Source organism: Podarcis melisellensis (assembly GCF_964234715.1).
Source record: "Podarcis melisellensis genome assembly, chromosome: 5".
NCBI classification, from domain to species: Eukaryota; Metazoa; Chordata; class Lepidosauria; order Squamata; family Lacertidae; genus Podarcis; species Podarcis melisellensis.
Window position 1 is genome coordinate 97,142,440 of NC_138537.1, and position 131,804 is coordinate 97,274,243.

General features: G+C 44.2%; 1 protein-coding gene across 3 annotated transcripts; it reads right to left on the bottom strand.

Annotated features, from left to right (window-relative positions):
• Window positions 1–10,879: 10,879 nt before the first annotated feature.
• On the bottom strand, window positions 10,880–119,293 carry EFCAB6 (EF-hand calcium binding domain 6). 3 transcript variants are annotated; one of them, XM_081911691.1, is made up of 31 exons: window positions 119,148–119,293; window positions 117,842–118,015; window positions 116,372–116,592; window positions 114,911–114,993; window positions 106,775–106,841; window positions 98,577–98,713; window positions 91,301–91,419; window positions 86,330–86,454; window positions 82,277–82,425; window positions 78,984–79,094; window positions 76,970–77,081; window positions 70,105–70,275; window positions 68,376–68,447; window positions 68,095–68,255; window positions 64,090–64,257; window positions 61,384–61,555; window positions 58,495–58,609; window positions 56,909–57,024; window positions 53,807–54,042; window positions 48,296–48,392; window positions 47,174–47,292; window positions 41,675–41,863; window positions 39,653–39,808; window positions 34,944–35,142; window positions 32,538–32,726; window positions 23,176–23,379; window positions 19,912–20,124; window positions 17,983–18,160; window positions 15,899–16,083; window positions 14,569–14,718; window positions 10,880–11,120 (listed from the first exon to the last, which is right to left on the bottom strand). In XM_081911691.1, the coding sequence occupies exons 2-31, from the start codon at window positions 118,008–118,010 to the stop codon at window positions 10,998–11,000; spliced, it is 4,506 nt and encodes a 1,501-aa protein (XP_081767817.1). In that variant the 5' UTR covers window positions 118,011–118,015; window positions 119,148–119,293; the 3' UTR covers window positions 10,880–10,997. The 3 variants fall into 3 exon arrangements, with proteins under 3 accessions (XP_081767817.1, XP_081767818.1, XP_081767819.1); XM_081911692.1 differs by lacking the exons at window positions 15,899–16,083; window positions 17,983–18,160; XM_081911693.1 differs by lacking the exons at window positions 10,880–11,120; window positions 14,569–14,718; window positions 17,983–18,160 and having other exon boundaries at window positions 15,912–16,083.
• Between the last annotated feature and the right edge of the window lie 12,511 nt (window positions 119,294–131,804).

Sequence of the window (131,804 nt, forward strand, 5' to 3'; positions counted from 1 at the left end):
CTTGTGGCTAAAATTACAGACCTAAAGAAGAGAGTCGCCCATCAAATTTGTATTACAGTAACAAGATTAAGCTACATTAGGATTCTGTTTTAAAATAACATTTTGCTTTGGCAGACTTCGGGGTTCATGTCTTCATGCCTTCCCTGAATTCACAGGGGGTTTTTTTTGCTTCTGCCAGTGAATGGCATCTCTCACCTAATATATTTTCCTTTGAAAGCTGTGCTGCACAACAGCACAAGAGCTGCTAACGGCTGTTCAAGACACTTTGTTGTATAATTCACAATGCATTGAGACCGATAAGCCATGATTAATAGATATCCCCCTTCCTGACCAGAAAGGGAATTCCGATATAACTTTGAAACTGGATGTTTATTCACTTTGGCCTTGATCCAAGTACTTATGCACAACAGCTTATGACCTTTGGTGAAGGTAAGTAGCCCTGTCTTCAAAAGACACACCCAACAAATTCAGTAGGGTAGACAGAGTGTGAAGAAAGCGCCTCTCTTGCTGAATAGATATGATATTCCTGCATAGAATAAACGACACAGCAACAAAATAGGCCCTCTCCTCTCTGCTGTCCATCTCTCTCAAAGGGTGTGACGCATCACGCAGGAAGATTCAAGGACAATCAAAGAAACATTTAAACATTATAGTATACTATGGTATATAGTATAGTATCTATATGTAGAATATGGATCTTTTCAAAATGAGAGCAAAAGCATCCATTTTAGCCAATATCCGCTTAGGAATGAGACATGTGAATGTCCCATTTTTAAAGCTTTCTAGCAATTGGGGTATGTTATGGACTGAGCCAAACTCCAGCTTTCTGCATAGTGTGGATCTGCTAACTATTTTGTGGTACACTTTGTGTCCTCTTTCGAGAGAGAAAGAGATGCATCATACAGTGGACACGGGTTGCAAACGTGATCCGTGCGGAAGGCACGTTCGCAACCCACAGCTTCCGCAACCTGCAGCACGTGTGGGTTGTAATTTGGTGCTTCTGCGGATGTGTGAGCGCCAAAACCCAGAAGTCGGCACGTCTGTAACCTGAAAACGCGCAGTCTGAAGCATCTGTAACCCAAGGTATGACTGTATATCGTTTTCTCTAGTAAAAAGAAGATGTTGTCAGAGCTGCCCAAGGTCCCAGCTCACAGAGGACCAACGCCAGTTCTTGTTATATACAAAAGTCTTTATTAAGGTTCAGTTTCGATTCCAAAGCCGCGGCGCGCAGCTCTACGTCTCAACCCTAGACCGCTGAAGCTCCGTCTGAATCTCCTCCCCCCAGACACCAGTTCAAGACCCTAGCCTTGCTCCACCTCTTCCTTTGCTCCTTTCTCCTCTGGGTCCGTTTGCCCGCCCGGGTGTTGCCCTTTCTGGACTCTTCTGATGCTGAAGAGTCCCCGGATTCTTCCCCCTGCCTCCGGCGTGCTTTAGGACCTGGCTCCCAATCCTCGCTCCCAGCTGTCCCGCGCGCCTGTGCATTTGAACTTGGCGCGCGCGCCCAGCCAGCAACTTTCCTCCTGACCGTTACGCTGCTTCTGTCACTGCTTCCCCCTTCGGGGGGGCTCGCTGGATCTGACTTCCCTCACTCAGTGATAGGGGCGTGGTCGGCCCTGCCTCATCCTCTCTTTCCCCTGGAGGGGAAGCCGGTCCTGACACATGGGACTCTTCCCCCCCGCTACGCTCTGGTGGGGAAACTGGTCCCAATCACCAGCTGCTGCTTTGGGAGTCACCGCTGGTCCCTTGCTTCTTGTGCGTCCCTCCCGGGACCCCCCTTGCTCTGGCTATCGGTGCTCCCTTCTGGGAATCTTCCGAATCACTGGACAGACTCATGGACTCTCTTCCCCCACTGTCATCCTCACCTGCGCTGCCTTCGGATTGTTCTCCTTCGCTCTCCGCTTCCTCTTTCCCCTGTGCCTCTGCTCCTGAACCCCTGACAGATGTCTTCAGCTATATGAATATCCAAATTCAGGTTCCAATGTGGAAATATGGTAACATTTTAGTAATCCTGTGAAAGTGTGAGTTAGCCAGTCACTCAGGGTCTAACTACACATGGCCTTCAGATCTTCCAATACTGTTGATGTAGTTGCCAGGGGTGGGGGTACAGGATGGGACCCTGAAGGAGAGGGTGTTTAACCCTTTCCACTTGTACCATTTTCCTGCTCTAAATCACCCCGTTGCCCCAGTGATGTGGAGGAAGTCAGTATGGCTCCTATATGCTGCTTGTCTTAGTCTTCCCCTGGGGAATAACAGCATTGCAGGGAACCCCCCCCCCCCAATTTTCTCAATTCTTAATAGGCAAAACCACATGTGGGGAGCAGTTACAGCCCCAAGCTGCTTTTATATTTCAGACAAGACATCTGGAGATGTGATCATGAGTTTTGTGCATCATATGTAGTTTGACGCTCAGTGGTGCCCATGAATGTGACAGCGTATTATAAGGAGCACATGATAGATACTCTCAGATAATTAAGCCTAACAAGGGCCTGATTGGGCTGGATATTACACTGCATTGATCCTGGTATTTAACCCAGCCGTATATTCTAAACTCACAGCCTGTTTGCCAAGATAATCAACAAATGCATCTGGATCCTCACACTCCAGAAACTGAACAAAACATTGTTTTCAGCCAAATTTCATGCATACAAATCAGTCGTGCAAAATTTGGGGCCGCCATTGTAACAGCGCCCTATTGAAAGGCAGTTAAATATGCATCACACTCGGTAAAAAGAATATTCTGAAACCTTTTTTTTATTTCTATTTAACAAAATGTATCTACTGCTTGGTTGTAGTAAAACCTCTTAGAGGTTTTACCATGATGATATTCATTGTCCAGCCACCTTCATTTAAAATTCATACAAGAAGAATAAACTCTGCTAGGATGCTGTTAAAAATCAGAGATGCTCCAGAAACAGTGATGTGGCTGTTTTTACAGTAATTTTAACAGCGTGTTGTATCTGCTTATTTGAAGATGGTGATATTTTGTATTGTTACAGAGAATTCATGTCAAGCTTATTTTGTGGGGATATACAGTGAAGACATCAAATTAGCATATTTTAAGTATTAACATAATACAAAATTCCTTTTGTGTCTACTTGAGATAATAATAAGCTATCCATGGGATGACAGCCTTTGTGCAGGAAGGGGGAATCACAAATGATGAGAGCTGCACTTTGTGTCTATAGATACATGAATGGCTCCTTCCTCACCGTGCTTTTCAAGTTGTGACCACCTAGTCATCGCTCAGAGAAAAAACACCCAGTACCTGTGTGTACCCCAAATAAACATCTGAAACTGAAATATTGCAGGCAGGCAGGCAGGCATGTACAGAGACTGGAGTACAGTGGTGCCTCTGGTTGCAAACAGGATCCGTTCCGGAGCCCTGTTCGCAACATGAGCAGAATGCAACCTGCGTCTGCGCATCTGTGCGGGTCGTGATTCACCACTTCTGTTCATGAGTGTGACATCATTTTGAGCGTCTGCGCATGTGCTAGCGGCAAAACCTGGAACTAACCCTTGCTGGTACTTTCGGGTCGCCGCAGGACGCAACCTGAAAACGCTCAACCTAAAGTAAACATAACATGAGGTATGACTGTACAAATCCCCACTCTGCTAGTGTAGCACCCTGCTTGTGGTTAACGCTTAGCTGGAATGAAATATCAACGCAGCAATAGAGAAATTAAAATAATAATTTATTTGTCAGACAAATAAATGATAGGCACAGTGGTATATGGTTACCAAAGCTCTGCCTATGCTCCAGCCCTGGTGGCCAGCACTTATATTTCCTCAGCCCAGCCCCCTTGCTCCTCCTTTGGCTGCTTCTGTCCAATCAGCCTGGCTGAAATTCCTATTGGCTGTTTGCTAGAACCAATCATAAAAGATACAACTATTTCCTATTACCTTTTATGGGAGACAAAGAGCTTCTATCTATAAATGGCAAACAAGTAGCCATATATCTTACATTTGCCTCAACAAGGCACCTTAATTACCAAATCACCTTTTGCCCTTGTTGCCCCTCCATTCCAAAATAGATGGCTAAAACAGATGCTCATTCTGTCTTACATTTTGTCTTAAAACAGAGATCTTGGGTTCACATTCTCACACACCATTAATGAAATAAGAATCTAACATAAGAATCTAACATTTCTTACTTTCTAAATCCTTTGCATCATTACATTTAAGCCAACAAATCTCATACATTAACATAGATCCTTTTCAAAGTAAAACCTCTTCAATTTACACCCCCCTTTCCTGGCCAGATGCTTTTCCCATTAGCTCTTGCCCTTTAACCTTAGGAAAATGTGGCTAAAGTCTCTAATGGGAGGCACATGGTATTATATTTTGTTAAACAATAAATCCTACTATTTACCAACTCTTAATTAGTGCTTTTGCAGCTTGATTGTATTCTGTTAATATGTAGGGTCAATAACCTTTTTGCTCCCAGCCTATAATTCCCTTTTACAACTTTGAGAATTTTTTTTTTTACAATAATATTTTATTAGGTTTTCTCAAGAAAAAAGACCACAAAGATAACAAAAAATAAACATCAAAGACAAAAAAAGAAAAATTACAACAATCAGAAATCAAAAATTCCACACAAAAAACAAAAGAATAAGAAAAATAAAAAATAAAAATCTCTCCTTTCAAACTCTCCGCATTCTTTTACTTATTTTCCTGACTTCCTCTCACCTCCCTCCTTGTATTCCATTTTAAAATTAATTCAGCAAATTCATACCACTTGTCTTACCCTTAGTTATAATCAAACCATTCTTGCAAATTCTTATTTCCCCTTATTACTCAAACCACTTCATTTTTTCTTACATTAATTTCATTAATTTTATCTTGTCCTCAAATCTTTAAAATTCTTAGATTTAAACCATTACTAAAGCCAATTACTTCCTTTCCAGCATCTCTTAATATTTCATTAGAATTGCACTAATTCCATAAATAAGAATTTATTACAAAAGCATTTCTCATTTTAAATTTCTCCAACGTCCCTTTTCCTGGTTCCGGATAATGTCAGTCCTTAAGTCTTTAACGCTTGTCAATCCGGTGTTCTAATATCTGAAGCTCTCAAGTCACTTCCAGGCCCCCTCTGCGAGTTTTCTTGTTTCTGTTTTTAGTTACATAAATCCTTATTAGAATTTTGGCTCCTGCTATAAATCAGGGGGGCCCTTGTCCAGGAGGATAAACATCTGCCAAAATCCTTAGCCAGGTGGTTTTCTGCCTGGCATAAAAACATTTGCAAATATATCTTTAAGCTCATTTTAAAATACAGGCCTTGATCAGATGCCTCACTAGGACGTGGGGCCTGTGCCCGAGCCTCAGCTGGAGCTAGATCACAGGGTTGAGGTGAGGAGGAAGTTGGATAACCCATCCCTGTGCACCCCATGGCGGGCGGGTGGGATACAAAGAGTAACTCATGCAGCCCAAATTGCCTTGCTTCTTCCCAACCTATAGCATTCAAATTAAAGAAACAAAACCACCACCAATCCTTCTGTGTTCAAGTAGCAGGAGATTTCAGAGAGAACTCCGAAAAGGGGCCTATTCCCTTAATGATGAGAGAGTGTTGGAAAGTCGCTGGAGCTTTTAATGTTTGGTTGCTTGTAGGGGTGATTTTTTTCTTCTTCCTTTTTTCAAATATTCAGAGAATGCTAATCTGGAAAGCCATTTTACACATTGTATAGAACGAAGTAGTCAAATTCTTAACTGTACTATGGAAACTAGGGAGGACATGTTTTTGAATGCTTCCCTATGTAGTAAACTGACATATTAGGAATGAAAATAAAAAATTGTCCAGTAGCACCTTAGAGACCAACTAAGTTTGTTCTGGGTATAAGCTTTCATGTGCATGCACACTTATTCAGATACAACACTTCTTCAGATATGACACGTGTATTAATTTACTGCATGGCTGTAGTTTTTATTTATTTTAAGGTAGGGGAGCATCCCAAATGGTTACTATTAAGAATCTTCTGCCGCCTGAATGGGTGAAGTCAAGCATCCTTGCATCTCATTCTCTGTAATGATCTGAATAGCTCTCTCCTACTTGGAAACTCAGTTTTATTTTATTACATCTTCGACTACCATGGTATTCAAAAGCACACTATGGAGGTCCCAAGCCCTTATCAACTCAACGTTTTTGCTGCAGTTTGGTTGTCCTCCACTTCTGATCCATCGCATATTGTCCTGAAAACCATCCCTGACCTGTTACTTCCCACTTGATCCATTATATTCTGAGGTGGCTCTGCCTAAACAAATAATAACAAACAACCTACTTCTGTCTAGAGAACCAGTATTTCTTAAATCAGAAGTTGGCAATCCTACAGCCTTCTGAGGGGGCAGAGTATGGGCACAGAACTTGCAATATGGGCAAACTTTGTCAAGTAACCATTTGGAAGATTGGAGTCTTGTCATGTAAGAGACCTGCCGGGCTTCATCTTTTTGCATTTACAGAATTACATTTTGGCAATAGATTGCCTTTGCTTTGTTGTGTTCAATATTCTTACTCTGAACACACCAACAGGGGAAGGAAAGCTCTATCTTCTCCTTGCAATGCACAATCCTTATCGATTTATGAAAGTTGAGCCTGTAAACAGTGGGTGTTTTCTGTGTTATCCAGGATATTTCAAAATGCTGTCATTTGAAATACAGTGACATTCTCTCTCCCCTCTCTTGCCCCAAGGCTGGATAAAACAGTTTGGCAATTGTTATCCATGCCGTGTGTTGTGTGTGTGTGTGTGTGTGTGTGTGCGAGAGAGAGAGAGAGAGAGAGAGAGAGAGAGAGAGAGAGAGAGAGAGAGAGAGAGAGAGAGAGAAAATGAAAGCTGCATGATTTGATTCGTTTTTACAGCAAAAATATTGTTCTTTAATCCCTTTGGAGTTGTTGAGTCAAGTCCTCCTGCCAGTAGCACTAATGAAAAATACGCTGCCATGATGTGCCAAGAAATTGTGCGATACCCGCCTCTCCTCCCCCACAGCGTTGCTTCTTCTTACACCACCCAATATCCTAAAGACAATTGGAAGAATGAAGCGAACATTGCTATTTTGACGACTGTGCATGAATTACAGGAGCTGCAAGACATGGAATAATGCAGCGCAGGAGCTGGAGGAAGCTTCTGTGGGGGAGGGGTCTTATCTTCCATCTGATCTAATTATTGCACTTGAGAGAAAAAAATATAACTGCTGTATTTTTCCCTACTAGTTAATGTGAAATTAGAGTTTTCATTCTTTGCACAACAGCTCCAGATACGGGGTAGTAGTGGTTAAAAATGGATCAGCTCTTGATTGCAAAGATTGGTATATTAATTATTTTATCATCATTGTGTAATCCCAAAACACAGAAGAAGCACATTGCACTTAAAGGGCAGAATTTTACTGAGACCAAAGAATATTAGAAATGCTATAAAAAGGAATAACTTGAGAGCTGTTTTCAAATGAGGATTAAACATAAAAGGTTACAAGGATTTTAAAAGCTTTTATTAATATTCAGAATTCTAATTACTCCCTCAATATTACTTACTCAGATCTGTGGATTCTTGCATGCTTCCTTTCCATATTTTTTTAAAAAAAGAATTAAGCATTTTCCCAGAGCATTAATTCAGACCTGAACTGAATGCTTATAGCAAATTTTTTACATTTGGCAGATCTGAACATTCACAGTTCAGATAAAAAGACCCTCCTGATTTTGAGAGACTTGCAAATAAGTTGTCTAAATAATGATAATAATTACTAGTACTACTATTATTAATTTATTTATGCTCAAGGTGGCTTACAGATAAAAATAACAACAACCAAAACATGGAAGGAAAAATGCAGGTCTTAATGTGTTGCTTTTCAATCAGCTCTACTAATTTCTCTGCACCTACATTTGGAGCGCTGCAGTATTTTCTTTCCATGCAACTCAAGTTTTGAGCCAATAAACAGAAGCTCAACACAGATAGGACTGAGGCACTGTTAGTGGGGGGTTCCCTAGATCAGAGGGGTGGGAGGTGGCCTGTTCTTGATGGGGATAGGTCTCCTCTGAAGGAGCAGGTTTGTAGCTTGGGGGTACTCCTGGATCCTCTGCTGTTGCTCGAGGCTCAGGTGGCCTCAGTGGCCCAGAGTGCCTTCCATCAGCTTCGGCTGGTGGCCCAGCTACGCCCCTATCCGGACAGGGATAGCCTAACTAATGTTGTCTGTGCTCTGGTAACTTCAAGGTTAGATTACTGCAATGCGTTATTATTTGAGCTGCCTCTGAAGACGGTTCGGAAACATCAGCAGGTGCAGAATTAAGCGGCCAGGTTGCTCACCAGTACAAGACGGTCTTGAGCATACAGTGGTGACTCGCAAGACGAAAAGAATCCATTCCGCGAGTCTCTTCGTCTTGCGGGTTTTTCGTCTTGCGAAGCAAGCCCATTAGCGGCTTAGCGGATTAGCTGATAAGCGGCTTAGCGGATCAGCTGTTTAGCGGCTTAGCGGATCAGCTGATAAGCGGCTTAGCGGATCAGCTGTTAAGCGGCTTAGCGGATCAGCTGTTAAGCGGCTTAGCGGATCAGCTGTTAAGTGGCTTAGCGGCTTGGGGAAAAGGGGGGGAGGGGAAAAAGCCCGCAGGAACTCGCAAGACATTTTCATCTTACAAAGCAAGCCCATAGGAAATTTGTTTTGCGAAGCACCTCCAAAACGGAAAACCCTTTCGTATAGCGGGTTTTCCGTCTTGCGAGGCATTCGTCTTGCGGGGCACCACTGTATTACACTGATCCTGGTTCAACTGCACTGGCTACCAATTAGTTTCCAGGCCTAATTAAAATGGTTGGTTTTGACCTACAAAGCTTTAAATGGCTCAGGAATACCTTAAGGACCACCTCTCCCCATATGAACCACCTCCGCTCCTGCAGGCATCATCTGAGGCCTTTCCTCATGTGTCTTCCCTGTGGGAGATTAGGAGAGTGGCAACCTGAGCAGGGGCCTTTTCTGCAGTGTCTCCGTTTATGGAATGCTCTCCCTAGTGAGGCTCGCCAGGCGCCTGCATTATATATCTTTAGACACCAGGTGAAAACATTTCCCTTAAAATGTGTTTGTGGGAAGGGTTGCTATATATATTTAATAATGATATATTAAAAACAAACCAATAATAATTTATTATTTCTACCCCGCCCATCTGGCTGGGTTTCTCCAGCCACTCTGGGCAGCTTTCAACAGAGCATTAAAAGCAGAATAAAACTTCAAACATAAAAAACTTCCCTAAATTTTTTTGTTTTTATTATGTAGTTTGTGTTCTCATTTTGTATTTCTATGTTGTGAACCATCCTGTGATTTTTGGATGAAGGGTGGTATACAAATATAATTAAATAATAATGAGAATAATGAGAATAATGAGAATAATGAGAATAATGAGAATAATGAGAATAATAATAATAAAAGAGGAAAATGCCTGCAGAATCATAGACAAAAGCAAACCCTTCTTGCTCATTTTTAGCATGATACAAACTTAAAACTGGATTATACAGAATGGATCAAGAGGCACAAAATATAAACACAGAAAAATAAACAAATTCTGTACAGTAAATAAAATAAAATGTACAGTCTGATATTTATGGTACTATTAGATTCTGATGTATTGCTGAATGTTGCTTTGTTTGATATAAGTTGCTATTTTAAAGTTATTGTGACTTTTATACTGGATCAGATTGTTACTATTAATGTTTGATGTTATATTATGTTTTTATGTGTTGGAAGCCGCCCAGAGTGGCTGGGGGAACCCAGCCAGATGGGCGGGGTATAAATTTATTAATTATTATTATTATATTAAAAAACTGCAAATAATCTTTCAATGAACTCATTTTTCTGTTCTCCTTTAATCAACTTTCTACTGGGTTAATTTTTGTTGTGTTCCAAATTCTATCATATTCAGCTATCAATGGAGTGATTATTTTCTTACATTTTGCTGTTATGCACTTTTTTTACAGCTGTAAGTAAATTTACAACAACTTGATTGATGCCACCAGCCAAGACCTTAAGATAACGTAATAACACTATTCTGGGATTCTGTATTATTGGAACAGCTGGCCACTTCCTTAATCGGATCCAACATATTGGTCCAAAAAGAATGCATTACTGGACAGATGCAACATATCTGCATCTCCAGCAAGAATCATTTGCTTAATTCTAAAACTGATAACTTAGATAGAGGGGGGTAAATTCCAACAATATTGTACAAAAAAAAAACCTTCCAAACCAGCTGATTTTACATTAGCTAGCATGGATTCCTTCATGTTGAATCTCATCTGGATCTCGTGTCCCAAGTCTCTTCATAAAATGCCCACCACTTAACTTGCTTCAAATCACCCCTGGCCACTTGGGTGAAAGTCTCAGCTTCAAGAATCTGGGCTGCTGATAAACATGCAGTTTGAGCTTTAATAAGGGCATTTGGGTGTTGCTTCTTATCCATACAGGCCCCAAGTTCTTTAAGGACTTTACAAATTAGGACTGGCACTTGGAATTGTGCCTAAAAAATTTCAGTGAGCACACCTAACTCTGCTGAGTTTTTGCCACTGAATTCTGAGGCTTCCAATTTCAGAATAATGAAGAAAATTGCATTAGGTATAATCCATTTAGAAATTGGCAGCAAATAAAATTGAGAAGTGTGCCTTTTAAAATATAAATTAAAAGTTCCTTTTCTTAATAATGCCCTTTAATTGAAAAAATAAAGTTATTGCTTTCTGAGATGCCAATTAAGAACCTCAAAACCGTCACTTTAATTGTTTTCAGTTTTCCCTGCTAAATGGATTATGAGAAAATTAATAGCCCCAACTACTGAAGATTTACTTCACCAGACACCATCACCAGTTTGCATTGCGAAGGAATTATAAGATTGCTGATACACTGTTAACCAAGGGGGTGAATTTATATAGTTTTATTAGATTAAAATGAGGACATATATTTCAGTAATCACATCTCTCCTGCCTAATGATTCTTCAAGATTGGAGAGAAGGCTTCCTTTTTCTTTTCTTTTCTTTTCAATGCAGGAATGCTTTGAGGAATTCATTGTAGGAGATTTTGGAAGTTAATCCTTTGTCATAATATTCCAGTATGTGAAAGAACTCCTCTTCAGACAAGTCAATGCCATACTTGCGGAGCACCTGCAGAAGACACAGAAAACTGACATTGCTTATCGTTAATTAGGAACAACCCAGGAAAGTTAGCAACAGGCAACCAACACAGAACTGAAACATCCACACAATTCAGTTAAGCAAAACTGCCTCGTATAGAATACCTGGAGTTATTTTCTACCTAATGTTCCCATGGCAACCCCCATCAAGGGTGTGGGGCAATTTGTGAATTAGGCCAAGCGCAATATGATGCGTTCAGTTTGCACTGCAGACTGGTTCTGGTTTTGCTCCTCCTGGAAGTTACAGTTCTGTGTGATCAGTACGAGAATTTGTAGCACCTCTCGCCCAGCCACAGTTCCCAACATTCTTTGGGGAAAGCCATGAAAGTGAAACTAATACAAAACTGATGCACATTTTTAGTGCATAGAGCCTGCAAGAGCACACACAGTCCACCCTACTGTTGACCCAACTACGTATTCACAATTGCTATGGGAATCATCAGTGTTACACTGTGTTTGTGGCAAAATTGTAGCATGTGGCTGTGGTGTGTGTTTGTGTCTTCAGACATTGATAGACAAACGTCTGGGAAACTTTGCACAATCAGTTTTCAAATGTGCACATGCGTAACATGTCTGATTTTACTTCCATGCTTTCCTGTGGGGAACACTGGTCTAACACTACTGAAATCAGAGAACATTCTAGAAGCAGATATGCTAAGAAGCTAGGTTCTTCTTCCATAACTTTCCAGATCATGCCCTGATTAGGACAGTATACTACTTTTCAGAGGACATCCTCTATTTGAAGGGCTGTGACATCTAAGTCTGGTTTAAAGCCCTGGAATTGTCCCATCAATAATTAGGATGTCAACCACAAACTGAGCAGGCACACAGGTGACTTGGCTGCAGTCTTCCCCACAGTGGTAAGATGTGTTGTATTTCTGTTTAAAGTATAGGAATTATTTATAATTTTGCTTCCATCCATATGTTTACACATACCCATTTTATGCAAATCTTTGCTGATGCTTTTGGCAACAAACAAGTAGCCACCAAAGCCTTGATTCCACCTCCAACCTGTCAGATCTCTCCAGATTTTGCCACAGATTGCCAAAGTTTTCTGTTGCTCTACCTGCCTGGGCGACGCGGGTGGTGCTGTAGGTAAAACCTCAGCACCTAGGACTTGCCGATCGCATGGTCGGCGGTTCGAATCCCCGCGGCGGGGTGAGCTCCCATCGTTCGGTCCCAGCTCCTGCCCACCTAGCAGTTCGGAAGCACCCTTAAGTGCAAGTAGATAAATAGGTACCGCTTTATATAGCGGGAAGGTAAACGGCGTTTCGTTTCCATGTGCTGTGCTGGCTCGCCAGAGCAGCTTCGTCACGCTGGCCACGTGACCCGGAAGTGTCTCCGGACAGCGCTGGCCCCCGGCCTCTTAAGTGAGATGGGCGCACAACCCCAGAGTCGGACATGACTGGCCCGTACGGGCAGGGGTACCTTTACCTTTTTACCTGCCTGGGCTCTACACTAAACCTAACCAAGAAGCCAGGATTTGTGAAATCAAAAGTTGAGAATCCTCCCAGAGAGTGGCTGAAACTTTCATTTTAAAGACAAAGGTGAAAATCCAACAAAGGCTTAGATGTGTAGCTGACACTCATTGTAGCTTAAGGTGATTGGTTAAAACTTCTTGTTCCCCCCCCCCGAATGTTCTGGGTGAATTCCATGGATGCTCTGTCTTTCGTGTTAGGAGAAGGAAATATTCGTTTTGTGGTGGTTTTTAGGAGATGCTTATTATTTACATATGGTGTGTTAGAAGTGGAATCACCTTTGAAGATTGACAGGAAACAAAAACAAAGAGGTTAGTAAAACTACTAAGTGGTTAATGACAACATGTCTCATTGGTAGTTGAGCAACTTCAATGTAACACCATTTAAAAGCAAATTTCAAGCGCAGAAGCCTGATCCAGATGGGGACTCAGTTGTGGTGGCAAAGGGTTAAAACCTTCCTACCGCACACATGGAATTTACTTTTAAAACACCATTCATGCAATTGCTAGCTGCATGAATGGCGTCATTTGCATATTTGCAATTTGCATATGTATATGTGTATATGTGTGTGTGTGTGTGTGTGTATAGCCATCACCAAGTGAAGAACTTTAGATTTGCCCAGGGTTTTAAATATCTGATGTGACTGATTTAAGCTACTATTTTATCTGCTTGCCATGTTGCTGCTTTCATTGTCTCTATTGCCTGTTGTAAACCTTCTTGGATTCATACTGAAAGGCCGTATGTAAATCTATAAAATCAAATTAAAAAATATTTTCTTTTAACTACTAATCTTTTATTTTGATGCTGGTTTTTTGAGCTCCCCTGAGGTCCTGTTTGGATTATGAGGTGGAGCAGGTGTTGAAAAATAAAGAGGCAAAGAAACCCCACATATTTAACTCTACTACCTCGTCCTGTCGATATGCAAACGCAAATTGTGCTCAGAGAGCCTGTGAAGGTGTTCTGCAGTGCGCTGGCTCCTCAGGGAGACCCACCTCCACAATTATTAAAAATATACAACACAAGATATATAGGACTCCTCATGGCTTACCCCTTTCCATTTTCCTTGAGGAATCTCTGTTCCACTCTCACGGGGTGAGAAAGAATAATGAAATTCAATATAATTCTTACACCCACCTGCCTTAGCAAAAAACACAAATAATGTCCAAAATAAAGAAAAAACTGAACAGGGCCACAGGGGGCCCTACATGGGGGCCACAGGTGACATCATATGGATAGTTGCGTGGAAAAGGGAATTTAGCAGTTATAGTTTGTCATGCAATGCTGAGAAAAGCACCATTTGCTTCAATTCTCTCTGAGGCTCAAGTTGAATGCTTGAAAGTTACATGAGCTGGTGCCTTCCTTTGCCTTCTGGCTAAAGGGACTCTTCATTCACTTGGGGTTGTGTGAATACTGGTCTACATATATGTGTTCCAGGCTAGCAGAGGATGGTTTTAATCCATCAACCTCTGGGTAATGGGCTTCTGCTGTGTGTATGTGTAACCGAAATACAATAACATTTGAAATTAAGACCATGCATCAAACTAGTAAGCTGATCAGCAAGAATCTAAATGTGAAGACAGCAATTAGGAATTAGCTACCTCATTTATGGAGTAAAGGTATTTTCATTTGCCTCCTTAAAAAAAGGAGAAGTGGCCATAACTGAAAAGGCCCTGCTTTTTCTAGCCGGCTTCTGGACTTCAGCACTCCAAAGCAAGGCTCCATCTGATCACCAAAGTGTGTGGATTTGAATCCTCACTCTGGGTGACCTTGGGCCAGACTCTTGCTTGCAGCCTAACCTGGCTCACAGGGTGGATGTGAAGGAGGGACCTCTATGGCCACCACCTTGAGCTTCTTCATGAAAGGCGGGATATCAGCTCCCTTGCCACAAGTTGCTTAAGGCTAGCCAGTGAATGCATTTAACATTGTTCTGTCAACCGTCACCTGTCTGAAATCCTGAACGCTGAGCTGTCCAGTCCCACTTTCGTCATAATACTTGAAGGTTCGCCTCATCGGCCTCCAGCAGTGAAGGATCTGGGGCTGAATCCTCATCATTGCATTGAAAAAGGTCGGTGTTTGTGGCCCACGGGGATTCTGAGAAAGAGGTGGAGAAGATCATTGCTCTTGAAGACCTATTCAGGCATTGTGTGTGTGAAGAAAAGGTCAGTGAGACCAGTGCAGGCCCCACACCTGAGTGCTCTGCTCTGTGAACATCTACTAATACTAGTAGTACTACTAATTTTATTATTTATACCCTGCCCATCTGGCTGGGTTTCCCCAGCCGCTCTGTGCAACGCTTCACAAACAGACTTTCCTACTGTAGACATCTGCGCTGACACACGCATGTCCATGGGCTGAACCCCTGAACAAGAGCCTTAGCGGTTGTCATCTGCATGTACTCCTTTGGGAAGCCTTAAACAGAAATCCAGGTATACTCAGGTCAAGCAAATGGGAATATTTATTTTGACAAGCAGCAAGGAGAAGCGGGAAGAGCAGAGCCAGAGGGCAGCGATGGAGATAGCCGCTTGGGCAACCGGAGCGGCGCACGTGCCATGCACCCGGGGGTGGGGCAATCCGCCCAGGGGGTGCGATTGGAATGGCGGTAATCTGCCCAGAGGGATTTTGTCACACCCCCCCGGGATGACACCTGGGGCAGACCTTCCCCCCCTGCCCCCTTCCTACGCCGCTGCCAGAGGGCTCCAGAGATTGGCAATGGGGCCCCTTACCTAGAAGTGGGCTTCACCAGCTGCCCAGCAATGCCAACACCTGATGCCAGCCCAGCTCCCAGAGGAGGAAGTCTGACGGAAACTTAGCAAATGGCAGGCACAGAGAAGATGACATGGGGAGTACGCGCTGCAGGAAAAGGTTTCAAGGTTGTGCAAAGAAAGTATTTTGAGAACCGGTACACACATTGTGGCATACTAGAGAAACAGATATGGGCAGAATACTATTGTTATAATTCCTGGTTTTGTATCAATATGTGTATTTTATTTAATTGTGGGGAAACTTGCATTTTAAACCTCCCCAGCGAAAATACCACATTTCCTCATGTTTATTATGGCCTGAGTACTTTTTAAAAAACACACCCAAAAACTATTATATTCCCCTAAACAGTTACAACCATGAAGGCAAGAATAGGAATTAAGTGCAGCAAATGAGAGACAAATGTCCTGTTATTACACAATATGAAGGGTTAGAATTGCCCTGGACTTGTCTCCCTCAGTGCCATCTCCTTGGGCATCAGAATCTCCTCAGGTAGCCAGAGAACATTTACCTGTACTCGTGGATTTTGGATTACAATCCTTTGCAGAGGAGTCACATCTTGGAATTTAAACAGCAGCACACAACTTTGAAGGAAGTCACAGTAGGCAAATTTGCCAACACTATTGAAATCATATTTTGTTATGAGTTGTTTACTTTCTTCTTTGGTTAAATTCAAATTAAATTTTTCCAGTATAGCTGAAATAAACATAGGTGTACAGAGTAAACAACATGATAAACAACCATGCTTTACACGTGCACATCAAAGTGACAATTAATTTTGGGTAATGCAGCAAGCCAAATCTGATGAATAACATAGGCTCACATTGTTGAGGTTCAGTACTTCATTAGAGGGACACGGGTGGTGCTGTGGTCTAAACCACAGAGCCTAGGGCTTGCCGATCAGGTCAGCGGTTCGAATCCCTGCGATGGGGTGAGCTCCCGTTGCTCAGTCCCTGCTCCTGTCAACCTAGCAGTTCGAAAGCATGTCAAAGTGCAAGTAGATAAATAGGTACCGCTCTGGTGGGAAGGTAAACGGCGTTTCCGTGCGCTGCTCTGGTTCACCAGAAGCGGATTAGTCATGCCGGCCACATGACCCGGAAGCTGTACGCCAGCTCCCTTGGCCAGTAAAGCGAGATGAGCGCCGCAACCCCGGAGTCGTCCGTGACTGGACGTAATGGTCAGGGGTCCCTTTACCTTTTTTACTTCTAAAATATTTTTTACATTCTAAATATTAGAGCATTCATAAACCTCAGGGCTGTACATGCTTCCTCTGCACTGGAGAAAGGACAGCTGAACATTTCAACAGACTCCACTGATTTCCCCCCCCCCCAGTCTCCTGCAGCAGTGACGTCATAGAGTTATGTGAACCAGGGCTTGAGCTACTGTTTTCACACCCTGTGACACACAGTAATAGATTTGGTCTCAGAGATGTGCTGCAGAAGGTCAAACCAGAAGGGATGGTGGAAGCCACATTTGTTGAATCGTATGTCTGCCCTGTTCACAAAGCAACCTGGAAAGGGCTGCATGGGTAAGGAGACCTCAGCTCCTCTGACTTACCTCCCCATCCTCAATCCCTTCCACTCTTTTCTCCCAACTTTTACAATCCGGGGGCTGCGTTGGGTGGCAAAAGTGGAGAACTTTGGGTTACCAACCGTACAATATTGTCGGAATGGCTCCTTCAACTGAACACACTTTTCTAAAGTCAGGCCCCCTGCTTGCTTCTTACATGAAAGGGATAGGACCGTGATAAAAGAAACATGTTGGCTGCCATCATATCCTTGTCACATCCATCCAAGTGGTATATAACAAAGAAGCTTTATGACCTTTTTATTCCACTAAGTGTTTGCTGACTAAAGTAGGTTGGGAGGGATGGTGATTTATTTTCTTTTGCTGCTGTTATCTAAAATATAAATGAATGGTCTATGTATGTAACAACAGCAGCTAGGATTCTCCAAACACAAAAAAATGGTAGGGAGAAGTTTCCTCCAAAGATGAATGGATAAGTAAGGTGATGGACTATGCAGAATTGGCAAAGTTAGCAGCCAAAACAAGTGAATCTAACAATGATTCTCTTTGTGGAAGAATGGAAGCCCTTTTAGAACTATATTGTATTACAGTTTGATGAACTCGCAAGGAGGATTTGAAATATGAGAAACATAAGGAATTAGAGAATACAGTATTGATGTGCTGGTTTAGGAAACAGAAGGCATTGTGCAGAGGGGGTGGGAAATTAAAACACCATGGAAAATGGGGCGAGAAGTTGGGAAAAGACAAATTTATTATGTAAAATATAAATGAAGCAAATAAACACACATATCAAATTAGATTAGTATGCCCCAGTAAAGCTTCATGTGAGAGTACTTCTTCTATTTTACAGACTGTCTTGCCAAATTGCCATTTCTAGAAATCACTGTGCTAAAGGGCTGACATCTAAGAGCAGTGAAGTGAATGGGCCAGCTTCACAATGTGAAATTTCATTCACACAACTTGTATTTGAAGGACATGCCAGAATCTCCTTCTGGTCTGACAGCTGTTTCTGCTTCCACTTCTTTACCTAGGCAGGATCACTAATAAAGATTTAAGAAAACAACCAACCTAAAAAATCTTCTACTGCAACTTCTCCCACGTGGTCCACATCCTTCTCTCTACATTCCTTCAGGATTTGTCTCCAGCAGTGCTGAACACCTTTTCGGATTTTACCTTCAATCGGTTTGCAGTTCAGAATAGGTGGAGTATGAACTGCTGCAGTAGAAGGCCTGCTGCCTGCTGGGGCCTAAAATTAAGAGGAAGATTTTGACCAACTTGCAACTGAAGACAAAAAAGGAGTGCCAAGTGAATAGATTTCTAAATCTGTAGACATTTGATGATGGTTTCTTATTTGAATCTTCATTTTGAAAATTGAAATAATGAACATCTTTTAACCAAGGTTCAGAACTCAAAAAGGCCTGATCCACCAGGGAAGCTCTTCTGAGCAACGCTGTCTCCTCATCCTCTTCTCCCTGGCTCCTGGCATTCTGCATGGCTTTTTTTCAGTTCCGGCCCCTCAGGTGGGTGCCATTGCCATTCTGAGAGTGTTCGTGGTGAGTTCCGGCACCTCTTTTTCTAGAAAATTAGCACTGGCTGCAGGACTTGGGAAATGCAGTTTCTCCAGCACTGCAGTAGAGAGACATCCCTCCCTTCTTCCCCTCCCATCACTACTGAAGCAGCAAGCAAGTGGAGAAGAAAGGATTGGGGCAAAGGCGTGCGAAAAGGGAGGCAGGATTCCTTTTCTCTGGCTTAGATTGAAGCCCAACCTCCAGAAGAACCTCCAGCCTCATAGTACTCACTCTCCATGTGATGGCAGATTATGAGCCAAGGAGACCTGTATTTCCAAGCCATGAAATATGAAATCAACAGCACCACTTGTTATAAGTGGAAGCTGAAATTTATGAGTTCAGCCCCACACCCCCTACCTGAAAGGACCTCAGGTACCAGGCCTGAAGATTATCCATTCCTAAGAGATTGTGGAGTGCTACTGCTAGTCAGCGCAGTCTTCTTGATGGAGCCAATTGACATATTCACCTGCCAATCATCATAGGCAGAGAAACCTAGTGCAGAAAAGTGTTTGTGTGCGCGGCAACCCTTGGACAAATTTAATAATGGCTGTTTTTCCTTTGTTCTTAAAGAGGTGGGGAGTCAATGTGGTATCCTTCAGATGTAACTCCCATCACCCCTGACCACTGGCTAGGGATGAGTGTTGGGAGTTCAATTGCACCTAGACAGAATCCTTTGTGGTTCCTTTCCGTGGGTGCTTACTCTTATGATCTCTTACTTACCAAGGCTACTGATCAAGACAAAGAATGCAGTTTAAAAAAGTTAATCATGGAAAAGCAGGTTTTCCATGATTAACTACCATCAGCTAACTTAAGGTGTTTTCCAAGCAATCTACCGTTAGTTGTTTCAACAGTTTTCTGGTTCATACATTTCCATAAATACCTTGACCCTTTTACACCAATGCATCTTGATAGCCATTTTTGGCCCATAAATGCTGTTCTGAGTTGGGAAAATCAGAGGGAGGATGGACCATCAATCCACCCTGCGGTTGAGTAGGGCAGAGGATGGAGCAGGCCTGCACAACTTGCAACACAGACAGATGTCGTGGTTTGGCAGCCACCACCACACCACCCAGTCTCTCCCCCCCCCCCCAGTCCTAGACAGACAACAAAAACAGGTTCATCAAACTGCTCCTGGGCTTTATGAGTCACAAGTTGTGCAAACCCAATAAAATGTGTTGGACATGGAATGTGAAGACCTGGGCTCCAATTCCTCTTTAGCCACAAAATTCCCTGGATGGCCTTGGGCTAGTCACTGTCTTTCACTTTAACCTACCTTGCATGTTGCTGTGAAAGCCTAATAGACCAGGTGTGTGCCCCCTGTCCCAAGCGAACACCTTGAAGGATGAGTCAGATAGAAATGGGATAAGTTTTTTAATAAAGAGCCAGGGTTCTACTTCCTGTGTTCTGGCTTTGGCCATGAAGCACTTACTTTCTTTGGAGATGAGGGAGAATATGCTGTTTGAGGCCGTGACGGTAGCTGTGGTCCGGGCTCAGCTGCTGTGGCAGGCTTGCTGGGGTTCTCTGGGTGGTTGGCGGGGGGTGTATCTGGCATTTCCACTTCCAGAATGAACTTTCTCAAGAATCCAGGGTATTTCAATCTTCCATTCACGTCGAGCGGCACTGTGTTCCAGAGGTTTTCGAACTATTGAAGCAGAGAACCATGTTTCAGCAAATGCAAGGCCAAGCAAGGTATCAGGCAGTGCAGAATGTCAACCCAGGGCTCATGAATCCCTGGAAACATCACTTTATTCTGCATGCCTGTGTCAGGGCCAGGCCAGGACTAAGAGGTGCCCAGCACCGCCTTACCACCACCGCCTGGTGCCCACAAGCAGGTGGTGCCCTTGCCACACATTTGCCTGGCACCTGTGGGACATGCAGCAATTAGTGTCATTAAGTAAAACCTTTTGAACTTCTTAAAGGTCCTGGTGCTGAAAGAAGCTGTGCTAGGTGTTGGCGCTGGGCCCAGGTTGTACCATTGATCTTGTGTGTGATCTGTGCTGCAAATGGCCATTTCCCTGATTGTTACTCTGAGTGCAGGATCGTGTGCAGGTGGAGACCCTCCAACGGCCCTTCAGACCAAGTGTTTGGGTCATTCATAGGTCCCCCATGTTGAGCTGTCTCTGTCCTAATTTAATTTAAGGGCCACTGTTTCAAATAAAGAAAGGCTGTGTGCAAGTGAGCATGTTGCTGTACCAGCAATAGAGACAGGGTTGGTGCAAGAGGGCAGGTTACCCCTTTTTTATGTATCTGGGATTCTGCCACCTGAACATGTTCGATACTGAGTCAATGCAAGTTGCTTGTCATAACAGGAATGCATGCATGGAAATAAAGTGCCAGTATCAATGTGTCTTATTCCTAAGAAATGTAAAATCACCAAAGGGGTTTTGAAGATAAAGAATCAAAATTTCAAAGAGAAATATTGAACAATGATTTTAAAATTTTAGCAAAAATGTACAAGATATTGTTAGAATGGTGTACAAAGGATGAAGAGGTAAAATCAGTTATGATTGATTGGGCCAAAGATTTAGGACATAATATACAAATGGAAGAAAGGGAAAAATTATGGAAAGAAGGTTTAAGATTCACTGCATGTACAACTATAAAAGAAAATGTGATGAAAATGGTGTATCGATGGTATGTAACACCGGTAAAACTAGCAAAAATGTATAAGATAAGTAATAAATGCTGGAAATGTAAAGAAAAAGAAGGTACTTTTTATCATATGTGGTGGGAATGTAAGAAAGTAAAAAGCTTTTGGGAAATGATTTATAATGAATTGAAGAAAATGTTGAAATTTTGTTAAGAAACCAGAAGCATTTTTATTAGGCATTACAGGCAATGAAATAAATAAGAAAGAAAAGAAGTTATTTTTGTATGCAGTGGCAGCAGCAAGAATATTGATGGCCCAGAAATGGAAACCAGAGGAGCTACCTACGTTAGAAGAATGGAGAACAAAAATGATAGACTATGCAGAATTGGACAGAATGACAGGAAGGATCCAAAACCGACAAGATCAAAGATTTACAGAAGATTGGGAAAAAATTATTGAATATTTGCAAAAATTAAGTGATAATCAGATTACATTTCTAAGTTTCAATGAAGCATTGTGATGGGAAATATATTAAAAGGGGATGAAGTTTTACAGTAATAATATAAATAACAAAATAGAAATGTGTTTAAAGTTAAAATATGAGGGAAGTCGAAAAAAGAGAAATAAGATGCAACTAAGATGTATGGAGTGTATAATTTTGTTTTGTATTTGAAAATTATGTATATATATATATATATATATATATATATATATATATATATATATGTAGAATCAGTAGAAAGGTAGACCGTTTGTTCTAGATTTCAGATGTACAAACTGTAGTCCCCCCCTTTTTTTTTAAGAAACCCTCTCTGACAAACAGTAATATCAGACATTGAAGAAAGCTCATCACCTCTAAGCCTTTGATATGCATGTGGCAAGTTGCAGTTAAACTTCAAAGGCCAGACCTACATTTTGAATTTCTTTTCAACTTTTCCCCACTGGCCAAGTTTCTGCCATATTATAAATTATAGAAAACAAAACACACTTCGCACTTCATCAGAGGATAGCAACATGTTTTACAAGCATCAATTAAATATTATAAGTGCTTTGTGCACTAAGTTAGCAGAGACTATTTTAACAGCCGGTTGAAGGCCGTCCGCTTGGGATATGTGTGTAATATCAACAGCTTAGTAGGGAAGGAAAACTATCTACGATCCAGCTGAAATGAAGCTACAAGCTGAGCCACACGGAAACTTAACTGCAATTAACATTTCATTGCTTCCTTGATGTCAGATAAGGCCCATATAAAGATTGCTTTTCTAAGGCGGGTCCCAGAGAGGCAGCTATTCAGAAGAGCATAGGAGCTGTTCCCATGCGCTCCAAGTCCATGCTGCTCTGGAGACAACTGCATAAAGTTGGAGTTTCTGAACTCTGCTCTAGGGTTCTCTAACACACCATCTGAGAACTACTCATGTGCCACAAGGAGCAAATGATTAAATAAGACCCCTTTCCCGCTCCCCACAGAAGAGGATGCCCATTGCAGCTCTGTATGACCTAGTGCTCTGGCTTTACCTCCTTCCAATCAGCCCTGTGCTACATCTCTGCGTCAGGCATTGTGATTTCACTTTCCCCCCATTCCTGAGGCAGAGACACGACATCATGAGCTTTACACAGAGGAGTCGCCATCTTGTGCCTCAGGAATAATTCCAATCTGAAGGCAAGGCTGCAGCACTCACTAGCATGGAGAAACGTCCAGGATACGAGGGCAAAGTTTGCTTCCCATTCAAATTAAAGCTGGGTAGGGGGACATGCTTCTGCTACATCAAAAGTTTGAGGAACAGTCCTTGAATGTGTGAGAGGATAACAGACACATAGACACATTATCGCCCACTTGTTCCAGCTGTTTAAGCTGCTTTCTGGGGGACAATGTTAAGTCCTATTTATTACTGCAGGTCCAGAAAGAGGGTGAACGGATCGACCAGGGAAAGACCCACAGAAGACACAGCAAATGCACTCTCCTACTGTCCTGCTTACCTTTATCCTCAAGCCGTAAACTTGCAGCTCTCCTGACACCCCCTCCCCTCCCAAAGATTCCTCCTGTATACAAAAGTGTGCTTTTGCCTTCTGAGAAATACTGTCCCTGCCCACCAGTTTTCTTACCTGCTCGTCGGTCAAAAGGAAAAACCACCGGTTGCAGATATCTCTGAAGTCCTCTTTGGAGACAGTGCCTTCTTTTGTGCGATCTGCGTTTTTAAACTCCCCTTCAAGGGTCTGATAGCGAGTGCCTATTACTTCTTGAATACGGGCAAAGACCTCTTGATTGGACAGATCTCGGCAAGCAAATTTCCTATGCTGTCTCTCAGTCTAAGTGGAACATACATGGGGGAGGGGGAATCACAAACAGATCTACTGATAATATACAAAAGACAACATTTAGGAAGTCGTGCCAAGAGGTCTGTAGAAAAGGTCACCTTCAATTTTTTGCACCAATGAAATTGACTTGACAGTATTTAAAAAGTGCTGCAGAAAATGACAAGCAGTTGGGTGAAGAAAAATGTAAAACCCTCTATTAAATAGCTGCAACCTAAAGCCAAGGACCCAGGCCTTTGAAGAAAAATATCACTTGGTTAATACAAGGAGCAAGGTAAACAGCAGAGTGATTAGCTGATAAAACCAAACCTGACTCATCCTGCCCATCTCACACCTGGCATTCACACAGATGGCACAGTATTGTGAGTTTCTGGATCCACTGCCAGAGGTATGTGTGTGTGAATGGGACATAGATTAACTATTCATCCATATGTCATTGTTTTATCACTATAGCACTATGTGCCTAACCTTGTGCTTCATAAGCAACATACAGTTTCTTGCCTAGAACAACATGCAAGCTTGATCTTTAGGCTAGGAGTGGATATAGACAGCAGGAGGGAGGAAGTGAAAGCCAAGGGCAAGGAGGACTGAATCTGACCGATGCAGGTATACATTAGTTAGCATTCATTTCAGTGGTGGATAAAGACTCTACAGATTTGGGAAAGGAGCTAAAGACCCATACTACCAAAATCCAAGGAGCAGGGAAAGTGTTTGCTGTAGAATTCTTGCTCTTTTAGTATATGTGATAGCCATTTAATACCAGGATTCTTGCTGGAACTTTTGGGGGAAGGTTCAGCAGAATGGTAGTCCTCCTCATTTCAAAAACAAACATACCAGGAAACATGAAAAAATCTAGATAAATATATATGAATTTCCGAAGTCTGGTCCTGTAACTGATTCAAACTTAAGATAATAGCATTTTGATTTTTTTATGGGACTTTTGGCACGCTAGGTCTGCATCGTATCTGTGCAAAAAAGAGGACCACTGTGAAATCCACATGAAGGATGCAAAAAGGTCCCTCACGTCACCATGTACCTTTTCTAGCAATAGTGGACCTCAGTGATCCAAATATGCACTGAAGCCCCAACTATAAGCAGGGGGACTTCCTTTGTTGGGGTTCCCTGATAAGTGGAGCCTGGGCTTCCTGATCAGTGTTGCCTTTTGCACCATCTTTTTAAAACAGGTCTCTTCCAGAAGGTTCTACACAAATTTCCTTCCAGGAGTTCAGTCTCCTCTGCAACGATGGCCACAAAACCTCTGGTGTGACCTCTCTTAAGCGAACACTGGAGGCCTGCGGTGGGGGGCGCCTAGAGCGGGGGTCGGCAACCTAAGGCCATGGGCCACAAGCAGCCCACGGGGGTCATTTAACCTGCCCCCGAGCTGCCCCCAAACCAAGCTGCCCGCTCAGAGAGTCCCTGAATGCTGTGCTAAAGCGGTGCTTGCTTCCGTGGTGCCAGAAATCATGTCTGCGCAGACGCAGATGCCAGAAATCGTGGGCGCACACGCCATCCAGCCCACGGAGGGATCTCCACTGGAGTGAACTGGCCCAGGCGAGGTAAACCTTGCTGACCCTGGCCTAGAGAAACTATGGGCCCCATCTCTGAGAAGGCTAACATCACAGTCCTTCCTTAACTGGGTAGGAGGCAGCAGGCCGTGCCAAACTCCCCATGCAGCACAGCCCACAATCACTTAGGATCGTGTCACAAGGAGAGCTGGCCTGTTCTTTTAACTTACACAACCCCTCTTGCCTCTGCCTCTCAGACCCTCACAGGCAGTTAGGGGACCCTTTTAGGCAAAGGTGCCCCGGAATTCTTCCTTCCAAAATGCTGCAGCTGATTCTGCCGCTTCAAACCCTTTTCCTCCGAACCAGACTGTACCTCTCTAGTGGCACTGAGTTATAGCAACTCAGCAATTGTCCGGTTCAACTGTCCTGGAACCTTGAAGAGTCAACGTTCTGCCAGCTAGTTTTAAACAGCCCCCCCCCCCCCGGCAGAGTTTCCAGGAAGCCATTCAGTGCAGGTCCTGTTGGCATACAGGGCAAAGCAAGGAAAGAGCCTTTGTGTATAAAAAGCCCTGGAGAGCTGATGTTTAAAGGCCTCTTTGCCTGTCTTCTTCATTTGGACCGAGAAATCCACTGACTTTGGACAGGCAGGCAAAGCTTAGCTACTGAAAAGTTTCCCTAAACCTCTTATGCTAGAATCAGGGCACTGTGTATTAGCCCTGTGCAGAAAAATCCTTCTGTATTTCCACACTCCATCAATTAATAAGAAACTGCATTAAAAAATTATCAAAGGGGAGAAGAAATTTCAGTGAAATGATCCTGGGTGGGTTGTGGGTGGGTTTTGCCGTTGCACTCACCTGACTTTCACAGCGGCTGTGGAGTTTTGTGAGAGTTCTTTCAATAGACAAATCATCTCTTCAGTGACCTGCATTTTGCAGCCTTCCTGAGAGCCTGTGCTTTCTGAAAAAAACCAAAGATCTCCTTGGCTGGACTTTCCTGTTAGTGTGAGGAGGCAAAGAGGCTGCCTAGCAAGTGTCCGGTGCTGTTCTCTGTGGCGGTTTCACAAGTGAAGCCCTTCAGCTTACAAATAAGTGTAGAATTATTGTTTAGTTAAAGGAAGGACTTTCCCTTAAAGAGAATATGCACAGATCTTAAGCACTTGCTAGTCAGCCTCTCTGGCGTGCCACACAACCATTAAAGCCCGGAAAGATGTTATGGGGTAACACCTCTCATGGATCTTTTTCAGATCATGGCAGTCAGAAAGGCTGCAGAAAGCTGAGAAACATAGACAGATACCCTTGGTTATCTCACAGGGATAAGGTATACTTAAACCTACACCTACCAAAACTCTAAAGCAATTCACAAGTGAATGAGGCGAAAAACCTGAAGCTGCTTTCACAGTGGAAGAAATCTTTTAAGAAGTTGGAGGACAGTTTTTGACACAGTGCTACAGAATAGTCTTTTGTAGGCTTTCTCACATTTCCCCCTTATATGTGTGTGCATATTTTTTCCTGTTGACAGACTCCTTCAGAGGTAATCTGGGCAGGGGACCATAAATGAATGATAGGTAGGCTTTGAGCCAAAAGTAGTCGACCAGTCCACTGTTCTCCTGTGTCCCTCTACTTACAACATTCATGAAATTAGGCCAAGGGCTGCATGGAATTAGGCTGGGCCTTAGGTAGCAGGCTACCCTTCCCTGACTTAATAAGTCGTATCTAGTGTTAGTCCTAATTGAAGTAAACCCACTGGAAACAATGGCACAGACCAACTTGGGTCCATTAATTTTAATGGGTCTACTCTGGTTGGATGCAACCCACTGTGTCCAGGATTTGGAAGAAAACTTGTCACGTTTTTGAGGGAGCCATTCAGACCACGCCAGAAATGCTTGAGACAGTTACAGAAGTAAAACTGACAGTAAAAAGACTCTCTCGAGTCAACTCTACTTGATACTCTCTGCCTTCTGGAAGGCTTTGCAGAGGTAGCATTAGGAAAGGAAGAAAACACACAACATTAATTTGGCTTCCCACTAACTTAACCCGCATTTGAAAACCCTCATTCAAATAGAAATAACTGTCGAGGGAAAAGAAAAAGGAGGAAAAAACCCTAGCTTTATTAAAAATCAACTGTATACACTAGTGCAGTTATGGACCTTGATAAACAGAAACAAAAACTGTGATTCAGCTGACAATTTGCTCATCTCATTTAAATCAGAACTATATAGAATTATTCAGAATGTAAGTCTCATTAGCATACATCAGCATCGTCAAAAGACCCTAGTGATGAATTAAGTGTAGGGGGGGGAGGAGTGGGACCTTCTGAAGCGTCCTTAGTTTCAATGCATTTAACTATTTCTAAGCATAAAATGGATTTTAAACTTGCATGGTTCTGGGGTATGCTAATTATTCACTTTTGCAGTTGAGAATTGCATTTTTATTTATGAGGTGCCATTTATTTCCCATCTCTTCACAGGCTTCAACTTTACTAGTTCAGTAAATTTTCCATACTTTAATGATCAGAGCTGGAGACTTTTGCTACGTGTTTCCACCTATACCTCAGCGATCAGGTTTTGTGTAATGTATAATAATCAGGTTTTTGTAATATGCTTGAATAAGCAGCATACTACATTAATTTATATGTTAAACTTAAAATGGTCAAGTATCTACAAAAAACGAGTCCTGTAACAGTCAGCATTCTGTTGCCAACTCCAAGGATAATTCCTAAGGCCCTAAAAGGGGTGAAACAGGCAATGATGAGATGGACATACATGAAATGCATTTATAATAATAATAATTTATAATAATTTATTATTTGTACCCCGCCCATCTGGCTGGGTCTCCCCAGCCACTCTGGGGCATACAGTATATTTGTTCAAACAGAAAAACAAAATTGAAAACGATAGATAAAACAGATTAAAAACAACACCGATCACCATCGAAGTGGGGAATCGCAAAGCCATATATCAGACTAATGGGGCTCCATCATAAAATACTGTTTCTGCATGTGCCTGGGGGAAGAGGGGTTTGCCCAGCATGAATGGGCAGGCAAATGATCAGGTGCAAGGGAGAGTGGGAAGGACGGAGGACATTGGGAGGGCAAGAGCGAACAAGTAGACTGACAGGTGAGCAGGTGAGGCAGGTCAGTGTATGGCTGGCTTTTCCCATCTGGCAAAGGCAGGGGAGCTGTCGGAATGGGGCCAAGGCTCTCCCCACCAGACCAAGCAGGGGATGTTCCTGCTCACCTTGCAAGATGCTCAGACCTTCGGCAGCAAGGAGAAGGGGGCTGTCTCTGCCTTCCGTCTGAATAGGGAGAGAGGCGGGAATGGGTGAGAATGAAGAGAACTGCTGGGCAGTTGCCAAAGCCTGGCTAAGCCATAAGGAGCAGGGCTCTGGGTGCGGCTAAATCCTCTTTCATCCTTTTCTGAGCGCTAGAACAGAAACAATGTTCTAGAAATGGAACAGCAAGCCAACTGGCCAATACTTTCTTCCACACCCCCATACAAGCCTAGGACAACCATTTCAGATTTCTTCCAGGTTTTTTTTAAGCTTTATAAAATCCTCCTTTGTTTCTCTCTAGAGTTTTTCATGTTTTTGATATGTTGGGGATTCTCAGAGTCTGCTGATTCCTCCTTGTGTGGGGCTGTTGCCATTTTTACTAGGTAGAATTCCCCCCCACCCCAGACTGAAAGTGAAGTGTTTTATAACAGTGTACCTTTAAAAACCTGCTGAAATATCTTGTTGCAGGCTGAAACACGAGCTAGGATGAGGCCAGTCACTCCTGGGGTAGGGTGTCCCACAAAAAGGCCATGCCCCTCATGCGCGGCTGCTGCACCTCAGGCAGTGGAGGGGGACACCAAGCAGGACTTCAGTAGATTATCTCAGGGGTGAGGCAGATTCATGGGAGTGGAGGCAATTCTTAAGAAGCTCTGGTTCTGGGCTGTTTAGGACTTAAAACTAATGTTTGGATACTCATTTCCAGCACTTTGGTAACCAGTGCAGATGACACAAAAGCAGAGTTCTATGCTCCGGCCTGCTAGATCCACTCAGCATTTTGGGTCAATTTCATAAACTCTCTTCAAAGGCATGTAGAACATATTTCAGTATGAAAATAAACAGGGCATAAATGAATGTGGCCAGTTTTTGTTTCTCAAGGAAAAGGTACAGTTGCTAAAATTCTAAAAGAACGGTGACTAACCTTTTTTAATCTGAGGAGTTGACCACACCATCAGGGCACTCTTGGTCTCAAAATGAGGCCAGAAGCTAGATTGGAATGGATCTAAATAATGCAAGAATATATTGGAGTTGGCTTATCATGACAACTTTGACAGAGAATGATAGTTACGAAATAAGTTGGGTCAGGCTATGAAGTTTCCTTAAGAGCTGCTAGTACCACACTTTCTTAAGGAGCATTCACTGCCTCTACTGGATAGCTCAGTTGGTTAGAGCATGGTGCTGAAAACACCAAGGTTGCAGGTTCAATCCCCGTAAGGGACAGCTACATATTCCTGATTGGAGAGGGTTGGACTAGATGATCCTCAGGGTCCCTTCCAACTCTATGATTCTATGATTCTACTCAGCAAATCGGCTCTGGTCTACTCAGCAATGGCGGGGATTGGGTCCACAGCACATGCAATAATAGGTCTACCCTCTTTGAGAAGCTTGAATATGCCCTCAGGCCGTGGCACAAACTGAGATCTGGAACTCACAAGAAGGAGCACCAGAAGTTACCAAAACAAATTCTGTTCTCAATGTTGTGCCCTAGACAGAGCAGATAAAAGTGAATCCAGATCTTTGGAAAACCATAAATAGAAGAGGGCATCTTGGTGCTAGTCACGATTGACAAGGGCATCACTAGGCGTATCAGTAGGAAAATACCCACTGACCCCTATCCCTGCAGAGGTTTGCTATAGCTTTCCCCCTAGGTTTGGGATCAGGTGCGAGCTTGAGCCTTGAAAAAAACCCACATCTCTGCACATAGAAAACAAGCATGTAAGGAAGAAGTGTTCCAGCTTCACCTTTTCCCTGGATATTGCCCTGAAATTCCTGTATTCTGTTTTACACAATGTCCTATTACCACTTCAGATATTATATTTCACAGATAAAACAACAGTTGATTTCTAAAGGTATGATAGAGGTTTTTATTAGTTTTTCTTTCACCAGTACAGAAAGTGCGCTTGAGACTCCTGATCAAATGTGGTATCCAAGGTGGGAAAACTTAAGACTCCCCTTAGGTGAAGAATTCTGAAGGGATGCCTGAATTTTAGCCTGCATATGGTTAATTGTTCATGTAACTAGGGATGAAATTGTGCTCAAACCTGCAATCAAAAAGCACCGTGTTAAAGGAGATATTTCCCTCCCACAATATGAACTTTGCCTATTGCAGCACTTAACGTGTCTTATTAATTTAGAAGGTGAAAGATGATGTGGCAAACACTCCTCTTCATATACACCTGGAAAGGGGATGGGCAGGTTCACATACAGACATTTTTCACTTGATGACTGCAATATCAAGTGATGGGTTGCATGTATGAATGGGGCATCACAGAAGAGGGGGCTTGCAGGGTTGCTGGGGCTAAACCAAGCCTCCCACCCACCTCCCACCATTTGGCAGGTGTGTGAAGGGCCTCCGTGCACAGACTCATGCTTGTGTGTAGAATGCTTCTGTGTAAGGGCATTCCCGGGTCCAATCAGTAAAACAGATCTTCATGGGATCTATTGGTACATAACTAATGCCTTTCCAGAAAGTGCTCGGATGCACTTTGTGCATTGGCAGAGGAGGTTTGGCCAGCCTTCACTGCCCCACAACCTCCCTCATGTACCATCAGAACCCCCCAAGTTCCACAGAGAACTTTAATACCACTTCCTATAATCTCAAATGCAGTGCTTTTCAATGAAGGCAGTACACACAGTCAGCCTCCATCCGTCAAGTGATAAGAAGAGAGACAAAACCTCCAGAGGCTACGACCTGAACCAGTGGCTTCAAGTCACAAGAAAGGAGATTCCAATTAAGCATGAGGAAGAAACTTCTGGTGGGAAGAGCTGTTTGACGGTGAAAGGGGCTCTCTCTTCTTAGATGGCCATCCAACCTCTGCTTAAAAACCTCCATCTTGGATGCTTTGGTGGAAATTCCTGCATCGCAGGGGGCTGCGTCAGATGACTCCCTTCCAAAATTGTAATTTTAGGATTCTTTTGAATGGGAGCCCAGATTGGAAACACTTCGGTCCTGACCCAGTAAGGAACATTTGTGGTATGGACTGTGTTGCCAAATCCAGAATGGAATGCACAGAGAGAACGATTATACTATATGCTGCAGATGATGTGCTCATTTCGACACCCACTATCCCATTTGTGTGCATGCTCTCTCTCTCTCTCTCTCTCACACACACACACACACACACACACATTGTTGCAAGTAACGATTTCTGCATCGGAGACAAAGCAAATGATACTTCTTATACCGTCCTTCTCCTTTGGTAGGATGCCATTAGTCTTTATCAATATGCCTATCATAAAAGCCCATGATGGCGTATATTTACATTTTCCTACAGCAACTTTTTGTGAGTCACTAGAAGTTATTCTATGGTATTACGTTTTTTGTCCCTAGTCTGGAAAAAAATTGAATTGATGCTCCAAAGAATAAAACGCTACAAGAATGTGGCTTTCTTTTTTATCTAATTGTTCCTATCTTCCAGCCTGTTTCTACAATCTGAAATCCCAAAAGACAAACTCCTAGCACATTGTAGCTTAAGGATATGATTCCATGAACACTTACTTGTTAACAAGTCCCACTGAACTCATACTTAGGACTCCAGACAAGCCCAGCTCATTTCCCACCAGGAAATCTACCCTGTTCGTGGCTTTTACGTCAGGAATACCTAATTTATGAAATTATCCACACTGAAGGTGCAATGTCTTGGATTCATGTTCCCATGTTCACTGAGGCACATGCCTGCCTGTGAATGTGCTTCAAGTAGGTTGTTCTGAACCATAGGCTTGATGGCTTATACCAGGTTGAGGTACAAGTTAAGATGAGGGCAGAGAAAGAATGCTAATTTTGGCTTGTAAACTACACTTTACCTATTTGCTTGTGTCACAAAGGCATTCTGACCTGTGAAATAATAACGACTTGTAATAGCAATGGGACAGGGAGAGGCAGAGGCTGGCAGTGGGTGGCATGAAGGGCCTAACCTGACTGAGCGCGGGGAGGGGGTGCTTCTCATCTGGCCCCACATAACCCTGAGCCCAAACTCCAACCCCTCCATTAGGAACATTATCTACTTTCTTCCACCTGCTGCGCGACACAAGAAGAGGACTATTAAGCTCACTCTTCCCCCGTGCAGAGAGGAATTGAGGCTCTTTCTCCCCTTCTGCAAGTAAGCAGTCCCCTCTCATTTGCCTGAAAGTCTGCAGCTGAGCTGTGTTGGAAGAAGGAGGTACTGAAAGAGCCGTTTTCCTATCCTGGAGAGTAAATGAGGTTAAGTGCTGGTCTTGGGACTGGAAAGACCTGTGATCATATGACCATGAGCCAGCAACTCATTTCTCAGACTAACCTATTTCAGGGAGGCTGGGGTTGTCAGCACAAAAGGGACAAGCCCTCTATAATGTGCCCTGAGCGCACTAAAGAAAAAGCCAAGGGTCTTGTGCCCATTCTTACCCCAGAGAAGTTGTTGAATTTTTGCAGAAAATATTTCCAGTCTATGGAGTGCTCTCCACGAAGCCGCTGCAGTTTGATGAGGTGGTTGAACTGTTTGTCGGAAAGCGTGAAGCAGAAGTGGTGGAGCACCTGCCGGAAATCCAAGGCGGAAATTGCTCCCGTGCGGTCCTTGTCAAAAGCAGAGAAGGCCTGCAAATAGCAGAGAAGCAAAGTAACTCCAAATAGCCGGCATTTGGAAAGAAGTCATTTCTCTCTAGTAGAGCTATTACTGAGCTGTGGAAATAAATGCATAGGCAATGCACATCCCACTCGCCGCCTCAAGTATTCTGCATACAAAACGCCGCTAAGAGCTTCCCAAGGAATCCTTGCTCAACCATTTTTTAAGCTGAGCTGTTTCAATAGCTTATTCTCTTCTGGCAGGACTCATTATCTAGAGTGTCAGATGGGAAGGCTGTTTACAACAGGCCTCCATAGCAACCAGAGGCAACCAGAGAACCTGGGGTGTTTAAAGATAGCAGGAGAGCTTAGCTGGGATGAGAAAAGATATGAGGAGTGTTGGCCTGTCAAGCAGTGGGACCTATCCCTTCCAAATGTAATTGGGTGGTGAAAGCAGGTGAGCAGCTTCATGTCCCACGGAAGAGGAGCTGCAGTCAAGCCTGGCTGCCAGGCCAGGATTTGCAAACACGTGCAAGTCTCTTACACATCTGAAAAGTACACAGATAAGTGTAACAGCTGAATCAGCTGCAAGTTCAGCCCACTTGAGATGCCTTACTGTTCATTTATAGAAGTCCGACCCTATTAACACAGTGGCTTACAATGTCAAGCAATTCAGACATATTACAATAAAGTAAAAGGAAGGTGATAAAGGGCCCCTCAATGCATCATTTTTATGGTTTACCAATAAGCAAGTACAAGTCTAGTACATCCATGGCATGATCATGTCTACCAGATAATTCAAGCACGACAGTAGCCCCCACCCACCGACTCAGGGCTCCCCCCAGAGAGTTGTGGAAGGAAGCACCAGCTACCACACTTTGTGAAGTCAGCCCCAATTAAAAACGATGGATTTGGTATCTCCAGTGCTGTGCTATCTCCTCATGCAAGAGCTTGTGTAGGCAAACTAAGGCCTGGGGGCCGGATCCGGCCCAATCGCCTTCCAAGTCCAGGAATCAGCATGTTTTTACATAAGTAAAATGTGCCCTTTTATTTAAAATGCATCTCTGGGTTATTTGTGGGGCATAGGAATTTGTTCATTCCCCCCCAATATAGTCTGGCCCTCCACCAGGTCTGAGGGACAGTGGACCGGCCCCCTGCTGAAAAAGTTTGCTGACCCCTGTGCAAGACCAATCAGGAGAAATCCTTGCAAGGCAAGATGTTTTGGTCATTGGGGAAGATAAGACAGCAATGCAAGCGATGGATTGCAGATTACGTGACCGAGAAACAATCTTCAGTATTTCCCTAAAATCCTAAAAATGGAAGCATTCACACCACATATGAAAAAAGTGTCAGTTGCTTTGTACCCGCTCTAGCATAGTGGTGACATGTTGATGTAGCACAACTGACAAGCAGGACCATCAAAACACTACAGTGGTACCTCGGGTTACAGACGCTTCAGGTTACAGACTCTGCTAACCCATAAATAGTACCTCGGGTTAAGAACTTTGCTTCAGGATGAGAACAGAAATCATGCTCTGGCGGCACGGCAGCAGCAGGAGGCCCCATTAGCTAAAGTGGTGCTTCAGTTTAAGAACCGTTTCAGGTTAAGAACGGACCTCCAGAACGAATTAAGTTCTTAACCCGAGGTACCACTGTATTTGAAGCACTGTCTCTTGGGCCATGACTGATAAGGTTGTGTACCTACTATGGCTTGCAGGCCAGTCTTGGTCTGCCAGGGGGTCCAAGTTGGCCCATAACATCATCTGATAACACCTGTGAGGGCTGCAGCCACTTGTTCCCAGCAGAGAACAGGGGTGCACAGCCAAAGCAGCAATGTTTAATTCTCTCTCTCTCCCCCCCCCCCCCATCTGCTGATTAATTCCTGCTCAGCTGAGCAAGATTCCATGAAAACCACGTCTTGGTTCAGGAAGCGGCTTGCATGACACCCCTTCTAAAATGAAGTATTTTCCTTCTCCATTTTTAAAAGGCTTTCTACACTGCAAAGGGTTTCCACAGGGAGCCATTTTCAGAGCCCAATAAGCAGGGGCAGAGCAATTTCCACAAGCAAAGCAGGTGCTGGCAGCACTGTGGGTATTTTTGGGACCCCCTGTCTGCATGACTCCTGCTCCCAGTCTTCCACATCCTCTTTGTCCTCGAGTTCAAAGACGGGGACCACAACATTCCCTTCCCTCTCCTTGTCATAGCGATGGGCGTTTTGCTACTGAATCATGACGAGTGCATGGCACCTACCTTGTACAACAAATCGGAGGAAGAGGTAACTATCTGTTTTATTTTTGCCATGGCTTCATCTATGCTGAGCTGCACAAAACTGATGGGTGGCACAGGTGGAACTGTAGGCCTTTTCCGCCGTTTGAAAGCTGCGCGGTCATCAATTACTCTTATAAAATCAAAATACGAGAGCTTGTTGTCCTGTATGCTAATCCCTAAACTAAGGGGAAAAAGAAACAGAAGAGTGAATATTTGTTTCGCATTTCTCAAGCATTGCTACTAGAGCTGCTGCAACTAATCACTCCATTATAGGGTTTTATATCATTCTAGAATTGCTACATGGTTAGTATTAAATCGGCCAGTGAGGGTTTGGATTTTCACTATTTTGGAGCTCAGCTACACAATGCAATAACAATTCTCAATCCACATATATTTAAACTGATTACCGGTATTCAGTTATTCGGATTTTTGTCTTGTGTATCCTGAAATACTCTGTTGCAGGGGGGGTATGTGTGTGTGTTAAAATGTGAGTCGCAAAATTCCAGCAAATTCCTGGCTGCTTAACTTAGGAACATAGGAATCTAATTTACACTATTGGTGCATCTCACTCGGAACTGTCCACAGCGGCCTTTCTCAACCTTGAGTCTCCAGCTAGCAAGACCCGTGGTCAGAGATGATGGGCAGCAATTATTCAGGATTTCACACAGGGGTCTCTCCCACCAAGCCCCACCTGGGGACTGAACCAGGATCTCCACTGGGCTACAGCCTTTCCCCTACATGAGTCTTTGAAAGCCTGACCAAAGAAGAAAGTCTTTCAGCGCTACAATCAGTATCAGGATGAGAGTAACAGCTCTCATCCTTCACAGTAAAAAAATAAAAGCGAAAAATGATAAAGCATTATCAAGAAGAGATGAGATAAATAAAGTTTGGCAAATGGCACAAAGGACTCAATTAAAAGAGATGGAAGACAACCCAAACAAGATTTGAGATACAGGGGTGTCCTTTCACTCTCAACTGGAAGGTCAGATAGAACATCTCCCTCCAACCCACCCCCAAAGTGTGAATTTATATCAAAGCTATTTTTTACCTTCTTCAAGTCTGGGATTTGTTTAGCACTGTAATGGAAATATGAATGCTTGGCTGTAATATTTTTTAACCCATTGATGAAATGTTTTGTCATTTTATCATATTAATCACATAGATTTAAACTGCATTTTTTATATTTAGGATGTAGATGATATCCCTACAAACTTTAAGTTATTATTAATGAAAAATTAATTATTTTAAAATTGCTATTTGTTTATTCATTTAAAACATCGTATAATTAAACAGCATCTGTTTTTGTCCTGTAGCTCTAAGGATCAATAAACCCATTTGTAGACATTGATCATAAACAAACCAAATGATACCTCATCAAGCCCTGCATAGCAACTGTTTTTCTCCAAGGGCCATTTTGAGAAGTGAAGAACAAAGAATCTAGTCTGCAATCCCCAAAGTGACCTAACAGCAAGATCTGTTGCCACAGGCCCAGCCCCAAAGAGTACTCACTAATGGTTCATTGTCATCCTGTGGGTATAGCGCAGTATAAAAATGTAATTGATACTAATAGTAATAATCCTGGGGAAATGTGACAGGTGGGTGCTGTAGGATTCTGCCCTAGGCCTGTTGTTGTTCCATGTCTTTATAAATGACTTGGTTGAAGGAACTGAGGGGACGCTCATCAAATTTGCAGCTGACACCAAACTAGGCCAATGCAACATAAAACAGAATCAGAATTCAAAACGACCTTAACAGATTGGAGAGCTGGGCCCAAGCCAACAAAATGAATTTCAACAGGGACAAATGTATGGTTCTACACTTAAGCAGGAAGAACCAGATGCACAAATTTAAGACAGGAGACACATGGCTTACCAGTAGGACATATGAAAAGGATCTATGGGTAGACCACAACGTTAACATGCAGTGTGATGCAGCAGCAAAAAAAAAAAAAAAGACTAATGCCTTTCTAGGCTGCATCAGCAGATGTGTAATGTCCCAATCAAGGGAAGTAATAGTCCGCTTTATTCTACCTTCATCAGATCCCACCTGGAGTGCTGTGTCCAGTTCTGGGCACCACAATTTTAGAAGGATACTGGCAAGCTGGAATGTGAGCAGAGGAGGGCAACCAAAATGATCAAGGGTCTGGAAACCAAGCCTTATGAGAAACAGTTGAAGGAGCTGAGTATGTTTAGCCTGGAAGACAGGAGACTGAGAGGAGATATGAAAACTATCCTTAAATGTCTAAAGGACTGACACATGGAAGATGACGCAAGCTCGTTTTCTGCTGCTCCAGAGAGCAGGACCCAAACTTCAAGTTACAGAAAAGGAGATTCTGAATAAACACCAGGAAGAACTTTCTGACAGGAAGAGCTGTTTGACAGTGCAGCCGACTCCCTCAGGTGGCGGAGGCCTCTCCTTCCTTGGAGGTTTTTAAGCAGAGGTTGGATGGCCATCTGTCATGGATCCTTTAGCTGAGATTCCTGAACTGGGGTGCTCTAGGGGTCCCTTCCAACTCTGCAATTCTACAATTCTAAGCATCTCTTTCTCCACAGGCTGGCAGCCAAATTCCACAGTTGTTATGCCTCAAGCTGGGTTGGCTCAGAGGCCTCGGGTTCCAGACCCTCAAGCAGGAACAGCTCCAGGTTTGGGGGAGTCTTTTGGAAAAATCCTCACCACCACCACTTGCCGGACAGAGAAGGCAGCTGAGTGGTAACAGCAGCTGAAAACAGAGAGCAGACTGCTGCTGTTGCACCTAGTCACCACCACTACTTGTTTGCTTCCTTGCTTGGGTGGGTGGATACGTACTCAGAGGTGGCCCCCGCTGCTTGTCTTCTGCCTCCGTGGAATGGACCACCGTGGAAGAGCCACCAAGGAGGTCATGCTGCCCTAAAACAGAGGGCGGGCAATCGTGGCTACTGATGCTTCTCAGCAGTGGTGGCGCAGCCACAGGCCCCTCAGCAGTGGCCGGAGGATGCCAAGAAAGACATCTCCCATGTTTACATCTGGCTAATGATGCATTTAGCTCAATGCCAGAGGTGGGAAATTCAAATGGGAGTGGGGGAAGGAAATAAACTGAAATTTTATGTGCTTTAACAGTGTCCAGAATTGGCCACCTGGAAGCTTTACTTTTGCTCTAATAATAATAATAATAATAATAATAATAATAATAATAATAATAATAGGGTTAGCCCTGATTTCTTCCTCACAAAGAAGGAAATTATCCGGCCAAGGTTGCTAGCACAGATCTAAAGCAGCAAATCCCATTTCTGGCATCAAACACTGAAGTACCTCTTATGGCCTTCTTGCTCTGTAAATCACTCAGTGACGACTCTTTCCAAAATCAGAATATTCATTGGTAACAATGACTAATTAAATGGCGGGAGGATGAAGCCGCTTTAACAAAGAGGATGCCAGAAAAAGAAATAAAATTTACAGACCCAAATATCTGCTGCTAAAAACTCCCCCCTCCCCTAAAGAGCACATTCAAGAGCACTGCTTTTGCATCTTGCAGCTGCGGAGTGCGCCAATCCATGCATTAGCCCGTGTCAAGCTGGCTCCGATGTTGGGGAAAAGGAAATAATCAAGGCACTTCAGCAGAGGAATAAATTGCCAAGTTGGTATTAAAATTTTAGTAATAAAACCAAATGCATATGCTAATCTACTCTATTATTTAAGGCGGGGGAGAAAAGACTCTTTTCGATCTGGAAAGGACTAGTCTGCAGAAAATTACAATGAATGGAAGTGTTTATCATCAAAAAGTCTTTGAGGAAAAGAGCACACTGCAAAAATTCTTATTAGAGGCTTAATTCAAGGGAGCTTAATCACTCGATTTATAGGTGGAGTGAAAAGATTTTGTTTAGGTTTCTCTCCTCCTCCTACCCTCTCTTCTAAAAGAGAGAGAGAAAATCTTTTTTGAAAATGTAATTCTACTGAATCCTACATTCGCATATGATCAAGTCCATCTAAAGTTTTCTGGTGCTCAAAAAGATAAATATATTCTACATTTAACAGGTCCCAAGTGTTCTTTGCTCTGATTAGTTATTGCCTGTTCCTTAGCTTACACGAAAAGCTCGATGTTATTTCGCTACAAAAAAGTACATATATTTGCACAATAGTACGGTAAGTACAGATGATAATTGCTGCGCAATCGCAGAAAATGAGTAAGAAAAGGAATATTTTTTCATATTGGACCAGCCACAGTTACCAAGAGCATTACCTTTTAAACTGTTGTAAAACAATGGTATTGTTCACCTGTTTTTCTCTTTAGCTTTCACATACTTAAAACAAAAACAAAGCAACTTATTTTCTAAAATTGGTCATGGTACTAGATGGGGAGCTTTCCAATTCCTTGGACTGCTTAATTTGTTTCAGGTGCACCAGATGAACACCAGTTAGGATGTGCAAAAATTGGAGATGTGCTATTTGTAGAACTAAAGGTCACTGGGACTAAAGCTATCTTAAATTAAAATATGTTTGTGAAATCTACTTCCTATCACATATTTTTGCAGAAAGAGAAGTTCAAACCCTACTCAACCAAGGATTGACGCTTACCTGTATCGAAATAAATCAGACATATATTATCATCATTACGATCAAAGTAAGAGTCCACTGATTGAGCAGGAATAGTTAGATAAGCTCAGGAATGTATTGAACTAGGATAGCTCCATTAAAGCTGGGGCAATTATAACAACCTGTATAGAAGTTCACTGTACTGTTCGTAGCCAAGGCAGCAGTTAAAGTCTTCCAGCAACTTGCGGAGGTTGCCCACCGATATGCAGCCTTCTCTGTTTTTATCCTGCTGCAAGAAGGCCTTGTGGAAATCGTGGGAGCATTCGTGGTACTTGTCCCTGAAAGAGAACCAACGCTCAGTTTAGCTTTCCCGATAAGGAAAAATCCTAATGGACCGGCTTGTATAATTCAGACGCATGACTCACCAAGCCAAAGGCAGCCTAACTTCCAGCCCTGTAACGTGGCTTCCCAGAGCCTCAATAAGCCACCGGCAGAGTAAGGGACATGTCAATCACTTAAGCCAGGGGTCAGCAAACTTTTTCAGCAGGGGGCCGGTCCACTGTCCCACAGACCTTGTGGGGGGCCAGACTATATTTTGAAAAAAATATATGAACAAATTCCTATGCCCCTCAAATAACCCAGAGATGCATTTTAAATAAAAGCACACATTCTACTCATTTAAAAACACCAAGCAGGTCCCACAAATAATCCAGAGATGCATTTTAAATAAAAGGACACATTCTACTCATGTAAAAGCACACTGATTCCCAGACCATCCGTGAGCCGGATTTAGGTGATTGGGCCGGATCCGGCCCCTGGGCCTTAGTTTGCCTACCCTTGACTTAAGCCAAAATACACGGCTGAGTGAGCTGCATGCTGTGTTGCAGATAACAATTTATGAAGCCCCGATTCAGAAGGCAAGTGGGGCAACGTTCAGTATGAGGAGAAGAACTTTGTCTTCGTGGTATTGAGTTCAATAAAGCCAGGTGACAAAACGGAGCCTGGTGATGCCGGCCAGCTATTGATGTTGCCACGTGGGAAGAATGTCAGCTTCAAGTCCTTTCACACATTTGCTCCCAGGACGTTGGACTTCCCTTCCCCTTCAAGAGCCATAAAGCAGTTGAAAAGAGAGAAGAGGGAGGCATTTGCATACAGAAATAGTAATACCGGCCTGCCCGACATAATGTCAGTGAAGTGCCACAAACACTTGAGATGCAGCATATAAGTTTTAAGTATTATTATCACCAATATTAGTAATTAGGTCCTGATCCCTGACAGCATATTTAGCCTCTTAGTAACATGTAAATGTGGAATACGATTGTGTCAACTGCAACAATCTAGAATCCCTGTCAGATTCGTGTGACGTGCCTAAACAGCTGAAATGATAGCTTTTCATCATTGCTGCTATCTTCCACTTATACCTCACAGATCAAAACAAAAAAGGGCAATCAAAACCTTTCTTTCTATCCTTATTTTTAGAAAATCGAGACATCCAGCCGTTTCTTGGACTGTGAGTAAACGGTTGCCAAGCAGTAATTATTCCAATTGTGGCAGTAAAATTGAGCACCAAGTATATGTTTTAAACTATGGATCCAGCTAGGCTGCCAAAAAATAAAATAAAATAAAATAAAACCAACCACCCAATCTTCTCTTGCAAATGTTTTGTATTTCTCTTGAAGTGCTGAAGAATCACTGTTCAAATGTTTCTAATTTGGGGTATTTGTTCCTCTTGAGTTAAAACAAAAGGAAAAATTATACACCCAGATTCCCCCCCCCCTTCTTGAATATTAAGTTTTTTAGACCCCTTTGTCAGCTGAACTGTCTCTTAACTGTAAGATAATGAACATGCTCTACAAAACATTTAGGATGAAACTAAAAGAGCAGCACATAAAGAGCTTTTAGGCTCTGCTCCATGAGAAACTGGTGTTATTTCAGAAGGGAACAAAGAAGAGGCTATCAGGAATGATAAAGAGATCCCCTCTTCCATTACTGCCACCCCCAATACATTTTGATGAAGGAGCTGGGACATGTAAGCTTTCCACTTTTCCCTGGACACACACCAGTTTTCAGCGGGTGGAGGGTGGGGAGATTAATCGCTGCATGGACCTTGTTGAAACTGGGAAAAAGGCAGCGTCAAGATAGCTAAGTTAGTGACAGAGTTTCCCCATTGTGAAGAACACACCCTTTGAAAGTAATGTACTCACCTGATCTTATTTATAATCTCATTGATGTCAATGTGCTTCTTTTCTTCCCTTTTGTAATGATCCATAAAGCGTACATAGTTGTCTGCCACAAACTGCCTGTTCAGGCCGGTGTCAACAGTTGCATTCTCTATGCCCAATTTTTGCAAGAATTCTTGATGTGTAAGGTAACCCTTTGCATTCGGATCATACCTTTTAAAGTCCAGGGAAAGACATATTTATTTTCATAAGAAATAGGCTTTGCAGGCTCGATGCAGAACATCCCTAGCTCTTGAGCACTGCACGTCTAATTCCTCCTTGGAGGAATATGCAGGGGACGCACATTAGGAAATAAATGTTGCATTGAAATATTCCATACCCATCTAGATTTTGCAGGGATGATCTATCAACAGCATCAAGTAGAAGCCTAACTCATGCCTGATAACATTTTTTTCAAATTCTGTGTGGATACGTAGAACCTAAAACCCGCCTGATTTAATCAAGACTCAGCCACATTAAGACCAGCAGTCATAACTCGTTCTTTAGCCCAGTTCCTGCCCTTCAGGTGCCTGCCAACCTCATGCCACTTCTCTCGGCCACCTTTCCCTTCACCAGCACCCCCAACCACCTGGCACTCATCTGTTTATTTAAAATGTTTGGGGGCTGCATTTTAGCAGAAGCAGATTCAGAGGAGCACAACATGTTCGGTGGCACTGGGTGCAGAGCCTCGGTGGCACCGCAACCATTATGTAAAAGGTAAGAGGGCGGGGGGGGAGGGTAATTTTGGCATTGCACCAGGTGCCGCTGAAATTTGAGGCCCCAGGTCTGTCAGTGCTTTTAGAGCTAAGAACTGACAGGGCAGCTTTCAAAATATAAGAAAGGATAGCAACAAGAATCAAGAGCAATAAAATAGTATCTCCTGTCCACAGTAGCGTAGAACCATTCTCGGAATTAGCTCCAGATATTGGAGGGTTGTGACCCTTTAAAAGAAGCAGATTATGATTTTGTTGTAAATAAATATTTAAGCTTGACAGCTGTACTTTATACTATGCAACACTATGCAACCCATAATCCCTCTGCAAAATGCAAGGGTTGTTTGGCAAACAAATCGGTATGGAAAGAGTTCCCTGAGGAAATGTACTTTCCAAGTGGTATATGACACAGTGATTTTCACTGCAATTCTGAATACTTAAAATTCAGACTTGAGACTGCTTAAACATTTGGCCAAAGACTGTATATATAATGCATGCCTTCTGAGATAACAATTTTCTGTGGGCTCCATTCCAATTTTCAAAAATACTGATGCAATTTTGCACTTTAATATTCTATTACTCTATTCTATATATTCTATACAATAGTTTCTATTCTAATTTTCCATACGTATCTTATTTCCATTCATTTTCTACTTCAAACATTTTCCATGTTGATTGCAATAGCTTTATTTAATAACATGGGAAGTTGAGTTTTTGTTTTCAAGTTATCTAAAGTAGAGCATATGTAGCAGATGGCTCAATGCTAAAGACACGCGGTCACAAGACATCCTTAAGGAATAAGAAAAGAAACTGAAAAGCAATGGAGTAGAAAATAATTCAGTGATGAATCATGGCTAGGAAATAAACCATACAGTCAACACACTTTGAATTCAAGGCAATATACATCTGGGTCTTAAACCACATTTAAAAATGTAGTAAGTGGAAAGCAGGGGTGTACAGTGGGAAGTGTGTGTGTGTGTGTGTGTGTGTGTGTGTGTATGAAATCAACCTTACTCGTTGGTTGAACTGGGAATCAAAGGCCATCCTGGGGAAAGTGGTCAACTCCAAATCATGCTGGGTGGGTACAGAGCCCCAGAGACCCCAGAAGGCAGCCCCCGCCATTTCCTCCCTAGGGGTGGGAGGAGACCAGCACCTCCTATCCACTAAGACGCTGCTGTAGAGGCGGCGGGGGGGGGGGGGTTACTGAGAAGGCAGCAGGTTAGGCCTCCAAGGAATATGTCAGAGGAGCAGCAGGCAATGCGTTTCTTGGAGACTGGATCTGCTGCCCCTGTGGTTCCTGCAACCTGAGGCAGTTGCCTCCCCTTGCCTCATGAGTGGGCTGGTCCTGCTTTGCCTACATGGGCAGCCTGAAAGTACCTTAAGCTCTTTGGAGTACAAATCAGTCTATTCAGATATCCCCTCACCTCCCATGCAGTTACCTTTCTGTGAGGGATTCCTTGGGTTCCGCCCCACCTGTGACGCCCCCACTGCCAGATTCATTGCCCTCCATTTCTCAGGAGGGCAAGCCAGCTGCAGGTAGAGAGGCTACGCTAATCATGAACAAACATGGGGGGGCAAATATATATTCCAAACGTGGAAACGTTGAGTGGAAAAGCAGGATTCTAAGTTGCATGAGAAGCTCCTGGAGGCTCCCTGCTGCAGGCCTTTGCCTCCCCCAGCCTGTGGAAAATGAGGAGGCTGGTGCAACAGTGCAGACGGGGTCAGTGCCAATGAGCTCATGCCCGCCCTTCCCCCCACACTGTGCTAATCGGGGGCAGAGAGAGGCAGTAACGGGGCTACCATGCCACCTGTTTCTGGAGAGAAAAATGCAAATGTCTTTTTGATTATTATTGTGTCTCAGGCTATGCAAGGCAAATGTCAGATTCCTAGCAACCGTGGGAGTAGTTTCATCATTTTTGGCATATACATCAAATTCTTTTTCTTTTCTTTTTTCTTTTGCAGGGAATGGGGAAGTGATGCAGAAATGTCCCACTTCCAGATTGTTCAAGTGGTTGAGGCGTCTTGGTTTGTGTGTGTATTATGCTGTAGTCCACTAGGAACTCTCTCTTAACAATTCTGATGCATCCATCAGTGACTCTGTGAGGCCTCAGTATCTATCTATCTATCTATCTATCTATCTATCTATCCATCCATCTATCCATCTATCATAACTCTTATGCTCCAGTTTGTGACAGAATGAGTCTTAACAGAGACTAGCAAAAAAAAAAAACACCCCCCAAAATCCCCCTGTATCTGTTCCAACCTTTCAAAATAAAAAGTGCCTATCTGTTAAAAGCTTGTCAGGTTCTTTCTCATGATGCTCATAAAGTGAGGAACAATCTCACGGTATCTTGTCAGATTCGATACGTACATTATGCATCACTTCTTGGTTGAACACTTTTCAAGTTAATTTTTAATTTAATGTAAATAACCAGAGAGCAGCAGTGTGTTCAGGCTGCCCTAGAGCTCCAGATAAAAGCTCCCTGAAATAGTTTTAAAAACTTTATTAGGTGGGTTCCTTTTTCCAATAATTGTTCTTCTTATTGGAGTTTTTATGTTTTGTTGCTATTCTTGGCTTGCAGGTCTTCAATAAATAAATAAAATCTCTCTTCAAACAGCAATCAACCCTAACTCCAGTGCTTTGATCTGGAGGCATGCTTCCCTCTTTCTTTCTTTTGAAAAAGGGTGCAATGAAATTGTTACAGTAAATGCCATACTTTTAACAGTTCAGGGTGGGGATGGGGGGTGCTGGTACTGCGTACCCTTTGAGAACCCCCAAGAAAAAAGCACTGGGTGTTTCTGTATGTGGGATGTTCTCTGGAAACCTGTGCGCTACTGGTAGACAGGAACGTAAGGGAGGTTTGGGGAATTCTGACTCTCGCTGCAGCAGACTGGCAAATTACTTACCGTATTTTTCGCCCCATAGGACGCACCGGCCCATAGGACGTACCTAGTTTTTTGGGGGGGAAATAAAGGGGGGGGGAAAGTTATTCCCCCCCCCCCAGGTGCGATCCCAGCCCCCCGAAGAGGCTGCTTTCCACTCGCTGTGGGAGAGCCGCGCGACTTCGTGGGGCTTTCCCACGGCTAGTGGAGCGCTGCACGAAGCCCGAAGCTTGGGGTGTGTTGAGCTCAGCGCGCCCCAAGCTTCTGGGTGCAGGCAAGCGCTCCGCTAGCCATGGGAGAGCTGCGTCTCCCAAGGCTTGCGGATAGCTTCCTGAAGCCTGGAGAGCGAGAGGGGTCGGTGCCCACTGACCCCCTTCGCCCTCCAGGCTTCAGCGAAAGCCTGCATTCGCCCCATAGGACGCACACACATTTCCCCTTCATTTTTGGAGGGGGAAAAGTGCGTCCTATAGGGCGAAAAATATGGTAAGTTAGCACCTCCTGTATAAATGCTAGCATGCCTGCCAGTCGTATGTGGCTTGCAGAAAGGGGGGGGGGCATGTGGAAGAGAATCAAAGCTCCATTGCCTAGTCTCCTGCAGCTCTCAGTCACCAAAAATGACCAGGTGACTGGCTCTGTACAGCTGTCTTATATGTATGTGCACCTATGAAACGGAATGTATATGTATATGTTACCTCACAAATATTACATAGTGTAGACCTTCTGTAGGGTTTGTGCATGCATCTGTGCAACTACATTTACTAATGGAATCAGCATGTTTCTGGAGACATTTGGAGCAAACAACTGCTTGAAACAGAACTCTTTTCTTTTCTTTTCTTTTTTATCATTATAAAAAAAACCTCCAGATCTTTTTATAGGTGCTGTTTTACAGGTCACTATCTGGTGACAATAAAATATTTTCAAAGTGATATTTTATTCATTTATTTCAAACATTTTGGGCTGCCTTGTAAAAAGCTCAGTGTGGCTGCAACTAGAAAACCGAACAGCCACTCAGTTGCTGTTGGGTGGTTTTCTTTTTCTTTTTACTCTTTTCTGTAAATATGAGGACTAGAGACATTGGTTGTTGTTTTTTTCAAAAAAGAATAACAGCTGAGAATTAGAAGAAAGATACTTTGCCACAGTCTACTTCTCCTGCTGCAATCTGCTTACAGATGCCCCATATGCCACTTGCCGTATAATGCTGTTTAATTTTACGTAACAGAATTGATCCTGCACATCTTGTGGTCCACCAGGTTGAAGGCAGCCCACCCTTCAGGTATTGTGGCTGCTGGGAGCTAAATTAGCTCCCTCTTTGTTACTCGCTCCTTGGGACTGCAAAAGCAGTATGGTTGCCAAGCACCTAGAAACTCTGAACCCGGATGGTAGGCTGGATTCTGCCTGATGGGTCATGAGTGGAACAGGGCTGGGTCAGGCTAGTAGTGGCTGAAGGCAGTCAAGGCGGAGGGAGTAGCTGGGTAGCCATAGCCATTTCTGACCCAATTCCCTTGTAGAGCCAATAATAATAATGTAAAAACCCACCACAAAACACTACGGGAAAATCTCCGGGAAGTAATGAAAACCCAGAATAAGAAATATGGAGACGTGGCCATTTTCATTAGGTTCTTCTATCTGAAATCAGCACTTAGACTTCATCGCAAGCAACTCTCTTTTCAGCACCAGTCATCAAAACAGGGCTGGCTAACCTGTGGCTCTCCAGATGTTGGTGGACTACAGTGCCCATCATCCCTGACCACTGGCCATGCTGGCTGGGCTGATGAGAGTTGGGATCAAGCGATAACTGGAGGGCCAGATGTTTGCCACTCCTGCGCTCAGAGTCCACAGATGAAGCCGGTGAGGGGTAGGGGGGAGGATACGACTAGAACATTCTTACCTTGCCCAAAGTTTGTCAAGTTCTTTTGGGTTTGTGGGGATGTTGTATCTATACAGGATGTCCTTCAGGTCTCTTTTCAGAACTATGCCATTGCCATCACTATCATATTCATGTAAATGCTAAAACAGGAGATGTCTTTAATAGTAAAGGCTACCGTATTGGAACATACATACATCCTCTATGAACCCGAAGCATTACAGGAACTGGAAAAACAAAATGGCAGCTCATCTGCAGAGGCTGTATGCACCAGTTGGTTGCAATCCTGAGCATCAACACAGGAAAGCAAGCCAAGAGGAAGACACTACTGGAAGGCACCAGTGTAGGAAGGAGGCCTGAACCCAACGCCATCTGTTTATGCATATTAAATTGCTTTGAAAGACCCCAAAAGCAGCAACCTCCAAACTGAGCACTGGCAAATGCGCCACAGGAAAGCCAATAGGATGCCATATGAAACAAACTGATTAAGTAATTAAAGACACCTGAGAACCCATAGGACCCACCCATAATGCCTCACTTGTCTGCCTCTCCTCCTACTGGGGGCAAGTAATCCTATTTTGTCTTCCTATTATGAGGTAGGACTGAGCCATTCAATCCTGAGCACATGCTCAGTCCAGGCAAACGAAGGCCAACTGACACCCAGGGCAGGGCAAACCACTGGCTGCGCACACGTCGCATCACTACGTACAGTGCATGCATGCAAGCATGCTTTGTATGTATTGGTTTGCCACTGGCGCCGCCTGATCTATGGCAAGCCATCCTGATCTAATGGCGCTGCTGCTTGGAGCCGCTGCCTTGGAGGCTCCAAGCAGGAATTGCAGCCACGTGGCTGCAGGCATCTCACCACCAACATATCTGCATACATATCCAAAGTTATTGGGGTGGGTGGGGGGAAGAGGGGGGGGTCTCTTCTATTACAATCTTTCATGGCTGGAAGCCTCAGGAGCTTCAAATCGGTTACTGCAATACATTACTTCAAAACGTATCACATGTTTCTATTGTTAATGAGCTATTTGTTTATTGCAGCTAATTTCTTTAAAAAAGACAATCAAAGATAAACATTGAGTGAAGCTCTAAAATCTCTGTTAGACATGCAGATTTGTTTAAAGACTACATAGAGCTTACCATGGCGAGGTCGTTCCATCTGGTTTGTGCTTTGATAGCAAGATAGTAATGAGCTTGTTCACAAGCGAGGTCTGCATCCGCCACTGTCTGTTTGGGTCTCAGAAAGAAAGAATTATTTTGATAACTAACTGTGGTCTTCTTTTAATGCAATCATTAATATCCCACAAGGTTTGTTTGTTTGTTGTTTCCTTATTATAGTTTGTACAGATAGCTTTAAAGTCTCATCTCAGACATCTGCATACAAATGAATTCCTTATAAATATTGCCCCCCTTCTCCAGCTGCAAGCTAGGAATGATGTCTTTAAAACTTCTGTTAATCCCTGTTATCATTTGCAGATGCAGATTGGTCAAATTGCTTAATTGCAGCTGAGATTTGAGGGAGAAATATTTATAAATCAAAGCAATAACATCAAAGATCCAAAGTAACTCAGGCAAGTTGCTACTTATTTTCACTGGCACATCAGATTGCCTTTTTTTTTTTAAATAGGGAAACAAAACTGTTCCAGTATGAGTTAAAGGTACCAGGCACAATCTAGTAAAAGTTAGGATGAGCGCACAAAGGAACAGGATCCATTTTTCAGAGTTCTCAACTGTGCAGACTGAACTTCTGTGGGCACTAACTGCACACACATAGATCTTTTCTCAAGTTACGGTGCACACACTGGTGTGTGGGGGGGGGGGGTTAGAATCAGAGCCAGTTACACCCCTTCTCACACATTCATCATAATATAATCAAGGCTTTATTTGAGACTCTGCATAGAAGGTCAGTTGGGCTAAGGACCAAACGAGGCACGATTCATGAAGAGAGAAGCTCATTTGGAGTGGACAAATAGCTAGAGAAGAGGCTAAGTAGCTCTTCTCTATCCCTCCCCACTCAGTTCTTTCACTTCTGATTCCAGACTGCTTCACACTTGCATCTCCTGGGCGGGGGGGGGGGGGGAGAGAGTCATATGACTTGTCGTCACATCTAGTTTGGGACTTGTTCCCAAGTAACCTACTACAAGATTGCATTAAATGCAATAGTATATAGCACATTTAAGTACCATTGAAATCAACGGAACAAACAGCTGTTCTACACCAGGCACAGACTGAGGTGGTAGTTGGCTGAAATGCACTGGTCAAAATCTGGGTTTTACTGCTTTCCAGATGTGGGAGAGTCATATTTTGGTTGTTGTTCCTTTGTGGTTAAAAAAAGAAAAGAAAAGCAAACAAGCCTAACTCCATATAATAAATTTGCAACAAAAAATCAGAAGTGATTCCAACTAGGTTGAATGGGATTTCCTTTTCAGTTACCAGGGCTGGTGCAGCCATTATTCTTTCTTCAGCCGGCAAGTAAACACACCCTTGTTGAGACTGATACTTGAGCCTTAACAATTTTGCTTTTTGAGGGACGGCCCTGTCATTAGGCAGAGGGACATGGCTGCCACAGGCACCTGGTGCTTAGAGCAGACAAAGCTGTGTTCAGGTGCCGGGGAAGATGCTGTGCCACTGCCAGTGTTGGAAAAAAAATCAAGTAGAAGTCTAGATCATGAGTAGGCAAACTAAGGTACGGGGGCCAGATCCGGCCCAATCGCCTTCTAAATCCGGCCTGCGGACGGTCCGGGAATCAGCGTGTTTTTACATGAGTAGAATGTGTCCTTTTATTTAAAATGCATCTCTGGCTTAATTTTGGGGCATAGGAATTCATTCTTCTCTCCCCCCCAAATATATATATAGTCCGGCCCCCCACAATGTCTGAGGGACAGTGGACCGGCCCCCTGCTGAAAAAGTTTGCTGATCTAGATGGTAGGTTTCTATATGTAGCACCATTTTGTCCTTTGCCTCGGGCAGAAAAATGTGTAAGTGTGACTGAGTTTGCAGTCGCAGTTTAGCCCTCTATTTGATGTTTCAGATTTACTATAGGGAAGCAAGGTTTATGTGGGATAAAAAAAAAAATAACAATAACCCTGGCATCTACAGTATAAAGTGGTACAGTGGTACCTCATCCTATGTATTGTGTCGAATGGCTCTTAACATGTTTATTGTATTTATTTAAGATTAACAGTGAATTGACTCACATGACATTGCAATAGTTTTTCCAGACACGTATTTCCACATATTCAGACTCGCTGAACTTTTGCTAGTTTGTGGCCAATAAGTCAATCTCTCACAAACTTCAAAACTCATAATTACAGTTAAAGACCTTAAAAACAGGATGAAGAGCTAGACTATTTCAAGTCAATTTCCAACCTCTCCTCCTACACATGAAACCATGCCAAGTGTATGCATGTTTACTGTAAAATAATTATTTTTAATTAAATAACTCACATTGCTTTTAATCTAGGAAAGATATTGCAACACTTTTTCAAAACTAAACCTAGCACATTTCAGTGTTGAAATAAAATAGTTATTACTAATGTAAGATACAGTTTAACCTTGATTTTAACATTGATTTTAAACTTGATCTTTAATTAAAGAAATTAATTTATTTTTACTTTTATTTTATTTATTTATTTATTTTTATTTTTATTTATCCTGTTAATGGTTTTTTAAAAAACACATGCACCCATCAAGCAATTGTGTACAGTCTGGTACTAAATCTATAACTAAATCCACATCTTTATTGCTTGTTCAAAAGCTATCAGTCATAGTACAGTAACAGTTTGTCCCCACTTAACTTTTGCCTCACTCTTTCCAAGGCAGAGGTCTGAGCTATCCCCCCTGCCCCAAGCTTTCCCTGTGAAAACCTGCTCTTTAAAGCTGAATCGGAGCAAATGGAAATTCAGGGTTGTTGTTTTCTGCGGACTAACGATTGGACTTTAAAGAGTCGGTTTTCGCGGGAAAAGCTCTGGATCCCCAAAAAGAAAAGAAGGATGTTGAGCTTTAAATCATGGACCCTGCCTGGAAACAGGGGAGGAAAGACAAGTGTGGATAACCCTAAGAAGTGGAACTCAGATCCAAGTACGATGGGTAATCTGATTGCATTGATACAATACAACAGTGTGGGTTTATATGACAATTTCTTATGCAGCTTTTCAGCCAGGAAAAAGCAGCTGACAAACAAAACAAATAAAAACTACAACATAAAAATTAAAAACTGTAGCCATAAAAACGAATGTAAAAAGGCAGCCAGCATCAAGTATGGAGCAATCAGTCAACATAAAAAGCTCACCAAGACAAGCCAGCTTTTACTCACATTCTGAAAGCCAAGGGAGATGGGTCCAGGCAGATCTCTTGGAGAGTTCCTGAGCCTGGGTGCTACCATTAAGAAGGTCCTGCCCTACATATTTCCCATGGGGAGACAGAGCAGAGCCCACCCCAATGAACTAGGCAGTCCAAATCATGTGAGAGCAAGTGCTCCTTTAGCTATCCTAGGCTAGGGTTGCCATGGCCCTGATCTGGTGGAACGCTCTGTCACCAGAGACTAGGGCCCTGCGGGACTTGACATCTTTCCGCAGGGCCTGCAAGACGGAGCTGTTCCACCAGGCCTTTGGCCAGGGCACAGCCTGAGCCCCTCCTCTGGCAATATGCACAGAATTTTGCTTAATGGTTGCCATCAATTTGAGTCTGAATTGATTCTAGAATGTATTTTAATTGACTGCAATTTTATGTACGCGGTGCTATTTTTAACTGTTGTTAGCCACTCTGAGCCCGGCTTTGGCCGGGGAGGGCGGGTTACAAATAAAAAATTGTTGTTGTTGTTGTTGTTATCATACACCCGGGCTTTCCTGAACATGTCCGGGATTTGGGCAGCAAAATGGTGTCCGGGCGGACTTTTGCTTAATCAGCAAAATGTCCAGGAAAACCATGTTTTAATAATCCTTTTTTTGGGGGGTGGAGATGTCCACCCCCCCTACCAAAAAAAGTCAACACCCCTGTCGGTATTTTCACTTTGGGGAACATGGCAAGCATATTAGGCCCAAACTACATAGGGCTTTAAATGTGGCAACCAACAATACAAATATACGTCTGCTCAAACTGCTCTGCATTTATACCTGCCAATTTGCACAGAATATACAAGAATACAACCATGTCCTATTAGATCTTATTTCTCAGGTATCCAGAGCACTGGGTGGGGGAAGCTGGCTGGAACAGCCCTTTACATTTATTTATACCAAAAGTTCTCCTGCCTACTTTTATTAACCTTTAAATGAGAATAGGGATCAAAGCTGTTCAAGTGCATCCCAAGTTAAGCATTTTTAAACTCAACTGAATTAAATCAGATTAATTTTTGGTGGATTATGCCCTCTGTACAAGTCCACACATATAAATATTATAGTAAAGTTCAAGAGCTGTAGGTACTATTTGTTTTCATCAATATTTCTCACAAATGACGGAGTTGGGGGAAGGGCAGAACTAGTGGGTCCTGACTCTTCATGGGATATATTTGGAAAGCCTGAATTCAGAATGCTTGGGAAGCACAGAGAACAGTTAAGACAAGTCAATTGTTATTTCCCATTACCTTGACTATTGTCATTTCTGAAACAGACTTAAGTCTACCAGCTGTCACACTAAAGACGTCTTACTCTAAAGAAAGTCAGATGATGAAACACTCTTTGTTCTGTGCTTGGAATGGTATCTGAAGTAGGTTCATTTCTAGAAATCAATTGCTCTAATATATTGGTGTTGAGTACAAACTTTTTAAAACAGCTTTTAACAGAAAGGGCTTGCTATGCTGAGTGGAATGAAGCCTCTGCACTAGATTTCTGGCAGGTGAGTTGTTGTTGCTTTCCAGGCAGAATAGGATCATAGAGTTGGAAGGGACCCTGAGGGTCATCTAGTCCAACCCCCTGCAATTCAGGGATAGCGAAGGGCCAAGGCAGTTTGGGAAGTTGGCACAGTGCAGCTGCTGCCATCTCCCCACCACCTCGCCCTTCTCCCTTCTTGGAAAGCAACTGTGGCCCACCTGCCTAGAAGATGACTGCAGCCAGCTCCGTCCCCCGCCCCACCGTGAGCTGATTCTTGTTTTGAATATGTAGGAACATATGGCATTGCATCTTAGCTATTTTGGAATTTGAAGAGCCATATGCACAACTCCCAAGTAGCATTTCCAAGGGAATTGTGTGCCCAAAGAATCTAGGAGCAACAAACATAATAGAAAGCTTTTAAACTCAGTGCTATTTAGATGGTGAAGACCAACTTGGTCCAAGGCTACCAAAGGAGTGGGATCAATAGGCCTGATTTATATGCTGACTTTCCAACAAATGAGTTGCAACATGGCTTACAAAGGTAATTATGGAAAGGGTGGATTTAAAATATAATGAAAGGTATGGGGAAATAGAAATACGTATAAACAAATAGCAATCCTAAGAAATCAAAACACATTGCTTCACTGCCAGGTATGCTTAGGATCTTACAAGTACCAAATTGGCTAAGGGCTTTAAAATTTTATTCCAATACTATCAAACAGTAGCTGGCATCTAATCTTAGATCCTTGAATCCTGAAATATGCCACACAACATAGCTTGCATCCTATGTTAGGTAATAATAACATAAATTTAAGTAAATCCATAAGACTCCTGCCCTCCTTACTTGTTAGACGAAGGCAACCAAGGGCGCATGTCTCTGGTTGTATTTGCTTGGAACAACTGAAGAAATTCCGGGTAGTTTAATGTAGAAGTAATGTTCAGTCCCAGGATGCCAAGGAGACGATTGTACTCATCATCTGTCATGCTGATCGTAAAGCTATCCAGGAGGTGTCGAAAATCAAGCATGCTGACTATGCCATCATTGTTCTTATCTATTTTACGGAAGGCAATGTATGGATCCTAATAGGGAATATTCAATTTAGTATAAACACTTGGCCTATTTTTTCCCCTTTTTATACAAATCACTAATATACTACTAGACTAACTTTACATCTTAAGATGTTTTGCAAATGGGTCCAGATCTTCACATGAAGAGGTCCCTTTAGGTTTCTTTATGGAACAGGCCATGTAGGGATGATCTAGCGTTTCCTTCTTACAGCCTCCAAACCAAAGCTGAGATGCTTTAGGAACTGGGTGCCCTGCGCCATATTGCATTCGATTGTTCATTTGATTCCATCTAAGTTATTTCCACCCACCACAAATGGCATCTCTTTATAAAAAACTAGTCAGATTAGTTGAAGCACATATATGTAGCCAACATGACTTTAAAGAGAAACATTTTTGGAGTCTTATATCCTCCAACAAAGCTACTCAGAACACACCCAGTGGATAATTTTCAAGCCTCACTTTTGGGTGGCTACATGTTATGCTATTGCTCATACCTCTAGCAATTTCACTCCACTTGTATAGAATACTTTCATAGAATCATAGAGTTGGAAGAGACCACAAGGGCCATCGAGTCCAACCCCCTGCCAAGCAGGAAACACCATCAGAGCACTCCTGACATATGGTTGTCAAGCCTCTGCTTAAAGACCTCCAAAGAAGGAGACTCCACCACACTCCTTGGCAGCAAATTCCACTGTCAAACAGCTCTTACTGTCAGGAAGTTCTTCCTAATGTTTAGGTGGAATCTTCTTTCTTGTAGTTTGGATCCATTGCTCCATGTCCGCTTCTCTGGAGCAGCAGAAAACAACCTTTCTCCCTCCTCTATGTGACATCCTTTTATATATTTGAACATGGCTATCATATCACCCCTTAACCTCCTCTTCTCCAGGCTAAACATGCCCAGCTCCCTTAGCCGTTCCTCATAAGGCATCGTTTCCAGGCTTTGACCATTTTGGTTGCCCTCCTCTGGGCACGTTCCAGTTTGTCAGTGTCCTTCTTGAACTGTGGTGCCCAGAACTGGACACAGTACTCCAGGTGAGGTCTGACCAGAGCAGAATACAGTGGCACTATTACTTCCCTTGATCTAGATGCTATACTCCTATTGATGCAGCCCAGAAGTGCATTGGCTTTTTTAGCTGCTGCGTCACACTGTTAGCTCATGTCAAGTTTGTGGTCAACCAAGACTCCTAGAACCTTTTCACATGTACTGCTCTCAAGCCAGGTGTCACCCATCTTGTATTTGTGCCTCTCATTTTTTTTGCCCAAGTGCAATACTTTACATTTCTCCCTGTTAAAATTCATCTTCTTTGTTTTGGCCCAGTTCTCTAATCTGTCAAGGTCATTTTGAAGTGTGATCCTGTCCTCTGGGGTGTTAGCCACCCCTCCCAGTTTGGTGTCATCTGCAAATTTGATCAGGATGCCCTTTGACTCCCTCCTACAAACCACCCCTGCAGTTGGGGAAGACTGGAGAAGTTTGAAGTGCTGGCTTGCCCATCAACTTTCCCTGCATGCCCAGAAAGGAAGAAGCCTCAGCATATCAATTCCACAGCAGTGATCCTTGCCAGATGGGAAGACTCAGCTCATTACTGCAAGCTAAGCTTTTCCTTCTTGTAAGATTGCTAATCTTCTTTTGCTCCTCTTCCCTGATGAACACCTGAACATTTAAGAACCCCCGGCTGCAGCTACAGGACAACCTCTTTCCTCTGCTGTGAATGCGATAAACTCAGGCTCCCTCCTTCCTGGATGGCAAGGAAAAGGGACTTCAAATTTTCATCCTACATGGATAGTTTGTGGAAGGAAACTGCCTTTTATGCTAGCAGACATAAGCAGCTTACAGCATTAGCAGCCTAACAGGCAGACCTTCTCCAAGATTGATCTGAACAGGAATGAAACATGGATTTTTGAATCTACAGTGGAGGGAAATTGCTTAGAAGGAGCCATTCTCAAGTTCCTCGGTTGATTCACTGACCACTGGAAGAAGCAACAAGGGTATCATCTATCTTGGACCTGCTCCTCACCAACAGGGATGAAATGAGAGTACTGGGAACCTTGGGAGGAGGTTATCATGTTCTCTTGGGTTTCATGATATAGAGGCAAGGGAAAACTTGAGTATAGTTGGACATGTACTTTGGACCTTAAGAAGCCTAATTTCAAAAAGCTTAAGGAAATACCGGGTGAGATCCATGGTCAGAAATACTCAAAGAGAAGGGGGTCCAAAATGATTGGGAGTTTCTTAAAGGTGAAACTTTGAGTAATTGGAGTACTGTGTTCAGTTCTGGGTGCCACCATTTAGGCAGGATATTGAGAAGCTGGAATATGTGTGGAAAAGGGTGACAAGATGATCAAAGGTCTGGAAAACAAGCCTTGGGAGGAATGGTTGAGGGAGCTGGGTATGTTTAGCCTGCAAAAGAGAAAACTGAGAGGAGATAGGTTAGCCATCTTCAAATATCTCAAGGGCTGTCACATGGAAGATGGAGCAACCTTGTCTTCTCCTGCTCCAGAGGAGAAATCCAATGGATTCAAGTTACAAGAAGATTCCAACCCAACATCAGGAAGAACTCTCTAATGTTCTGGAACGGACTCCTTCAGAAGGTGGTAGACTCTCCTTCCATGGAGGTTTTTAAGCAGAGGTTGGATGGCCATCTGTCATGGATGCTTTAGTTGAGATTTCTGCATTGCAGGGGATTGGACTAGATGACTTTTGGGGTCTCTTCCAACTCTAGAATTCTACGATTCTATGATTCAAAGGCCCTGAGGGTTCCATCGATACCATTCTTTCCCTTACAATAGCAACACATGAGGAAAATGTGCAAAGAAATGCAAATACAGAACAATAAAACATGACATCAATAAATAACAGGAAAGAGCTGGCTGCACTTACCCCGTATTCCTCCACAAGCTTATCACAATACTGGCCAAGGCATTCCTCAGCGGACACAAAGTGACACTTGCTGGCATTGGCCCGTCGATTTGGAGAGTGTCCACTCATTCTGGAATCTGAAATAGTTACATCAGGCCAAAGTGACCAATGGTCCACAAAATCATGAAATAGATTCAAATCACTGACACTAGAAACCAGTGTGATATACCAGTCAGAATGTTGGACTAGCACCTGGGAGACCCCATCTGAGATCCCCGGTGATGTTGGAGCTGGATTCCCTTTCAACCAAACGTAGATCACAGGGCTGTTGTCAGGATAAAGTGAGGGAAGAACCACAATAATCTCCTTGGAGAATTGGGGGCGGGGGCGGGGACAGACTATAAATATAACCTACTGCATAAAGTTATAAATTAGGTGATCAGCTATTTGCCAAGAAAATGCAGCTTTCAAAAAACATTTCGCAACCCCTAGGCCCCAGATATCACAAACCTCTTCAGGTTTGTACAATTTGGACAATAAAAACATTTACTGCCTGAACTGCTCACCGCAAATATACCTAGCAGGCTGGCAAGCTTTTCTCAGTCTAGGGCCACAATCTCACATATTGCCAGTGCCCCCCCTGGCATTTTTTCTTTTTTCTGGCCCTGTTTCTCTCTCCCCCCCCCATTCTTCCCTACCCAACAGGCTGCCAGGGGAAGCCAAATCACTCTTACCTGAGACCTGAACAGATTTCTTGCAGGGGGCTTTTAAAAACAGGCCAGGGCCTACATAAAATTGGGCTGAGGGACTGGTGCTATTTGGCTTCAGTGCGAGGGAAGAGGGGCAAATCAGTTCTCATGGGCTGGCTAGGCTATTTCAGTTCCTTACAGTTATTTGGCTCTCTGCTGTCTTTGACAGGGCTGCTAGTATCAGCAAGCCAAGACAGAGAGGCATTGGCTAAGAGACACATGTTGCTGCCAAAAGAACGCTGCATGAATCGCAGAATTATGCCACAATTTATTACTCTTTGGATTTGGTTCTCACTTTTGCCAACAGAATTAAGAAACCAACAAACCTTGAGTCTAGCCGTTTTCCCCCACATGGAGGAGAAGAAAAATCAGCCACCATTGCACAAGATGACCCCTTCCATAACCTGAACAGCTTTGGGGGAAATGGCTGAGCCTTGAAGTGCACCTATTCCCAGAATAAGCAAAGCTCAGAAGGTCCTCCCAGCCAATAAGAAAAAAAAAGGTTTACATTCTTTCAGAATATTTATAGTAAGGTATCAATAAGATTGTGAAGCTGAGGCTCCAGTACAATCAATAAGATTGTGAAGCTGAGGCTCCAGTACTTTGGCCACCTCATGAGAAGAGAAGACTCCCTGGAGAAGACCCTGATGTTGGGAAAGATGGAGGGCACAAGGAGAAGGGGACGGCAGAGGACGAGATGGTTGGATAGTGTTTTCGAGGTTACCAGCATGAGTTTGACCAAACTGCGGGAGGCAGTGGAAGACAGGAGTGCCTGGCGTTCTCTGGTCCATGGGGTCACGAAGAGTCGGACACGACTAAACGACTAAACAACAACAACATCAATAAGTATCCAGTTACCTTCAAATATTGCGACAAAATCAAGATAACTCAGCCCTCCAGCAGGGAATCCTAATTTTTCAATGAGTAGATTAAACTGCTCATCATCCATTGGCATCCCAATATCATCCAACAGCTGGCAGAGAAAGAAAAAAAGCAGGAGTGGGGTTGTTGTTTTGTAAAAGACTAGGCACAATCCTGCCCCTTTTAACGCCCACAGGAAATGCTCTGTTCCCAGCTGGCAGAGAAAGAAAAAAAGCAGGAGTGGGGTTGTTTTTTTGTAAAAGACTAGGCACAATCCTGCCCCTTTTAACGCTCAACAGGAAATGCTCTGTTCCCTTCCACTGAAATCAATAGGACTTGTAAGTGCTTAACTCAGGTTGGATCAAGCCCATTTTTTCTGCTTCAAATAAGGGCTCTCCTACTTGAGAACTTGCTGGTTCAGATGGGGCTGCAGCATTTCACTAAATTCACTAAATCAATCAATTCACTAAATTCACTAAATCAATCAATAAGCTAGAAAAAGGTTAATGGGGCAGCAGAGTTGACATTTTTTGAACTATTTTAGTGCAAATACTTCTAAAAGTTGCATGTGGCAGGAACCATTTTTGAAGAAACATTGCCTTCTCTCACACACAGAAGATAATGCATTTTCTAAGACAGCACCTGCTGTTCCCACCTGTCTGTAGGATGACAAAGAAAGCATTTCCTTGTCAAATCTCTTGGTTTCATTGTTACAACTGTAATCCTGTACCAGTTTACCTTGTAGTAAGCCCCTCTATGAGCAGGTATGGAATTCCATTGCCACAGTTTTTAAGTGACCAATGTCCCCATCTTAGGTAGCTCATTAAGCTTTCAACCATCAAGCCATAAGCTGAAGCTCAACAGTCCTTGACCCCCCCCCCAGCATAGTTTTCACCTACAATGTTGAAATGATAGCTGCATTCAGACATTAACCACGCTGTGCATAAACTGTGTGCTGGTGCATGCAGTTCAAACTCTCGCTTTTTGCCCCCTTCCTCCCTTGAGCAGGAAAACAAACAGAATGGCTCACTTAGTGTTACGTCCACACCAACGCTCACTGAAGATAAATGAACAAACAGCCATGACCTAAAGCTGACGTCACAGTTTGGGAGAAACAAATGGCCTGAATGGAAAACTAAGCCAGCCACTCTTTGGTTTGTTCACCTGCCTGATTGGTTTACTCCTGGTAAAGCTGTGAGAACTAGCAGGCAGTTCATGCTCAGTACAGTTAAACAAGCCACATCTTGTGGCCTAGAACTAAGTCTGACTGTGGAGAGTACCATTAAACTCAGTAGAAAGACCTATAAGCGAGTGGTTCCAAGATTGTGGCCTTGTTTAGTAATACTTCCTGCAGTTTAATCATTGCAAATTATTCCTGTACTTCTAATTTGAGCATATTCTTTCTACTGCATATTTTTGTCCTTTTGTAATTGCTTCAATTGTGATTATTCTTGCTATTCTATTCTATTTTACTTTCTTAGCTCTGGAGATTAAAAGAAAAAGGAAGCAGCATCATATGGCTGAATGGCATAAAAATGTAAAAAAAAGAAGTGAGAATACTCTAATTAGCAAATTATCACTCTTTTCAGTAGATTTTCAAAGCTTTTGAAAAGAGATTAGCTGCTTTGTGCTTTAGTACAGGCTTTTGCTATCAGATCGAATGCTTAATTCTAGAGCCATAGGAGTGTGGCATACAAAAGGTAGCCGCGATTGCATAAATACAATGAATACAAAAAGATCTGCCTGGCCCCAGAATTAGAGTTAATGGTTCTGGTGCAAAGCTCCGGGTGCAGAGTGGTGGAACACCTGTACAGGTGAGCTGCCTCTGTGTCAGAAGTGCCACTGGAATTGCATGCAGGAGGCTGCTCCTGATGCTGAAATCTAGGAGTTTCATGCATCTAGAAAGCTTCTCAATCAGGCCATCAGTGTGCAATGACAATCCATTGTAAGCAGGACTGGTCTGCCCGTGAGGCAAACGGAAGCAGACACCTTGGGTGGTGGAATCCCGCAGGGCAGCACCTCCATGCAGGCCTCACCCATGCCTGCTGCAAAAGCTTGCCAGAAGCCACGCCATCATGTGACCCTGGTGAGTCTTGGGGGGGGGGCAGCAGGGAGGGCCACCCCTAATTGCAAGTAAGGGTGTGGTCTCCAGATCCAGCAGAACTTAAGTGGGATTTTTATCGAACCAATGCAAAGGCCCAATTTGTGCATCCAAACTGCGACACAGCTTCATTGTCCAACTCAAAATGCAAAGGTAGCTTAACAATGCAGAGAATTATGGCTAAGATGCAACTGGTCATACATTGACTCTTTGTGCAGAAATGTGCCAAGAGACTACACAGCTATGGGAAGTGAGCATTCAGTCTACAGAGTGTTCATCACCTGATCTGAACAAAATATCAAAATAAAAGATGTTGTACGTAGCAGGTGTTGATAACCAGGCTGTGTCAAGCTGTGCTTTAAAATAAAAAAACAAAAATATCCGAGCCTGGTCTTTTTAATAAGGGTGCAGAACCCCATCTCACTCTGCAGCTTATTTTTTTGCTTTTGAAAGAGCACAGTGGACTAATTTTCAAAGGAGAGGGGGAACCAATTAAAAAAAATTCACTGGTCAGGGATGAGAACCATAAAAAGCAACACGGTCCACCCACCACACATAGTGGACTATCTGAAATGTGATCACCCCTGTGGGTTGTTACGGCCTGCCTTGGGACTGCAGCAACAGTTTGTGTGTCAAACATTTATTTATGAAGAGTTTCACAAGAGTTAATGCCAGCTTTTTTACAGAGAGAGAGAGAGACAGAAACTTAAGTTGAAGAGATAACAGGAAATCTCAATGCAAAACAATCCACATCAGCTTGAATGACCGAATAAATTTACATTTACCTTGCGAAAATCAGTTTTATTCAATTTCCCACTAGCTTGTTTGCTAAGGGCAAGAAAGCCATCTCTAACAGTAGCTTCCTGTTGCAGGATACTTTCCCTCAGCCTTTCAATTACTTCATCAACAGATCTATTCTTAGCGAATTTGTAGGCATAGTCTTCAATCTGTTTCATTCTAAAATTGGAAGATTGGCAACAAAGAGAAGCATCTTAAATATGGTACCATAAAATATTTGATTAAACATTAATGATCTGTATTTCTGCAATAATAGAGAGCAGACGCCCACCAGAAGCTGTGCATAAAGCACCAGTTGTTTATAAAACTATAATTATCAGCTCCTCAGATGTCAATGGCTACATGGTCCGTTTGAAAAGAGAACCAGTGAAGAGTCAATTTTGGCAGTGAATCCCAGAGTTGTGAGAGTCTCTAACTGGTGTAATGTTAGAGAGTGGTTGATGTTTTCCTGATAACAGCATTTTTATCACTTGACCTAGACCTCCCAGCGCACACAGAGCTTTGTGCATGTAGACAGCTCCATTCATTGAAGCAAAGGTATCTGTATTACAAAGAAATGCACACATGGACTTATGACTCTCTAAAAATAAACAAAGTAGACCTTAAAGGTTAGCAGAGTTTTGTTTGCACATCTTGGACATGGGCATGTTAGCCAGTTTAGTGGGTTAAGAAGTTGGCATATGCCATGGAAGGCTTAGAGGGCACACCTGTCAGGTTTCCTCAATCAACTCAGATAAAACCCAGTCTAGTGTCACCTACTGACAAAACTAAAAAGGGACGCGGGTGGCGCTGTGGTAGGGCTTGCCGATCAGAAGGTTGGCGGTTTGAATCCCCGCGACGGGGTGAGCTCCCATTGCTTTGTCCCAGCTCCTGCCAACCTAGCAGTTTGAAAGCACGTTCAAGTGCAAGTAGATAAATAGGTACTGCTCTGGCGGGAAGGTAAATGGCGTTTCCGTGTGCTGCTCTGGTTTCCCCAGAAGCCGCTTAGTCATGACCCTGGCCTGTGGCCAAACGCTGGCTTCCTTCGCCAGTAAAGTGAGATGAGTGCCGCAACCCCAGAGTCGTTTGTGACTGGACTTAACTGTCAGGGGTCCTTTACCTTTACTGACAAAACTATAGAATGAAACGGTCCACACAATATGTGTGTGCATCACACTGAATTATTTTGCCTGCAACAGCTATACCAACATGGAAGAGCTGTGTTTTGTTTGGGAGGCTGAAGCTCTCCCATTCAGTAGATCTGATGTTCACCACGATATCTGCTAAGACACTGTACAGAACAGAAATGAACATAACCATAATACACTCAGCCTAAACCTATCAGCTACCAGCTCAGCGTTCAGGTCTTTATAATATTCATGCTGCACATGGAAGTGAGGGGCAGATGGGGCTCGTCAACCTGGGAAGGTTGCCTATCTAGGAGGAGAACTCTGATCCTAAACCTCTGCTGCCTTGCGGGATAGCGTCAGGAGAAGAAAGGGATAAGGAGTAAACCCTACATGAATTTGGAGTGCAGTCCCTAAGATGGTTGGGTGATGCTTTGTACACCTTATTCCTGCAACACTTGCAGCCAAGCTGGTGCCCAACATCTTGCTCTGCTTTCCTTTGGACCCCATCAGTCATCTGGGCAGCAGGACTTCCATACACACTGCCCAAGCTTGAGCCCTGGGGAGGTCACTTTGGTGCTTCACTTCGGTGAAGTTTGACTTCACCCCCGTGGGCACACGCCATTCTCTCTTGAGACAGACAGATGCTAACAATACTATTAATCTCTTGGTTTTTCTAAAGGATTCTTTTATGCTATTCCATGAAGAAGCATAGATCCGCAGCAAGGACATCTTGCATGGATTTAATCACTGTGTAGCGCCAAGTGGTTTTGAGGCTTTTTGTACATGAACAACATACGTACACACAAACACGAATACTCAACATTCTGGCACACCAAGAAATAGAAGCCTGGGTGAGTGCTATGCAGATAGCAGCAGGCTTAATTCTCAGTTACTGAGCAGCCCTCATTATGTCCCTAAGTTCAGCTCTTTACTTTGTCCCACATAGGTGAGCAGGTGTGTCTCACTTCTATGGAGAAAAGTAAAGCACTGAACTGCGTTGCACTGCGAACAGAACCTAACCCTTGTCCCTGATATCTCTATCACATGACCATGCCAAGAGCATCTATGAGGATCCTTGTAAATTCCTTTCACATGCAAGCCACCCATCATTATTAGAATGGGGGGGGGCATGTCATGAAACTGTCTGGCAGGAGACTCAGGACCAAGTAATTGTGTGCACAACACAGAATTCACTGATGGACTTGATTGCCACAAGATGTGGTGGTGACCAATGCTTGGATGCCTTAAAAGAGAAAGCAGATATACAAGGGAGAAGCTGGATGTTCTTTTTCAGACAAAACCAGTGGCGTAGCGTGGGTTGTCAGCACCCGGGGCAAGGAAAGTAATTTGCGCACCCTAACCCTAACCCCCAGATGTTGCGCCCGGTGTGGCCGGCCCCCCTGCACCCCCCACGCTACGCCACTGGACAAAACGGAAGAAGAAGGTCAAGAGAAGCCTTAAAAGTTTTGATAAGGCAAAAAAACCAAAACAAACAACAACAACCCACCCATGGTGAGTTTCACATACTTTGTTTCTCTGTATTTGGCAGTGAACGGTCTCCATTCGCAATCATGTACACAGTACCTTTCTGAAAAGTCTGACTGCTTTTTTTCTTCTCTTTGACTTCCCCGGGATGAAGGTATGCTAGCGAGAACAGTTAATTCTTTTGGCAAATCGGCAACTCCTAAACTATGTAAGAGCATCCTGTACAGGACCCCTTCTGAAGTGTCATCTTGATATTTCTGGTATAATCTGGGGAAAACATATTTAAAATAGTTAGGCCATAACATTTTCTTTCAGTGTTCGTCTGTGTCGCTCCCTAGGGTTCTTTTGGTCAGGTTCCAAGAAGGGTTAATCTGCCTTGGCCTGTAACAGAAGAGATAGGTAAACACTAGCAGTTAGGACTGAGATGACTATCATTCCTTAAGATAATGGGAGGTCAGAAGATGCTCAGATGATTGCCAGTGCTAGCAACCCATAGCCCAGGGGTCAGCAGCCTTTTTCAGCTGTGGGCCGGTCCACAGTCCCTCAGACCATGTGGTGGGCTGGACTATATTTGGGGGGAGAGAATGAACAAATTCCTATGCCCCACAAATAACCCAGAGATGCATTTTAAATAAAAGCACACATTCTACCATGTAAAAACACGTTGATTCCCGGACCATCCGTGGGCCGGATTGAGAAACTGATCTGGCCCCTGGGCCTTAGTTTGCCTAGCCATGCCATAGCCCCTACTCTTTCCTTCTGCTTTGAGAGGCAATTCTCACCTTAGTAAACCAAGGGATAACTTCTTGGGTTGCACTTTTTATATCTGGGATGGTCTCCTGAGTCTGAATTAATTGCCTTATAATTTGGATAAATGCTTGTTTTTAACCTTAAAATCTAGTTGACAGAGAAACATTGTGAATATTTTAAACAATGATCCAGACTACTGTCTGGATCAAAGCAGGTAACAGCATTTTGCTCAACACAAAATTGGCAATTATTTAACTATCGTATAAACACCACATGGTTTGTATTTTGTTTATATTATTACAGCTCTGAAAATTATATCAGAAAATAACTTTAGATTTTGTTTTTATGTAAGAAAAAAATATCCTTGGTTATTACATTTAAAAGCAAAAATTAAAGTTGAGAGGTGAGCAGAATTACAACTGAAGATAGCTTCACAATGAAGCATTGTAAGAACAAGGTACATTGGAGTCCAATTAAAACAGAAGTCCCCCTTGCAAAAGTGCCGTCTACAAGTCAGTAAGAATGTTGAGTCTAGACATATGAAAAGTCAGAAAGATATTTGTTCTTTTTTCTCATTGCCAAAATCTTCTTTTGAAACAGGATTCAACGAACGTTCAGTCCCTCTGTCTTGTTATGAAACCTCCTGCACATGCTTTGCAGGGGGTTGGACTAGATGACCCTTGGGGTCCCTTCAAACTCTACGATTCTACAATTCTATGACAATCAATTCCAGTGTATTTGGTGGAGTCACGTCAATTTGACTTATGTGAAAATGTTGCAGTGTGGATCTGGAATCCCTTGTCAGTTCAGTGTTTGCAAATGAATACTGCCATCCACTGTTCCATGGAGTAATCTGATTAATATTGACAAAGGCCACACAAATTAAAATCCAGATGGACAGAAATACAGACTTTCTTGAATGTCCTGGTCAGTCACTTCTCTCTGAATCCTGATAGTTTAACTTAGTTGCTGCCAAACAACATTAAAGACTGGCTATGAAGTTAAAAGACAACCTAGGCACATCCAGTAATCATAATCGTCAATATATTTTATTGATGTGTGTGTGCATGTTTGTCCTTATATACATACGGAGCTTTAGCTAACTACCTGAATAAACAGGATATCATATTTTTGTGCCTAAAGTGCCCAGCACCTGGCACCAGACCTATATATGATGTGCAGCAGAGCCATTGTAAGCTACGAAGGAGAAGGAATCACAAATTCAAGTAATGCAGCTGGATAGCTCAGTTGGTTAGAGCACGGTGCTGAGAACCCCAAGGTTGCAGGTTTGATCCCCAGTAACAGACAACTGCCTATTCCTGCATTGCAGGGGGTTAGATTAGATGTTCCTCAGGGTCCCTTCCAACTCTATGATTCTACAGTTCCATAATCAATGATGGATAAGCACCAACTACATTCCTGTTAGGCTAATTGTCAAATCGCTTAACCTAGAACGCAGCAGAAAGTCTGGAACCGGGTCCAGAGTTTAAAGCTAAAACACCCAACCAGCAGAACTTGTCATGCTGTCCAATCCTGCAATGGATACATCATATGTATCCTGCTGACAATGACCTGGTTTGCATGTCACACTATGACCTAGCACAAATACGAAAGCTCCCAAGAAAGAGCTTTTTTTGCCACTGCACCACACTGAACTAAGCCAAGGTTTGGCTGGGTGTGTTGTCTGAATCCAGGCTCCTGATTAAGCTCTCTCTAGACTAACCGTGAGCTGTAACCAAAATTTCACACCTCGTGGATAGTCTGGAGGCATTTTAGCTTTCGACTTAGTGCAGCATGTGAACTGTGCTTTACCTCTTCGCTTCCCAAGGAGGTCAGCCTTAATTTTTCAAAAGCAGTCTGCTACCACCACACGATTATGGAGAAATGTATGGGGGAGAACTCAAGAATGAGAGAGGGATTGTTTCTGTGTTTGGGTTGGTCCTTTGTCCTTGTCTAAAGCATTTCTACTCTCAACTCTCCTTCTTTTCTCTGCCCAAAATATTCGCAATTCAGCAAAAACCTAACTATTGCCCTTTCAGAGGCATACCACAATTTGTAGAACACAAGTACCAGGCAGGCCATTGAAGTTCACAGGTTCGCGAATCTTGGGGCCTGCCAGCCCCTCAGTTCCCAAGGCACATTCCTTCCCCATCTTCCAAGTATCCTTCTCACCTTCCTCCTGTTTTATATGTCATATTGCAAATCACTTTGGGATGCTTTATGGGAAGTGATTGATAAATGAAATAAATAGTAACAATAATCTAGTTTGACCCTAACTAAAGAGTGTAAAGCTTAGTTTCCTGGCTATATGTCAGAGAGAAAGAGTTGAGCCCTGGGTAGAAGTGAATCTTTATGTTCAACTTGTAGCCACTCAAGTCAATAGAAAATGACTCAGTGAGGTAAATCGTGGCTCCAGTGTCATTAAAGGTAACATTTTTATGACTCTCACACCCCCTCCTTTGTCGTATTTGTGCCAAAGACTGAGATAAACAGATGGAGCAGGTAGGTTGGCTCTGGATGAGATTAAAGCTATCAACATACAGCTCAAAACTGCGGCAGACAGGTGAGGAATTAACAAAAAACAAACAAACCCAAAAACTGGAGATAGAACAGCAAAAAGAGCAAAACACACATCAGAGCCTTTTTTTTTTCATAAAGTGCCCACACACAAATTAATCCTATTTTGGTAGCAATGCTGAAAGCAATTGATTGTGATGGGATGCTGAGACTCGTTTGGGCAACTGGGAATTGGGTTCCCATGGGAACTCAGAAATGGATGGATGGATGGATAGCTAAAAATGCTCCGCTGGAGCCCAACAGCAAGAACCAAAAAGTTCCAGGGCCAATGTGAGGATGCGTCAATATCATAAGCGTTTCTACTACATGCAGCACTTGCAGCAATCTAAGCTAATGCATCAGCCAAATTGCCAAGAAGGTCAGAAGGCAAACTCAAGCAAGGTGGTGGGGACTGTGTGGTATGGCTATCTGCAGAAAAGGTGTCACCTTGAAGTCTCCTTCAATGGCTTGGATAAGGGACGGCCTTTCCTCAGACTGACATTAAGCTTCCCCTGGACAGAGGCTCATCTTGTCTTGTTTTCTGCAATTGACTACATTGGGAAAATCAACGAACACCTAATTTTAGTCTTGGATGAGATTTGTCCCTTCCAAACAGGGCTTTACTGAGTCCCGTGGGAAAGCTTTGTGCATTAGTGCTGCACCTATGCTCAGGCTAGATAAAGCTCTGTTTTTTTCAAGTGTGCGTATGACATCGAGAAGCCAAGAAATTCAACTGCCTAACAAGGAGTTTCAGAGCTAAGATTAAAATGGAAAATGAAAAGCAAACCAACAACTTACGCGATAAAATGGTCGTCAGTTAACGAGGGACAGTAGAGGAGAAGGACTTTTCGGAAATTATTTCTGCTGATGATGCCGTTATTTCGAGGATCAAATGCCTGCAAAGCTTTGCTGAATTCATTCCAGTACCCTTTGATCTGCTCAGTTAGGACATCTTCTGCCTAATATGCAACCATTTTGATGAGGAAATTCAAATATTTACAAACGGTTCAATAGATAATTATGCATTTAAGTACTTGGAAAATCTTGATTTACTGTTCAAAAAACTTTGTGTTACTTACAATGTGCCACGCCTCAAGGACAGAAGTTGGTTTTTTTGCCTTCTTTGACCCATTAATCATTTTTGAATCTGTCTAATTGGGTAAAAAAGCACTTGAATTACAACCTTTCCACCATACTATTTCCTAAATGCAGCACAAGAGCAAAGGCAACAGATTTTTGTGTTTGAAAATTAAATAGAAAGTAATACATTTTGTAATATACTAGGAAAAAGAAAAAACCACAGGGATACAAAAATGAATGAAATAATGCCATGATTCTACGATTGGCCTCTGGTGCCCCCTCCCACCTGCTGTGCTCACACAGAAAATGTGGATAATGGGAGCCTGAGTTTCCATGAAGAACTCAGGAATATGTGCCAGGTTGTAACTCCCTATGCAGCTGCACAGCCACTTGCTGTTTTGGGATGCACACACAGAACTGTGTGGCAGATGACTGGCCCAGAAAGTGTGCAGAGGCTGTCAGCCATTCAGCTCAAGAACTGAAGAAAGGCTCCCAGGCAAATGCATCGAATCAGGAGTTCCAACTTGGCCCCATGACCGTGAATGCCATGCAGCATGCATTGCCCTGGCACTGAAATTTGTGGGTGCCCGGCCCCTTCATGGGGAATTTTGAGGGTGCTTGGGCGCCCAGGGAGCTGGCACCTATGAACCAGATTGCATCCTTTAAAAACAGTTACTGAAAAAAAGGGAAGGAATTCAACACCATACTACTATGATTTTTCAGTCAGTGCAAGCCTTTCTTCTTGACAGATGGAGCTATCCTCCTTTTCCTGATCTTGTACGCTGTCCCAACCCTTTAGAAGAAATTTTGGGGAGGCAGGTGGGGAGGAGATGGGTTTTTCCTTCTGCTGGGCTTAGAATGGCTCAGTCAACAGCAGCCCCACTCCTGAATGGAGTCAGGATCTGGAATACCACTTTATGCTGGCTTCCTTTACACCAGCTTCTTGGGTATAGGATTGCTCCGTCTCAAGGACAATACTTAGAGCTTTATAAGATGTGCTTCAGGGCATTAGAAGTGAAAACTACTGTGCTGATTTGAGTCTGAAAGCATTGGGGAGCCAGTGCAGAACTCGGACCAAAGGTACCTCATGTTGTTGGAAGCCTTGTTCAGGAGATGGGCTCCATGCCACACTTCCATTCTCCAGGAGCAGCTATTTTAAGGGGGGGGAGCACCGCAGCTGCCTCCTTGGTTTAGGAAGTGTTGGAGCAAAGCATTTGCAAGGTGGGGTATGCAAACTGAGAATTGTCTCACGCTGCATCTGATCTTCTTAAATGTTCTTGCGAAAGAAATGGTGGTGCTTTGGTGCACTGATTCCTCTGCCAGACTTAGGCAAATGACTGTCTCTGCTGTTCCCTTGCTCCTTGGCCACCACCAAGGGGCAAGGTGAAAATCTGCCATGTGCTACAGCCTTTGTTTATCCAGCTCAGGTTTCATGTGACTCAGTCTTAGAAGTGTTAAACAGTAGGAATATGTTAACTGCTTTAGAAGCAAATAACAATTCAGGAACAAGCATTTGAAACAACTTTAACTTCCATTAAAACTAGATTTCTTTTCAATAATTTAGCTATATTCAAAGCACAAGATTCTACTGAAACTTGTTTGAATCTCTCTCTCTCTTATTCTCATACACAGGTTCTAGTGATAATAAATGCTCAATCTGTAATTGCATTTGTAATGGCTTTTAATCAAACACAATAAATAAATGATTGACTGATAAGAATTGCTTACTAGAGATTCCTTTTCTTCAAACAGATTTAAAAATTTATTGTAGCTGAGCTGCCCAGTGTGTTCTGGGTCAATGATCTTGGTTAGTTCTTGAAAATCATCATCACTTATTCGGAACATGATGCAATCCAAAATGCGACGGAGCTCATTTCTTGTAATTTTTCCATCCTGATTCTGGAAAGGTGCAGAATGTATAAAAGAGCATTTAGTCCTATTTTACTGGGCAGTGACATTAACCTCTTTAATTCTCCTGTACCGTATTTAGGAGTCTTTATTTTGGTTTAATTTTTGTTTTACTGTTGCTTTAAATGGATGGTTTTATGCTTCTGTCCACATTTGGAACTGATTGAAAAGTCACTAATCTCTAAATAAGTGACTATTCTACCTTTTGCTGGCCAATACCACTTGAAATATATGTGCCTGAATGCCAGTGTTTCCAGGCTGATTTTTTATATATGTATAAAAAAATCACACTATTTCTTGCTCTTAATATTCTTATCATTGCATTTTTCTCAAAGTGTGTACATGGGATCTTGCTAGGGCAATGCAGAAGGCATTCTAGGATATCATCTAACAGTATGACCCTAGACAAGTTACTCAAAAGCAAGTCCCAATGGGCCAATGAAAATATTTTTGATGAGCAAATCATGCAGTCATAGGCCAGTCAAATAAGAAGACATAGAACAAGTACACTAAATGGATGCCATGCACGCTACACTACAGCTTACTATTGATAAAACTACAACACACTATAAACAAATGTGAAAATATGCTGAGAAATGAATGTTCAGCAACTGATAACATTGCTTGTCAAAACTGACCAACAGACAGGACTGAATTTGTGCCAGGGCTCAATAGGGTGAGTCCCAGCAACTGTTTTCAATCCAAGGGCTGAATCCAGCATCTTTCTTCCTAAAAACTAAGCACCACCGACAGTTTAGAGGTGTTAATTTCATAAAACTCTCTTGATGGAAATAAGGGTATAGAACAATGCACAGGAAATCATGTACAAGGGTGGCGTGGGAACCATAAAATGCCTGTGCACTCATTTAGCACGGTATCCTGTTCTGCTGGGGCTTGGAGCCTGCAAGGGATGTGCAAAGGACTATCAGGGGCCAAGCAGATCAGGACCATGGCCAGCTCCCACTGGGTCCTGGCAGCTGAATGAGAGAAGATGCTTTCTCAACCAGGGACCAGAGTCATCAGAGGGCTTAATAATCCTGGCATGGCCTTTGCTTCCTATAGCTCTGACCTACTGTAAGAGCCATGGCAACATTTAGCTTATTCTGCAGTTGCATGTTCCTGTGCGGTTGCGCATCTGGAGAGAATGCAGGGAAGTCCTCTTCTGATTCTGAGACAGGTGGGAGAGTCACATCCTCAGGCTGGGACTGTGTAGGAGATGCTAAGGGTTCTCCCTCAAGTGGAGCATTTGTGTTTACACATCCTCTAGACCCAAGGCCTTCTAGTGCAAACGGGGGACCCTGAGGCAGGGGGCCTACCATGGCGCATGTGTGGCTGTGAGGGAAATGCTGTGATGCAACCAAGGCTGGAGAGAGCTGGAGACAAATGCTTTCAAGTCCCTTCGTGCTGCATCTGAGAAAGGAGGAAAATGAAATTCCCACCCACCTACCCTCTCTACAATGCTGCTTTGTAGGAATCAGGGAGGAAACTGATCTCATTGTCTCTGCCCAGTTGTGGCTCCAACACTACTCTCCCGGTGGCTATTTTCCCTCCCCTGCTCCATTGAGATGATTGGAACAATGCTAGTACTTGATAAACCACCTCACGTTTGGTTTTTCTTTCCTACAGAGAGCCAAAGTGACTGTAATAATACAGCAAACAAATTTATTCATAGTTAACTTTTAATATATTTATTTTCTAACCAATGGTTCTAAACCATTCCTGTGCTTTAAAACCATTTCCCACAGAGGCTGATGTTACTTCATTAGTTCTGGAGATGAAGCCTTTCCAGGAGGAAAATAGTTACACTGTTAGGGAAGTGATGTGTGGAAATATCCACCATCTCATGAGCAGGTGAGGAATGGAACGGCTATTTCACTCAGCCCATCAAGCCACGTTCCTCAGCCTCATTCCAGACTCTAAGCTATGAAAGAGACCATCCACCTCTACCTGTGGCAGCCTTGGGGGAAATGCTGCGCTTCCTTGTGAAAGCCAGCTGCCGATGTTTTAGTCCAAAGGGGGCCAAGTGTCCCAGTTTATGCTTTGGGAGTAGCAACAAAAAAGGAGGAGGGATGTAAAAGGTCCTATTTGCAAACCCTTCTGTCTCCAGGTAGGGTTGGGTACGGACTCCCTTTCTGAAACTTTGGAGAGCCATTGCCAGTTAGGGTAGACAGTACTCAGCTAGATGGACAATAGCTGCACTCAACAGGAACCAGCTTTTAGGTAAGAACTGAGCCATTTGTTTGGACCACTCAGCTTTGCTTGGCAGGGCACACCAAACCAGTATTGTTTCCAAAATCTCAAACTGCACTTTTCTGGTACTGTGTTCAAAGTCCCAATTAATACAAAGTCACAGACTCTGAATGTTTGAAGTAAGTGTCTGGGCTTTGCCAAAATCTGACTATTAGGATGCTCGTCAGCAAGCATTTATGCTAGAGTGAATCTAGCACAGGCATAGGCAAACGTGGCCTTCCAGATGTTTTGGGACTACAACTCCCATCATCCCTAGCTAACAGGACCAGTGGTCAGGGATGATGGGAGTTGTAGTCTCAAAACATCTGGAGGGCCGAGTTTGCCTATGCCTGATTTGGCAGGTATGAGGTTGATCTCTGACACTAATGCGGCTGCAGCAGCCAATCGCTTCCTCTGAACTTCTACACTTGCCTAGAAATCAAAAAGATGTACTGGCTAGATCACTTCCTGAGAAATATAGCCTTACAGACTTCACCTTTGAACTATAACACCTGAACCGGAAAGTGGTTCACACTAGCCAGAGACAGCTTCCCCACTGAGACACACATATGCACAGGACTGCCTTAGGAGGGGGTCACTAGGTTTGTGGGCAGAGAGTGTTCATGCTGTCAACATTTACGTGAACTGACGCCTCCACCTTGGGGCTGTTTGCATCTCTGCTGCAATTTGCAGTGCAGACTATCTCTGTATGAAGGACCACCAGCTAGCATGAGCAAACCCTAAATTTCCTGCAGCCAACATTTTCTTTTATCTCAAATATCTCTTGTCTCCAAATAATTTTCTTCATTAAAGCCTTTAGCTCTCTGCAATTTCAGTGGGATTTTAATCTCTTGCTTGAATGAGGGGCTTAATCTACTATGCGCTCCCATTATCCACTGTGGTATGTGAAACTGCGAGTTCTACTTTGTAAATTGTTAGGAGAATTCTCTCTTTTGTGAGGGATTTAGTGCACAATTGATGTCGCCAGAGCTGGTGCAAAAAGAGACAGAAATTGCTATGTAAGTCAAGAATTGCAATCTAGCGTTTATATACAAATCTGTAATAAACATGCCACTAGGAATTTTGAAGATATGCCTACCGCTCATTTAGTTGCTGCCATCCAGACTATGAAAGCTTTAATTTGCTCTCTAGTTTATTATTTGCTTACCAAATCCAAAGATATCACTCACACAATTTTTAAGATACAAAGTTGTATCTAGCAGCCTCTGTTTTTGTGCTACCTCCACATGCATTTCTCCTCAAATTGCACTGGCCAGACTTGGCATGACATGCATTATGAAATGCCATACCAATCACTGGATGTGTGGTTTAAACTGTAACCTTGCAATCCTGCTTCTAGTTACACCTTACACAAAAGCCCCTTGAACTCTATTTGTGTGCCTATCCTAATTCAGAGTAAGGACACAGTTTCCTAGAGAGTTACCGTATTTTTCGCTCTATAGGACGCACTTTTTCCCCTTCAAAAATGAAGAGGAAATGTGTGTGCGTCCTATGGAGCGAAGACACCATAGCCCCGTGGCCATCTCCCGGCTGGAGAGGTGACGCGCGGCTATGGAGGCTCCTGCCATAGCCGCGCGTCACCTCTCCAGCCGGGAGAGCGCGTGCGGAGCTAAAGCAGCCCCCCGCGACCCTCTCCCGGTTGGAGAGGTGACGCGCGGCTATGGCAGGAGCCTCCATAGCCGCACGTCACCTCTCCAGCCGGGAGAGCGCGTGCGGGGCTAAAGAAGCCATAGCCCCGCGATCCTCTCCCGGCTGGAGAAGTGACGCGTGACTATGGCAGAAGCCTCTCCGCTGCGCCTTTCCGCTGCTCCCTGACCTGGTCTTTGGGGCTGGTGGTGGGCTTCCCCCCGCCAGCCCCAAAGAGCAGGTCGAAAGGAACCTGAAGCCTAGAGAGCGAGAGGGGTCGGTGCGCACTGACTCCTCTCGCTCTCCAGGCTTCCAAGGTAGCCGCCTGAACGCACCTTAAACGGCACCTTGTTTTAGAGCGGGAAAACAAGAGGGGGAAAATTCTCCCACTCTCTGCGCAGCGCTTCCTGCCACTTCGCTGAAGGGGCGCTGGGCAGAGAGCGGAAGAATTTTTTCCCCTTGTTCTCCCCCCTCTAAAACAAGGTGTGTCCTATTGTCCGGTGCGTCCTATGGTGCGAAAAATACGGTATCTCTGGGTTATCCTCGCCAATTGGGAATCACATGGTGAATGTGTTAATGGGGAAATGCTGTCAGGTGTGTCTGTGTGTGGACAGTGTGGTCTCCAAGCTTTCAGCTCAGTTCTCCATTCTCTAACACAAACTTTCAAATGCTTCAGATTTCAAACACACTAATCTACCTAAGTCAGATCAAAACAAATCTGTGGGATAAACTATGTTTACTCAACGAACAGGAAATTGGGGAAATGATAGAGGATAATGGAGAGCAAGTCGAATCTTGTATTGGAACTGTCCCTGGATATTTCAAACAGGGCTGGGTAAAATTCACACAGAAACCCCTTTGTGAGACCATTCCTCTCCCATGAATGGAGGTGGGGGGGGACAGCAACACCGACTTTTGTGGGAAGCTGCAACCCTTCTAAGGTAGCAGGAGGCCCTAATATTTTGACAAGGTCTCCAAGGATTTAAAGGTAAAGCTAAAGGTACCCCTGCCCGTACGGGCCAGTCTTGACAGACTCTGGGGTTGTGCGCCCATCTCACTCAAGAGGCCAGGGGCCAGCGCTGTCCGGAGACACTTCCGGGTCACGTGGCCAGCGTGACATCGCTGCTCTGGCGAGCCAGAGTTGCACACGGAAACGCCGTTTACCTTCCCGCTGGTAAGCGGTCCCTATTTATCTACTTGCACCCGGAGGTGCTTTCGAACTGCTAGGTTGGCAGGCGCTGGGACCGAGCAGCGGGAGCGCACCCCGCCGCAGGGATTCGAACCGCCGACCTTTCGATCGGCAAGTCCTACGCGCTGAGGCTTTAACCCACAGCGCCACCTGCGTCCCAAGGATTTACCCCCCCCTTAAACACTCTCTTTAACAAAAGCAGAATCACTTTGAATACCGAATACAGGCTGGGCTATACTCTGCATCCTGGGTAGGGTGCCCTTTTAAAATGTGGACCGGTATGGCCCTGGGAAGGAAGTGGCAGCCATCCCGCCCCCCAAGAATGTATCTGGGAACAGTACGTCAAGTTTTTTAAAAAGCAAAAACAAAGCACAAATCCTCAGTCAACTTGTTGAAATATAAGTAGCCACAACCCACCGACACACTTTCATATCCCTACCTGAAAGTTTTTCACCTGATCCCAAAGATTTAGGTTTTCAACCTATCCAAAAAGCACTGAAAAGTGCCCCCTGTGAATTTCCAGCTTGACTTTTTAAAAAGTAAGTATGAAGTCTTTTTATTCACAGACATGTAAAGAAAATTACGCCAGCTCTTCAAAAATCAGATATACAGATTTAGGTATAGCTGGAGATATGAATGGTATATTAAAATTGCAGTGGTACCTCGCAAGACGAAATTAATTCGTTCTGCGAGTTTTTTCGTCTTGCGAGTTTTTTCGTCTTGCGAAGCACGAATCCTGTGCTGAATTTCTTCCTCAGTCGCTCAGGCTCCCCCCTCGCTTTCAACCGGCCACCATGACCGTCAAGTTGCGCTCGGGTTTCTACCTGGGCAAAAAGTCCGCTGCGCTGCTGGCGCTGCTCTTGGCTGCGCTGCTCTTGGTGCTGCTGGAGCTGGCTATCCTGTACAGGCGCTGCGCGCAGGATTTGGAAGGGAAAGGCGCCGAGGCGGCGGTGCCCACAGACGAGGCTTCTGCCAGCGCCGACCCCTCCGCGCGGCCGCCCGGCGCCTGGGACGTAAGAAAAAGGAAACAAACTTGCAAGACGTTTTCATCTTGTGAAGCAAGCCCATAGGGAAATTCGTCTTTCGAAGCAACTCAAAAAACGAAAAACTCTTTCGTCTTGTGAGTTTTTCGTCTTACGAGGCATTCGTCTTGCGAGGTACCACTGTATACAGATAATTACAATGAAAACAGCAAATCCAGTCCTTTCATTACAAGTCCTCAGTTCCCAAAAGCCTGTTGGAACAAGAAGGTCTTCACCAGCTGGCATAGGGCAAGGAGGGAGTCAGTCTGGCTTCTCCAGGGAGGGTCTTCCAGAGCCCCGCCATGTGTGCCAGTGAGGGAGGCCGGGCCAAGAAAAGGGCCTCTCCTGAAGGTCTCAGAACCTGGATTGGTTCATATGAGGGGAAATGGTCTTTCAGATAGCTTGGGCCTAGGCCTAGGGTCTCCCAGAATTTCTATGGGCCCACTGCTGCATGGGTTATTATTACACATGATAATGCATCGCTGTGAGGCAAACCTGGTGCAGCTAAAATCTTGAGATGAAAATTAAAGATATATGAAGGGCCTCCCAGGGGGAAGCAAAGAAAAGATAGGTAGCATTCATAAGCAACTGCTCTCACTCTGTCCAGCATAAGGAAGGCCTTCTTCAGAGATAAATAAGCATCTTGAATATGTCCATGCAGCTTCAAGAGAATACGGTCACTCGATACATCTTGGTCCAATTTTCTTATTCTGTAAGAAGAAGACAGCGACTTGAATTCACTCCTCAAAAGGAGAACAAAGGAGGCATGTTAGGTGTTGAGACGATGTCTTAGGTAGCCATGTATCTTAAAGCTCTGCTTTGAACTTCTAACTTGGGACTACAATTCCCATCATCCCTGACCACTGGACCTGTTAGCTAGGGATGATGGGAATTGTAGTCCAGAAACAGCTGGAGGGCCAAGTTTGGCCATCACTGTAACCAGTATCTTGATCTATATCTAGACAGTGCAGTGGAATAATGCTTTCGGGTACCATTGAGCCAGGAGTCCAAGTGCTGTGTCTGGGAGTGGGAGCCAGGACAGGGCTGTGTGAGGACGTTCCTTTTTTTTAATATTGTTAAAATAGTTCATCATTAATAAACATATATTACAGATATACAAGCATACAAACATACATTTCATACAATCCTTAAAAGTGTTCAAACATACCTACACTCATTCCCACAGATAATTCCTTTTCCCATCACCATCCATCCCCCCTCACCCCACCTTTGTGTTAGACTTCCAATCTAATCAATTGCAATTTCTTTCCACTTCTATTACTTTCTTTCACACACCTTTAGCCTAATTTCATACTTCTTTTTCTATTATACATTGTTATCCATCTTATTCAGTATTTCAGTGTTTGAAACGGAACTTGTTTATTCTAATAGGAGTTCTGATTTTTCAATATGGTTTTGCAAGACGTGTGAAGACGTTCTTGTCTGTCCTGAATTGTCCAACACTCAGCTTTGTTGGGAGTCCACTGCGGACTACTTTGGTCACAGCTGTGAGGAAAATGTCATATAAATAACTAAATATATTTAATGTCTACAGTAAGCTTATGCAATTGCATGAAAACTAAGAACAGGGTCTCCAAAACACAGCCTCCGGGTGACAACCATATACTACAAAGCAGTGGTTTTCAAACTGTGTGAGGTTCTTGAGAAGTTTACTAGGGGTTCCTCAATGAAAGATCAGTAATGGTGGGCACACTCCCCTTTAACATGACTATGATGGCTGAGGCTGATGAAAAGTTAGTGTCCAAAACAACTTGGGGGTGGGCACAACATTGGAGAAGGTTCCTGTAGGACAACTTGATTAGGATCAACCTTTGCTGATATTTCCCTGCAACAGGCAGGTGCAGCAGTGTGTTGGGTCTTTTCCAGATCACACTACCAGTTCACACAAAGTAAGAGAGGACCCACAATCCTAAACAGGCACAGGGATTCCATAAAAACATGGGGGTAAGCAAGCCAGTGATAGTAGAAAGTCTTAAAACCACTGCAGCAAATTATTTGAGGAACAAGGTTTCAAATTATTTCTTGGACTTCTTGAGACATGGGTAAACACCTCCTATGAAGTTTTAAGTGTTATGTATGTCTAAAATAGGAACGTGGGTGGTGCTGTGGGTTAAACCACGGAGCCTAGGACTTGCTGATCAGAAGGATGGCGGTTCGAATCCCCGCAACGGGGTGAGCTCCCGTTGCTGGGTCCCTGCTCCTGCCAACCTAGCAGTTCGAAAGCACGTCAAAGTGCAAATAGATAAATAGGTACCGCTCTGGTGGGAAGGTAAACGGCATTTCCGTGCACTGCTCTGGTTCACCAGAAGTGGTTTAGTCATGCTGTATGCCGGCTCCCTCGGCCAATAAAGCAAGATGAGCGCCGCAACCCCAGAGTCGGCCACGACTGGACCTAATGGTCAGGGGTCTCTTTACCTTTACCTTATATGTCTAAAATATTTAATAGAATGAACACAAGTATCACAGTTATGCTTGTGATGGAGCCAAGATTTGCTGTGGCCTGTTTTCAAGTGTATCGTCTGCGGCAAACACAAGGTTGGTACCCCAGCAGAACCGTGGGCTAAGAGCAACAAATGGAACCCCTCTCTTACCTGTGGTGTTTCCTCGTAGGAGCTGCCAGGCTTGTATCAAATGTCATGGGGTCTTGAAACCTGTCTAGAAATTTCTCCCATGCCATATTTTTGGAAATTTTTATTCCAAACCTGGTAAATTAAAAAAAATGCACTCATGTTTAAAAATTGTACTCTATCAATAAGATTACATGAAAATTATCAAAACTGAGTTATGAATCTGGACAGAATCTGTCATCTGAATCTACATTGTCCTATGTGATGGTGGGGCCCTGAGGCAGTAGAATAGGTTTTACTACTTCACTGTGAAAAGAACAATTACTCTTAGTTGGCATATTGCATGCTGCCTTAGCTGAAAACCACTGTGTTCAAGGCATTGGTCAGCAATATAAAAAGTTCCGTTTTGTTTGATCTGTGGTGGCAACTTCACTGACAATGCAGTTACTATCAACAAACATATGCATGATAGCTGAACAAGGTTATCTTGTTTTAGCAAGGGCTACAGTTGCTATACCAGTCTATGCTGACAAATAGCTTTTCTTTGCATGAATGGCACCTTGGCATCCAAAATATAAGCTGGATCTAACAGCAACTCAAGCTATGAAACTGTTCTTTAAGGAGGAAAGAGCAACACAGTCCAGAATCAGTGATATCTCCAAAACTATCAACTAAAAGTAGCTTCAGCTACCTGGAATAAGTTTCCATTAATTAGCCTGGGTTCATCACCTCTAATCTTCTGATTCTGATGTAAAACATCACAGACAACTTCACCCAGTAGTTTCAAGTAGGCATTGAATAGTACAGAAGACAAGATAGTACCCTTTGGAATACCATGGTACCAAACTCAAGCACCCCAGGACCACCTTCCTACTAGGGAGCAACAGAAGCACAAATAGGGCAAATAGGATGCCTCCTTATTTTCATCCCTAGGGGACGCAGGTGGCACTGTGGGTTAAACCACTGCACCCTTGGGTTTGCCAATCGAAAGGTCAGTGGTTCGAATCCCCGTGATGGGTTGAGCTCCCATTGTTCAGTCCCAGCTCCTGCTCACCTAGCAGTTCGAAAGCACGTCAAAGTGCAAGTAGATAAACAGGTTTTGCCAGAAGCGGCTTAGTCATGCTGGCCACATGACCCAGAAAAACTGTCTGTGGAAGTGGACAAGTGCCGGCTCCCTCAGCCTGTAAAGCAATATGAGCGCCGCAACCCCAGAGTCATTCACAACTGGACTTAATTGTCAGGGGTCCCTTTACCTTTACCTTTATTTTCATCCAAGGCAGGCAATCTAGAAGATACCATGTTTGAGATCCAGGAGAACCAACAGCCTTGTACTAACCCATCACTCACCCTTCTCACGTCCAACAAGGCAACCAAGCAGTAGGTTGAAATGGGGTTAGATAATTTGTTCCGTCACCTGGGGTCAGAAATTGTGCAGCCACTCAAGCACCTTGCCCCCCAAAGTCCTCAATCGCCCAAGAGTTGTTATAGTTATTTGGTCCAAAACGTATTTTAAAGTGTGGATTCGTAACTATGGTGGCTGGGACCACTCACTCTAATAGAGAGGACAAATAAGCTCAGGATACTCTGAGACTACCTCTACCAGCTCAAGTTAAAAGACATTTGGGCAGCTTTGGTGGATAGTACACCAACAGAATCCCTGTATTTTATGGAGACCTGCCACCAGGGATGAAACACTCTAGGCCTGAGAGCTGTGAGGGTCTGGTGACAAACATGGACTTACATTAATATACTTATGGCTAAACCAATGGCAATCAACTTTAAGCGGATGTGGCCTGTGAACCGCAAAAAAGTTTTATTTGCTGTAGTGTTTGCTCTCTTTTCCGTGGTTATTTCATTTCAGAAATCAAGGGTAAGTAGGCCTCAGTGGCAAAATTAAGGAGAGGCAATGGGCAAGGGAGACCTTTACATGGTAATCAAAACCATTCTAAGAAATATTCTCCAGCAGAACATGAGCTGATCATATACAATTCAAGATTTTATACCATTAAAATGTCTAAAAAAGAGACATCCATAAAACGTTCATGCATAAATATTACATTCATGTAATAAATATTACAAATGTTTCCCTACCACCTTATGTAAAACAGGAGAAATATTTAAAAGCAGGGTCCCAATATGTTGAGCACCCTCAGGGCAGAGGGCAAAATTCATTATAACTTCCTCTTTTCAACAGGATTAACTTTTATTCTTGAAAAAACCAGAGGATGGCCTTTGTCACTGAATTCACAGCTTTGGAATTGCATTATCTGAGCAATATCACCTGGAATATCAGATGCAGACTAGGACACCTCTGTTTATAGCATCATTAAAATGACACGGTGTTTTCCCATGCTTAGAAGGAGAAAAGGTTCCCCCTGGAAAACTGCAAGCAGAGATTGTCACAATTATGTGGATGCATTTAAGGGCAAAAAAATTGAAGTGACAGGACAGTAGCAGCAATATCTTCAGCAAAGAAGTAATTGATCCTCACTACAGTTGGTAGTGAATTACTCCAAGTCATTTATGATTTATTTGCTGAATGTGCAATGTAATAAGGTCATGGCAGATTCAGACTCTCCCTCAGCACACACTAGTATGAAATGTTTATTAGCAGTGAGGCATTTAAACTTCAAAGGAGCACATAATGAATTGTGAACTGATTTTCACAGCTCATTCTTTTCTTCTACTTCACAGAATTCAATTTCACTAGAATTCCATCCAAATGGACACATTCTGTCTTACTATTTTATTTCATTTGTTTCATGTTTGTATTTCCAAATAGCAGTGATATATTATTTTTACACACACACACACACACAAATGTATATGTAAAGACTTATAGCCTCAGTGAAGCCCTCAAAATGGCTTATAAGATAAACCCCTCCTAGTGGTGCAGCAGTAAAACTGCTAGGACATTTGCAAAGCTAAGAAAGGTTTCAAATTGGATTGGGGACGGCTTGTTGAGATTCCTGAATTGCAGGGGGTTAGACTAGATGACCCTCGGGGTCCCTTCCAACTCTTCAATTCTGGGATGCTATGAAAATCCCATTCTGGCTCATCAAGCTCCTTTCTTCAGTAATGTCAAAATGCCACAAATAACTGGATGGAGTTAACTAATTAGGAGCATTTACTGTTCTACTGATGTGGCAGGGATAGCCAACCATGGAAGGTCCTGCAAACTGGACCTCAGGTTCTACACAGCAAAATCTATGAAATACATCACCAGATCAAAGAAGCAGCATTATGAAAACATGTCAAAAGGATGAAATAGGGTGGTGGTGGTAGAATATATAAAGGAAAAACAGCGTAACACTTACCTGTTCATTAGCTCTTGAAAAACATCACTTTGTATTGGAAATATAAAGGTACTAAGGACTGATTTTAAATATTCCAGAGTAACAAATCCACTCCGTCCAACATCAAATGCTCTGAAGGCTTTTACAATGTCCTCATATACCACACGCAGCTGTAAAGAATACAATTTATAGTGTTTTCCTCCTAGGGTTTTTTGTTTTTTGTTTAGGCAGTAGTAGTTTACAAGACTCACAACCTCCCCTCTCCTGGAAATGATCACAAAGCTTGTCCTGCAGGCTCTGATCATCAAATGTGTAACTGAGAACCTCACTGACCGCAGTCTTCTTCCGCACATAGGTTCAAGTGGCAAGGCAGCTGAGCTCCAGAAGTGGAAGAATCTTCTAAGAATTTATTCAGTGTTCACATAGACAACCAGCCAGCTGGAGCTATCAGCGCCACAATTGGGATTATTAAAACACGCCATTGGAATTAGAAAATGATTGGAAAGTGTTGGTGTACGCAGTGATCAGGACAGCAAACTGTACAAATACTTAAGACCATTATGGGTGAATGAGCACACAGAAATTATAAGAAATGGCAGAGGTTGTCTGAACACATATTTGCTCCCTTCTAAGGCTTTTGCTGTCAGGAAAGAGCCAGTGTTCAGACACTTCAACCTATACCTGAAGAGTGCTTTGTACATGAAGCCCTATTCCCACTCGGATGAAAAAGCCCTGCCGACTGTATTCATGCCACACCTCAGATGGTGGCACAAACTTGTTGAAGGAGCAGTGGTGTTGATCCGAGTGCATGGGGAGAAACGTATGGAAGAAACTGGACCTCAGAACCCCCAGGTCCCTATCTGTATCAGCAACTTGTATAGGCTAGGGGGGTGGTTCAAAAAGTATCTACATGGTGCTTAGAGAATAACGTGCACCTAAATATTAGTAAGACAAAGGAGATGGTGTTGGACCTCTGGAGGAAGAGAGGGGAACCTGCCCCATTGTATATCCGGGGGGGGGGGGCGCTGTGTGGAGAGAGTCTCCTCCTTTAAATTCCTGGGAGTTTACCTTAGTGAGGACCTCACTTGGAAAATCAACATAACTCAGGTGGTCAGAAAGGCCCAACAGAGACTCCATTTCCTCAGGGTCTTGCGAAATAATAATGTTAAACAACAACTGATGACCTCCTACTGGTCCACAACAGAAAGTGTCCTTTCATATTGTATCACAGTGTGGTATGCTGGCCTGACAGCCACAGACAGAAAGTCTCTACGGAGGGTGGTGCATACAGCACATGGTATCATGGGCTGTCCCTTGAGTCCGCTAGATGACATTGGGATCGTTGCTTTAGGAGAGCGAGAAAAATTCTCAGGGATGACTCGCACCCTGGCCATTACCTCTTTAATCTTCTACCCTCAGGTAGGAGATATAGAAGTATAATCAGCCATACCAACAGACTAAAAAATAGCTTATATCCGTGGGCTGTCAGGCTGTTGAACAAAAAATAACATAGTGAAATTGACTTGCGAGGTGGTGTGTTGTTCGATAAGAGATTGAGTGTTTGTGGGGGGAGGCTCATTTAATTTCATTGTACACAGGCCTTTGACCATTTTGGTTGCTCTGGTCAGACCTCACCTGGAGTACTGTGTCCAGTTCTGGGCACCACAGTTCAAGAAGGACACTGACAAACGGGAATGTGTCCAGAGGAGGACAACCAAAATGGTCAAAGGCCTGGAAACGATGCCCTATGAGGAACAGCTAAGGCAGCTGGGCATGTTTAGCCTGTAGAAGAGGAGGTTAAGGGGTGATATGATAGCCATGTTCAAATATATAAAAGGATGTCACATAGAGGAGGGAGAAAGGTTGTTTTCTGCTGCTCCAGAGAAGCGGACACGGAGCAATGGATCCAAACTACAAGAAAGAAGATTCCACCTAAACATTAGGAAGAACTTCCTGACAGTAAGAGCTGTTTGACAGTGGAATTTGCTGCCAAGGAGTGTGGTGGAGTCTCCTTCTTTGGAGGTCTTTAAGCAGAGGCTTGACAATCATATGTCAGGAGTGCTCTGATGGTGTTTCCTGCTTGGCAGGGGGTTGGACTTGATGGCCCTTGTGGTCTCTTCCAACTCTATGATTCTATGATTCTATGAATTACGATAAAGGTATTATTGTTGTTGTTATTATTATTATTATTATTATTAGATAGGCCAGTACTAGATTAAGAAAAACAACACCTTATTCAAGGATAATGAGCTAAAGTTGAAGTGTTGCAAATGATTAGGAAGGCTCGGAGTGAAGATGCATTGTGTCCATGTGGCTATAACCCTGCATACAAGAGTGTTGCATCACAACATGGGTGGCGCTTGTTTCAAATATTACCATGACCTGACACCCTGATCAGTTGGGAAAACCTCCTCCCCGCATGCATAGGACTTGAGAGCTACATTTCCTTGAAGGCCCTTTCTCCCCAGAAAATGCTCTGCTCATTTCCTTTCCTTCCTCCCATTTTGCCTAATGCTGGTACTCAAGGCAAAACTTTGCAACACTGAGAATCTATTGCCCTTTAATGGTATCAAAATCTCCCATTCCTGCCTGACGATAGGGCCGGATCTAGCACTAACTAAATGAGCCCTAAGTGACCCTGTGTGTCCTGTCCCCACAACACTTCTGAACCTTCACTTGCTGCTTGCTTTCTTATCTCCAGTATACCTGAAGGAGCGTCTCCACCCCCATCATTCTGCCCGGATGCTGAGGTCCAGCGCTGAGGGCCTTCTGGCGGTTCCCTCATTGCAAGAAGCAAAGCTACAGGGAACCAGGCAGAGGGCCTTCTCGGTAGTGGCGCCCACCCTGTGGAACGCCCTTCCAGCAGATGTCAAAGCGATAAACAACTACAGTGGTGCCTCGCAAGACGAAATTAATTCGTTCCGCAAGTCTTTTCGTCTTGCGAGTTTTTCGTCTTGCGAAGCACGGTTTCCCATAGGAATGCATTAAAAATCAATTAATGCGTTCCTATGGAAACCGAACCGCCTTCAGACCAGGTCTGGGGACAGTCTGTCCCCCGACCTCTTCTGAAGGCTGGCGGGGGCGAAAGTCTTTGCTTCCCCCCCGCCTGCCTTCCCGGGACAGCGGAGACTTTTCCGCTGTCCCGGGGCGATCTTAAAATGCTGGCGGGCGGCAGCGAAGGCTTCGCTGCCGCCCGCCAGCATTTTAAAAGCCCCCGGGACAGCGGAGACTTTTCCTGGACCTCTTCCGAAGGCGGGCGGGGGACAAAAGTCTTTGCTCCCCCCCCCCGCCTGCCTTCAAAAGCCGTCCGGGATAGCGGGAAGCGCTTCCCTGCTATCCCGGACCGCTTTTAAAATGCTGGCGGTGGGGAGCAAAGCCTTTCGCCCCCGCCAGCCTTCCTGGACCTCTTCTGAAGTCCGGAGGGGGGGAAAAGGCTTTGCTCCCCACCGCCAGCATTTAAAAGAGGTCCCCGAGATTTCCCTATGGGCTTTCGTCTTGCGATGCAAGCCCATAGGGAAAATCGTCTAGCGAAGCGTCGCAAAAACCGAAAAACCCTTTCGTCTTGCGGGTTTTTCGTCTTGCGAGGCATTCGTCTTGCGGGGCACCACTGTACCTGACATTCAGAAGATATCTTAAGGCAGCCCTGTTCAGGGAAGTTTTTAACGTGTGATATTTTACTGTATTTTTGGTTTTTATGGAAGCCGCCCAGAGTGGCTGGGGAGGCCCAGCCAGATGGGCGGGGTATAAATAATAAAGCCAGATGGGCGGGGTATAAATAATAAATAATAATAATAATAATAATTATTATTATTATTATTATTATTATCTTCCCTGCTTCCCCTGTTTCCAAGTATTTTGATGATTTCCTAGATATTTAGGAGGGGTGGCCTGATTGCTAGCATGGGAAAGGGGCTTGTTAAAAGAAAAAAGGAGTGAAAATCCATGTATCACTGACCAAAGCTGCAATGGTACTGAACTGATGGAGGATTTCCAACACCAACATGCCAGTAATTTGCCTTCACCTGCTGACCTGTGTAAAAACAAACACTTCCTTGCATTTTTCACCAGACTCACCTTTTCCCTAAACCTCTTTGCAGTGTCATCTAGATGGATTTTTGTCAAATTATATCCAGCCGTATTTGCCAAGGGTAGTTTTGGTGTGCTTTCCTTTTTTTCAGGTGGCTCATTCTGGTTCTGCACTGTTAAGGAAAACTATAGTTTAGCAAAACTGCTACTAGCATTCTTTTAACATTATGCCACTTAGCATTTATATACTGATTTTGACTGTTCAAAGCATTTGACATACATTGTCCCAGGAGTAATGCTGGAGAGCATAACTATCTCATATTGCAAATGTGAGGCATGGAATCATTTCACTTCATGATGCAATGATGTACAAACCAGTGTTAGCTGCTGGTCCACATTTCTGTATGAGAGCCAGAGGCTGAGAGCGATCGGCCACTATTTTGAAAGGCCAAAAGTTCAGCACAAATGTTGTAGACAGTTGAGGGGTGACTTTGCAGGGAGAAGAATGAAACGCAATGAAATTCTTCAGAATAAATTTATCCAGGAAAATTTGTTCTAGGAGTTTCGCCAGTTGAGCAAAGATAGGCAAGGATCTCAGGGTCAATTAAGAACTGATACACCTACAAGTGAGCTAATATGGGGTGGATTCAGATTGGTCCTGAATTTCCTAATGTTAAGCTTAGGCCTATTCCAAACTCCAGGTCTGCCACAGATGATTCCCGCTGGTAGCAGAATGACAAATTAGTAATGTCTGTTTCATCATTCGTTCAGCATAAAGTGAGCTGGTTTCAATCCGCTGCTGTTCTATTTCCACCCAAAACATTGCTCTCCACCCCACTGTTTGCTATGGAAGTGATATATGTATTGGGGGGTCTTTGCTTTGCTGTGTTCTGTGCCCCATCCTGCACTATGTTTACAAATGAACTGTCTTCCCCACATGTCCCTTTTCAAAGTTCAGTTCCAGGGGGGTAAAACCAACAAAGAACTTTGGTGTCATCTTAAATGCAAAGTTATGAAGTACAATCTTCAAATCATATCATTGTAGAGTCGGAAGGTAACATGAGTCCAACCCCCTGCAGTGTGAGAATCTTTTGTCCAACATGAGACTTGAACCCACAACCCCGAGATTAAGAGCCTCATGCTCTCCCAACTGAGTTATCCCAGGTAGCTAATGGCCTGTCACAAATCCATCCATGGCTGCATATCTAACCATGTCTACTCAGAGTAAGTCACATTGCATGGTGTGAGGTGGTAGTGGAGGAGGGGGGTAGGATTACAGCCATTTTCACTACCTATATTTTTGCAATTCAGCATGAATTTGTCACCCCATCAAATTCCACTCAATCAGGCAACAGGAAAAGAGTCACAGCAGCTACTATGCAGAAATTATCTTAATGCTCTAGATCGAAGTATACCCTGTGGATGTCAGCTTAATCTATAACATAAAAGATTTTCCAAGGCAGATTTGATGCTGTGTGCGTACAAAACGTAACATCTGTACATGTATTTGCTGTGGAAGACAACACTTTCTGCTTGCTAATTGTTTTTAAAACTTCCAGTAAAGTTTATAATAAAAAGAAGAATGAAATTTTACTTTTAAAATGCATATTTAGAGTGGTTGGAATTGAGCAGTCTAATCCAGATGGTTCACCCCCATTTGACAAAACAGTCTGGGACTTCTGTGGAGGAACACAGATAATATCCACAGGTAACAAAAAAATTACTTTTCTCCATGAGAAAATAATGAGTGATGCATTCCATTGGCATATAGGCTGCCTCTGACAACAAACAATGCTTCAGAAATAGGAAAAGCAACAATTACTTTCTCACACCTTTGCAGTCCCCCAATCAACCAAAAACAAACACCTTCTGTTTTTCACAGTTATTCACTTTCCTGTCTGTTCACTTCCAATGTAAATGAAGCAGCTAACAGCCCATCAATTAGCCATCACCCCACAGGGTTCTAAATATCTATTGAGTCACATGATAACATCAACCCAACTGTGACATGTCAAAAAGTACATCATTAATTACATGTCATCTACTGGTTTGAAAACCCCACTGTGAACAAATGCACTTCAGGGACTTCCTTTTCTGAACACTGAACAAACACACGGACAGAGGGAATCTCTGTATCTGCATTTACTTTGAGCAGAATTCTATGACATCCCTGCTCTGGAGGCTCCACTTCAATCCGCCCCGAGGAAACACAAAAAGAACCAGAGATCTACTGTCAATGTCCAAGGAGGTCAGACCTCCTAGCAGTTATGCTTCAAGTCCCAAAGAGGTGCTGCTTCTAGTCCAGGGTTTAGGGGTGAAGCGTGCAGCCCCGGGGCAGACCTCCTCAAGTCCCAAAGGCAAAGTTCTGATCTCTAACTAGCACCCATGACGTGGATCAAAACAGAGGAACACTTTCTATTTTCATGCTATTTGCACAAAATTCCCTCCCTTAACGAACATGCCAGTTGTATTATGAAAATCAAACCTTAGAAAAAGAAATGAGTTTAGCCGTAGCAAAGACTATAAATGTTTTTCTTACTTTTCTATGAAAATCCAAAATACTGTGTGAGTGAAGAGAATAGAAGTAGCTAGAAGGCTCCCAGCAATTTATGCAAAGTAGTTTCACGTAATCTTCATACAAAATCTAGGCATACCCTGCAAGCAAACAGTACTATAAGGGGCAGGAGGGGAGGAGGGTCAGAGAGGCCAAAGCCAAGAGAAGGATAAAACTTCCATACTATGTTGTAAAATCCAGTTAAACTACATCATGAGTAGAAGCTCTCTTTATTCAACCTTCTCTACACTGACCTTGATTTGTATTAGTAAAGACTACGGTTTAATTGCATAACCTTGCATGATGCCAAAAAAGATCAATGTTGCATTTCTCTCATAATATATTTGTGTATATTACAGCACTAGCATGGGAAAATGCTATTGCTGTCATCCATGTTCAAAACGTCAGTGGAACTAATAAAATATTTAATACTGTTCTGAAGTTTAATTAGCAGTTTGGAGGAGATCTCGGCTTCTAAAAACGGAAATGTTTTTCTTCCACAATTTTAGAGAATTGCGTGGAAGTTCCCCAAAGATACTTTTTAAAGGAAAAGAAAAATAAGAGAACCCACCCCCATCCCTGTTACATTTCAGTATCACGATTCTCCATTAGTTTGGGGGCTGGCAAGACTGGAATACAGCATTAAATGCTACAGCCTCTAGAGAGTCTCTCACAAGGTATTCTGAGTGCTCAGCCACTTCAGTGGGAGTGAAATGAAAGTGCTCATTTCCTTGAGGATCTGGCCCATTTCTGCAAGCTACCTTAAAGCATCAATCTCATTCCCCTTAGCACCCGCTATTTCCTTCCAACTTGTTTCCCTGTGTATCTGTTCCCCTTTCTCCCCAGTAGAATATGTTTTGTAACAATCATTTTACAACTGTAGTTTTGAATCTGAGGCTGCACGGTGCTTAATTCCTAAAAATGAGACATGGCAGAGTTCAAAGAAGCTAGGAGCACGGGCTGGCAGCTCTCTGGCTGAAATATCACCTCAAAAAATGATGAGAAGAGGAAACCACACAGGTGCGCACAATTTTGTCAGCTTATGGCCAACACGTTTTGAGTCAAACATCCCTTCCAGAAGGGCAATCAGTATGGGTTCTTTGTTATCAAGAGGAAATAGTGCCACAGTCACTAAGGTGGCTTTTAAACTACAGCGTATTATCAGCCCCCGTCCCTCTCACGTGCTGTAATAGGAGCCAGCTTGTAGGGGCCATGGGGACTTTGGCCCCCACAATGAAATATTTGAGGGGGTGGGCCCCCACAAAGTTGATGGGCATTTCCATTCAAATGGTGTGTGTGCACACTGTGTCATGTGATAAATTATGTGGGGCTGGGCTTGCTTGGGCCCCACAATATTATATTCAGGTTGGCACTCCAGTATGCTGTATAATAATAAATACTTATAATAAAACTGGCCAGCACTGCAGGGTAGTTGTAAAATTGTTGATTGTATGTGAAATGGCCTATATAGTTTTATTGCTGTTGCTACTACTATTACTGCTACTAATGAAAGCCCCCGATCCTCAATGAACCCAGTCAGGATGCAAGGTTGGTTCATGGTCACTCAGCAGTGCATATGGCCAGAAACATTCTATCCTCTTATAACTTCACACGCCCAAGTACTAAACCCTGGTTCTCAAAACAGCTTTCCTCTTGCAAGCACAAACTAAGCCCTGAGGCTACTGAAGCACATGCTCATGAAAATACATAAATTTGTTGTGCCCCTGCTTACAGTGGAAGAAGCTGCTTTTTGGTTGCAGGTATTTTGACTAATTCTGTGCTCATAAGGACCAATGACCGCAATATTCTGCATAATAAAATGAAACACATTAATGATTCGTTTTTCAGAAATGATTTTCACAAAGTGCATGTAAAGCAGGGGGCCAGAGTTCCCACTGAGGTGGGAAACCTGGGAAGGGACTGTAGCATTTCAGACTGTTTTAGAAGGTTTGCATGACTAAATCCTGCTTTATAGAAAAAAGTCCATTCCACATGGAGAACCAGGTGTCAGAGATACACTGAGCCGAGCATTCTTCCTAACTGTTGGTTTTCTATGTGTAATACATTTTTTTCTGTAGGTAGAAGAAATATGAGATCCCAGCCTGTAGTCTGAATTGATGACAGCTAGATACAGGTTTGCAACCTTAGTGATAAGGGGACGTCAGTTTGGGGATGGAAACTGGTAGATCCCACTGGGATGGCCATACTGCTTGGAAAACTCAGAAGGGAATTCAGGGTCACAGACCATGGAATGCACACCAATGTGTACATGTGCTGAAAACATTAATTCCACTGGTTTGAAGGACTGCTCTTTTTGTCAGAGTTTTATCCAAATGTATAGAGCATGTTGTACAGCTTCCTTATTCCAAATACCATAGCTGCTTATATTTCAGATATTAGTCTCATCTTCCTGAAAGCATGAATGGGGGAGAAGGTTGTGCCCCTATTCATCTAAAAATGCCTACCTGAATCCTCGCTATCTGTAGCTTTTTTCTTTTTTTTGTCCAAGTTTATGCCAAGAAACTGCAAAAACTCTTTGTAACTCAGTGTATTTGTTCGAGACACACAGTAGCGATTCCACAACCTAAAGACAAAGACAAGACAAAAAATTCTAAATATGAACCATCCAGAGTAATATACGGGAAAACAAGCATTTACACTTATTTAAATATATGTCTAAAAATAAGAATTGAATAAAATTTTATCTTTAAATTGTACATTCAGTTTTCTCTCAAAAACTATTTGTTTAGCTGCAATGGCCCTCCGCTGTGCCGTCACTCAACCATTTCCCTTGGTGGTTCATTTTGTAGCAGTACCTGGACTGCACTTTGACAAATGGGGCCCTACAAAAACAGCTGCCCAGGGGGGTGGGGCAGCTTCTGGTCAAGGTCCTGACCATTCCATTCTCTCCCTCTACCCCATCACAGTTTCCTTTTTCTCTCGCTCCCCAACAGTCAGCCAGCATTTCATGCTCAGTCCCATGGGACTGCTTTGGAGGTTTCCTCCACTGGGAGATTTTTCCGCATTTGTGGCTTTGTGGCAGTGGGGTGTGCACACACGTGTAACCTATCTCCATTGGTTTCAATGGGCAATTCTCAATAGGCGAGGTGACAGTGAGGTCGGAGCAGTGCAAATGCATTGGCGGAGCTAATCCAGTGCACAGCACCAATCTCTCCCACCCAGTCAGTAACAGGACCGTTCACATGTCAGGTGAGCACTGCCATTCCACCACTTCTAAGTGTAGTGATGTGAACTTCAGCAAGGGGATACAGGGCATATTTTGTTCCTCTTCATTTTACAGACATATAAAATACAGTGTGTTGTACAGTGAGAATTTTTTAACCCTCGGGGACTACAGCCCTCCCAGTCCTGGACATTTACTATACATTGTCAGGGCCTTGTGTAGGTCCATTGCCTCACCCCCAACTTTCCATTGTTTTTAACTAACGTACAAACAGTCAGTGTTTCAATTGCTCTTAGTCATATACTTAATCCTTAGACTCATGCAGCAAAGGAGCTGGGGGAAGCTGCACAGTCCCTCCACAATAATCATATGAAGATGAGAAGGGGAATTACGCCCTCCCTGACTTCTGGTTTCTTTAGACCTGCCCCCACCTCTCATTTTCCTTCAATGGTGGTTGTTGTAAATTAAAAGGAAAAACAGAACTTTGTAAAGAACAATTATATGTAATTCTGGGTACCCAGGGAGTTTATTTCTCAACTGGAAAGAACTAAACCTGAGTTTGCTGCTAGAAAGAATGATCATCCTACCCATCTTCTCCCTACTGTAAAGCCTCTGAGCCGGATCCATCGAAAAAGGCCTGGATTCAAAAGTAATATAGAATAAAGGGGTTGCCCTGAGCCCCTTTAATCAAAAGGGTGACTTCAGGAGAGAAAGTTGAGAAGGTTGTGCTGAAAAGCTTCCTCCTCTGCCCCTTGCAGGTTCCATGCGCATAATTCCAAATGAACTCCCATCCGCCAAAGATGAATCGTTTGTTGTTTCATACATAAATGTTACACATCTCCAGAGAATAAATTTCATCATTTTTATTCAGCTTTAAATGCTCTAAATAAAAAATTGTGATCTTTTTTATGATGGTACTCACTACTGTTGATGTAGTGACATTCAAACAGATTTATCACATCCCAGCATGCAATGCCAAGCACAAGATTTATTGTCAAATAAAGCCACGTTTTGTTGTTTTCCACTGGCCTGCTTTAGAAAAGTGTTGCTTCTGTTCTGTAATTTCACGTACCAAATTAGAAAACTGGGCTATTTTGTTCTGATCAAATTCTGGAGAGCATCCCAAGCATACACAAAAAGAGGGACATCAAACAAGCAAACCCAGCTAGTAAAGATGGACTCAAATTGGTTTTGAGGTTGGTGGTAATGAGAGATATAAAATATTTAGAGCAAAGGAAAACAAATAAATTGTCCATCTAATTTCTTTCATTTTTCCTGTAGGCTTGTATCCAACTCAGTGTTTCTGCAACTGCAGCTTATTAAATCTCAGTGGACCTCCCAAATGAAAGTCATTCCGAACTCCAGGAGAATAGATCCGGCTCGAATAACTACTTACTTGAAAGCACAACCAGCATATAAATTAAACTTTCATTCTACAAACGTAGAGACATTTTTGGACTCCTCCTAGAAATCTACCCTCACTCATTCCATACCTGAGCCTGGATTTACACCTGTGGAAGAATGAAGTGGGAATGAGGCAGTAGAATGGGCTGTGCCAATTCAGACAGACAGAATATGCCACTTCCAAATGCTCTGCCCTTGTGTAAACAAAACATCCTTCATGGCAAACAGGACACTAGTACAGTGGTAGCTTGGTTTACAAACTTAATCCGTTCTGGAAGTCTGTTCTTAAACCAAAGCGTTCTTAAACCAAGGCGTGCTTTCCCATAGGAGCAGGGGACTCAATTTACAAATGGAACACACTCAACAGGAAGCGAAACATGTTCTTATTCCAAGGCAAAGTTCACAAACCAAAGCATCTACTTTTGCAGCGTTCTTAATCCAAGTTGTTCATAAACTAAGCTGTTCTTAAACCAAGGTGGGAGTTCTACACTCCACTCTAATATAATAATAATAATAATAATAATAATAATAATAATAATAATATCTTATTTATTCTACAACCACAGGACCACTTTATTAGCCTTGTTCACTATGGCCCATAATACTGCCTAAAGGTTTTATACTATACACATATCCCTCAGGACCCAAACCTGATCCTGTCTCTTCTTCAATGTAAAACTCCCCTCCTTCACAATCATGTGCAGGCCACACCTCCAGTAACACCATCAGACCATTTGAAACTCCCCACTTTCCCCCGGCTGTCTCTCTGAGTGATTGTGACAACAACAGCAAGCCAACACCACATGCAAACAATCTAACCATCCAAACCCTCCAGCATCTTCTTAGGCAAGACTGTGTGCATAGCTGAAGTTCCTCAGGAATGCAGGGCCAGGAAAGCATCAAATGCAGTACTGGGAGAAGAACAGAGCTTTCATTAAAAACAAAACGGAAAAGGAGCAGCAAGAGACTAGCCCTAAGTAGGTGGCCAATGCCTGAAGGGTGCCTGAAGAAGATTCCTGGTGCTTGGGTCTTCACCTGACATCATCATAATAACAACAACAGCAACAACAGCAAACAGCAGCAGCAACAACAACAGCAAAAACAACCCTGCAGAATAAATTAAGCCAAACAGAACCGTGCAGCTCTACCCATTTTGCAAAATGTACTGTTTGCAGAATTCAGTTTTGCTTATTCTTGTACTCTGAAAATGGCAGCCACTGATTTCCCTCTCTCCTTCTGCAACGTTATATATTTAAAGTACTACAAACACACATTTAAAGTACACGAGTTCTCCCAAAGAGTCCTAGGAATTATACTTTCATCCTCACAGAACTGCACCTGTCAGAATTCTTAGCAAACTAGTTCCAATATTCTTTGGGGAGGGGAGAGGGGATCAGGGCCAACACAGTTGTGTTAGGCCAACTAGGCAGTCACTTAGGGCCCAGTACTGACCTTGGAGGGCCACAGTTTTACACAGATTATTTGTGTTATATTTTCTACGTTTCTGATAATGTTTTACTTTTGCTTTATGTTTTGAAGAATGTTATCATTTTTGAAGTAATCCATACATTAGAATTGTTTTTATGTATATATGTAATAGATAGACCATCAAGTTGACTGATGTTGTATTACACACATGTACAAAGTGAAAATACACTTAATTTTTAATCTTTCGGTCACATCTTAATCTTATCTAGAAAATGTATTCATTTTTCTAGTGAGACATGGCTGGAGCTCAGTACTGCAAATGATAGGCAGAAAAAACGAAGGAGCAAGCAAAGCAAGAGAGGTTCTTCTTGAAATACCTTTGTGCACAGAAAGCAATTGAAGAACAAAAATATGACTATATACTTGTTGAAACCAGCACTGAGGGAGTTGAATGTGTGCTCCTACTGAGAACGATATAAACTCTAAGATAGAAGTTTGACAAATTGGAGATATTTCTGGAAAACACACCGAGGAAAAAGAGGATGTCAAGAAAAGTGAAAGTACTGCAACATCTGCAAAAGAAGATGGTATTGTGCCTGACCTGAATTACAGAGACCCTGCTAACTGGCCTAACTATTGCAGAGATAATTTGTGACATTTTATAATGCAACATGGACCACAGCAGGTTGTATGACATGAGTTTCCCAAAGACCGGAATATTTTCTCTTATACTAGCAAATGGTAAAGAAGCGTGCCATCAGTGGTTGATACAGTCAACCTCAAAAGATGTGGCTTCTTGTTTTTGCTGTAGGTCTTTGGCAAAAAATAAAAAATAAAATGGTGCATCAACACTACAAGAAGCAGGTTCAAAAGACTGGAAGAACATTGGAGAAATTCTGTCTTCACATGAGAGGAATACCGATCATTTAGAAACTTAAATCAGGTCTATCAAAGTAGGTTTCCAACAAGCTGACTTACGTAGACATGGCCATACAATCTGTTGAAGAGGGATTCCAAAAGCTACCACAATATAATTCCTTCTTTGTCTTCCTCTATGGCATACACAGTGACAACAAAAAATCTACTGAAGATTTACTTAAGACATATGAATATTTGGAAAAATAATTGCTGAACAATAGAAACAAATATATTGATGCTGAAGATCTGTGATGTGAACTTATAGCAATAGCTCAAAGACTTCCAAAGTCTATGCAGCTATAAGGAAGGCTTCTTTTCATACTACAACAAAAACTCTTGCATAATGTGCTGAATGTTTCTGATGCTCTAAGGATCCTTCTCACACTTCTTCCCAAGCCAGTGGCAAGCGGTGAACACAGTTTCTCAAAGCGCAAACTTGTAAAAGCTTACATGCACTCAACAACGTTGCAAAAGAGACTAGTTGGCTTGGGAAGTATCATCAGCTGAACATGCCCAAACATCAGGGCTTGACCTGAAGAAATTGTTGGGAACATTTTGTAAAGGAAAAGGCAATTTAAAATAAATTTAGCAGTTTCAAGTTTTGTGTTTCTCTTTTTTCCCTACAAGACACATGTTTTGCTTGGGGCGCAAGTAGGTAGCCTTGCCTAGGGCTCAAAACAGCCTGGCTCCACCCAGGGAAGAAGAAGTTACAAAAACAAGGGCCTGAGTGTTGCACTCCCAGTCTGCCATGGTGACTCAAGGAGAGTTTACTAACAATCAATGGGGGTGTGGGATGGGTTTTAATGGGTAGGAGAAAATAGATCAGTTGCAATTTCTCCCTCCAGGAGCTCATGCGTGGGGATTGAAGAGAGTTTCAAAATCCCATCCTTGGCAGCAGAATCAAAAGCATAGGAATTAGGTTGTAAAACCTTGTTTTGAGCAAGTCCAACTAATGAAGGAAGCTGGCTTCCCCCTTCTTACCCCGCTTATAACTTTGAATCTTGCATTAATTCACAGCAATGGCAGAAGTAAAAAATATGCAGGCAAAATACTTATATTTACAGCATAAATATAGCTTCTGGCATGGACCTAAAGCTGGAGCAAGTGGAGGCATGTCTACATCCAACAGTGGTCAAAGGAAGAGAGAGAGGAACAGGAAGTACTATATGCTCCTTCCTCTCCAGGGGAAATGACATCACACAGAGCCCTCTCTACCAACTGTGTCCAGTTCTGTGTCCAGTTCTGGGCACCACAGTTCAAGAAGGACACTGACAAACTGGAACGTGTCCAGAGGAGGGCAACCAAAATGGTCAAAGGCCTGGAAACGATGCCTTATGAGGAACGGCTAAGGGAGGAACAGGCATGTTTAGCCTGGAGAAGAGGAGGTTAAGCGGTGATATGATAGCCATGTTCAAATATATAAAAGGATGTCACATAGAGGAGGGAGAAAGGTTGTTTTCTGCTGCTCCAGATAAGCGGACACGGAGCAATGGATCCAAACTACAAGAAAGAAGATTCCACCTCAACATTAGGAAGAACTTCCTGACAGTAAGAGCTGTTTGACAGTGGAATTTGCTGCCAAGGAGTGTGGTGGAGTCTCCTTCTTTGGAGGTCTTTAAGCAGAGGCTTGACAACCATATGTCAGGAGTGCTCTGATGGTGTTTCCTGCTTGGCAGGGGGTTGGACTCGATGGCCCTTGTGGTCTCTTCCAACTCTATGATTCTATGATTCTAACTGTATTTCTATGGTCTGAATATATGTTTATCAGCAATACTGTCTGTGGTGTTGGCCCTTTCTCAAGCTAACTAGCCAGCATATGTGATTATTAGGTTTGGTTGCTAATCTCCCAAGGAGGGCAGTGAAGCCTCTCTCGTTCCATTCTGGTTTCCACTCTTGCTACCATGCACAAGCTTCATAACAAGTCAGTGTAACCCTCTCCCTCCCTCGGTGAAGCCCAATGGGCTGAGCTGCTCTGCCATGGTCACGGCTGCTTGCTCTTGAGACATCTCTTAGACTCGTTCACTGCCAGGCACTCATGGCATTAAGCCACAGGGGTCACAGCATTTCGTGATCTTTGTAGAGCGTTCCACCTGAAATGCTGTCACTGACTGGCTGAAGGGATTCTGGGCAATATTCACACAACCCCTGCCTTGGAGAGTCTATTACACAGAGGAGAACAAAGTGGGGTTTTGTTTAATATGTGCAGTATGCAGACCCCAGAAGGAGAGAGCCCAAAGATCACGGGTAGGCAAGCTAAGGCCCAGAGGCCGGATCCAGCCCGATCGCCTTCTCAATACTGTCTGCGGACGGTCCAGGAATCAGCGTGTTTTTGCATGAGTAGAATGTGTCCTTTTATTTAAAATGCATCTCTGGGTTATTTGTGGGGCATAGGAATTCGTTCTTCTCCCACCCCCCAAAAAATATATAGTTTGGCCCTCCACAAGGTCTGAGGGACAGTGGACCGGCCCCCTGCTGAAAAAGCTTGCTGACCCCTGCCCAAGATGCCCGTGAAGCAGCCAGCAGGAGGCAGAAGTGGATTAAAAGGGACTTTAAGCAGCACAATGCAAGGGACTTCACCAAATGACTTGTGCCTTGCATTGAGGGTCTGGCGAATGGGAGAGGGGGGGGGGACACTGCCCCATTAAGGCCTCATGATGAGCTTCCATGGTCTAGTCCCTAATTATCACTAATAGCGTAGAAAGGAAAATGTGATCAACCCGCTGCAAGAAGTTTAGTTCTGTACTGCAGCCTTAACATAGTTTCCCCGCAATGGCTTCCCAGGAATCCTTAACGTGTTCTTTACTTACTTATCATACTCACAATCCGTCATCTTGAAGCAGTTGACCTCGATAATTCTTCTCAGCTCGTGACGCTGTATCTGCCCATTTTGATTGTAGTCAAAAAGTCTACACGTCTTGATAAAGCGTTTCAGCTTTTTGGAAATCTATTCAACGTTTTCAAAGGATTCGTGTTAAAATAAGAAGCAAATGGTTAGCAATAGAAGCCGTGGTTCAGGTGATGGAGAAGTGTGCTATCATTTTTTTTCTCTTTCAGAAAATGCACCTCCACACACACACACACACACACACACCTCAAACTGCATACCACAGTCTTTCAGATTTCACTCTCAAATATGAGAAAAGACACTTTGCCTTTATCAAATGTTATGAAGGTAATGTTCTCTCTAAATGATATTTGGGAAAGTCAAAAATCACTTTCAAAAGTATAGATTCATTTCAAACCATATTCATTGCTGTTGAGCAGTACATAAACGATACTTTTGTTCGGCTATTGAAACCTAGATATATGCTGAAAATGAAACGTGTTAAGATGGTCAGGGGAGGGGGGCTCAGCATATTTTAAAGCTGTGGTTAGTTGTACTAAATATTGGCAATTTATGAGTATTCAGCATTGGGCAGAATGAACATACTTTCTACGAAAGAGGGAAAGGGGGTGTCATGGTTTTTTTTTATAATAATAAAAACAGCAACAAAACAAAACTGTACTAAAGATGAAATCTTTGAAATTTGCATTCCTTTTTTCTTTTTCTACCTGAACAAAGCTGGGTCTGGGAATTTTAGCAATATACTGAGAAGAGCCTATCCAAAACATAAGATGTGGTTATACTTATCTTTACATACAATTTCTATTTCAATCTCACTCTGTTTGCAAGTAAAATCCTTGCTTAAATATGCCATGCCACCCAACATTTCACAGGTACATTCAGGGGCTGGTTGTTTGAAAGAACAATCTGCAACCTGAAGTCACACCCATGTTTTAAAGACATGAGCAAATTGAGCTCGTATTTTGCACAATTTGTATACGGTGTCTGTTTGATAATGTGTGGTTTGCTATGCCTAATAAAGGATACTGGACATGAGCAAATGAACGTGCCTGTTACTTAAAGAAAAACCTTTCTGGAAGAAGAGTTAAAAACCCATGTGTCAGAGCTGCCTCTAGGTCCCAGCTCACAGAGGACCAACGCCAGCCGGTGGTAAAGTACAAAAGTCTTTATTGAAGTTCAGTTTCCATTTCCAAGCCGCAGCGTGCAGCTCTACGTCTAGAACCTAGACCGGCGAAGCTCCATCTGAGTCTCCGCCCCCTGTACACCAGTTTAAGACTCTAGCCTTACTCCACCTCTTCCGTTGTTCTTTCTTCCTCTGGGTCCTTCTGCCCCCCGGGGTCTCCTCCTTTCTGGACTCTTCTGACGCTGACCCCCCTGACTCTTGCCCCTCCTTCCGGCGGGCTTTCGGACCTGGCTCCCTATCCGGGCTACCTGCTGTGCCGCTCGCCTGTACATTTGAACTTGGCGCGCGCGCCCAGCCTCCAACCTTCCTCTCGACCGTTTCCGCGCTCTCCGATGGAGGCGTGGTCAATCCTGACTCATCTCCTCTCGCTGGTGGTGAGCAGCCTGATCCCGATACAGTGGTGCCCCGCAAGACGAACGCCTCGCAAGACGAAAAACCCGCTAGACGAAAGGGTTTTCCGTTTTGGAGGCGCTTCGCAAAACGAATTTCCCTATGGGCTTCCTTCGCAAGACGAAAGCCCATAGGGAAATCTGCAGGGACAGCGGGGAAGTGCAGCGCATCTTCCCCACTGTCCTCGGACCTCCTCCGAAGCCTGGCGATGGGGCGGAGAGCCCTCCTCCCGCCGCCAGGCTTCAGAGAAGCCCTCCGAAGCCTGGCGGGGGGAGGAGGGCTCTCCGCCCCATCGCCAGCCTCCTCCGAAGGCTTGCGGTGGGAGGAGGGCTTTCCTCCCCACCGCCAACATTCAGAATGCTGTTCTGAATGTTGGAGGTGGGGAGGAAAAACCCTCCTCCCACCTCAAGTCCCGGGAACAGAGGAGAAGCGCTGCGCGCCTTCCCCTCTGTCCCGGACCTGTCCTGAAGGCTTGCGGTGGGAGGAGGGCTTTCCTCCCCACCGCCAACATTCAGAATGCTGTTCTGAATGTTGGCGGTGGGGAGGAAAAACCCTCCTCCCACTGCAAGTCCCGGGAACAGAGGAGAAGCGCTGCGCGCCTTCCCCTCTGTTCCCGGACCTGTCCTGAAGGCTTGCGGTGGGAGGAGGGCTTTCCTCCCCACCGCCAACATTCAGAATGCTGTTCTGAATGTTGGCGGTGGGGAGGAAAAACCCTCCTCCCACCGCAAGCCCCGGGAACAGAGGAGAAGCGCTGCGCGCCTTCCCCTCTGTTCCCGTACCTGTGCTGAAGGCTTGCGGTGGGGAGAAAAGCCCTTCTCCGCACCGCCAGCCTGGCAAGCGGTCTCCATAGGAACGCATTAATTGATTTTTAATGCATTCCTATGGGAAACCGTGCTTCGCAAGATGAAAAACTCGCAAGACGAAAAAACTTGCGGAACGAATTAATTTCGTCTTGCGAGGCACCACTGTACTTGGGACTCCTCCCCTCCACTGCGCTCTGATGGGGAAGCTGGTCCTGATTTCCAACTGCTGCTCTCTGAGTCCCCTCTGGCCCCTTCTTCCTGGGGTGTCCCCCTAGGCACCCCCCTTGCCCTGGCCATAGGCGCCCCCTTCTGTGAATCTTCCGATTCGCTGGAGAGACTCAGGGAATCCCTCGGACCACTGTCATCACCTACGCCCCCCTCGGATTCCTCCCCCTCGCTCTCCATTTCCTCCCTCTCCTGTGCCTCTGCTCCTGAGCCCCTGACACCATGTCTTCACACATCAGGGAAGGCGGGGGGAAAGAATTCTTGTGCATGCAGATGCCTACAACTTCTGTGGCTTAAAGTCACCCATGATTATTCCACAGAAGCCCCTATGGATCCCTGGCTAGTTCACAGATTCCATACATCAACTATTATTCCATTAACATTCGACACCTTGATTATAATATTTTAGATGCCTACTAAAAACTTTATAACAACAAACCTATCCAGACACATAATTCAGTTATGTACACTTGCTTTTAAATTATGCTGATTTTATCTATATATTAGGATTAGGGATAGGAAGTGCTTTTTTGAAGTTCATAAAAGAATGAATGAATGTTTGCAATTAAATAGAACTAGACTCAGGGCATCCAGGGGCCATTCATTGGCAAAGCAGAGTCTGGTGCTTTGAGGCACAAATACAGAAATCCATTTGTGCCAGGCCTGCCCAATGCTTTTCTATGGGGTAGAGAATGCTCTGTGAGTCCAGTGAAGCTCTTCCTCACTGAAACAGCAAATAACAGATCACTTCTTGCTACATGCCGGGACTTTGTCAAGTCGATGTTAACCAATAATGCTGTCAATCCAATGCAAAAATCATCCAGTGGGTTTCCTCAAGTCATGTAAAGAGAAGACACATGGAACCCTCTCTCCCTACACCAAGACAGCCCCATTTTTCCTGTAGGAAAAAATCTAGGAACACCCTGCGCTTCTAGTGTGATTCCCCGCTATGCACAAGCAGCATTCACACAAGAGGACTGCTCTTACAAGGCAAGTGATCGGCAGCAAGCATACTTTAATCTGAAGGGCTTTCAACCCCATGCAAAGGACCGAGGTTGATGTTTTTCTATTGCTAAGTATGTGAAAAAGAAAAAGAAATGATGTTTCTGAGCAATAAATACATCTATGCCTCATTATCCCTTATATTCTACGTCTAGGACACTTTGTACAAAATCTTTAATTAAAAGTTTTTTCCCTTGGAATTGTCCCCATCAACAGTGAAATAAAGATTCCCCCCCCAAATGTGTGCATACACACACACACACACACACACACACAAACACACCATGGAAGGGCACAGCTGTGCACACATGAAGTGCTATTCAGCACCAAATGAATTGGAACAAAATAAGTACTGAGACTGTTATGCTCTTAGTTTTGGCTCCATATTCTCAGTAGCACAGTCTAACTTGTCACTTTATATTGATTCCATCTGTTTACACTCTGCAGAGGATTGGCTTCCGACAGCGAACGTTTCCTATTTACCAGCTGGTAAAGATAGGCCAAACCAGATAGGAAAGAATTAAATTATTTTCAAATCCTCATAAACATAAAAAGGAAAAAAATAATCAACGGGGGAATGGGATGGGGGTGGAGACTGAGTGATGATGATGTGAAAGCCAAGCCCTGTCTACTTTATGTTGTTCTGGAAATTCAAAAGGGCCTTGTGTTGATTGTAAGATATTTACTTCTTCACATGCTGCTGTTTATTACATCTGTGAATGCCCTGCTATAAAGGTAAAGAACCCCTGACAGTTAAGTCCAGTCGCAGATGACTCTGAGGTTGTGGTGCTCATCTTGCTCTACAGGCCGAGGGAGCTGGCGTTTGTCCGCAGACAGTTTTTCCGGGTCATGTGGCCAGCATTCTGGTGTAATGGAACACCGAAACCAGAGCAGCGCATGGAAACACCGTTTACCTTCCCCAGCGGAGCAGTACCTATTTATCTACTTGCACTTTTAGGCGTGCTTTCAAACTGCTAGGTTGGCAGGAGCTGGGACTGAGCAACGGGAGCGCACCCCATCGCAGGGATTCGAACCGCCAACCTTCCGATCAGCAAGCCCAAGAGGATCAGTGGTTTAGACCACAGTGCCACCCGTGTCCCGAGTGCCCTGCTAGTGTAATGCTAATGAGATCCCTGGTGCTAATCATGTTAAAGGCTAAAAATAAGACAGGCGAATAGAACCCACTAACTGCATCTGACTACACTGGTGAGGGCTCATTCTTGAGTCTACCTAGTGGCAGTGAAGGCACGGCAAAGAAGGCATACTTTGCTGCCTCCATTACATCTTCCCTGGGTCATCCAGCAGAGGTTTTTCTGGATAGTGCAGAGCCTTTTACTGTCTGGCTCGAAGGAGGTGACAGAAATGATGGTAGCTCACTGTGACTTGTTTGCAAAGCATTTTGAGCATGAAATTGCTTGCCTCCACCGGAATCCTGACTCTGCTGTTACAGCAGATGAATCTCAGGCACTGTCTAGTCCGGTTGTGTTGGGTGAGTTTCAGTTAATAAGGCCGGAGGATGTGGAGCAGCGCTTGGACTGGACAGAGTGACTACTTGTGCTCTGGACCCTTGCCCCTCTTGGCTGATAAGAAGTAGCAGGCAGGGGACAGCTGGCTGGGCCAGGGAGGGGATTAATGTCTCCTTACAAGAGGGGGTGGTTCCTGCCTGCTTGAAGGAGACAGTGGTAAAACCTCTCAAGGACCACCTCTCTGTTAGGATATTTCTGTTCCACCTTAAAAGGGAGCAGGATGTTTGTGTCACAGTCTGCGTATTTCCTGTTCACAGGATGTTTCTGTTTTGATAGAGCTGTTGTCTCTCTCTCTGTGCCTGAACACACAAACAGGCAGTCATGATTTTTCCTTTGTTCTGACCAAAGCTGAATAAACTTCTAAATAATGCTCTCCTGCGTGCATCTTTCGCTGTGTGAATTCTGCTGATAGAGCGTGCATCAGCTCTGGAATGTGGCAAGCTATTTTCTGGAGCTCGTGTCGCTAATTGCTGATACTGTATCTACGGGAGATCGATGGATCGTCCAGAGGCGACGTGGGGGCCATGATGGGCTTTATCTCCCTGGCAGTATCCCAACACTCTCCACATATGACCATGCAATCATCATCTGAGGCCCTTCTTCATGCCCATCCTTTGTGAGAAGTCCAGAGGATGGCAACATGAGAACGAGCCTTTTCTGCAGTTTGCTCCCCATTTGGGGAGTGCTCTCCCCAGGGAAGCTTCCCTGGCGCCATCATCACATATCTTTAGGCGCCAGGCAAAAACATTCTTCTTCTCCCAGGCCTTTGGCTAATTAAACAATATATTGTGTTTTTATGCTGTGAACCTTAGAAGGGCAGCATAGAAGTATAATAAATAAATATTACTAAATGTTTTGGGTTTTACGTGTGTCTGACATGGCAAAAAGAGAGGAAGGGATATCAAACGCCTTGTTGGTAGACAAGACCTTGTTGGGTGAGGGATGGGTAGAAGTTCTGTCAGCCTGCAAACCATGAAGGAAATTCCTAAAAAAATAAGGGACACAATCTAGATGAAGTTAAATCGTAGTTGATATTTTACTGTTGGTGGCTGCACTCTCTGCGCGGTGGGTGAGCAGGAGAGCATCAAATGGATGAAAAAGAACAGAACTTTCAACCATTCTGTCTTTATGGAACTTTTTCCACCTTATGGAACTTTTTCACCATCCCACCCACAGGGCCAGTCCCTCTTTTCTGTACTTGCTATAGAAAGAAAAATAATAACCATTCCTGTTTGGAGAGGTATTTGCAATGCCTTAATAGAAAGCGTAAGTTGGCACCTACATGCAGAGGACGTTTTTAGGGTTGAGGGTACAGCATTGTAAAGGAATAGAGGCCCAATTCAGATGAACTGTGAAATGTTTCATGGTACAGTAACCGGTCTGTTCATGCCTGTCCCCTCAAGAGGTTTCAAGGGCTCCTCTGGCTCCCAAGGCCTGGGGTTCCCCACCTCTGTCACAGAGTACACTAGCACATGAGGGATCTGTCCCAAGCTGCTTATAAAGGAAACTCTAATAGACGGACTGCTGTTCTAGTCTTGAAGCTGGGATTTGAAAGGGGTTTAAGAGCATCCATTCATTCAGTCCCCCAGCTGGAGAATTCCTGGAGACAAGTTTAGCACAGAAGATGCAACTTCTGCATCCCTTCATTGTGCTGTTCTACCTGAAGTCTTAAAGAGTGACATACATATCTATCTGATGGGCTGGTGAGCATCTGTACACTGACAAGGCAAATACTCCCCCCGCCAAAGATATTCAAGGTGACATTTGCAACTGCAGGATCGTCCAAATCTGTGCATCATCTCCTTGATTTTGTGGATTAATCTTTTTTTCCAATTTAAGGATGCTAAAACTGCAAAAGATCCTGTATTAAACTATAGATAGATAGATAGATAGATAGATAGATAGATAGATAGATATAAGCTTAATCTTAGATTGTCCTTAATCAAATAAATAAATAAACACAAGCTCTTATACATTAAATTTTCTGGAAGCTTAATTGGGGCCATGGGGGATATTTTCTGTTCATAAATGTTGCAACAGAAAGATAGCTTGGCTGTTTCATTTGTCATGGGGAAATGGAAATGTTACTCTCCTGTTAGCTGCATGAATATATATATATATATGATGATGAAGAAGAAGAAGAAGAAGAAGAAGAAGAAGAAAAGCAATGGCAGACATAAGAACTATATTTGAGCGATGACTGATAGGGTTTACTGTAGTGAGAAATGAATGACAGTCTTGGATGCAATCTGTCCCGACAGCTCTGTGATATGCTAATGTCTCACACAGTCTAGGATGACAGATACAGACACCCTTCATGAGAGAAAGATGCTGGCACCTGGATCCGATATAGATACATGTGGGTGAGATGGCGCACACAGCTCTTGTGCCAGAGAGGCTGCGTCTTGGCAAAGAAGGCTGCTCCATCTTGCTATGCCGCAGCTGTACTTGCAAATCCTCTGCAAAAACCTCCTGCCTAATTATTAAGCCTGGAGAGTTATGCCAGCGTGATTTGCCTTTGGCGGCCAAAATGTGTTTCATAGGTGAGTAAAGCCCAGTGTTGGGGTACACAAATGTGGGTGCTAGGGGCAGCCATAAATCTTTTCCTGGAGACTGCTTGTTCCTGGATGTCCGGCACAACACTGAGAAGACCTCTTTCCCTACGTGCTCAATGCATTTCATGGGGGGCAAAGAGTGGAAACAGACACAGACTGCCTTCCTGGCCTCACGTTCTCTGGCATTAACTCCGGACCCTGGAAGGAGCAAGGGTCCAAGTGTCTTCCAAGCTGGCACAAGGATGCAAAGGGGCAGAGCTGGCTCCTCACTTTGCGTCAGGCACTGGGGAAAATCAGAAGCAACGAGACAGTCTCCCTGTTTCCGAAACTCAGCACAAAACGAGAGGTGGGTGACTCTCCTTTTCTCCTGAGTTTTCTGTACACACGAGAGATCTGGAGAGCTCAGCGGTGACCACAGGTAATGGCTGGCTATCAAGGGCAGGGGAAATGACTGAGTGCTACTTGCTGTGCAATACCTTCTCCCGTAAGAGGCATTCTAGCTGACTCAACGTCCTCGACCGCGAATCCTCAGCACTACTCCACCTAAAAAAGTAAAGGTAAATGAAATTACCATGAAGAATGTTGCAGATCAGCAATGCCCACCATACTCCCCCAAAGAGCAAGATATTCAGGGCCTTTCTGCACCCCCGAAAAGGCTCCGTTTTATGCACTGTTTGTGCACAGCAGCCCCCCACTAGTGGCTGATATCACACCTGGCAGTAACACGACCACACTGCCATCTTGTTTGTTTCTTGGGTCCAGTGTCATGTTGCACGTTTGGAAAAGCTTCCCACAGACCCCCTTGTCACCAACCCATAATCTCAAGGACTCTCTCCCTTTTATAACTATTCCTGGCAGAAATAAGGTAGACATGTGTGCTCTGCTGTCTTCTATATCTCTCCCACCCCAAGTACCGTATTTTTCGCTCTATAAGACGCACCAGATCACAAGACGCACCTAGTTTTTGGAGGAGGAGAACAAGAAAAAAAAATCTGAATCTCAGAAGCCAAAACAGCAAGAGGGATCGCTGCGCAGCGAAAGCAGCAATCCCTCTTGCTGTTCTGGCTTCTGGGATAGCTGCGCAGCCTGCATTCGCTCCATAAGACGCACACACATTTCCCTTTACTTTTTAGGAGGGAAAAAGTGAGTCTTATAGAGCAAAAATACAGTATTTCAGAGCATCCTTAGATTGTTGCAAAACGGAGAGCAGCATTGGCTTCTGCTCTTTCTGCCTCTCAGCCTTTACAGGGCTCTCCCGTTCCCTCACCACCTTTTCCCTCCCTGCTAACAAACCGCTAAGTGGGGGAGAGAATATGCATTAAGGGGGGGTGTAGTGAGGGTGGGGAAACATGCTCTGGTACACGTCACCCTTTCCTTTAAAATGGACACCTGCAATCTTAACCCCACCTCCCGCCACCATGCATGAGGGGCAGAAAGTCTATGATGCCACAAGGAGGACTTCTCTTCACACTACAACAAGAACTCCTGGATAATGTGATGAATGTTTCTGCTGCTCTAAGGAGACTAGTTGGCTTGGCAACTATTATCAGTTGAACATGCCCAAGCATCAGGGCTTGACCTGAAGGAATTGGGGACAACGTTTGCAAAGGAAAAGGAAGGCAAAGTGAGATTTTGATGTGCCTGAAATTGAAACTTTCAAGAGACTGAAATTTTAGCATCAGAATTCACAAGATTATCCAAAAGGAGCTGTGTGCTAAAACATTTTCTTTTGTATTTCAGGAAGATAATCAAGGTTTGTTGTATTACTTAGGCCTGCCATTTAAAATAAATGCAGTAGTTCCAAGGTTTTTTGCCTTTCATTTTTCCTACAACACATCTCTTTTTCAAAACTTAGCAATTGGGGGTCCAAGTAGTTAGCCTTGCCCATGGCTCAAAATAGCCTGGCACCAGCACTGCCGCCAGTGTTGACATGTTGGGGCAATGAGCAAGCAGCAAAGGATCTTTGAAGGATCAGCCGCAGAAAGAAAATGAGGCAGAGAGTGGAGAAGGCCACATGATGTGGTCCACGGAGATGTGGCGTGAAAGCCAAGAAACCCGATATAACCCCAAAACTATAGCATGCCAGAGGCATACTGCGCGGCACCATACAGTTCATTTCTTCTAGAAATCCTTTTTGCGTTACCACCAATTAGAAGAAAAGTGGGTTTTGGCTCAGGGACATCTAAGATGCAGTCATATCAGAGGGAACGTCATGTGGTCCCAACATCCAAAGTTTGGAGTGAGATTTTGGGTGCTTATAAGAGGAAGATGAAGGAGGAAGTGGCAGCCGTAGTGATCAATGGAGCTGATGAAGAGCAGAATTGAAGCTCTGACCAGCATTCAATTAGCTGAGAGCCAAGCTAGACAAGCACCAGGAAATTCACTTGCAGCCTTCCTTCTATGCCTTCCCCACAACTGATGTTTGTGGCAAAGGGGGACGGCAATGACTGGTATCCCATCACCCAAAAGCCAAGAGAACAAGGGATGGGGTTTTTAACCTTTTCCACCCACCACATTTTCCTGATCAACTAACACAGTGGTACCTCTGGTTATGTACTTAATTCGTTCTGAAGGTCCGTTCTTCTCCTGAAACTGTTCTTAACCTGAGGTACCACTTTAGCTAATGGGGCCTCCCACTGCTGCCGTGCCGCCACAGCACGATTTCTGTTCCCATCCTGAAGCAAAATTCTTAACCCGAGGTACTATTTCTGGGTTAGCAGAGTCTGTAACCTGAAGTATCTGTAACCCGAGGTAGCACTGTAACCTAAATTCCTGATTTCCTAATAACTGCTTCTTTAAGTGGGTCCAGGAAGACTCTCTCACAGAGGGAAGTATTCACCAACCCACAAAACCTATTGCCCAGCCCTGCCTGGCTCACATTTATAAGCCAGGATAGGCAAGGATCAAGGAGACAGGTGGTCTCTTTCACTCGTCCAGGCATCCTGTCCACATCCTTGGAGGTAACAGGTTGAAAATGATTGCAGACAACCTGAATGGATAAAGTTCTGTCACTCTTCCATCTCATGGTGGAGTCTTCCTCCCTTTGAATCCGAGTGATTTTATCTGCCAAAAACTTATTTATATCTAAGCACATAATGCTCTGCAGCCCAAGATAATTTGGTTTTCAAAAAGGCCATAGGCTGTAACTCAAGTCAGAAAGTAGTCCTGAACTCACTTTCTAAAATCTTGTCTCAGAAAAAACAGCAGCTGTATCACCCTCCAGTGGTAGATCAGGGTATAACTAGGGCTACTCCTTTGAATCTGAAAGGCTTATGTCATCATAAAAAGGCTAGTATTTTATAGTGATACATAAATCTTTGTTGTTCTTGGTACCACAAACTTACATGTATGCATGGAATGTTTTTTTTGGGGGGGAGAGAATGGAATTTATATCACACATTTTAAATACTCATAGTTTGGTAATTTTTTAAATGCAAAAATATACATTATTTTAGAAAGCTAACATGCCTATTTTGCTGGAAACTTAAAATAATAAACAGATCACAAAAGTTATCAGGTGTCTGTGTCCGTATGACAGCTTATGCGTACAAAGCACTGCAGAGTTCTCCTTACAGGCTGATCTTGATCTCCACTCAAACTAGTTTTTGAGAATGTCAAGGCGCCAAGGAGTGTAATTTCCTGGGCCACTCTCCCTGAATTTCTCTGTATTACACAGATCTGTGTGCTGGTGCACAACCCTCAATCTATTGGGCTGCTACTGTAAGTTCGGGTCCTCACACACTGCTATCATTCCTGTAAGACAGAGTTGTTCCGCCTGGCTTGGAGCCAATTTGATTCCCTCCCTCCCTCTCTTTTTTATTATTTTTTTTCCCTTTCTTTTCCTTCTCCTCCTGCGATGAGGCTACATTTTAATATTTTAATGTTCCATTATTTTAATGTTGTATTTTATTTTTGTTTTTAAGTTGTAATCATTCATCTTGTTTTTATTATTGCTTGTAAGCCGCTCTGAGCCCGGCCTTGGCTGGGGAGGGCGGGGTATAAATAAAAAAATATTATTATTATTATTATTCAGTTTCCAGAGCAGTTAAAAATATGTGTGCGCTTGTCAAGCCAAACGGTGGGCCTGTATACCTGAAGGAGCGTCTCCACCCCCATCGTTCAGCCCGGACACTGAGATCCAGCGCCGAGGCGGTTCCCTCATTGCGAGAAGTGAGGCTACAGGGAACCAGACAGAGGGCCTTCTCGGTAGTGGCGCCCGCCCTGTGGAACGCCCTCCCATCAGATGTCAAAGAGATAAAGAATTACCTGACATTCAGAAAACATCTTAAGGCAGCCCTGTTCAGGGAAGTTTTTAATATGTAATGCTGTACTGTTTTTAACACTGATTGGGAGACGCCCAGAGTGGCTGGGGAAACTCAGCCAGATGGGCGGGGTATAAATAATAAATTATTATTATTATTATTATAAACTCCTGCATCAGCTCTGTGGCTTAAGAAATGTAAGGTGTGCTCGCCACATCCAGGCTGCTAAGACCTTCCTTCCGGCCTTGAGTGGCCTTACATTGCAGCTTTGTGACAACTCTGTGGCTAGTATTTTTTAAAAGTCCTTTGTGAGTCGGTTCTACCTTGCCCAGCCCAGATGTGCTGTGCGCAATGCAATCATCAGGCAGACGGATAAAGAGGTGCAATGTTTTCCTTAGGAGTAGCATCAGCGAGCTCTGAAGCCATCTGGGATCAAGTCTAGGAAAAGGGAATGAATAGATTTCCCCGCCCCCTGCTCTTCCATGTCTAAGGGAGAACATGCCATAACACAGATACCACTGCAGTGCTCTAAAGGGACCAGTCCCACAAAACGTAAGAGATGCCTCTTGTTGAAGATAATCTCTCCTCTGCAGCACTCTCCTTAAGGCCAGTTGTTTGTTCTGAAGCACAGTGGGCTATGCTGACAAAATAACTGCGGTATAGGCGGAAGTAGCCAGCTGCATCCCATAACCAAGACCATTTTGCAGGAAAGATGGGATGGCCATGGTGCATTGCCATGGCACACTGTCCCTGGAGTGGCTATAATTAAAGTGCAATCACTATTATCCATTCGTGTTGGCCAGTAGCTTGCAAGCAGCAGAATTAGGTGTTAAGAGGACTGTACCACTTCAGAGCATAAGGGGAAGGTGCCATGTTTAAATTCTCAACCCCCAGGTGTGCAGGCCTGTGCATTTTTTTTAAAAAAAATCCTCTTTAACTATTTTAATCCAAAAGAGCACAACAGGGAGCAGGGGGGAGTTAGTTTCTACTCACAGGGAAGGATTTTGTTGGTATAACATGGAATATTTATTTAGAGCATTTGCACCCCTTTATTCTTCCAAAAAGGCTCCCAGGCCAGCTTATATAGTATCAGTTAAAACCTAGACGGTCCTTGACCACCAAGAAGACACAGCACAAAAAGAAAAGAGGACAGAGAAGGAAGAGGAAAAAAGCAAGCTCAGGCACCAAATAGTAATTCTCATAAAGACTAGCTGCAGTGAAGGCAGTTCAGGGCCAGGATGCATGTGATGGAGCTGCCCTCTCAGCAGAGCTGGTGGAATGAGCCCCACACATGCTGTCGCCCACCGAGACCACCTGCTGCCGCATCACAGTTGAGCGAGAGGAAACTCCATGGAGTTTTCATAGAGTTGATGGAATAAGGAAAACTTTTATTAGTATCTTAAAAATCTGATTCCCCACCTGCAGCCTAATACAGTGTTTCCCAACCTTTTTTGGGCAAAGGCACACTTGTTTCATGAAAAAAATCTCGAGGCACACCACCATGCCAGATGGGGAAAGGTCACTTTTTACTTATGTAAAAAAAAATAAAAAAATAGTAACAGCATAGAAGGTAGAGAAGGTAGGACTCGAACCAGTGGATTCACGTTACAATAAAGATTTTGACTAAACATGGGAAAGAACTTTCTGCTGGTAAGAGCTGTTCAACAGGGGAATGGTCTCCCTCGGGAGGTTTTTCCCTTCTTGGAGGTTTTTAAGCAGAGGTGGGATGTCTGTCTGCCATGGATGCTATGGCTGAGATTCCTGCACTGCAGGGGTTGTACAGTACTGGATAGCCCTGGGGATCCCTTCCAACTCTACGATTCTATTAGGATCCCTTTTATAAAAGAGAGAACTTTAATGGCACGGCCATTATTTATTTCGGCTTCTCCCAACGGGGCCACGAAGGATCAGAAAAGCTGAGGAAGAGACCCTTCCTCAGAGGAGGCGGGAGACCACCGGACCCGCCGAGGAGGGGAATCCGGCCGCCTTTCCCTCCAGAGCTTCGCCTTTTGCCCCGGCCAAGTTGCGCCGAGGGCGCCTTGCGGGCTCTGCGTGGCTTCAGGCGGAGCCTAGGAGCCACTTCCCAGCCTGGAGGGCAGGCTGTGCGCGGACCCCGCCACTCTCGGGGCGCGACCCAGACCCGGCTGCCTTCCACGGCCAGCAGAGGTAGGCCGCCGGCTTCTAACCCGGCGGAACTGGGGCGTCCCGGGCGCAGCGCCGCGCTCCCCGCTCCTCCCGCCCCGCCCCCTTCTCCCGGGTGCCCCCTCCCTCCTTTGTTCTCCGGAGCCCCGCCTCCCCCTCTGCCCCAGCTCGCCTATTGGCTCACGCAGCCGCCACTCAGGTGGGGGCCCGCTTTGGCCCCGCTCCCCGGCCGCCGAGAGAGAGTGGGAGCGTGCGGGGCGGGGCTGGGCGGCCGGGCGTCTCCTTCCCTGCACTGCTTCGGCCGCGTCTGCAGCCGCCGCGGGACCAGGCGGGAGGCCAGTCATGCCCAGACACTGCCAGCCGCTCGGAAGGAGCCGTCGCTCCGCCGGGCAGCGCCTGCCTGCGCGCCCCTCGCTCCCTGCGCCAAGGATGGCGGGGGCGCCGGGCGCAAGGCAGCGCCGGGGCTGCTGGGCAAGCGGCAGATGCTGATGCAGTTTGGGGAATTCCTGTCACAGGGACCAAGGCAGAAGCGGATGACGGGGCACGTTCCCCGGGGGAGCGGGGCCGGAGGATTAGCCCGACTCGCCCGACTCCCTCCCACGGCACACTAGGCAACGTCCGGCGGCACACTAGTGTGCCGCGGAACACCGGTTGGGAAACACTGGCCTAATAGTACAGTCTATTCCACCAGTACATAACTTGACAATCTTCTGCTGCTGAATGTGTAAACCATGTCACAGATGGCTTTAAAGCTGGGTAAGTCAAACCTATCAAAAGGTAGGTCTCATGCTGGCTATTAGCTAGGGCAGCTTAAAGGAAGCATCAGTGCTCAGAGGCAACAGGCCTCTTCGATATCATCTGCTAGGAGCAAACAAGGAAGGAGCCTCATTCTTGCGCAGGGCCATCTTTACCCAAGGGTGCAAGGGGTGCAGGGCACCCGGGCACCGAATTTTGGGGGGCGCCAGGCGCCCGCCGCTGAAGTTGCCTAAGCTCTTAACTATCTACCTGTTATGAAATAATAAATAATTTTGATCAAGCTAGAAGAACAAAATACATATACCGGTATACCTAGGTATTACCAAAATGTATACCTACTTTCGACTTTGTGTGCTCATTTAGCAAAGACGCGCCACGCCAGCGGCAGCGCTTGTCATTCACAACAGTGGCACTTGACTCAACGATGGCACCTGTCATTCTCAATGGCGCCGTGCTTGCAAAATTAACTCTTACATCAAAATATTATGTTACGTACAGTGGAACCTAGGGTTACGTACTGTCCTCCTTATGAACGCTTCAGGTAACCAGCTCCGCTAACCTGGAAGTAGATGCTCCTGGTTGCAAACTTTGTCCCGGGATGCGAGCGGAAGTCATGCGCAGGCAGCATGGCAGACCCCATTAGCAAAAGCGCACCTCATGTTAAGAACGGTTTTGGGTTAAGAACGGACCTCCGGAACGAATTAAGTTTGTAACTGGAGGTACCACTGTATTGTATTGAGCTGTGCTGTTATGCAGCAGCAGGGTCAAAGGCATCTTTGACACGACTGATGTTTCTCCTAAGCAGGTGCCTAAACAATACTTATAAGTAAGTGTGGTGGTGTTGTATACTTAAGTATAAGTGTATTGTGAATAAATGAGCAAATAAATTTCTTTTTCCTCCCTTCTTTCATAAACAAGAGATAAAGGCAAACATAACCGTGGTGTCTGACATAAGCACAATACAGTATAAATTAATTTGGGGGCTAAACTAAATTTGGGGGCGCTTGGCGGATCTTTGCACCATGGCGGCGCATATGCTAAAGACCTGCTTGTGTCCTGCTTGTGAGACAGTATCTGGCTAACCAGAATTCTGGACTAGGTGGACTGTTGGGTCCTATGCAGCAAGGCTGTTTTTATGTATGCCTCTGAAGAGAGCGATGTTACACCACCATTCTGCTTGCAGGCTCCCTGTATGCCTCCTGGTCGGCTACTGTAAGTACTGTGAATACTGATGCACAGTATTCTCAGTCCAGAAATATCCCAGACATTGCCGGGAAAGTTGAACTATAAAATATTGAGAGGGAGAAGGGAGTTGGGGAAGGGTCTGCCTTTTTCGCTGACAACACCATGTTCTTGGTGACGTGTAGGCCTGCCTGAACTTTGGGCTTTACTACTTCTACCAATATCAGAACTTCACAGTTCAATTTAGTTCAAATCAAGAAAAGTTCTTACGTCCTTTGGAGGTGGTTAACCGGTCTGGCAAACTTTGACAAGAACTCAAGATAAGGTACAGCAACTTTGGTACAGCCCGGAATCTGTTTCAATACAAAGAAACTTAACGTGAATAGTATTCTGTGGCGGTTGTTTTTCATCATGTTGCCTCCTCCCTTATTGTTCCACTAAGGTAACATTTAATTAGTTAATCTTCTTTGTTCAGATCTGTTTACATTCTTTCATTTCCCAACAAATGCGTTATATGCTTTCAAACAGCCCACAGCTCTCTCATAAAAATATCTGTTATTCTAATTGCTCACCGGTAATATTATTTATTATAATTTATATTCCACCTTTCTGTAAAACCACACACTCGAGAAAGCTTTTCAGTGGACTGCTTCTTGCCATGCTTCTTACTGACATATTGCTTCCGTTTAATATTGGGAAGTATCATAACAGCTAGAATGTTTTACAAGAAAACTTGTAATTCCATTGGGCCTGTGACTCACAGCAAATTTATACACACAACAGAATCCAAGTGGGAATGCTTTTCCTGGACTACACTATTTCCTGCTGAAGGTAGAGAGTTATATGTCTGGAGTCTCTTCTTCAGTAACAACAATTTAAAAACCTCAGTGTGTAGAGAGAGAAAACAGCATGCAGAGAGAGTTTGTTATTGGCTTGTCCCTGAGTTTAGATGACATGCCTAGCTAGATCATGGCTTGTTTGCCAACAGGAGAAAAGCTAAGTACCTGCCTGTGTGATTGACACCATAGGGAGAGATTTATTTCCCCCAAAAATGTTATTAGTTTTCACAATAGTATAAACAAACACACAAAATGAACAAACAAAAATCATAACCTTATTGAAAATTACAGTTATTAACTTTGTTAAGTGACTTCCTCGCTTCCCCTTGAATTTCATTGCATGTCCTTTTAACGGTTTTCCAAATCCCAATTTTTATGAAATTTAACTTAAACATTAACATCCTTAGATGTTATGGAATTAAACATATTAATTCATCACTTAACATAAATAAAATCCTAAGCCCATTAAGTATCTGCACGCTGTTTTCAGTTAGTTTAACTTAGCAAATTTAACTAAACCATCATTAAATTTATTCCACTCTTCCTGATACTCCTCCTCCTTCTGGTCGCGGACTCTTCCTGTTAGGTCGGCTAGTTCCGAAAAATCCATCATCTTCATCTGCCATTCTTATAGGGAGAGATTTAAGCCCTCTTTCCCAGCTGAGACTGTGAGAAACTCACACTGGCACCAATAGGTTTATTCCTAATTCTAACTGATGCAAAAGTGGGAGATTTTTACAATCACAATTGCTCCTAACTCACATATGGCAATTAATTTTAAAAAACCAATGCTGTGGTTGCTAATTATGCCTAATGATACAGTTAATGCAACATGCAGTTAGGCCCTTTGATAACTGAGAAAAAGCTTATATACACCCACAAAACTACACACCTTGTCCAGCAAAGCATCAAACTGTTCTTGCGTCAGGGGTAAAATGAATGTTTCAATCACTCTTCTAAATTCACCCTTAGTGACTTTCAGGGTTTGATCAACGTCAACCGTCTGAAATGCATTTTTGAGTTCATCTTCTTTTGCAAGAGCTTTCTGAAGCAAAATCTGCTCAATATCCACCGAAGACAACGTGGGGTCAGGGAGAGAACTGACAGATGCAGCTAGAAAATATATTATAAAGTTATAGTGCCTGTGGTACATAGTTCCTTCAGCAAACCAAGCACAAAGTCATGTCAACTTCTACATTATCAACCTAAGTTTGACTTTTCTGCAGTAGGAACCTTTCAGGACTCCAAACAGGCAGGGGGAGATGGGGGCATGTCCACTGTTCTGTTGTCGGCAGAGGAAAGCAGCAGATGCCTTTAGAAAGTTTTAAGGAGAACATGAAGGCCGTTGCTCTCATCTACTGCTGGTCCCTAGCACCTAGTATCCAAAAGTAGACTGCCTCTAAACAAGGAGGCTCCATTTAGCTAAGAGACCCATCCTCCTTGAGCAATACAGTGCTCCACGGTCCTCCCCCAACTCTTGAGCTTGAAGTGCAGCAGATAAGTTTCCAAACTCCTACATCTTCCAAGGAAGACCCAAGCTCCCTTTCACCAGGCATCTGGGAAGTATCTTTATTTTATTTATTTATATTGGATATTTATATCCTGCCTTTCTATGATAAAAGCAAACTCAAGCCAGTTTAAGGCCTGAAGGTCTTATTTCCTTTTTACTTTTCCTCTTGGTGTGAAAAGAGTCCCAATTAACACCCTCTTACCTTGAAATCTCCCTTGACTGGAGGTCAGCAGTAGCCTGACCTATCTCCCAATTTCCTTGAATTATATTGCACTACAGGTTTTACCCTGCCAAATCTCAGTCAAAGCTGTTTAGGGATTCTCCAGAGTGATCTTGCTTTGTGTTTCTTCTGTGTATCAATGGGGCTTCAAAAATCCTTTTGGAGAAGGCCTTTCAGAGTTATCTGTCCCTGTCCCCCCATCCACACTGATGCAGCTTTTACAATGCTCTCTCTCAGAGCAGGACAAAAAGCTTAATTATGAAGAAACGAAACTCAAGTGAAGGGACACTTTGAAATGGATGGGGGGGGAGGCAGGAAGTGCAAGTGACTAGCAGGAAGCGCAGCTCAACTGCATTTCCTGTTCACTCCATCTTGTACAAAATCAATCTTGTGCATCTTTCCCAACAAGGAAACAAATAAGCTTCCAGTGTGAAGACTTGCTTGCACATCTCCCTGCCTTAGAGAAATGCATTAAATTGTTTTAAGAAGAGCCAGAAAAATGCAGAGAACATGAAGCACAAACCTACTGTTCTTTCTGTTCCCCTCGATAATTTCCACATCTCTAGCAGCCTGCCTTACAGTGCTTGGCTGCTGTCAGAGTCTGCAACATAAACTTTAGTAAACATGCTTACTTGAAAGTGATTTGAAAGATGTTTGTGTGCTGCTGCTGCCGCCACTGCTACTGTTGCTACGAGTTGATGATCTGGTTGAAGGTGTCGACAGGCCTCTTGAATTAAACACAATTCCATGGGACTGAGGATATAAATTACTGTAATCAGCTGCACTAACCACTCTGGACATGATTCCTGCGGAAAGTAAAAGGCATGACATCAGCCATGAGGACATGGAATTGAATCAGAACTGATCGCTGTCCACAAGCAGTTTGAGCAATTCCAGGGGGCTGAAACTTACGGCTCGTCCACATTTGCACTTGACCCATGTCTAGAAAGCAGATTCTGGAGGACACTTTAGTTAGGAAGATTGCATTGCACATCACATCTGCTTCAGCCCTTATTTCCAACTAAACATGCTTAAATAATGGACTGTATCTATTTAGGATATGAATGAAACCTTTGGAGTAGGGGCCACCAAACATAGTAGGGTATTTCTAAGTCATTATGAATAAGGTGAGGCTGTTAATAAACTGCATGCAGAGCCAATGTGACATTGTAGTTATAATTAATGCTGAACATGGGCTGTGGAGACCCAAACAAATCTCCATTTGACCATGAAGGTGGCTGGAGGGCCTACCATGATCTCTCAGAAAAGCCTACCTTTCCATGGATGTCATGAATACAAAACAGGAAGACTCTATGCACCTTAGACAGAAAGAGCAAATACCGGTAAATTGCAGCACAGGGAGAAAACAGATTTGGCTGCTAAGGATTTCTTTTACACAGCAGCTGCTCCTATTGCTACAAAAACCCCCACCCTGTTCTCTGAACTTGTTTCATCTGCAGTAAGCGGCGCAACATCTGCACATTTAACTTGTGTTCTTTCAACTTTATGCACTTGGCAAATAAAAACAAAACTGAAAAGGGGGGAGGCGTCCTAGGAAAAAGGACTTTGGCAATCCCACCAGCCATTGCAGTCGGGGTGCTTTGATGATACGCTATATTGGCTTTAAGGGCGGGCTTTGGCAATACGGTGCCCCAAGCGAAGACAAAAATTGGTGTCCCCTTCCCCTCCCCCAAAATATTTATTTTTGCAATGGTTCCTTTTGGCACAGTTGCTTTTTTAAGGATCCTCTCAGTAGATAACAATAAACCTATATTTATATGGGTATTACTATTATGATGTTGCGCCCTCTCGCCTTGGCCCCCTGTCCGGGGGGGGGGGGACACCGCCCTAAATCCAGCGCCGCCCCGAAACATGACCCCTGTGTAAGTCACAGGCTTGCTGCACTCGTTGAAAACAAAACAAATCACAATTTTGTACCTGCAGACTCTTCTCCAACTACGGGAAAGGATTCCCTGCCTGATGACGCCGAAGGAAGCCCCCTCCCGGGATGGTGAGTGCCTGGCTTTCCCCGAGCGGGGGCGGCGAGACCCCGCGTCCCGACCAGCTTCTGGGAAGTTCCGCCGCCCGAGGTTCCGCACGCGCGCCGGCCGAGGCGCGTTTCTAAGACGCTGTTGCCCCGGCAACGGAGAGCCGCTCCCGATTGGCAGGGATGCCTGGCGGCTGCCTAGCAACCGCGAGGAGGGCGACAATCGCATCCCCCGCTCACCTCCGGCGCAGCGTGTTGGGTTTCCCCTCCGCAAACGAGCGCGCGCTCGGATCGGGGGCCTCTCCTGCCTGGCTGAGCTGAGGCCGCCCTCCTCGCGCGCTGTTACCTCGGAGTAAGTCCCAATGGGACCCAACGGAAGGGGCTCTGCTCCCTTCCCAACTCACCCGGCTGCGCAGACGGAGAGGGGGGGGGGCAACGGGGGATCGCAGATCGGAGTTTCCAAGTTGAGGAGACCCGATCCTGTGCGCGCTGTCTGGGGAGTTGAGTCCCGCTGTACTCGAGGGGGCTTTGCTTCAGAGGAAGCCGGCGCAGGAGAGACGGCAATGACTGTGTAGATAAGTTCACTGGCGCAGAGCCTAACCAGTGGCGTAGCGTGGGTTGTCAGCACCCGGGGCAAGGCAAGTCATTTGCACCCCCTAACCCGTGGATTTGCGCCCCCTAACCCGTGGATTTGCACCCCCTAACCCTAACCCGCAGATGTTGTGCCCGGTGCGGCCGGCCCAGTGGCGTAGCGTGGGGGGTGCAGGGGGGGCCGGCCGCACCGGGCGCAACATCTGGGGGTTAGGGTTAGGGGGCGCAAATCCACGGGTTAGGGGGTGCAAATTACTTGCCTTGCCCCGGGTGCTGACAACCCACGCTACGCCACTGGGCCAGCCCCCCCTGCACCCCCCACGCTATGCCACTGAGCCTAACCATCATTTCTCTCTGTGGCTTGGGCTCAAATGACGTTTGCGGACCAACAGTTGTTTGCTGGACTACAACTCCATCATGCCTGTCAGTTGGCCATATTGAACTGGGCTGATAGGAGTCGGAGGGTCAATGAAAATCTGGATGCCCAGAGGTTGCCCGTCCTTGTTTTAGCAGGTGTTGTGCAGGCGGCAAAGTATCACTCGCTTCCCTGCCAGGAAACGCTCGCACACCCGATGAATTCCTGCAGGACAAGCAACGGGCAGGAAAACAAAATGTGCAGCTTCCAGTGACGCAAAAACAAACCAAAATGAGTTGTAAAGTAGGAAGATGGCAATTTGCCTTAGACTGTTTTCACAGTCATGACACTAGACTAGGGTTATTGCTGCTTTTAGTTCAGCTGTTCATAGCGTTGGTGAGCTGCCCTCATTGGCCTGAGTGTGTGTTTGATTATTAAGAGTCTGTCTTTGGCTTTGGTTTTAAGAATATTCAAAAGCACCAAGAGTCCAAGTGAGTGTGATTGCAGCAGTCCAAGATGTTTGTATAGTTCGATCCTAAATGTGTTTAGTCAGAAGTAAGAATCATTGAACTCAAAGGTAAATAAGAAGGTGTCTAAACACCATAGAGAGAAACAAATGTAGTAAGAAAATATTTTTCCTGCTTGTAATATTGAAAGCACTCCTGTCTGGGGGGGACACGCAGCGTAAATTAATAATGCAGAGTTTTTAAGTGAAAGAATAAGAGCTTTACTGAGTTAAAATAAACTTCTTCATAAACAACATGGTTCCAAACAGTTTGACTGAGATTACAAACTGACTCTGCTCACAACTGAGGCAGGCTGACTCTGACTGAACTCTTACAGAGAGCGCAGGGAGAAAATGGCTGCCAAGTCACATGTCAGAGTAACTCAGCAGTTAGCAGTTAGGCCAGAATAACTTGAGTAGGCCCAAATGGTTGTGCAGTCCCAGCACTTCCCAGCCTTCTTTGCTGCTTCTGCTCTCGTGTCTTTGTCACATGACATGGGGTTGGTGGCATCCGTCCGTTGTGTGCCTCTGGGGGTGAAGTTAACCTTTTGGAGAATCGCAGCTGCAAAGGCCAGGAGCTCGTAACTGCTGCCTCCCACATTGTTTTTGCTGTGTTAGCAGCACCAAAGTGACCTCTCCGGGGTGCAGGCCTGGGCGGTGTGCATGGAGGTCCAGGGCTGCGCAGACGACAAGACGCCGCTCTTGGCCTCGCTGATGAGGTCCAAAGGAGAGCAAGATGTTTGGCACCAGCTGAGCTGCAGGAGTTGCTGGAAGGAGGCATACAAGGTGCCGTCCAACCATCTTAGGGACTCCACTCCAGATTTGTGTAGAGTTTACTCCTGAGCCTTTTCTTCTCACAAGACAGCGAGTAAGGTGGAACATAATGGCAGGGGTCGGGTGGAACCTAATTGGGGCAGGTGATGAAATCCCATTAAAACATGAGGGGAGTTTCTCATATATAGCCAAAGATTTGCAGCACCTTATTAGATAATTGTTTATTTAAAATATTTGTATATTGCCCTTCAGAAATGATTCTGGATGGTTTACAACCATACCGCAACTACAACTGCAGTCCTATGATTTACCTGGGAGTATATTTGAATTGTACTAACTTATCTGGGGGTGAAGGGACGCGGGAGGCGCTGTGGTCTAAACCACTGAGCCTAGGGCTTGCCGATCGGAAGGTCGGTGGTTCGATTCCCCGCGACGGGGTGAGCTCCCATTGCTCGGTCTGCTCCTGTCAACCTAGCAGTTCGAAAGCACGTCAAAGTGCAAGTAGATAAATAGGTACGGCAGGAAGTTAAATGGCATTTCCGTGCAATGCTCTGGTTTGCCAGAAGCGGCTTAGTCATGCTGGGCACATGACCCAGAAGCTGTCTGTGGACAAACGTCAGTTCCCTCGGCCAGTAAAGCGAGATGAGCACTGCAACCCCAGAGTCGTTTGCAACTGGACGTAACTTTTACCTTTATCTTTTTTTATCTGGGGGTGAATCCCATTACATAATGTGGCAGTGACATCACCCCTCAAGAGTGAAACCTGAGATAGTTGCTGTAGCCAGAGAAAAATGAGGTTTCCATTTGCTGGAACAGATCCATACAGTTGTTTAGAATATTGTTCCTGAAAAACATTTTTGCATTCTTAAAAAATTAATAGATTGCACTTCCTGGAACAGCAGCAAATGAGAAAGGGACAGCAAACCCATATCTCAATTAGCTGGCATTTTAAGCATCATGGACACATGCTCATGAGTCCTGCCAGGCATATCACAGCTGAGCTTCTCCTTTTTCTGGCACTGAATGCTGACCAGACAGCAGGCTCAGGCTAACTGCTAAGCATGACGGTACCCGTGTGCCTTTGTCACAACAAGGCAGGCTCTCCATAGTGTGCTTTGAAGAGGCTGAAAGCTCATGTTGGCTGTCTTGAGTCATTTCAGCAGCCTGCAAAAGTCTTCTGTGTGCCCCCAGGCCATTCTCCCCAAGTTCCCCAGCTATTCCCGTGTTACTGAGGTAGCACCTCTGCCACAATGATGCTTGCTTGTTACTGGCCTGGCCAGGCCCATTGGCAGCCTTACCTAGTGCTGCCTCATCCCAATGTGTCGTCGTCAGTGCCATGAGGGAAGGCCTTGGCGGATTGAGTAGGCAGGCAACCCAGCCTATTCATCGGTCTGCTCCCAGGACATCCACTGGGGCTGGCACTGCTGCTTTGCAGCATTTGTTGAATTGGGCAGCAAGCAGGTGCTGGGCAGAGCAGGAGCAGGCAGGGTTGAAATGATGGGCAACACAACTGTGTGTGCACCTCACAGCCCACCCTTTGCTCCCTAAGGTAGCCTGCTGCTCTCGGGTGTTGTGTTGCTGTTGCTTGAGGACTGCTCCCAAACCACTGCTATTTTGTAAGTAAGTTGTCCAGTTAAAATGGACTAGGTGTTCTTGTGCTCTTGCCCAGCAAACTCGCTTCCTTCCAAAAATTGGACTTTTGCAGTAAGGAAGATGGTAGGATATTTTGCAACCGCCCTGTGATCTTTGGGTGAAGGGCCATATAAAATTTTAATAATAATAATAATAGGAAAATGCACTGAAACATATAGGATATCAGTTGCTTGACGTAATGTGGCATAACCTCCATGCATAAACAGCAGGTGCTGACTTTGGTAATTGCCCTGACTGCTGTGGGGGAGCCCCCCTCCCATTTACTTGGTAAAGTTTTAGACAAGTATTAGACTAAGTTAAGGAGAGCTCTAGCTGTTGTCATCAGCCACGGTCACTAAATGGAACCTCCCTGTACAGAGGCAGTATGAATAATGGATACCAGGGACAAACAACTGAGGAGGCTCAAAACCTTCAAGCCCTGCTTATGAGTGCTCAGAAGGGGCATACGGCTTCAGAGATAATCCTGGAATTTGCTCCGATAGATAAATTTACAAAATAATTTTTCATCATGAAATCTGACATTGCTGGCTACATTTATTTACCTTTCTTTGCTGCACCTGCCCAAGTGCTCAGGGAGGATTACAGATTGCAGATTTTATCCTCTATCGTCCTGTCAAAAGCTCCAGAGTGGCTGGAGCCGCCCAGAGTGGCTGGGGAAATCCAGCCAGATGGGCGTGGTATAAATATATTATATTATTATTATTATTATTATTATTATTATTATTATTATTATTATTATTATTATATTTCATTCAAAACTTAACATTTATAAAAACACCAATTAAACTTGAATGTGTATTTGGGAATGCAAGTTAATTTCCTTTTCTTTGAACATTGATTTCCAGTCTGGATTTATGTTCTGATAGGTGGATGCCGCTCTTTCTTTTAGGAATTGCCTAGAAGCAAATGCCGGGGGCAGTGAGGCTTAGTTCTCTAACACCAAGTACTCTTAGTTCTCTAACACCAAGTACTCTTAGTACTCTAACACCAGGTCCTAATGATTCATGTGGTGTAAAGATTCACTTACCCCTTTTTGCTGACTGGCAGGAGATCAACTTCATATAACTGCAGGTGTAGATTCAGAGCCAATGTATATAATCAGCAGAATGAAATGGAAATGTTTTCCCATCCAGGCTATAAGAGCGATTTAATGCTCTTGCAGGTGCTTCTGGCGCGACATCTCCCTGGGTGTATAAAGTCAGCATGTCAGTGGGGAAAGGTTCAGCCAGACCTCCTCGCTGCCAGGCTGTCTTTCTGCCTGCAAGGTTGTTCTTTCTCCTATAGGAATATTCAAACATGCCCACCCTGATGGTTGTTGAGCCCACCACCTTCCCATGAAAGAGAGGCAGAGTTCTGGAGCTTTGGGGGCTCAGGGTCCCTTCATCTCCAGCGACACCCCCTGAAGCCATGCTGTAGGTCTGTGCCAGAAAATGGAGACGGGGAAGAGGTGGTCAGTTCCTGCCACCACCGCAGGCCAAGATGGTGGCTGCATTGGGCTAGACCCTGCTCAACCACATGCACCTGTGCCTGGAAGCTGAAGTGGGGGCTGTGAGCTGGGCTATTGCCAGCATCACATGGGGGCAGGGGATTGTCTAGCCACCAGCACAGGGGATCTGGTTGAAAACAAGAGCTCCAGAGAAAAGCCTTGACTGCTCACAGATTGCTGTGGGCAAGTCCTCTCCCTCCTCTGGTCCTGGCATACTGGGCGCTCTCTTGCATTGTCATGACTTTGCTGGCCCTAAGTGGAGTCCTGGCTGCCTCCAAAGTGGTGGGGGACCATGGAAGACAGCAAGGGAGTCCTGCCTCTCCCTCTACAGCCAGCTCAGTATCTCCTAGACCTAGAGTCATCCAAAAAGTCTTCTGAAAGGGCTGGTGAACTCATGGTGGTCTCTCCTTCAGCTCTTAAATCCTTGTTCTGTCTGCTCTTGTCTCTCCCCCCACTCCACACATACCGTATTTTTCGCTCTATAGGACGCACCCGACCAGAGGACGCACCTTGTTTTAGAGGTGGAGAACAATAAAAAATAATCTCCCCCTCTCTGCTCAGCGCCCCTTCAGCAAAGCGGCAGGAGAAATGGGGCCCCTTCCATTTCTCCTCCCGCTTCGCTGAAGGGGCGCTGTTCAGCTCTCCCTCTCTGCTGAAGCCAGGAGTCTTGCTCTCATGGCTTCAGCAAAAAGAACCCAAAGCCTCCGGAGCGCAGCGGAACCTCCGGTGCGCACTGACCCCTCTCGCTCTTCAGGCTTCAGCAAAAGCAACGTGAAGCCTCTGGAGTGCGGAGGAAGCGCTCCCTCTGCGCTTTGGAGGCTTCGCGTTGCTATCGCTGAAGCCAAGGAGCCTGCATTCGCTCCATAAGATGCACACACATTTTCCCTTAATTTTTGGAGGGGGAAAAGTACGTCTTATAGAGCGAAAAATACGGTACTTTTTAATGTGGCCCTGTGGTTGGTTAGCAGAGAGAGGAATGTTAGGAAGACTGCCAGTTGCCAAGAAATAAAAAAATACCCTGCAAAAAATGGAGCGATGCAATAAGTGACCTGTCGTGGAGCAGGACAAGAAATGAACTGGAGAGAAGTTGTCGGTCCCACTTAGATAACCCCTTCTCATCAACTTCTTCCTGCCCAGCAGAGTAAATGAGCAGAGACGACCCATTTATGGATCCCCCCTTCTCTGCAGGAAAACCTGGGGTTGCATCCAATGCTAGTCAGAGGTGACCCATTGAAATGAATGGACATGGCTAGAGTAGGTCATTAGTTTCAGTGGGTCTACTCTGACTTGGTTGCCTACAACCCCCAATTGTTCTTGCTTCCTGTGCTGCTTATAGGCTTAAGCAAGTCCCCCAGTCCAGCCCATTTCCTAAGTTTCCTCAAAATGGTTAAGAAAATGCACACAACACATAATTAGCTCGTGACATTCACTATCATAAGATATGCTTGCTGGCAGTGGCTTCTTAAAAGGATTAAACAAATCCTTAGAGCAAATGTCAATCATAAACTATTAGCTGTAGCAGCAAATCTCCATGTTCGGAGGCCTGGCATAGGGCGCTGGCTAACTTTTCACTGAGGCTTAGTCCCTAGTCAGTGTGCTCAGGATTGCAGTCTTAGCGCATAAACAGGTTCTATACTTCCTTCCCTGCAGCAGCGAATGGTTACTGCAGTTATGCCTTTTGCATATGCGGTTTGCTTGCACTACACTCCCACCTGCTGGAGATTTCTTAAAATTTATTTGGATTAATATGAGATTGCCATGTTGAGCCATTATCACAGATTTCACAGTCTGTAAAATAAACATTGGGGTGTTTCTGCATATCAGTAGCTGTCAGTTGGATATATGTACAATCTCACCTAGACAAGGTGGCAAGGTGATAAAGCTGTGCATACTGATGACCATTTCGTCCTAAATTCCTGTATAACCCACATATATATACATGATAATATTATTGTGTTTGTGATGCAAGGAAAGAAACAACTCTGGAAATTCTTAGCAAAATAACTGAAACCTAGGCCTACAGCCAGTTCAAGCTTTTACTGCTGTTAATTGTATGACTTCCTGTGCAGAACTGGTGTGATATTTCTGATTATGGAACCATTGGAGAGATTATATTTTGAGTGGTGTACCATTTTTTAATCGTACTATTGAGTGATTTGATGATGGCCCTTGGCTAAGCAATACAAATTTCAATCTGTTACCTCTGAGGATGTGGACAGGCTGCTTGGATGAGTGAAACCGACCACCTGTCTCCTTGATCCTTGCCCATCTTGTCTCATAAAAGCAAGCCAGGCAGGGCTGGGCAATGGGCCCTGTGGGGTGGTGAGTGCTTCCGTCTGTGACGGAGTTTTCCCAGACCCCCTTAAAGAAGCTGTCATCAAACTGCTTCTTAAAAAAACTTCTTCAGACCTAGCCGCTAGGGCCAGTTATCACCCAGTCTCAAATATTCCATTCCTAGGCAAGGTAATTGAGCAGGTGGTCGCAGAACAAATCCAGGCATGCCTCGAGGATGCAGACTCTTTGGACCCATTCCAGTCAGGTTTCAGGCTTCATCATGGGACTGAAACTGCCCTGGTCATGCTGGTCAAAGATCTCTGGCGGGCAAGGAACAGAGGTGAAAGCCTTTTCCTGGTCCTGCTGGATCTTTCAGAGACTTTTGATACTGTCAACCATGGTATCCTTTGGACTGTCTGGGAGCTGGGGGCATTGTTATGTAGTGGTCTCGCTCCTTCCTCCCAGGTCGTGTCCAGAAAATCATGGGGGGTTAAGTGTTTGGACCCCTGGGCTTTCACTTTTGGGGTGCCTCGGGGCTCTATTCTCTCCCTCATGCTTTTCAACATCTTTATGAAGTTGCTGGGGGAGATCGTCAGGGGGGTTTTGGCTGGGTGTTCATATAGCTCTACCTCTTATTTAAATTGGAACCAGTGAAAGCAGTGAATGTCCTATGTGTCTGGGCAGTTGGGGGGTAGATGGTGGCTAACAGATTGAGATTGAATCCCAACAAGAGAGAAGTACTGTTTCTTGGGACAGCGGGTGAGCAGGTGTGGGGGATTCCCTGGTCCTGAATGGGGTAACTATGGTCATAAAGGACCAGGTGCATAGCCTGGGGGCCATTTTGGACTCACAGCTGTCCATGGAGGGACAGGTTAATTCTGTGTCCAGGGTGGATGTCTACCAGCTCCATCTGGTACGCAGGCTGAGACCCTACCTGCCCGCGGACTGTCTTGCCACCATGGTGCATGCTCTGGTTATCTCCCACCAGGATTACTGTAATGCGCTCTACGTGGGGTTACTTTTGAAAGTGACTCGGAAACTGCAACTAATCTAGAACGCAGCTACCACACTGGTAACTGGAAGCAGCTGCTAGGACCATATAACACAAGCCCTAAAGGATCCACATTGGCTCCCAGTATGTTTCCAAGCACAATTCAAAGTGTTGGTGCTGACCCTTAAAGCCCTAAACGGTCTCAGTCCAGTATACCTGAAGTAGCATCCCCACCCCCATCATTCAGCCTGGACACCGAGATCCAGCTCCAAGGTCCTTCTGGAAGTTCCCTCACTTCGAGAATTGAAGCGACAGGGAACCAGGCAGAGGGCCTTCCCGGTAGTGGCACCCGCCCTGTGGAATGCCCCCCCAACAGATGCCAAGATAAAGAACTATCTGACTTGTAGAAGACATCTGAAGGCAGCCCTGTATAGGAAAGTTTTAAATGTTTGATATCTTACTGTGTTTTAATTTGTTGGAAGCTGCCCAGAGTAGATGGGGCAACCCAGTCAGATAGGCATAATAATAATAATAATAATAATAATAATAATAATAATAATAATAATAATAATAGTTGCTATTGTTAGTATTGTTATTATTATTAAGAGTGACGCTATCTTCTTCCCTACCTTGTCATTCAACTTTTAATCCTTCCTCCTAGCTCGAGGATCAAAAATCTTTTTCATCCAAAAAACACATTCCCGTCTAGGCAACATCCAGGCAAGTGGGTGGGTGGCATTTGGCACCAGAAGTGATGGTAGACAGAACAATGAATGCAAAGATCACCTTTGTACAACAGGCTGCTTTCTAAACACACACACACACACACACAGAGTGGTATCAGCATTCCAAAGGCAAACCACCCTCAGGAGGGTGCAAGGCAGGGTCCTCAAAGGGTCTGACCGTGTGGCTGGGGAGAGTCCTGATAAGCCAGAAAGAGAGTCCTAGCAGCTGAATCCCACTCCCAAGGCTGAGGTTCTTCACCCTTGTCCATGCTGCTTTTTTGCCTTCTTCGGGTGAGATAAAAAGAAGACAACCCACCATACACGGAACATGTCTTTATTTAATAAGCAAGCAAGCACAAAGTATAATGTGTAGTGCTTAAATATTCTCAACAGTACTAAAAATATAAAAATAAAGTTTACCAAAAGCCGTTTCACTCACAAATATACAAGGAGTGCTGTCAAGCCACAAAATTTTTGACGCCATTTGCCAACACCTGCACTGATAGACAACTGCCTCCCTCTACCCTATGGAAATGATAAGTGATGCTTGTCCGTCTTTAGAGATTTCAATGAGCCATCGTAAAGGAGGGCTGCCAGGGACAACCTGAAGAACAGCCCCCTCTCTTTTAACAACCCCAAAGCTGGCTTTCTGTGCTCTTTCAGCCCCATCATTGCCAGAATTGCCAGGTTTGTAACCAGGGTGTTCATACGGATGAAGTGAGGCCACCTGTTCCTTCCGTGTGCCCACTCCCTGTATTCCTGTAATAAACAGGAATATCACACAGTCCCAGGGTGGGTGTGCAATTGCAGAAAGGGCGTCAGGATATGCACCTACCAAATTCTCTGCTTCATCTGTAAATTTAATGCAGTGTGGGTCTCCAGGCTGCAATCTTATCTACCAACTCTTTCTCCTCCCATTTCTTGGAGCAAGTATGACTTTTGCACTGCTCCACAGAGAGGGATCATCCACACAGAGGAAAATGTGGATTTGCACTGGACTGTCTCCCCATTAAGATAGGGGCATCCACATGATGTCCGCCCCATCCCAATGCTGGCCTGGACCACCTAAGTGTATGTGTGTTAAAAAAACCCCAAAAAACATTGGCAAGGCTAAAACAAACAGGACTGAAAGGGAATGCATGTGAAAGGGAAAGGTCCAGGCAAACACTAGGATGAGGCTCACATTCTGTTCTGGTGTGGACAGGCCCTTTGTAGGAGAAGAGGGTGGGCAACAGAACTGGAACTGGGATGCTGTAGAAGGAACTTTGGGTTGTATCATGGTCCATGACCACTAGGTTGTTAAAGAGGCAAGATGGTTCTCTGGATTGTGGTCTAGCAGCCCTTTATTAAATCAGAAAAATGAAAGATAATTGATTCTTATATTAACAAGCAAACTGTAGGCTATATACATAACCTTTCTGAATAGGTATACATAAATTTATAGATAGTAAGCACACACCTTGGCTTTCATTCTGATCTTGTGTGTGGCTGCTCTTTTCAGTTTTCAGCTGCACGCTCTTAGTTTGTTTTTCATGTCCATCAGAGAAGATGCCCTTTGATGTTTACTAGAAACTGCTATACTGTGCTTATGTATTAGAGTATGCCTGCTATATCATACATACACAGTCTTTATTCGCATGGGCACTATGAAGAGACACCGCACCCGCTAAACATTGCTTCACCACCACACGTTGCTGATGGGAGCTGTATTGGCTGCTCTGGAAGATGGTTTCAGAAGGCCAGAATTGTAGCTCAGGGGTGCCGAATTTTTAAATGTCCACTGTATCTGCAGAAATTAACTTCTCAAAAAGATTCACTAGCAGATCAAGAACAGATTTTCCCATTCTTTCTGGCCAGCTGGCAGACCTAGTCATAACTGATGAATGAGTGTTTGGCATTTTATTTTATTTATTTATTGAGGTCTCAGGGCGTTTCACAGAATTTCCAATCTTAATTTCTCAACCTACGGGGTGGGCCTGAATGCAAGGTGAGAGTGGAGTACTTAAGTACCAGTGAGCCCTACTGTTAAAATCTTGTTTCCGTTTCAGTTCAGGCTCATCTGCACCAGAAGTTGTTTTGGTTTCACTCAGGTTCATGCCAATCAGGGTTAGGTGGGGGGGGGGGCAGCACAGCTTCAGAGCCTGCTCAGCTCTGGTTCATGCAGGAAAATGGAAGTGTGATTGTTTGAAGTATTATGGGCCTCCCTTTACAGGAGTTTTTATGGGTTACAATAAGTTATTTATGCTACAGTGGAGCAGGGCCAGTTAAGTGGTCTAATGAGATATATTTGGGCCTAGTTCCCACTTTGGTGGTAAATCTGTTTCTGGATTGTTGCACTTCAGACTGCAGGTAGGGGCTCACGTGAGATAACGCTTCTCCTTATAATAACGAAAAAGAAAAAAAAACCCAGAGAGAAAATTTTGTATCTGGGAGAAGGGATCTAGTATACCCTTCTTCCTGACAGGCAGCACATGATGCATGCTTATGAGCACTCAGAGGCAATCTCTCCTGCAGCCTCACAAGTCACATCACCTAAGTACAGGTCTGCTACCTCAGTGAGAGCTACGTTAATCTAAATATTTGTTCAGATTCTGTTCTGGTCCAGTTTCAATAGAGACTTTCAAATCATAGTCCAGGCTCTGTTCACAGCAGGAAATTTTCTTCTTCTTTTTCTAACATTCAGATTTGTTACGATTCCTGGCCAGACCATGCAGGCAAGTGGATAACCTTCTTCAGTACCATCCCTACTCAGCCTTGTTTCCCCTTCCAAACTGTGCTTGGTGGGTGGATGTCTGAGGGGAGCTGGAATCTGGCAACAAGGTGTGGGGAAGGGGAAATGATTTAGCTCACCCCCACCCAAAACTTCCAATACCCTACCTCAGTACAGATATCCTTCCATGATACAGCTGCAAACACAGCTGCAATTATTCCCCTCAGCTCAACCATCAAGCAGATAACTGGTGTTTGGTTAGCGGAGGCATCTGGGGATCTGAATTTGAGGCACAAGGTGTAAAAGTGTGGGAAACACTGTCCTTATTGTGAGACAATTTGTCAGATGGAACCCCCAATATCTTTGCAATCACCACTGTTTTCTGCAAGCAACTGGAAAATATCTTCTCCAAATTTGTAATAGCGCATAATGCTAAAGTGCTCATTGCCTCATACACAACAGCCCTGTAGAGCCTTTCTGAGCACAAATTGAGAAGTTGCTACTAAACGGTTGCTTGGACTTTTCCAATTGCCAGAACCTCTGT

Bases quoted from the DNA above. Each gene is read 5' to 3' on its own strand.
- EFCAB6 (XM_081911691.1), bottom strand. From the start codon at position 118,010: ATGTCCAGAGTGGTTAGTGCAGCTGATTACAGTAATTTATATCCTCAG. The intron at 86,455-91,300 runs GTAGGCATTTTT...TTTCCTTAACAG, and splicing joins TACAGATAGCGAGGATTCAG to TGCAGAACCAGAATGAGCCA. The intron at 39,809-41,674 runs GTGAGTACATTA...GTTCTCTTTCAG, and splicing joins GAGATTATAAATAAGATCAG to GGACAAGTACCACGAATGCT.